Source organism: Tubulanus polymorphus, chromosome 3, assembly GCF_964204645.1.
Source record: "Tubulanus polymorphus chromosome 3, tnTubPoly1.2, whole genome shotgun sequence".
Lineage (NCBI taxonomy): Eukaryota > Metazoa > Nemertea > Palaeonemertea > Tubulaniformes > Tubulanidae > Tubulanus > Tubulanus polymorphus.
The window spans coordinates 27,251,730-27,361,113 of NC_134027.1; the positions used below are offsets into that span (position 1 = coordinate 27,251,730).

The window sequence follows — 109,384 nt, forward strand, 5'->3', positions numbered from 1 at the left end:
TTTCTGTTCATTGTACACCACGCAATAGATAAATAAGCGTCGTGGGGGGGGGGGGTGTCCTGGGCAGTCAATCACCCACGCTTAAAAATACTTTTCACTAAGAACCTATTGAGTTACTCTAACAACAGGTTTTATACAAACTAGTATATTATATATATATATATATATATATTATATATTATATATATATATATATATATATATATATATATATATATATATATATATATATATATATATATATATATATATATATATATATATATACATACATACATACATACATACATATATATATATATATATATATATATATATATATATATATATATATATATATATATATATATATATATATATATATATATATATATATATATATATATATATATATATATATATATATATATATATATATATATATATATATATATATATATATATCTTATTTTTTTAGTAGAACGTAGGTTCACTTTTAATACAATCTTATAGTTTTATTACATTAATGAATTTTGGTATTATGTATTTTGTAAACAACCAGGAAGTTTTGAAAGAGATTTTTAAATGGTTTTTTGGCTCTCTCCCAATCAGGCATGGTGCAACGCTACTCGTCAGAGCAGTTGCGGTTTGAGAGACAATAGAATGTTCAACAAACCGGTCATGAATTCATGTCTCCGAAACAAAAACCGTAAATTCAAACCGTAAAAGAACCTTTCAATACAATTAACATTACGTTAACGTGTACGCGGTTACCACTTTAAAAACCTATATCAAATATCCTTCAAGAGGGCATAGAAGGAATAGCGCGGTATCGAACTTTATTTAGTTTAGTTTAGAAGAGTTACAGTAACAGTACAGAAGAAGTAACAGTGTAACTCTAGTGGGTCTTAAGAGACGGCCAGGGCCAGCTTAGTCCGTGTCTTTAAACGTCTTAAAAAGGCCATTTTAAACAAAATCTAAAGCTCAGCTTTGTGCAAAATGAGCACGGAGTGATAATTAATTGTCCAAGTTGTAATATCGCCAAAGTGACCAGACACTGTATTAATTTGCTGTTCGGTGAGCGAGTGAAGGGTAATTCAATATAGAGGAAGACAGTCCCGCAATAACATATATCACAATGAAACCACAACTATTCGGCCTGTGTTGACTATCGGGTGGAACGATTCCACCTTCATTCCACTTGATGATGACTGTTAGTTGAAAGCCGAAACTGTTGTGTTCCCATTTTACGTAAAAAAACCTTTATCGCACGAAATTCTATTGTGGTACTTGTATTCAATATATCAGCAGTTGACACACGGATTATAGAGTGTTTTGTTCAAGTAGGACCCCTGTAATATTATCTGGTTTGATTTTATTGTAATCGAGAGCTATAAAATTTTATTTTACTTTCACTACACATATAGGCCTATAATAGATTTCTATCATATATTTTTTCCTGCACTATTGCGACACATACGACGGTTACGACACAATATAAATAAACGTGTCTTCAGGTGATGTTAGATCAATCATTCATATACAAACTAATTCGCAGTAAATATGATATTCACTATAAAACTAAAATTCAGCAGACAAAGAAATAAAAAGGTTATTACTATCGGGGCGTGGTGTCTTTTCAGTTTAGTAAACAAAAATATAATCCGATTAGATTGTCACTGAATCCAGTTCCACATCTGTTTAGGTTGAATTTGACTCTGAATCCAGTTATGGTGATGTGGGTTTTAATTCGACTATGGACACAGTTTCACAGTTGTGCGGGTTTAAATCGACACAGTTGTATGGGTTTGACTTTGGATCCACTTCCACAGTTGTATGGGTTTGACTTTGGATCCACTTCCACAGTTGTGTGGGTTTGACTCTGGACTGATGGAGGGAAGAGGAACCCATTTCCTAAGTTTAATACGTGTACATGTCAATCAGCTTATTTATATAAATGAACGTCAAAAATCTATATTTAGGATCTGAAATGACACGTATGTAATTTTATGATCCAAGGCCCTAAACATAACATGCTGATTTATTTTCCCCTTAAGATAGTTTTAAGACAAATTTCTCAAATTTGAAATAGAAAGAGTCCGCCCAACCTGACAGGTAACAAACACTTCGTGTCTCTGATCGATTCTGAATATACTAAATATTTGCTATTATAAATTGTATTGTCTGTGGAAGTTTGTAAATTTACTAAAATCAATTATTTCTCGTAAAATAGTTAGCAATCTATCGTTACAAAAAAGCGAAACCGCCCCAAGGTGTTGGTTCCCATTATTAGATAGTGTTTACTCAGATAGCAAGGAGGATGATCTTTGGTTTACATGAAGTTCCTTGCCGCACATTTATCATAAACTATCATTGAAGGTATAGTGAGGAAATGTTTGTCACAGCGCGGCACGGTGTGCAGGTCGTCAAATTTGGCAATACACGACCAGGAATATGGCCCTAGAATGTCCTAACATCTATGTTCTATATGAAAAACTTAAGAAATACAGAATGTTTGTACATGTGTGACTGACGTTACCCAAGCGGGGTATTTGGATCAGTTGAATATACCAGAGTCTTACGAAAGGGATGTTTAAAACTAAACATTATATTCTTAATTCTTGTGGAACAAATTTTGCTTTTAACCTTTATAGTGGGTTATATGAGACAAACTCCTGAATTGGATTAATCAAGAAATTAAATTCAGACCATTCTGTGAAACTGTCTCCTGAGCTGGAGATTCCCTATCAGTCCATACAGAAAGGTTTTCAAAACGGTACAAATCGGTGAATTTTAGGGGAAAACCGCGACTGCATTTTATAACATCGAAACTCTGATGATCGAAATCTTACCGAGAATCACGTCTTATAAAACATCAAGAGAAGAGAGAGTAATCAATAATTGTAAGAGAGGGAGGAATTGTTGAGTTAAAAAGTCCTTTCAAATAAGGTAAGAAATCATGTTCCTCGATGGGTAATCATTGTAAGGTGATATTGGATTTTGTTGTAATTCCAGGAGACAGACAGCAGATCGGGCCCAGGTTCAAACGAATTCTCAGAAATTGTCGACCAATTTCGTTGACATTATTACACAAGATGAATATAGTTGAGATGAGAATCGATGTTGAAAATACGGCGATTCTTCATTTTCGTATAAAGAGCAAAGTCATCAGTTCGAGGGATAAGTTTTCCGAGTATTTACATGTGCAAAACGATCAATAATGGACTGTCATTGTAGCCCGTTCTAAATGTCGGTATCAAAATGGAAGCAAAAAAACAGGAACCCTGGCATCGAGTCGTTCGGGCTGGATAGAAGCCTCCGGAATTGCAGAAATTTCTAATTATGTTATTCGGCGTTTAAACCAAAAGTGCTGTAAATTCGACCGATCATCAATCCAACCATTACTTCAAGCCCTCCTCCGTTCGTTCCATTCCAGCTGGTAACCCAGTGGTCGTGGCACCCACTCTGCGAATGTGATCATTATTTTCGGTGACCGCGGCAGTTGGTAGGGTTTGATCGTTATGGCCGAACTAAGAAGACAAACAACCCTTTCACAGACCATCCATGCGCGATTTACAGACTGACCAAAATACCTCGTAACTGCATTGTTCTGGTGCAAACCAGTTTGGGCATGTACGGATATAGATAACGTTGTGTTCCGGGGTAACGGCTCCGTGGGCTCGGTTCTACAGACAGAATTTCCCCATGAAACAGTGGGTAGAATGCAGTTTTTCCTAGGATATTTTGAGACGATTGACACTATCGGGGTTATGGCACGGCAGTATATGGTCAGATTAATCTCAAACATTCCTATTCAACTATTCGACTACATTGTCCACGTTTAAGTATTGGTTACTATTCAATCTTCTTGAATGAATAATATGTAAATAGAACTTTCGATGAATTAGCTGCATTAGACATACAACATTCGACAATCGAGAGAGATGATAGCCGGGCTTTTGAAGTATGGCGAAATACAATTGAACTTTTCTGCATGATTTTATGAAACTATTGTTGTTCTAAGTATATCGTAAATGTCCTGAGATGGGAATATAGTTTAAACTGAGGCCAGGTGTTCCAATGTCATATCAACCACAATAGGAAACCCATCTGGTGACCACTTCCTCTCTGGTTTAGTTTACTGAGTTTGATTCTTATTATATCCGCGGGGAGGGAGACATTTTTATGTCCTCGCCACAATAATGTTCATTCGATAAAAACCCAACGAAATCTATAGCAGATGAGTTGACGTTATTTGCGGTTAGACAGAGACTGAATATAGACTGGAATATAAATGTCATATCAGTAAAAAAAGGAGAAGACTCTGAATGCCAATTGAATCAAGAACGAGTTTTAAAAAGTTCCAAAACCACTGTTTATTGAGAGACGGTATATAGAACTTAAATAATGAGGCCATTTCAGATAAAGATTGCGTGAGGTCTTTAGAAAATGTCACCATTTTATGACATCTCGCGTATATATATATAAAATACACGTAGATTATTTCTATATACATATCTTATTTCAAACTATTTCAGGAAACTTTTAATACGACCGCAAAACGATGTAATGCTGTTGTTTAAATGTTTTAGACTCGAGTTCACAAAAACCCTGAACGTACTCTGGCGTATTCAGATTCGGGTGTATTCGTTCCGCTCGAATTTTGAAAAACACCTCAGTCGACGTCACGAGCAGGTCTATAAAACTAATATACACGATATAGATGTAAAGTGCGACGAGCCTCCATAGGATAAGAACATACAAATCATACGTAGTTAGTTATTACTCGATGGAATAGATTTATATTAACTTTTAATAAGTGTACACTTCATGTAGATAGATAGACGTGTACGCTAGGTGAGCGTTATAGTCGGTAATGACTTTATGTCTGAGAGTGCTCTATTTTAAGCCAAGGGATTGGTCTAATACAATATCATACACTGATACCATACATAAATATTCATTCACGAATGAAAACACCCGACCGGTTGTGCCGAGCGCGGTGAAAGTGTTTATAGCCGGTTTCTTCTCAATCCATGTCGACAGTCCTTCTCTCTTAGTTCAAATTTACACTCATTCACAATGAAGGCCTTAAAGCAGCAATAACGGGTTTTCTGCAGTAGGTGATATTTTTATGTATGAAACCTTATCTATTTTCGTTCAGTCTTTTGGTGGCCCTCGTGTTCCTTACAATGGCCCTCACTTTACCCTCCATAGACCTTCGCATTTTCTCCCGCACAGCTTTTACCGCTATATTTTTCTAAAGTTCATTTTTTTATTAACAAAGTCGCCTTTAACATTGACACCGAAGAGAAACCAAGGGTAGAGATTGTATAACAACCCGCAGACGTCTGAACTGAAGTGGGACTTTAAAAAAAGAGATCCGCCGTTTATAACAGGGAATTAGAAGAATTATACCAGTCAGCCAGAGCATTCTACCAGGTGGCGCTAGTGTTGAGTAGGCCTAGCATATATTCCAGCCATATATTTTAACGTCGTTGTCTCCATATAAACGTATTTGTAGATTTCTAATCTCATATTTTGTATTCGATTATGCCTCCATGTACCAATTATCTCAACACTTTTATGAAAACGCAACTTCGACTTCGACGAATATGAGATACACTCACTCTCAAAACTAATCTTGCTTTCAAAGATTTAACATACTCGGTAGCTATTTGCGGAACATTGATTCGCAAATTGATTCAGATATTTTGGGAAACATCTAGTCCTCGAATCCTGCGGTTTAAAGTGGATACATGGATGAGACGTTGAAACCTCCTTCAACACACCTCTTACTTCTTAACAAACAACGAACAAATCAGAGAATCTCAGCGGTAACTCTTCGAATTGTATTTCAGATATGCGTTAATTATTTACAAAATGAACATTACGCCCCACTCTCAACGACCCCCCCTCTCAATGACCCCCCCCCAGGCTGCTCTTAGTGACAAAATAAATAGTGAACAAATAGTTTGTATTTTTTGATTGGGGTAAATCATTATTTAATAATACAACATGTATAATATGTATCAGTCATAAATCCAGATCACACATATTCATCTATTCTCTATGAAGCAAAATAAGCCTAGGATTGAAAGCAACGACCTGAGAAGAGCATTTTACATCTATCACAATTAAAGCCTTAATCACAAACACTCGAGGGTCTGTGGCTCACAGGTTGGGGGTCCTAGGGCTAACAGGGGGTGTGGGGGTCTGTGGCTCACAGGTCGGGGGTCCTAGGGCTAACAGGGCGCGCAAGGGGGTCTGTGGCTCACAGGTCGGGGGTCCTAGGGCTAACAGGGCGCGCAAGGGGGTCTGTGGCTCACAGGTCGGGGGTCCTAGGGCTAACAGGGCGCGCAAGGGGGTCTGTGGCTCACAGGTCGGGGGTCCTAGGGCTAACAGGGCGCGCGAGGGGGTCTGTGGCTCACAGGTCGGGGGTCCTAGGGCTAACAGGGGGCGTGGGGGGTCTGTGGCTCACAGGTCGGGGGTCCTAGGGCTAACGGGGCGCGCAAGGGGGTCTGTGGCTCACAGGTCGGGGGTCCTAGGGCTAACGGGGGGCGCGAGGGGTTTAATCGTTTAATCTACTAGTTCTACATCGGTATAACCGAGTTCTTTATAACCAGGAGGTCGTTTAACTTTAGTCAACTGATCTTGTTTATTAATTTTAAGTTCAGATTGATCTTGGAATGAATCGATGAAATCATCGTCTGAACTGGTCGATGTCGACGATGTTGTAGTTTCCTTCACGTCAGTAGTTTGTTCTTTATCGTACGTTTTACGATTATCAGTAGAGAGTTGATTTTGAGGTGAGATGTTTAACGCTGCGTGACGTCGTCGATAGAATAAAACATACGCCCCTTTCGTCATTACTGACCTTTCCGATCTGGCGGTCACATGACTATCATCGAACAAACGCCAGCCTGAAATTACGCACAAAAATTACGATTACATCGAACGCACAAAAATTACAATAACGCAGCCTCTATTAAAATCAACGTGGATTTTTCATGAAAATACAACGTTATCGGTTCAGGGTCTAGTCTCACAAAAAGGATTAAATTGATTTAAATGAGCTGAATTGAAACTATCAAAAATCACGCAAAATTAAGATTAACGCGGAAAATGAAATTGAGAAGATATAGAGCAGCAGCAAGTATTGATGATAAGAATGAATGGAGGAGTGTAAGAGGTAAGTCTAATAAATCAATATCACCGAGCACTAACTGCAGCAGCCGCAGCAGCAGCAACATTCATCTATTTCAGCAGTGAATGAATGAATGGGATTGGTCTGATTGAGAGAGAGCGGAGAGAGAGAGAGAGAGAGGAGAGAGAGAGAGAGAGAGAGAGAGAGAGAGAGAGAGAGAGAGAGAGAGAGAGAGAGAGAGAGAGAGAGAGAGAGGAGAGAGAGGGAGGGAGGGAGGGAGGGAGAGGGAGGGAGGGAGGGGAGAGGGAGGGAGGGGAGGGAGAGAGGGAGGGAGAGAGAGGAGAGAGGGGATAGTATAGTGTAAAGGCTCAATATAGTGATCAAATTTCTATGATTTATACTAATACCCTCTCTCTCGCCCCTGTAGGTGGTGGTATCGCCCCTATAGGTGGTGGTATCCCCCTCTAGGTGGTGGTATCGCCCCTCTAGGTGGTGGTATCGCCCCTATAGGTGGTGGTATCCCCCTCTAGGTGGTGGTACTCCCCCTCAAGGTCGCGGTAATCCCCCTCAAGGTCGTGGTCTCCTTCCTCAATCTGTACGTAATGACTGATAATGATTTCACTGTTTCGAGAAAGAGTTTCAGCATCTGTGGTTAAAAACATCCTGTTTATTTCTACGGCTAAAATACTGTATTTATAGCCACCGCAAAAACCAATCAGAATCAATATTCAATATTCAATATTGATTGTATTGGATGCCATTATTTGATTGATCAATTGATTTATCTATTGAATGATAATTCTCTTCATTACGTTATTCGCCTACATGATTCGCACACAACTCCACCTCCCACATACTAAACAAATACATTCAAAAATCAATTTCAAGTCATCACACGTTGTTACTACCACCAGACTAACAAGTGTTTATTTCATTCTAAAAAAAAAATGAATCATCGCGCATTAGAATTCGTTACCGGTATCTAGTTTTACAAGATCAGTTTCACCCCAACTCATTTCACTAATACGAGAGACCTCGCTTAATTTGGATTTCATCTATTTCGGAAGGAATATTTGATCCATTTAAACGAGAACCGTGTAAACTATTATTCATAATTCTGATTTTACATAATTCGGAGCAATCTGGGGTTAGTCCGTAATCATCGGAATTACATCGAGTTCTACTGTTAGTCGTAATTAGATAAATCATCACTTCAACCCCGAATTTCAATTTCTAATTCAATTTGCCGAGTACAAGTCATCATTTAGGTCTAAGTTATCACTTTTTTCACAGTCCCATGAGTTAACCGAGGTTGACTGTATTTCAGGTTAAATCCATCGAGAAATTTGGTAGAGATAGGAGGAAAGAGTGGTTAACAGTAGTCACAGTGTTAATTGGATTGCTGCTATGAAGGAGTGGTAACAGAGTTCAGTTAGTACTGTATTCTTACCTTGTTCATTAATCGAAGGATTGTTAGGATCGGGACATCTCGCAAACGCTGTATAATGACCTCCTAATATCCCTCCGTAATGATTAATAACAGCGTATAAATCATAGATCGGAGGCGGTTCATTCGCCGAACCGACGAAATGTTTCGTCAAATCGAGACCTCTATAAAGAAAAAATATTTAAAGATTTTTAGTTTAAGGATGGGTCTGGTATTATAGAGGGCGACTCTGTATACGAGCGCAAATTACAGGGGAAACTAGTATCTATAAATAGAACGCGGTAATGATGCGTAATTGGGGAATTACTATTGAGAGACACCACGTGTCTATATCATGGGTAGATTCACCGATAATTAAACACCGCGTGTCTCGATGATAAAACATCGGTAACACTTCATATCGTAATTGACGTCATAAATAATGAACCCTTGAAGGAAGAATTTCTCTTCCACCCACATAGTCCTCGTCGCTGAGCTGTCGTTTTCTCTGCCTGTTAATTACACAACTCTACCTGCGGCTTAAATCACACTATAATTCAAACACGTGCGTGACGTAAAAAAGAGAAGATGATCAGGATTTATTGAAGGGCAATAACGATATACCCCTTGGTCACCTAGACTGGTTCCTCTCCGGCTAGTGCGGCGGGACACGCCTAATAAGTCAATCTATCAAGCAAAAAAGAGGAAAACTCATCCCTATTTCAAGATCAAATCTAAAAAAAAAAACACCCAGCCACAACTATCCTTGAGCAACATAATCCCTTTACAGTCATCACTGTTTTCCAGCTATAACTGTCAATATTTAACTAGAATGTGTATGTAGAATGGAGGGTGAATATATCGATGTGTCTGGAGAGAGAGAGAGAGAGAGAGAGAGAGAGAGAGAGAGAGACCAGTAATATGTCTAGACAATATACACTCAATGAAGTGGTCAACAATCAATTATTGACCATTCCTAGAAATGTTATTGCTATAGAGAATAACCTATATATTGAACTCTATGATACTAACACCTGATTGTAACTGCCTTTGAAGAACAGGCTTAAACTGTGTTATCGCGTAAAAGCATAAAATATTAAACGTTCCTGAGTTAAAGTCATGTTCAAAATGGATTGGATATCAACGTTTTAGATTTTGAAACTAGTAAAATTTCAGGGGGTGTCGCGGTTATTAGAACAGTAGTTGCTATTGTATTATAATTAATGGGTTTACGACATGACTAGCGGTAGCAGACATTTAAACTGGGTCACAGATACCAGACATTTACTGACTCATAATGCACTCAAATATTACATACTATCAAATCCCATTCATAAATTCATTAATATCCTTTTTCAAAAATTTAGGTTTAATTCGTAACAAGAGGTTTTTACTTGGTACATATTCATTCACATAATGAATTCACAACCAGAAAGAAACTGAAAATTGGCGACAAATTAACGCTAAAAAACTTTAATAGACAAATGTCAGTACGAAGAGGGATAAATGATATTATATCTTAAAAAGACACCTTCGAAGGGTTGAGATTTTCAGCGAACAACTGATACATGCGTATCCCATCAATAGCTACCGTATCTGGTGAACAATTCTTGGAAATAAATTCGATATGCCAAGCACCGAGGTGTGCGTTACAGAGTTAACTGAAACCTTTTAATTCAGTTGATTCTGAGCTGAAATTTGGGAGCACCTAAAACTATATTATTGATTTAACAAAGATATTTGTCACTTGACTTCTCGATGAAAATGTTGTCCATAATCTATAGAAATATTAACTGTGTCAATAACATTATCAACCCGTCCGAAATCTAGAACAAGTCCGTAATGATAAGAGATGATATCGGACAAATACAAATCTCTTGTTAATTCTAAGAGTTTGTTTAATGATGCACTTGGAATTGTCTATCACGGAATTGTGTCGGTGTCATAGATGAAATGAGATAGATGGCAGCATAGTGAATCATGATCTATCAAACATCTATTTAAATAATTGCCACTTTGTTCATCTTGTAAATATTCTTTTCAAATATTAATATTTATATATTTGTAGTTTATGCTAAATCTTATACAGAACAAATAAAGATCTATCTATCTGTCGAGTCATTTTCTTATCTCGCTTTATCTAAAAAACTAAAATGTATCCTCGCAAAAATTCAAACGCAAATCCATAAAATAGTTTAACAACAATGATTTTATATGTAAACTACTCGAGTTGTTACGAGTCACAATTAGTTAGAGCTGAATAACAGTTATACGTTAAGATATATTTTTGAAGGGGGGAGTATAAAGAAATATCGAATAAACTACTAGATCAAAAACATTTCAGACTCTTTCTATTCGTAGTGTGGGATTTGATACTTTATAACACGGATGGACTCTCGTGGTATTTCATCAATGGTTATTGATATCTAACTCACGATTAGTGTTTAAAGGTCATCTACATGATATGAATGTTTCACATAATGAATCGAGGTTAGATCTATTTATTCCTGTAAGCGCTCAGTAACTCGACGAGTTATAGCTAGAGATTAACTACTCACCTGATCGGGAACTCAACTAGTTTATCAATTTTATCTCTCCAGATGAAATTACGGAATGAAAATCGTTTGAGTTGTATGATTAACGTGTGAGGAAGGCGCCATATTGACATCTGTTTCGTAGCTTCTCGGTGTTCTTTACACTGAGGACAATACCTACAACAACAACAGCAGCAGCGCCATCTCAGTAACATACCCGTATACAGATACTGAATTCGATTGAATTTAAATATGAAATCTCTTACCACGCTTCTTCCGGACTCAATGTCTCTGGTTCAGTAAACATATTCAAACAATGTTCTAAAGTTATCTCTCCAGAGGCTGAAAATTGGACGCACAAATGAGATGTGATTTTAACATTGTGACAGAAAGATGGTCGCGAGTTGATGAGGTGGGGGCGTCAGATAGAACAATCTGCAGCCTTAAAAAGTGTGGACGATTAGTTTTTGAAATGAGCTGATGAAATGTCTAATGTCTGGTGTTCGTAGTTGATTTTCAATTGAAAATGTCTCAGATGAAGTTTTGAATACGTGTGAAGTTTCAATAAATAAAACTAACCTCCGTATGCCTCACGTATTGAGTCTTCATCATCGTTACAATCCTACAATCATACACAATCATATCATTTATATCATGAATACAGAACTGAGTTGAATAATACAGAACTGAGTTCATTAATACAGAACTGAGTTCATTAATACAGAACTGAGTTCAATAATACAGAACTGAGTTCATTAATACAGAACTGAGTTCAATAATACAGAACTGAGTTCGTTAATACAGAATTGAGTTGAATAATACAGAATTGAGTTCAATAATACAGAACTGAGTTCAATAATACAGAATTGAGTTCTGCAATACAAGGTTGAGTTGAATAATACAGAACTGAGTTCAATAATACAGAACTGAGTTCATTAATACAGAATTGAGTTCTGCAATACAGGGTTGAGTTGAATAATACAGAACTGAGTTGTGCAATGATATTCAAATACTCACAAACTCTTTACTCTGTACAAGAACATACGGTGATTCTTTGTCATTATTTCTCCAATCCATTGATAGATAATATTTACTCGATAAATCCAGCGGTTCATCTCCTAAAATTCAACAGCAAAAGATGATCATTATTTTTCTACACAAAGCGACGCCTTTCTGAACCATGAATTCCTCGAGATTTCCTCGAGTTTAGTCAAAACTTCAAGACAGTCGAAATAAATTGTTAAATCAACAACTGTGGATTTCGCTCGTTTAAATTAACCCTTTCAGTGCGTCTACACAGCAGTGTGGAGTATAAATCAGTGGATAGATTTTGCTAGTACACCGCACTGCGATGTATTGATGTAATTATTATCTCTAATGAAAAATGGCAGCACGTGTCAAACATAGTGAAATATTAGTAACTAACAATACACCACACGGCGGTGTAGACGCACTATAGTGGTATTCCCGTTATTAAACACACTTGAGTGGAATTCTTAAAAATTTTCAAACTATCTCCAGCACGATAGGGTATTGATTAGCACTGAAAGGGTTAAGAATGATTGATATATTTATAGAAACCTTGATCTTGTAATCTTGCGCCATTGATATCAGTAATTCCCTGTCCGTATTGATTCACTGGTTTAATGTAGAATAAAACCGGACCATGTTCTAGTTCATGACTCGTTCCTAAAACTAGTCCGGTTCTCTTTTCTTTTTCCGATTGGTCCATTTTTTCGTCGAGTTCCGTATCGTTTTTATCAGTGTTCTTCGTGAATCGATTATCGCGTCGTTTGCTCGTCGTAGGAGACGAACAACCGACTGGACCGTCGTTCGTTTGAAACGGATTATCCACGGGATTATCCGATAATTCTTCGTTTGAAGCCGATGATATTGTTGCGGATGGTCCGGCCGATTCTGGAAGTTGAGTGGGTGGTTGAAACACATCCACTGAATACCTGCGTAGAAACAATACAATCATGGAACAAACCACCTCTTCAACCATTTTTTTTTAAATCTTAAAATATGAATGACTGTCCCTCCATTTCAATTCATTTGATCCTTACTTAGTTTGTTCCATATAACTTTAATTACAGTTTTTTACATTTCATTCTCAGAGCTATAAAGGGTTTATTTGTATCCCTGTGAAAATACTGGCGACTCAATTCAAAAACCAGAGGACCCAGAAAAATCATATTTGTAGCATTATATGAAGAAATCTGATTTCTATGGATTGAGTCGGAAATGCTTGTAGAGTTTATAGACCTAGGTTCAGTTGTTTTCTAAGTCTATAAGTGTTCATAAATCAGATCGGTCTTAAGTTGTAAATATGGCCAAAGAACTAAAATGGTCTTAAATCCAAGTCATGACTGTGCAACTGATCCCTTACAGAATTGAAAAGCACCAGAAAATGTAGTTAGTTACCTAATCATTGGTGGTAAGCTTTTATAATCGGATGGGCTTATACCAAGAAAATATGCGATCATGAAACTAAACCACAGACGGGTTACTGACTACAGAAAATGTTGATGCAGTGAAATTCTAAGAGAGTAAGTTTACCTGGCATACTGTTCCATAGTACGCGTCAGTCTAGAATACGTAGCTTGAGATTCTGGGATACTTATTATAAATGGTAACCCGACTGATTCAGGAATATGTTTACAATAGGTACAATGTGTTCTCCAGTGATTCTTCTGACAATTCCTAGAAAAATATCATAAACAAACGACAAATCAGAAACCAGTTCAACTACATTCAGTTGTTTTCTCCAAGTTCTACAGTAGACAGTGCACTTGCTGCAGATCGAGATTGCCTCAGATTATCATGTGGGCTTTTCGTAGGCTATTTTACAAAATACCCTGAGATTCCCTGACTTTTTTAATGAAAAGAAAATTCCTGAATTCCCTGATTTCCAGTTAAGTGGCGCCACCCTCTATATTCGTGTCCCGTGAGATCTCAGTCTACTGTAACAAATATTTCAATAAAATGTTAAATGAAATGAATACTTACTGATCACAGTAGGCAGCTTTAAAACAACGAGTACATCTCTTCAGTTTGCCACCAGGTGGACACTCGTGTTTACAATATGAACATTTAGTGATAGTTAGAGGTGGTAAAAGAGTTCTCTGTATAACCGGGATCACGTATACCGGTTCACCGGCTAAATCTTCCGATAATATCTCACATCTAAATACAATAAACACAAAATCAAAACTTTTAAAATGGATCAAGATTGTAGACAGGGCAAACATCAGTTACTGGAGTTAGTGAAATCGAATGTTATTTAGTCGGCATTTAAGTCTAAAAATAGCGAACCACGCGATTGAGCACAGATGCTGTAGTTTGGATGTAGTTTCAAGATGGCCGAGTATCATGCATTCGGTTATTAGCTCTGACCACTTATCGCGTCGAACCACAAAAGTTTGCTCATGATTTCAAGCTTTAAGGTGAAAACATCGTAAATAAACTACTTTTAACCGTAGTAAGATTTAACAAAGAATCGTAAAACAGAGTCTGGAAAACTTACGCAATAACGATGTCTGTAGCTGAAACACTCGCTAAACTGTTGTTCTTTCCGTAAAACTTATAAATCTTACTTTTATCAACTTCAAAAACTTGCATCTAAAATCACAGAAATGATTGACAGTAACGGATAAGACTCTGGAGCTGCAGTCGCTCAAAAGTTGGTAAGAGTTAACCAGTGAATAGTTGAGTTGAAACAGAGTAACCAATTAAAAGTTCATTGTTATTATATCATCTGCTGGTTATCTTTAAACAACTTTTCAACTACCACAGCCCCAAATTTTCTAAACTCAAAACTGTTTGGATCCAGATCTACAGTTTTTGGTTAACTTAAACTCTCGAGCTTAATTAATTTCAATTCCAATGTTTTAATTCTAATCAAATTTGGACTAAGAGAGAACTGTAGAACAGGGGCCAGTTTCACAGTCGTGACTTAAGTCCAAAAGTGCTCTTAAATCTTAAGACTGGTCTTAAGTTTTTATAATGTCTATAGAACTAAGTTGGTCTTAGACTGGTCTTAAGTCTAAGCCATGACTGTGCAACTGGCTACTGGGGCCGGTTCCATAGTCGAGACTTACGACCAAAAGTGGTCTTAAATCTTAAGACTGGTCTTAAGTTTTTAGATAGGCTTTAGAACTGAGTTGGTCTTAAGTCTAAGTCAAGATTGTGCAACCGGCCCCTGGTGCTGGTTCCATAGTCGAGACTTACGACCAAAAGCGGTCTTAAATCTTAAGACTGATCTTAAGTTTTCAGATAGGCTTTAGAACTGAGTTGGTCTTAAGTCTAAGTTATGATTATGCAACCGGCCCCCGGTGCTGATAGATAAAGAACTTACATCCGAAGGTTTAACAGTCGTTTTCTGTGATAAAGCCACTTTTAACTGATCTACAGTCGCGTCGAGACCGAGTTTAATGAAATATTTCACCGGTTTACGATGAGGTTCTTTAAACATGAATCGTACGGTTACAACGCGTTGTTTCTTCGGTAACGGAACCGATAGATACAGAAACGGATCGAACGTTATCGATACCTAGAAAATAATCAAACAGTCTTCATTGTTACAATTAACCCTGACAACACCTGCAGTACAGTACAGTATATATACATTTATTGTTAAAAACTGGTTGCTGCTGAAGTTGTTGTAATAATCATTATGTTCATGACTTATCCCAATGATGAGTTTTACTTTGTCAATTGAATTGGAAATACAAATTGGGACTCAGAAAATAGAGATGATTTCAGTAATGAGATGACTTAAAATGTAGTTTAAACTTCCATTGAAAGAAATATATGGACATTAGAACTTTCAGAAATTCTTTAATTACTCATAGTGATTTAAAATTAGAATGAAAAGGTTAACGTAGAAATTGATGGAATTTACCTTTCCGCAAACGGGACAAACTAATTTCGATTTGTACTGCCCCATTAATAGATCTAGAATGAATGAATCATTGCGTTTTTTATACAGTTCCCAAGCTTCAGTGGCTACGATCTCGTCTGGTCGCCCGTCTGAATCAATACTCTCAGTGTACGGCTTCTCTTTAACACGATTTAAATCCTTGAAAATAAAACATCATTCAATAATCACATGTTTTAATTAAAATGATATTCAGTAATTGACAACTCTCAATCATTCATCGGTCTCTAAGAATTGTGCGTAATGTCTATTTCAACTTCGCTTGAGAGGACATCACCACCTGGCTCAGTCAGCTTCAGGGGTCGGTTCCATAGTCGGGGCTTAGACTTAAGACCGTTCTAAGACCAACTTAGTTTTATAGCTAATCTAACAACTAAGACCAGTCTTTAGATTTTAGACCACTTTGGTATTAAGTCTTGACTAAGGAACCGACCCCTGGGGCTAGTTCCATAGACATGGCTTAGACTTAAGACCAGTCTTAGACCAATTTAGTTCTATAGCCAATCTAACTATGGAACCGGCCCCTGGGGCCGGTTGCATAGTCATGGCTTAGACTTAAGACCAGTCTTAGACCAACTTAGTTCTATAGCCAATCTAACAAACTGAGACCAGTCTTAAGATTTAAGACCACTTTTGGACTTAAGTCACGACTGTGCAACTGGCCCCAGGAGTACAAACCTGATGTTGGTCTTAAAAGGACCAGCAAAGATGGTCAGTTGAACTAACATTTTATACTGTATTGAAAGATAACCAGAAGGATTCTTTGATTATAAAGTGAGAGATGTGTGAGAGATAGTTTACCTCATGAAGTCCGTCCAATAGAAACGCCATTAATTCCTGAGCATCGTGTTGAGCGAAACCAGTAAACTGACTCGCTTTCATCGCAATCAGATTCTGAAATATCAATCGCGATTAAAACTCTTAAACCGTTCATCAATTTTCACACCGAAAAAAAAACCATGTTTTCTAACCTTTAGTTTTGACGGTGCGTACGAGGTGTGTTTACCGGACCACAACACGCGCAACAATACAGCAAATGCCGTCGCTAGGCGACCTCCGGATCCGAGCGGATTGTCGCAGTTTATTTCCTTTTGAAAACTGGAATCTGAAACGGAGAAATTACGTAACTTCACGAGACGCGATTAATACAAACAACGGGATTGAAATCGAAGATGAATGAAATTCTTACCGAGAAAATAATCCCTCAATTCCCTCGTGTTCGCTAAACACTGTATCACGCTACTCATAAAACACGTGTTACCCAGATTATCCAAACCCGTTAATCCGGGCGTTACCATAGAAACAGCATCCGATTTATTGAGCGGAGACACCATACATGTCGGTTTCTGTAAACAAACCATTAATATCAGCAGCAGATATACAGCATGACCTGGTTTTAAATAACCCAGGGGGATAGAACTCAATTGAAAATGAATCGAGTTAACCCCCGGGTTAAAGATGATACCAGTCTCTATAAAACTGGTCCCAGGATACAGTTGTACAAGTATCAGTTCTTTAAATTGGAAAATTGGTTGAAAAAGTTAACTAATTTTGACACTTAAACTGAGCCGGAAATTGTGGAAGTGAATTCTGTGGAAATTGTGGAAGTGAATCCTGTGGAAATTGTGGAAGTGAATCCTGTGGAAATTGTGGAAGTGAATCCTGTGGAAATTGTGGAAGTGAATCCTGTGGAAATTGTGGAAGTGAATCCTGTGGAAATTGTGGAAGTGAATCCTAGTAAATCTGGAAATACGACATCAACCGATAGTGATCAGATATTTTACCTGTGTGATATTCGAGTCGATATCTTTATTACTGAATGTTGTTGATTTCGTGGTGATTTTATTGATGTTTTCAGCCATTTCATCGAAAGCTACTGAAGATTTAGCCGTGATAGGTGGAGGAGGTGGAGGTGGAAGAGGTATCGCTGTTGATGTTTTATTCCTGTTCCCGAGAGGCACCCATTTATCTGTTGGTGAACTTGACGACGTCTCTGAAACAGAACCACAGAATAGTGACTTATAGACTTCAGCTTTGATAAAGCACCTTGTTGAGTCTGCAGTTAAAATTAGTAAATTTTCAATGATTTGACTCAAGACCTCTATAGTCCCACTTGGACAGAGAACCGACCCCAGAACTGGATCCAGAAAAGTGCAACTGGATCCAGATCTGTGGAACTGGGTACAGAACTGACCCTAGAACTGACTTAAAAAACTGTGTCACTGGCTCCAGAAGAGTGATACTGGATCCAGATAATAGTGGAAAGATTAATTACCTGTTGATGCTGGGGCTTCTAACGCGACCCAGCGTTTTGAAATCTTTTTCCTCAGAGCAAGTTCAATCAGCGATGAATTCACTTTATATCGACATTGATCGGGAATTATTTCTTCCCTGTAACAAATGAGAGATAAAACATATCGATTCATTACGACTCTTAACTCTTCCTCATCAGCCAGAGTTAGGTCGGGACTGATGTCGTCTCGGTGAAACTGAGAATCATCTTAATCAACAATGAACTCTATTTCTGTAATGGGAATCTTGTTGGATGTTGGCAGATAATAACAGACTGGTTGTGTATGCTGGAGGTTCTGTTACCTGAGGTTCAGAGGCCAGAAGAAAATAGTTTTACAATCAGTATTTTCGTGTAACTGTAGAAACTTAGCGTCAGACGTTTGGAATTTGATGCTCAACATTTTCTCCTCAAAATTAACGACCAACGTTTCCTTATTGACGGTTTTAATGAAAATCGTCACCATCAAATCTTTATCCTGAAAATTTTACGAAAAGAAATTAGAAAAGTTGATATGATGAACTGCTGTAACTCAAGAGATGAACGCAAACCTTTTCGAAGTATGAATTCTTAGCATGTGAAATTGTATACAAAACTTCATCCGGGATTTCTACGAATAGAAACAATAGACGTTAAAATTAAAACGATGAAATTGCGTCATTAGCCGCGTTTGAAGAACACTCACGTTGATCCATTAAAATTGATGACTCCAGCAATTTCTCTTTTTCGGGGCTATCAACTTTTTCTTCTTCTGTTTCCATCAATTCAACTGTTTTATTGTCCTGAATTTTGTATTAAAAACAAAAGTAAATCTTCATCACAAATCAGCTGTTAATGAGTGTGATACAGTAGACTGCGCGCTCTTGCTTCTGATTATGCATATGCTTGCTGCTGATTTCATGGGACCAATTTATTTCTAGCGAGGCCACAAGTGAATTCCAGGGGAGTGGGAGCGACAATGGGGTCAGCCCGAATAGGATCTGTCACCAGGGAGGGCAGGTAATAATCAGAGACAATCAGCTCGATAGCGAGCAGGCTTTCTACTGAATCCTAACAGTACCAACCTCTGCTATCAGTGAAATCCATTCTTTCTGTTTTTGTTTCTTTAAATGTAGAACAACTTTCTGTTTTTTAATGATCACTCGACTTTCTTCTTGAACTATAGATTCACTCAGTTTATGCTTCCATTCTCTTCCATCTACAAAATACATCATCGACATCAAAAACCACAGTTTTTTTTTCGGTGGACTGATTTCAGTATTTTACCTCCACGTCGAGATTACGAACCTTTTAGTTTTAAATGTACGCCGTCTGCGGTGAAAACCACATCGAGATCATCGGTTTTCAGCTTAAACCCGACGTATAACTGAACAGTTACATCTGATTGAGTTTGAGACCAGTCATGATTTATCACTAGAAATTACAAGAGGGAATTTATTGATTGAACTGTCTACAGGTAGGAGGGGCGGTGTGGGCCCCTGAACCCGGTCCAGATTGTGAAGAGCTTGCACGATATAACACTGGTACTATAGGAAGGGACCTCTCTTATTAAAAGGGATGTTATGAAGTCTAAGACTAGGGTTTTTAAAATAATCTCGAGATGATTTCACTAACCCTGTTCACTATCCATTCTTTTCTGTTTATTACTAACAGTTTCATCTTGGTCACATTTTGGTTTACCAGAGGTCTCTTCTGGATTATCGGATGCCATCCTACCCACAACCGGGTCAGGACGGTCAGGAGCAGACTCTGAATGCTGCTGCTGCCACTTGCGTTTACGAGTTATACGTTGTATTTTGAAAATGTGAATTCTACTTCAATTTCACCCAATTTTTCCTAAATCAAGCAATGAAGTAAATCGTGCTGAAATAGATTATTTCAGTTAGGGGTAACTATATTCACATTATGCGCTTGTTTTTGGGAAAATTCTAGCATTTCGTGATCAAAATTAATTTTTTTTCACCCGGAAGCAAAAACCGGAAGCGAATCGTTCGACTCAAACAAGGGGTTCGAATCCTGAATTCATCGTAGATTACAGCAGTTCAAATATATTTTTAATTTCCCATATAATCTTCAAATTAATTCAAAAAGCGCAGATTTTGGCCGATAAAACGAGACCGCTAGTGTCAGTCATCCCGATCAGACAATATTTTGGCTTGTACTAAGATGACGCCTGACGCTGGGCGTCATCAATCCGTTGTATGGCATTTATCTTCATTCTCTGTGAATATAGAAGCATTTATCTAGGAACGAAATCATATATCTGAAATTTTTGAGTCTTGCATAATGTGTAGGGTCTAGTGCCAGCAGTTAGCTTAAGTCAGTAGCCTACCTGTGGTGTTTCACGATCAGATATTTGGGTACTGCAACCTAAAGTCTACAGACAGCTACGTATGAATCACTTAGCCGCTGAATGGCTGAACGGCTACTGTGTAGGGTCTCCATCATCAACTGATCCAAACAAACAACAATCACTGTCAATATTTTCTAGAAATGCAATATTTTATTTATATCACAAAAATGTTGGCCTTTATAAACCACCACACTATTTATTTGAAGCAGGGATGATACAAAATATTATACCGGTCACTAGTCAGGTACAAGTAGTTTATTTACATACATTTACTACAGAACTGTAGTAATTACCGCAATTCACAGCGAGATTACACACATTTTTCAACCATTTATGTAAATGCTTTACAATTCAGAAAAGACAAATGAAAGCTGAACAAATTACGTATTTATCAAGATAAATTCTTCATCATTTTGTGTTTTCGCTGCACACAGAAAAATCAATACAATCACAGCCAGTAACATCTTATATACTGAATAATCAATTAATACTAATCCTCACCAAAATCTAGCTACAACTAAATATCATAATTCTAATAATAGACTCTACTGAATACTATCGAGTGATCTAAAATTGAGTGCTGTTTTTTTTAAACTGGTCTAAACCTCCTCCATATTACCATTATTCATACAATGGAACCTTGTTATAGCAAACTATATAGGCCCAGAAAATCTGTTCGTTAAAACCGATAGTTTGTTATATCCAGTATGAAATAAGTGAAATTGTGTTACTTATTTCTGTTATATCTGATGAATGGTATCCGAGTTTGTTTTAATGAGGTTCCATTGTATTAACATCAGAAATCAGATCTTTAGACCTGAGTTCCAGTTGACTCTTTCATTCATAATGTTCTAACCTTGTCAGAGTTAAAATACGAACTCGGTCTTGAGCGTGAATTAATTCAATTCAAGGGAGCAGGATCCAGTTCTACAGTTGTCAATTAAGTTTGACTCTAAACTCATTTCTAAATATTTGACAGGTAACTGGCCTGGAACCCAGTGCAGTAGTGTGACATGTGTTTATTTCAATTCTAACATCGCAGCGCGTGATAACAATTTCATTTCACGTATCATTTTATGACTCGGATGTTTATGTATAAATGATTCAAGTTTCTGACACAATGAAGAGAGAACAGCCGGCATGTGTTCACGGGTAAGAGCGTTAGAACGATCTAAATTCATCACCGCTTCAGCTACAAATCTGAAAATATTCAACCACAAAATCAAATGAATATCAACTAATTTTTCGTAATAGTGGACTATTCATAGAGTATGCGTACGTTTAAGGTAAGAATGCTTCAATCCATCTTCAGAGATTTATATGAAATGAATATGGAATATTCTCGTTAAACTGACCTGTGTTTGAGTTCAGTATTAGATGAGAAATCGGCTGATAATTGTTGTATAAGAGACAATAGAACCGGCTGCTGAAGAGGACACGGTGTTTGACCGAACACATTCACTGCATCCATATTCTCACAAACAAACATCACTAAACTCAAATCTGACGCTGATAATGCCTACAAATCAATCATTATACCGTATAATATAATCATTTCAATCAAATCAATTATAAATAGTGAATACAGCTGCTGCCGGTAGATTGTCTGAGATTGTGTAGGAGATAGACAGCAGATTGTCTGAAGGGGTGCAGGGAACAGACCGCAGACTGTCTGAGATTGTGCAGGATACAGACAGCAGATTGTCTGAAGGGGTGTAGGGTACACACATCAGATTGTCTGAGGGGGTGCAGGAGACAGACAGCAGATAGTCTGCAGGGAACAGACAGCAGATTGTCTGAGATTGTGCAGGATACAGACAGCAGATTGTCTGAAGGGGTGTAGGGTACAGACAGCAGATTGTCTGAGGGGGTGCAGGAGACAGACAGCAGATTGTCTGCTGGGGTTGCAGGATACAGACAGCAGCTACAATGATAGTCTTTAATGATAATTCACCTGTTGAAATACAGAATTAACTTGTCCTTGATGAAGTAGATTAAGGAGATGTGATCGCAATGCTTGTGGATCAGTAGGAGAAGGAACAGGAGTCATAGCTCCTGATCGCATCGCTTGCGTCACGCTATCCGTTATCGTTACATGTTGAGACTGCATCGCTGAATCCACTTCTGATTTGATAATCGTTTTAATTTGAGATAATAACGTCTCCTGTAACCTGAAATATTCAAAACATCGCCAACATTTATTACACTCTATAAACTAAAGCAATATCATGACGGCGACGACCTGGTTCAACAGTTCTAGCTTAATTATTTGACTATAAATTTCCTATGCTTTAACTTAAAAGTGTAACATGTTAACTAAACTGTGGAACTACAGTCAAATTCAGTTAACTCGTCATTTGGATAGGCCATCAATTACTGAAGTCATCTCTATTTTTGAGTCACAATTTGTATTTCTAATTCAATTCACTAAGTGTAAGTCATCATTTGTATAAGCCATCAATTACTGGAGTCATCTCTATTTTTGAGTCTCAATTCGTATTTTTTAATCAATTTGCCAAGTGTTAGTCATCAGATGGATAAGTTGTCACATTACTGAAGTCATCTCTATTTTTCTAGCCCCATTTTGAATATTAAAGTAACGTAACCATTGTCATAACTGAGACATCTCAAGCAAGTTTTCACAGTATAAAACACCGACCTGTTAACTGAACCTGTAACACATTGATCGATATCTTTCTTCATAGTCGTAATAACAGATTCTTGAAGTTTTTCAGCGTTTCGTTGAAACGTGTCGATTGATGATTGTAATTGAGTTAACATCGGATCACGTGAATCCTGTTGTTTACGTCGTAGCTGTTCTAAATGACTTTCTAACTGCTGCATATCTATAAATAAAACCAAGAGCGGATCTAGAGTCTGATTCAGGGATTCCCCAAAATAGTGCATATCACAAGTAGACAGAATCCCACAATAATAATGGAAAAACAAAGTCCAAAAATGCAACTGAAGCTAGTGTAGTTTATTCAATGTTTTGACAATATCCTAATAGTCATCTTCAGGAATACTGTATTCCTTGAGCTAGTGCAGTTTATTCAATGTTTTGACAATATCCTAATAGTTATCTTCAGGAATAATGATCATTATTCCTGAAGATGACTACTAGGATTCAGTCAAAACGTCGAAATAAACTACACTAGCTTCAGTTGCATTTTTTGACTTTGTTTTTTCGTTATCATTGTGGGATTCTCTCTACTTAGCTTCAACACGGATCCATAGTGTTTTATCAATTGTGAGGGCATAACATATAATTAAGGGCACCCCAAAAGAAAACTCATCGGAGAACATTAGAGTTTTTGGAAATAAAGAGAACAAGTCTATGAATCTAAATAGTTGGCTATCAGTTCGTTATTCTTCATTTTCCTGTATTAGATTTCAGTGCAACGTGATCTTTTAAAGAGGGGAGCGCTCTCCCTGCATCCCCCTCTGATTTACCTCTGACAACTGACAGTAAAAACAGCAAATAAAACCAAATATTTTCATGTTTCAATGTTTTTAAAAACTTACATTCTCTTGTTCCTTGTTGAAATGCGTCGTTAACTTGTTGGAACATATTTTGGCAACCTTTCTCGAACCAGGGAATAACTTGAGATTGGAACGAATCTCGGTATGTAGCTTGTATAGGACCTTGTACGGCTGCACTGACCGCTTGACCAATCGCGTCGATCGTTTGCTTAAATATACAACAATTTCAAATACAATTTCAGATACAAAGCCACCTTCGAATGAACCGTAGCTATACACATCTTAAATGTCATAGTTTGTATGCCCCTCAGTGTTGGAGACTTGATAATTAGATGATTTACAAATTTTTGAGGGTCACTTTTGTAAATTACATATGTTTAACCAGCGATATAGCATAGTTACGTGGTTGCATGACTGCCCAACATTCATATTCCTCGACTAATCGGGACTGGCAAAATCAAAGAGTTAAGGAACAGCAAGGGAAACAGAAAATAATTTCATTTTTGTCCGAATTGGAAGTGTGAGTTAGGTGAGTTAGGGCTGTGAATATTTTACCTTGGATCGAACCATTTTGCCGATGTGTTCTCTCATCAATGAATCTGTAGTTGTCAGTTTTTGTCCGACCTCGTTAAACAGTTGATCTTTAATCGGGTCTAAATTTCTCGTAATTCCCGGAATCACGTTCGTTTTAATTTCGTTATGAATGATATTTTCCAGTTTAGCTGATACTGTATTATTCACCGACCGAGTCACGGCGTTCGCCAGACGTTCCTGCTTCTGTTTCTCTTGATTTTGACGTTCGTTTTGTAACTCGTGAAATTTAGTTTCTACGCAAAACAGTTAAGAAACGTAAAGAGTTCAATCACGAAATTACTAACCACAGATAAATCATTCCGAGTGTTGAATGATAGTATGAAATCTCACACTTTGAGCTCAAAATGCTTCATTGAGCTAGTGTAGTTTATTCAAAGTTTTCACTATATTCTAGATGTCATCTTCAGGAATACTGTATTCCTTGAGCTAGTGTAGTTAATTCAACATTTGACTATATCCTTATAGTCATCTTCAGGAATACTGTATTACTGAAGATGACTATAAGGATCTAGTCAAAATCGCAATTAGATATCAACTCAAGGAAATATTTCGGGCTCTTATTTTTTCATTTTCATCGTGGGATTTCGCATTAGTCACAAAATTGATCCGTGTATAATTTTCTAATAAAAGGATACTTTGCTCCTCGGAAAGTCTGTCAATTTTTCCATCAACGTGACGCGTGATCTGATTTTGTAAAGCTGGTAATTGTAGTTGTACTTGGTGTAGTTTTTGTTCTAGTTGTTGCCCGTGATGCATTTCACGACGTAGAATTGCGATTTCTTCTTGTTGAGATTGAATCATACTCATGATGCTGTCTAGTGATGTCTGTAGTTTATCTAGTGATGAACGATCTAATGCACTGATTACTACAGCACCTGTACTATCACTACAACGAATAACATAAAACAATGATTGAAAAGCCTGACCGAGCATCCTTTATCGTAGAGGCTATTTCAGTTACAGATCAGGGCCCAGTTCCACAGTTGTGAGTTAGAGTTAACTCAAATTTTAACTCGGAACTGTGGAACTGGACCCAGGAAATCCTAAATTCCCCCCAAAGTCCCTGACCAAAAAATCTATGATTAAATTATAAGATATCCTCAGTGGGGGCTGTTTCTTATCAAGCGGTTCATTGTACCACTCATCACCAGCAAGAACAACAAGACACCAAAAATTTTAATTTCCTGATTGTTAAGATATCCTCAGTGGGGGCTGTTTCTTGACACTCATCACCACCAAGACACCAGAGAGTCGGAATTCCCCGACAAGTAAAGGGTCGGTTCCGTGATTTAGTGAATCTTACCCGCTGCCGGTATGATGTGTAGTAGATGAAGGAATCGCTGATTGCGAACTTTCCTCTTCCCTCGCCTCCTCAACTACAACTCCATCTTCCTGATCCTCTTCAACTCTTACATCTTCCTCATCATCAGCATCATCGGCTTCATCTTCATCGTCATCTACATCATCGTCATCTAACTCATCGGCACTACCAGCACCAGCACCAGCCCTGTAAAACATCAATTTGAAATTATCCAATATTTCATACATTTGAACGATTTAAATTTGAATATTTCAGACGCACGTTGTTTTCTTGAGAGCTTCAACTACTAATCGTTTAGCTTCGACGGTAACATCCGGAGCTCGTGGCCAGATTGAATGATCATAGGTCTTCTTATCGTAACCTGAAATAAACAACATCGAGCAGCATTTAATGATGAAGTTGATTTGTTGAATTGGGAATACAGCATCCTGTTCCGGCAGGGATTCGAACCTGAGGCATCGAGATTGCCACGGTACGAAACCCTGCCACACTAGACCGATTGCACAGCTTAGATGATGTCATTATCAGCCAATCAGATATCCCGTTTTATTTCAGCACAGGTTTTCCCATTTATAGTTCTTCCTTCAAATTTATCTCAGTGATTATACAACGAGCAATCTGATTGGTGCCGCAAGTTATCGTGTGGCAAAGCAGCGCGTGTACCTGCGCATCCGGTCTAGTGTGGCAGGGGTTCGTGCCGTGGCTGAGTGTAGCAAGATGCCATCAGGTTCAAATCCCTGCCGATGGAGGATGGGAATACAGCAGACAACGCTCTCAAGTTGGATTATTTAGGAACTGTAGAAATGTATCCGACTTGTGGAGTGATATCTGAGTTTGGTACCATGTATTTCATGAACAGTGTAAAAAAAAAATATCTCAAACGTCTGAGTTGATAGCCTACTGTAGATAAATATTGGATGAAAACTGCAGGACCCGCAGTTCCACAGCTCTGTGTTAATATTTGTCTCAGAGTTAACTCATCGAAAATGAACTAATTCTAACTCAAGAGTTAACTCTAACTCACAACTGTGGAACTGGATCCTGAAGATCGCGACTGACCGAGAGTTTTAAATCATACCTTCTGTTGATTTCTTAGGTTCTAGTATTTCATTGACTTCTAAACTTGCTGAACTAGCGCTACCCATACTGTGTAAAGGTTGACGTCTCTGATGAGTATCTGTAGTAGTATTCACATAGTCTGCCACCCTCTCAGATGTCGCCAACGGAACATCTTTAGATTCCAGATTCACCTGAGACAGATAAATATGCGTTTTTCCCGTTGTCATGGTAGTGGCAGGCGGAGGCGGTACGGAATCTAACGATATCAGTTTCGGTGCGTCGTCTTGTAACGCTCGTGCTGATTGGTTACTGGTCGTAGGTGTCAGATCAATCAGATCGCTGTTAGTTTGAAACTGAGCTCCAGAATTCAATGACCTATAAAAATAACGAATATGATACATCACGAGGACTCCACAGTGTCCACCAGGTGGCGCTTCGCAAGGCTTGATTTATACAATAGTATCTTCTCGGGATATGAGATCTTCTGTCGCCAGTATCCAGCTCCTGTTGAAAGTTTGGAGCTATCCCAGTTTGGCTTTGAAAGAATCAAATTAAAGATCTTCTTAATGGTTAAGTCAGAAATTCCTTTAAGATTCTGGATCATTTAATATCCCAACAAAAGATTTTGCACCCTCATTGGGATACTGCCACCATTGCACCCTCATTGGGATACTGCTACCATTGAGCCCTCACTGGGAAACTGCTACCATTGAACCCTCACTGGAATACTGCCACCATTGAGCCCTCACTGGGATACTGCCACCATTGAGCCCTCACTGGGATACTGCCACCATTGAGCCCTATCAGTGATTTGAACTTACTTGATGCTAGTATCGAGAGCGTGTTCTTCACCGGGTGTAGTAGGAGGGAGTGGCATGTTGCTAGGTGATGAAGGTGATTGAGGTGTTTCGGTGAGTGTAACCGAGCTGACCGGTGACGGCATGACAGGCGTCACTTGAGTAAAACTACTACCACCGCTACTAGTTAAACTACTGCGGAAACTATCGAGAGCGTCCAAACCATCGGTTCCTTTTCTGCTATATAGAAATAAACACAGAGAGATACGTACAGAGAATTTCTGCATGAAACCGCTGACATTTTACATGATTGATAATAATTTACCTAGGACTTGATTTAAAAGCGTCAGGAGTTAATAACATCGGTTTACTATTAGACAACGAGGCTTCTACATCAGACGTCATAATATTCTCAACACTTAGATCAGTTAATGCATCTCTAAAACCTGTAACGTATCGAAATACACGATATATCAAATACTCATTGAAATACACGATGTCAAATATCAAAATACATAATATATCACATATAGAAACATACTATACATCAAATACCGGGGGATGTTGTGGCAAAATACGATATATCAAATACAGATATGTTAAAATACATGAAGTCTCAAATAGCCGTCAAAATGCATGAAATATCGAAATATAAAATATATCGAATAGATGATTAAGTAAAGAATATCGAGTTGTTTTACTTACTTTCATCTTGAGACATAGAACTGACTGATAACGCTGTAGGACCCGGTACCGATGATTCCGGTTGGAACTGTATTTGTAATTCCTGTAGTGCCCTGTATTATAATACAATACGTATTCATACTAGATGTGAATACAGAAAAATACAGAATGAAAATACGAATCTCTCTTACTTAGTATGAACGGAATACATCTTCACGACGACACCGATTCTACTTGCATCATCAACTTTAGTTTCACATCCATCTGTTTCATCATCTTCATCTTCTTCAACTTCAGCAGCTGAAAAATTAAATCATCTCCGTCCATTTTCGATTCAACGAAATTAAAGACAAAATTCTCAATTCATTGAACTTCAGGATGAAGTTTAATGAATCCGATTGATGCCGAAATCAATTCCAGATAATCTGAATAAATGAAGATATTGAATCGATTTTAGAATTAAACCTTATCTTTAATTGAAACTGGGTCAAGTATCCAGTTCCACAGTTGTGAGTTAGAGTTAACTCTGAGTCAAATCTTAACACAGGACTGTGGAACTGGGTCCTGGGTTTTAAAAAACCTACTTGAAACCAGTCGTGTTTTTAATGAAATCAATCAATTTTTCTCATTCTCATAAATTAAAATATCTCAGTTTTTCTAGTAGGAAAATTCACCTGTAAATTCTGAAGTATTATTATCGAGTTGTTTGCGTAGTTTCTTGCGACAAGCGTCAATTACAGCGAAACTGAGACAGGGTTGAGTGAGCAGGAACTCAGAGATTGATGAGATATGTGCCGTACCAGCTTCCCAATCCTGATGTACTAAACATACGTATAATACCTGTATTGAAATAATAACAAATAACTATGAAGTAAGATAAACTCACTACTGAGTTCATTATAGTTGTGAGGATCATTTTGTTGATGACTTATCCATAAGACAACTTCGAATTGAATTAGAAATACAAATTGAGACTCAAAATAGAGATGACAGTAATGACAATAAAGGCTCCACTAATATCCAGTTCAAAAGTTGTTGGTTAACTTTTATAGAGCAAAATTAAATCCATTTTCAACAATGTTTTAGCACTAGAATGATATCTATAACAGGAACGAAAGAACCAGGGGCCAGTTGCACAGTCTTGACTTATGTCCAAAAGTGGTCTTAAATCTTAAGACTGGTCTTAAGTTGTTAGATTGGCTATAGAACTATGTTGGTCTTAAACTGATCTTAAAAACTAAGTCATGATTATGCAACTGACCCCAGAGGCTGCAATCAGTAGGGCAGTCAGAGTCAACTGGTGGATAACTGCATTTTCATCGCGATGATTTTAAACTAAATATCGAGTAAACTGTACCTAGTTTACAGCATTCGGAAAGATTAGGTTTACCTTGCGTCTAATGTCGGTCAACAGAACATATTTCGCGGATAAATCGATCCCGAGTTTCAAACACGGATCGACTTGAAAATTCGAAGGTAAATTCGGAGGTGCAAAAAATCTGAAGAGAAATAATTTCAAAAACTTTACGAAGATGTTTATTAACAATGAGACTAGAACGTGTTGTTGGGTGTGTTAACGAACCGGATAGTCTGTAAACAAGTCCACGATTGACACGTCCAGATTTTAATCTCACGATTATTATCGGCACCGGTCAAAGCGAACTTCCAAAACTGAGATCTATAAATAAACAGACGAAATTCATAACCACATTTCAACTGATAACACAGTTTCTTATTAAAGTTGAACTGTGTAGTTTCTTCATATAGCTGAACCATTTTAATCCTTTTTCGCTGGCTAATAGCTTAACTTGCTGTTACTTGCCCCCGTTGGTGAAAATGTCTAGGGAACTAAATGAAAGCTCAAGTAAGTTAGGCTACATTATCCAGCCAGTGAAAATAAGTATAAATGGTTCAACTATATCTGAGTGAAAATACATTATGAAATAGGTGTGTAAACTATTGATCAGAACTTACTCAGGATTTTGATGATCATCTAAAAAGTAAATACACGACAAAGGTTTCCCTTCATGTGGTTTCCATTTATGTAAACATCTGTAAAATATAAGACGCACATTCTCAGTTTTAGTTAATAGCGAGGAATAGACTAAAAATCGTTAGTTTTCATATATTTTGATTTGAAGAAAACAACACACACTTGCACGTTGCTGAATAGAAACTAAGCTCACAACTCTTTGACTCAATTCTCTGAGCTATTTTCATAACTGATTTCAAAGTACCGGTAACAAACCTAGGTTTAAATTCACTGTGACAGTTTATAAATATCGCACTAAATGATGCAGTGTGATATATAAATAAAATGTAGATATAATGAAGAGATTGACGAACCTGGGTGGGGTATTCTCATACATATAAACCTGAAATACTTTCACTTCTCCGTCGAGACTCGCCGTAGCGAGAGCAGTGCCATCTGGTGAGAACGCAGCGTCTGCTATAGCCTAGAAAAACAAAACACTTGTTTTACACGCGAGTCTCAATAGAATCTAAACATCGCAACTAAACGATTTAAATACCTGTGAATGATCTTTGATCGTTGAATATCCGACCTCTATTTCCGATGGTTGGAAAGTTCCGGTTCCATATTCTTTTAGTATTAACTCGATATTCCACAATTCAGCCTGTGATAAAAAACAAGATAAGAATACTTGCACAGGGTCCCTAGAGGAGTTTTCAAGGAGAAAATTTCATCTTTTAAGGAGAAAACTTCATCTTTTGAGGAAGCGTCTGCATCACTTTCAAATCCCAATTACAGTAGACTCCTAAATCAGTAGTGTTTATTTCAGTAAACCGGTAATTAAATGGTTTTGTAACCAATTTTTTTAATGCCTAATTGGGTAAAAAAATCCCAACTCTACCAATTAAGGCGTAGTTTACTGTACAACTTATGAAGTATCTAATCGGATTTTGGCCATTTTGCACAAATTAAAGGAGTTACAAGCACTTTTGCATTTTGAAGGAGTTTTTTTTAAAGAATCAGCGAGTCGTAGGGGACCCTGTTCCGACGATTGACTATGAAATGTTTCTAACAAACTTACGATATTATCATGAGTAAGTACGAGTAATTTGCCGACATCTTCAGACGGATCAATATCATCGTCTTCGGTTATATCATCATCGGGAATATACGGACACCAGATTAACCGGTGATATTCTGTTGTTATTGATTTATCAGCTTGATTTATCTGCACCAATAAATTAGCTCTAAAACTTCAGAGTTGAGGAAATGATAAACGAATAATATCAACTTCACACAGGACCCCCACATAGGCACAGGACTCGTACATGGGCATAATCAACTAGGACTCATAGATGTCATTCACTCAAGTTATTTATTTCATAACAGCAAAGAGAAGTTTGTTCACTTAGGCACATGACCCTTAAAGAAGGGTGCAACCCTATGGGCACAGTGAAGTTGGGCTCATATCAATTTTTAAATTCAATCAAGTTATTTTTACATAAATAAGGAATTTTGAATTTGAATTGATAACAGTAATGAGTGATTGTTGTAACTGTTAGAATAGTCAAGGATACTGTATCGATTCCGAGATTGTTTCCTGAATTTCGTAAACGTATAAATTTCCGACTTCGTCGACAGCTCCGAGTAAAACTTGAGGCAGATAAGCGAACGATATATCGATAACTCGTCCGGTAAAACCTTTCAATAGAGCGCGATCCGCTGTCTTACGATTGATCAATCTGACTACACCACCAGTTCGTCCTGAAATATCACATCAATCTTATAGAATTTCAGGGTCTGATCTAAGCACTTGCCCAGGACAAGTATATTCTCATGAGGGCAAGTAGGTTATCATTATCACTTGTCCTCCGGGCTAGTGCAATTTTATGTCTCAAAGCTTTTTGCCAATCGATACAACAGTTGGACTGCTTGCGTAGGGCAAGTAGATTTTTGAGGGGGCCAAGTAAAATTTCAGATATGCTTGCCCGGGGGCGAGTAGCTCTTATTCCTTAGATCGGACCCTGGAATTTCAAGAGGAGTTAAGAATTTAGGAGTTTATGAGGAAGAATTTGTGGAGAAAATATGAAGACGTTCGCATCGTGGTAATATAAAGTATTCTAAAGATAATATAAATTCTAAATGACAGACATACCGTTTTTTTAACACTTTTCAGGGTGATTAGGGGCTCAAGAAGTTTAATGTAATTTCTCCTATCAGTCTAGAGAGTTTTCAAGGAATCAACGTCAGTACTGTTAAATACCTTTAAGCACGTATGCGATGATAACTCCATTTTTATGCGAAGCGACCAGATTTCCCGTGTAATATTTCGACTCCCAGTCGTAGTTAACGGCAGGACTAATCTTTACCTATAAATACATCATTCAATCAATTCAAATCTCCGGCGACAAACTGACATTTGTGACTCATGGAATACTTTATTTTCAACTTTTATCAAAAATTTCATTTCAGTTTCTGAATTGCTCATATTAGATTTTCAAGTTTAGGTGCAACGAACTGAGGTCTAAACATTTGATATATAAACGGCCAGGAAGGTGGAGAGGTAAGGGGTTCGAAGGATTGAGGGATTAGATCCGTTTACCTTATTACTCCCAGCTGATGCTTGCGAAGATCCACTCGCTGTGCTAGATATGATTGATACGTCCTGACCGTAAACACTAAAACTATTAGCATTATCGGTACCTTGTAATAAACTACAAATATACGAATCGTTAATTAAAATCAATCAGAAAAATAAACTGTAAACGATGATAATAATTGAAGGTTGTTTTACATTTGTTGTCGCGTGCAGGAATTTCCGCCGTTGAAATTATGAATGAAATCGGAAAAATCGGCCATTTTTTCAGCGCTTGCTCCGTTACTGCCAGTACCGGTACTGTAGCTGCTGCTCAATAAACTACAATTCAAATTAAATAACGTTTTTATTCATGCGGTAATCGTGATCAGAGGTTGAGATGGTAACTTATGAAAATAAAATAAGTTTCCTTTAGTTAACAATTTATTTTCGACATTTCATCGATATCCAAATAAAAATAATCATCTTCAGAAATATAACAAAATTCCCGAACAAAAAGTCAAAATTATGAAGAGACCAACTATTGTCGAAACTTCCAATCTTTAAGCAAATGAAACCTTTTCGGATGACTCTACTTTCCGAGAATGCAGGATTTTTGTCGTCGACTCTGGCCATCTGAGTGGCGACTATCGATTGATAAGATCTAACTCATGAATTTCCATATGACTAACTGAATATATTTTACTTAAAACTATAAGGTTATGATTATATACGCATGCGCAGAGGAATGAGAGACGTGGGTGATGCCTGGAAATAGTCGTTTATCTAAAGAGAGTCGAATTACCGTAATGCCTGAATGAAAGTGTACTGATAAGAGCGGTTCAAACTATAAACTAGAGAAAGAATTGTGTCACCGACAATTTTTATATCATAGTTATGTTGGAAATAGCGGTTATCATATTACCTTGTATTGATGTTTGTATTTGTATCAGTTGACACGACTCCTGAACCTACAAAACATCAAATATATTAAGTTTATTAACTGTATTTGAAATGTTGCAACTGCACCACTTAATGTCATCAGCTAGAGTCACAGGGACTTGACACAAAAGGATTTTGACTCCAGTATCCTAGGTACTAAAATCCTTTTGGCAAGTCCCTGTGACTAGAGTACTTTAATTGCAATATCAGTTACAATCATTGTATATGAAATTTGAATTGTGGAATTTAACACATGCTAAATACAGGCGCTAGAACTACAAGCTGATGGTGTGCGGGTGAAGAAATAAACTACTTTTTAGCCGACGAGCGTCTAACATTATATTGATCTTTCTCTCTCCTGATGCGTATATATGCCAAATTTGGATGTTGCAACGTATTGTACGGATAGGCCTACAGCCTACAGATACAGCCTACAGATACAGCCTACAGATACAGCCTATAGATACAGCCAATAGATACAGAAAGTCAAGGAAAACCTTTCAGATAGATTTTTCGATGATAGGATTTTTAGCTTTACTTTTAGTCTTGCGTAGCCGTCGTACTTTAGCAGGTATTTATTACTTATATAATATGAGTTCAAGTGTTAAAATCGATAGGGAAAAAATAGAAAAGTTATATTTCATGTCATCTCGGTTGATCTCGGTAAAAAGGACGACCGACCGGTGCGGTAGGGAACCCGGTGACGGTGTAACGACTACTGGTATTCACACTAATCTACCTATATCACTCCATAGTTTCACAGAGTGTAGACCATGTATGGTGCTGGAACATGGTAAAATACATGAACTTTTAATTCATCATCTGAGACTGATGAGGAGATATGGGATGGGACTGGGAGAGAGAAGAATGCAAAACATGCGGACCCAACAAAAAATACTGAAGCAGTCGTGGTGAACCAAGGTGAAGGAAATAATTTCGGAGATCCTACCGGTGTTGGGAGATTTTCCAACTTTCAACAGGTCTTTTAGAAGCAATGTAGCTTCACTTGAAGGATCCATCAACAGCTAAATACTTTCAGAAACTCGAGATATTTTATTCGTGTGAATATCGAATAAAAAAGAGAAAGAGAGTCCGCCGCACAGTCCATAAAAAAACGGAAGCGGCTCACCCGAAAAACCAAATATCCGGCAAGTCGACGGATAGTTCATATACACCACGGTCATCTATATCATTGCTGTTTGGGTTCGAGTCCTGCCCATATGACACAAAAATGTGGATCCGTGCGATTTACTTTGAATATGGAGAAACTCCTCCAACGAATTTTAGGACAAAGTTTACGGCCATTGCCCTCATGCTGCGGGATTGAACTAAAATTTTCGTCCAGTCTGTTTTCGGGTGTCGGTTTCCATGTGCCCGGCGGTCCCCGAGCACTGGCAGCACGGTGGACTCCGGCGGATTCCGGCTCCCCACTAAGGCCGGGGGAGGAAAATGTTGGCGAGAAAAACAGGCAAGACTAATGTTCTCACTCAATCGAGAACTTTTGTTTCTAAAGTCCAAGAGTAAATAATCGCCTAACGACCACTATAAGTCATCGGCGTGATTCATGGAATCTACTACGTATTTCTCATATATATAGTTCACTGATATAGCGTGATTCAAATACACAGAATTCAAATATTTCTCATGTACAAATCTATTCTATTGCCGAGACAGTGAATAAAAACTATTTCAGAAAGTTTCTTTCATGACAATTTCCTGCACAGATTAGATGGGTGTTATTACGTGCAGATGATTGTAGACTTATCGAACGCGGTGTGAAGTCTTATTTCACTGGGAGCTGATTGCCGCACTGCTGCTGCTGCTGCTGCTGCTGCCGCTGCTGCTGCTGCTGTTGAAGTATGAATCTTACATCTCAGCTCACATCCACCACCACGACTAAGTCTCCTCAATGTGTAATACCACCAGAACGATGGGATCACGTGTTTAGTTTCAACATTTACCGTTACGGATATTCAACAGCTTCAATTCTAGGACTGATTCTAAACTCTGTTTCTATTGTTATATTCAGAAGGATCGGTCGTTCCACTTATCAAACTATTATAATTCTTGCCTGGTTTGATTTACTGTTTCTTGTTTCAGTGTTTCTTCTTTATCCACTTCGTATTATTATTGTTTGTATATGCAGCAGCTCCTATAACCAATATCTTCTTAGAGCCTATGATGATTGGTATTTTGGACACGAAATCATAATATGGGTGCTACCATTATTTTATACATTTCAAACTGCCAGAAATTGGACCGTTGTAATTGTAAATTTTGAAAGACTTCTGGTTGTCGCAAGTCCGCTGTATTTCAGACGATTCTGGAACAAAAAACAAATCACATCTTTATCGGTTTTCAACGCATTTTTTTCTGCAGTTTGTAACTGGCCATATTATTTTCCACTTTATTTACCCGGAAGGGCCACAAATCATTGTGTTCGGGGATTATTCACAATGGGTGCATTTGGAGCCAAAACAACTCGAACTCCGTTCAATTATCACGCTCAGTACGCGTACGACTTTACTTATTTGACATATATGTTCATGTGTGTAATTGTACCTTTTAACGTCTTAATAGCATTAAATCTAACTTTGTTTGGAGTCATGATATTTAGAAAACGAAATCAAAAGAAACAATTTCACACGGACACAGCGGCGACCAGTGAGAAAACTCAAAATACATCCGCTGAATTGAAAATATTAAGAATGGTTCTCATGATTGTATTGATGTATTTTATATTTGAAATACCGGCATCTTTAGATCGTGTGTTAAGTCTCTTCGGTGATAGATACGGATTACTCCATGGTTTATCTGAAGATGGACGAATGGTCATGCGTAAAGTAGGAATTTTGCTCAGTGTTTTTGACTCATCCGCAAATTTCTTTGTTTATTGCGTAACGAATGAAACATTTAGAAAAACAGCTAAACAAGTTTTACTTATCAATTATCTGTGTAATTCACAGTAAAACTATCATGTCTCGGGACAAAGAAAATAAATCAATGCGTTCTATTTAATTAGCGGAATCTCGCTGCGACGACCTCAGAACTCATCAATATCCATTCTTACAAACATAATAAATTCCAGCCAAATCCTTCTGACGGTTCGGTTAAATTTCACCACAAACATGCATTTTCTAATGCATTTTCATTATGACCTTATATTTATTTGATCAATCATTCATCTTCAAGAATCGGATGAATTTTTGTATCGGGTGAACCACACCCACTATTCTACTATTCTGAAACCACCTTTTTACCATCGAAGATCAACTGTTTTATGGCTTCGCGTAAATTTCTGCGACAGCGTCAGGAGAAAGAAAAGTCCACTGGTCTGTCTGTAGCCGTACGATGCCCTAAAAACCTGTTCATCATACCTGGCGGCGGATCTGATACGAAACATTTGTTACGGGTGTTGTAATAGTCGGTCTGCCGAAGGTTCAAAATGGGATATTACGGCATTTTTGTTAATGGTTGGCTACATAAATCCAGCGATAGATCAGATCCCATAGTTTATATTAGATATGTTATAGATCCCACAGTTTATTTAACTGTTGTTCTGTGACTCTGGGGTACTCATATTTGGTATACTGGGACCGGTTCCATAGACAGGGCTTAGACTTAAGACGGAACGGTGCGCAAGCAAGTGTTAAATCATATCGTACGTACAAAGAGAAGGAAATTATATCCTTTAAATTTTTACAGATTCAGCAATATTTCACCCGCTGCTGGTTAACGGGAGACATTTCACCCGATGCTGGTTAAACGGGAAACAAGCAATGACTATAATTTACCGAAATAGATGCATGCGCGCGATATCATCGTGTGAGCATCGTGGAAAAGATACTCCTCTTTACTCGACTGACTGGTCTGATACCACAGTGTCCAGATAAACTAGATAAAACGTGAAGACATTGTAGGTTAAGCTCGGTTTATTAGGAGTCGAGATTTCGCTATAGAGCAGAGCGGCCTCGTCCGACTGTTTTCGAAAATCTTTTTCCATGTTTGTTGGATTTGTCTAGTTAAAAGATATATTTTCTTTTTTTTGTAATAAAGAACTACTATTCAAGATAGATTCCAAGGTACGAGTATTTTCCGGGCAAAGAATAGAATGAATATTGGACAAATACAGAAAGATATGAAATATATGATAAACTAGGAAGTGGTGGAACTATAATAACACGTATGTCAACCCGGTAGAATTAAAAGTTAACCGTTTAAACAAATAGCAGCCTCACCGAACTACGCGTCACTTATCATCCAACACGGCGGTCATTTTGAAAGAGCATTCTCTAAAAGTCGTCCCGCACCATCGTAGAATCTATGGGGCTACCGGCACGCCCCCTACCTGTAATAGTCCCGCACTACCCGAAGAATCTATCGGGTTACTGGCACGCCCCCTACCTCTAATAGTCCCGCACTACCCGAAGAATCTATCGGGTTACTGGCACGCCCCCTACCTCTAATAGTCCCGCACTATCAGTAGAATCTATGGAGCTACCGGCACGCCCCCTACCTCTAATAGTCCCGCACTACCCGAAGAATCTATTAAGTTAGTTTTATGTTTACTACTAATTCCCACCGATTTACGGTTTTTTAATTCAGACAGCCATTTTGAATGACTCATTTTTCTACCCATTTTATCCTCGTGTTTTTCAAACTCTTGCATTTGTTTTTGTTTCCGGTCTCTGAGACGTTCCCGCCTGCGCAGTAGTTGCTGTGAGCTTATTTCGTCCATCCAATCCTCGTAAAGTTTACCAGACGTCAGACCTTCCATTCTCTCGATCTTCACTTTATTTTTCAGTTCCCGACCTGAGATTGTTCGCTGTTTTTCGAGCGCGATATTTCTAGTTAGTCTGTCGCGTAGATACTCTTTATACGCGTTCTGATATTGATTAGGATTCTCATAGTAAGGCTCAACCGGGTCATCACTCGCGAGAATAAAAACAGCTTCAAATCTTTCACGTCTAGTTTTATATTGACCGGAAGACGCCCAGCCGCCATTTTGTTTTGAACGCCGACTCCTCTTCATTTGAAGCCACTCATTGAATTGTTGCTCGTCCAGTTTTTCGCCTTGTTTTTCTTGCCCGTGATTGGAGCTTGTGTTTTCTGTGGTAACCGCCAAATCTTTCTGAGTTAACCACCTTTTAAAAGCCAATTCATTTCTTTCTGCACGTTCTATATCGATCGGTCTATTGTCATTATTAGGATGGATTTTCTTGCATAGTTTAGTATTTCTCTCGTATTGGAGATTAGCGGTTACGCTGGCACGCGAGGAGGTTACACTGGCACGTGAACTAGCGATAGACGAAGCTGATTTAGTCCTAGGTTGATGATGACGTCGCGTTGATGACGAAGTTTGAATCGATCTGACGCTCGTGATTTGTCTCTCTGATTTCTGATTATATTCTGCTTCGATGATGGTCATTGAAGGGATATATTTCGGGTTTGGTGTTTCTTGTTTTTGATTGGTCGGTTCTTGTTGACGGGTACTATTTGCATGGCGGATGTACTCCACTGTTGAGGCGTACTGCTTTTCAACTGGAACGTTTTGTAAAGATATGAATTCAGCACTATTTTTACACGCGTAGTGATATTTTGAGAAGTGGAATTGAGTTTCATTTTTCTGCGATGGAGCTGATTTACACCGTGAAGTTTGTACTCTCCTCCGCTCAGAATGAGTTTGTAGTTTGCGAGTTCCAGATCGGGTTAAACCAGTCAGCGCATGCGTAGCGCTTGCCGTTGATCGATTTGAGCTCACTGATTTAGGACGAAGTGACGTCATGCGGTCCTCCGACTGTCGGGAACCCGTCATATTATCAAAACGGGTACCAGTCAAAGTCCAGCGATGTAACCGTAGAAAGCGTTGGCAGTTGAACGCTCCCGATTCCTGCGCATTCTGGACTGGGGTCTTGTGGAAGTTACTTTTCGAGTTATAGGTGGCGCCTTTAGAAATGAGGTATTTCAACAATGGCAGGTGATTCTGTGCTGCAACAACGTGAATAATAGAATGTCCGTGATTGGTGGCTCCATCTATATCACAACCTACAAAATAATACCAGACGTACCTAGTACAACAACAATGGTTTTAGGAATTGTTTTTTTTTCACCACATGGAACTACTGTAAACATACCTGCTTGAATCAGCAACTCACAACTGCTTCTATGTCCCAGAAAACAGCTTATGAACAAAGCTGTGAAAAGTCTTTTTCTGAATATGACTCGAAGTTGTTCGTAGTTTCCTGATCTCAATTCGTCCGCAGTAAACAACATCTCACTGTTCTCTTTGTGAATAAAACTAACATCGTTTCCCCAAACCATGAAAAACAGTTTGGTCCACGGTGGGCGGAGCTTCATTCTCATGATGCAGCTCATTGGTGCTTTCGGATCTAGAGTCAGTTGACTGGTGTCACTCAACTGTTCACGTGGCACGGATCGTTCTAATGTGTATATATTTGAAGGAATTCCGGCTAATAGCTCAAGATACCCTTTTATATCGTCTATGGTTATACCTGAATGTACATTGCGTAGACTGACTACGTCTCTAGTTGGTAAAACGATAAATATGATAAATCGTGTTTGCTCAATCGGAGAATGCTGCCTTATTGCTGTCAATTCGGCTTCAGTTTTAAGTGTTGGTGAGTTTTCAGGAGACATGACATCCATTTGACTGGCCCTGGAACCAATCGTTACTGAGATGACTTCATCATCTTCTTTATCATTTACAATGTCGTCATCACTTTCTAAGATCTCTGTTATCCCAACATCACCCTTTTCAACTTCGTTTCCTGGCTGTGCAACTTCTAATATCTCGACTTCATCTTCGAGTATTTCATCTCCAGTTTCAATTGTGCCTTCTTCAGTTAGTTCAATATCTAGTAGTTCATCTCTAGATTGTTCCACTTCGGGTATTTCTTCTCCGGGCGGTTCCACTTCGGGTATTTCTTCACCGGGCTGTTCCACTTCGAGTGGGCCATCCCCAGGTTGTTCCACTTCGAGTGGGCCATCTCCAGGTTGTTCAACTTCGGGTATTTCATCTACAGGTTGTTCCGCTTCGAGTGGGCCGTCTCCAGGTTGTTCCACTTCGGGTATTTCTTCTCCAGGTTGTTCAGCTTCAAGTATTTCTTCTCCAGGTTCTTCAACTTCGAGTGGGCCATCTCTTGGTTGTTCAGCTACGAGTATTTCATCTCTTGGTTCTTCAGCTACGAGTAATTCTTTTTCAGGTTGTTCTGCTTCCAATGTTTCATCTCCAGGTTGTTCAGCTACTAGTATCTCATCTTGAGTCTGTTCAGTGTGCCCATCTTCAGGTATCTCATCACTTTCCTTTGCGCCCTCAAGTTGATTTTCTGCTTCGTTTTTATTCGGCCCAATGACTTCCTCATTAATTTCCTCCACCTTTGGTAATTCCATGTCTTCGTAGATTTCCGTTTTCTGTTCGTCATTATTTTCTTCACTATCAAGGATTTCATCAATCTTTCATAGAAATATAAAAATCACATTAAGAATAAAACTGTAAAGATATTTTTTGTATCCACTTTTCTGTAGTATCGGCAGGAAGTAATAGTTACCTGATTGGTATTGGTTATATCAGGTGTGACGTCAGTACGTTCTACATCTTCTTTGCGTGCAGCAAGTATAGTCTCTTCAGAAACATTGTGGTCTCTATTAATGTTTTCAAATTCAGACCTGTCGTCAGAAACTGTAAATGATTCCATTACAATACTGTCACTGACAGGTGTTTGTTGATCGTCACTGAGTGACAGTTCTATGTTATCCACGTTCTCAATCCCAATCGATGAAGCATTGTCTTTTTCTGTAGTGATATCATGAAGTAGGTTATGAGTAGGATCAGAAAGGTATTCTCCAAGTTCCTCTTTAACCTCCGCTCCACCTCCCTCTTCAACCTCCGCTCCAAGTTCCTCTTCGACCTCCGCTCCAACTCCCTCTTCAACCTCCGCTCCAACTTCCTCTTCAACCTCCGCTCCAACTTCCTCTTCAACCTCCGCTCCAACTCCCTCTTCAACCTCCGCTCCAACTCCCTCTTCAACCTCCGCTCCAACTTCCTCTTCAACCTCCGCTCCAACTTCCTCTTCAACCTGTTCGATATCGTTGGTCTTAGAATTAGTATCATCCTCATCAGACTCTTCTTTCACTAATTCTACATCTCTTTCATTCTCATTACCCTCAGTTAAAATAACTTCAATTTCATTTTCATCATTCCCATCAGCTGGATCTGTTGGATGTGAATTATCCCCTGGATCCTCGTCTATTTGTTCGTCGATAGTAACAGCAAAATGCTCAGCAAAATGAACCCGTTTTGTGATCACTTCCGCCGACATGTCATCCACTTCCGCCGGCGAATCTTCCACTTCCGCCAGCGAGTTATCCACTCCCACAGATAATTCATCCACTTCCTCTGATTCTGATATTTCGGCTGAGTTCACATTTTCCGAACTGACCACATTGACCGGCGATTCACGGGTGAGGACTCGTTCAGATTCTGCGGAAGCTGCCGCGGCTGCGCACTTAGGACATTCATGATTAGTCGCCATTATTCTGAAATAAATAGTTTTGTTTTTATTATTTGTGTGAAATATTACACAAACTAATATCGCTACTGAGTAAAGTGTAGTTTATTACATTGAATGTTTTATTTGAATATGCTTTGTTTTTTTTAACGGATAATGCAGTTTTCTATCAGTAGTACAAGAGCCATTCGGTGAGTCATCTAATCGATCAATGTCATTTCATATAGTTTACTTTACTTTATTTCTGAACAAATCGTATTTAGAAATTTAATTATTCTACGTGTAAAGACTCATTCACCTGATGAAGCTTCGAGATTCATTAGTAGCGAAAGCTCGTGCGTCAAGTAAATAGTTAACCTATATAGTACTACTCGTCTTGTTATTTATTCTAAACCCGGTTAACGCCCGGCTACTCTACGAATCTTCTCGATTATTCTACCCACGTATACATATCGTATAACAAAGAATTGAGATATATGATTTAACAATATAACGGAGAACGGATAAGAATGTGGATAATTCTGATCTGACTTCAAGGATGACTTCCAGGCCATAAAAGCTTAAACTCTGATGAGAATTGAAAGAAGGGGGGAAACAATATGATATAGTCTATGTCTAATTTCATGTACTTACAGAATAAACCTATATTTGTAATAGATAAATAAACTGTTAGTTTAAGTATAAGTGAATAAATAGTTAGTGATTCACGCACCTCGTACTCCCGCGTGTTATTCATTCACACTAATCCTCGATATACATTTCCAATCTAAGTCGATCTGTTCCTAGTTATAAATCCTACTGAAACCGGATACTTATAAAATATTAAAATACATCCTATCATCAGTTTATTGTCCGTATTAACATCTCCATAGAGACCCTATATGTGGTATATACTGTAACCTGCTATAAGGGTGTTGAGTAGTACTGGTGCTATAGTTTATAAACAGTCGTCGTATTTTCTGCTTGGATTCATTCTGTTTTGTTCTAAAAACAGGTGCCTTTCATTGAAATATTCGGTTCATATCGAGACAGGTTATAATCATACTGGTCGATTATACGTCAATCAAATCAAATCACATAATCTTTTTAACGGAAGGGAATTATATTTGCACACGTTATAGAAATGTATTCATTCGTCGCATACTCAACCGTTTTCTTGTAATACGAAAAAGATCTCTGAACGTAACCTCAATATTTAATTCTTAATCGATGTATTTTTGAATGTTATAGGCATACACGTCATGTATTATTTGGTGTTTTATTCATATATCCGAAATTCGAAAGAACTTTCAACGGCAAAAAATGCATTGGCTTCATTTCATGATTAAACCAAAAACCAATGGCAAGTAAATCGTATTAGTTTATTCGACAAATAAAAGAGGGAGTTGAATATAATTTATTCGTCTAGTTTTTCGAATTTTTAAAAAGCGAATTTTCTATAAATAACTCCATAGATATTTTTCTTTTTTACAGACTACTTTTGTGTGGTAGGTATAGTAGGTATTTAGGTTGATTTACAATTAAGTATTATAAATGACCTCTAGGCTTTCTATTATAGATCGCTCGAATGTCGTTTGGAATAGAAATTATTTTTTTCCTCAGATTGTAGATTGTGTTAGAACGTAAACAACTCTAAATCCGTAATTACTAAATGACTAAATGACTGTCGGTCTGTGATGATTGCTGCGTAGGTCTAACCGTTTATGCATTGTGTTAACATCGAACTGGTTTAGAAAATTCAATCAGTTTACAATGAACTCGAAATTTAAGTCCTGTTGAAATAAATATATAGTCCCCGAGAGTATTGTTATTTGCAGTAGGCTTGTTATGTTAAATAAGGCAGAGACGGGTTTCGCGTAGTCCTCACTTGAACATACATTACCGTACTACTACAATACCAGTACCTACAGTCGTACAGGGGCGTAACGAGTCATAACAAACTTCATAAAAAGCATTCTAAAAGGTGAGTGATTTCACTTTCATTTGTGCATTGTTTTATTGAGAATCTACAGTACTGCAATTCTTTACTTTACTAGAATTGAGATAAACCACAGAACATACACTCCGAGTCCATGTAACGATATCATATAATAACATTTCGCACTGAGAATGAAAACTAAAGAGTCATTGCTGTTCGAACTAGCAGTTAATTCAAAGTTTCGACTATATCCTAATATTCATCTTCAGCAATACTGATATTAGAATAAAATCTGCAATCGTAATCCAGAACAAATTGAAATATCTGTTTTTCGTAATCAGTCTCCTATTTCGGGATTGTATATCTCATACAGTATTCCTGAAGAGGGCTATTACCATATAGTCAAAATATCGAATGCATTACACGTACTTAAAGTTCATAGAAACTTTTCAAACTTTTTATTTCTATTGTGGGATTCTCAACGTATGGTTGAAATTACATCATATTGTATATAAACTACGAAATTTATGACGGAAATCATTAATGTAAGACGCGTATAATGTTTGTTTATTCCTCAGAAGTATTTTCTGAATTTATACCGTCATAATGGAAATGGAAGGAAACGAACCACGTGATACACAGGCGACCACTTACGATACTGAACCTCGAACAACTGATAAGCGATCAGGAGGAGGATCATTGATCGACGTACAGTATTTCATCAGTCCACCGTGTGGTATATTGAAATGTGTAGAAATAGTAAGTGTTTCAACGACCCTTAAACATCGTACAACAACCCACGACGTGTTGGTATGTCGGGTTAGAAATCTTAAAATTCATCAGAGATATCATATCAAGCAAAGAATGACAACCGGGGACCATTTTGATCTAGGCCCTGAATAGTCGTGATTTCTTTTATGTCACCACGTGACCGAATCTCTGTTATTCTACTTCCGGAGATTATAACATTTCACTTACTAATCAATTCTAGATGATTCAATATGATGTGTTATAGTTTGAATATTGGAAGTCTGCGTCTTTAAGGTCAAATGTTATCATTTAACTTCACCATCCGCCGCCTTTCAGCGTCTTATTTTACAAAATTTTATTCTATTTCCATTTATATATAATTTCTTCTCATTGTAAATAAAATAGAATATATAACTAAACATACGCGGGTCACCGAACACGTTTGATCGAGTTCCATTAGATGAATATCAATTTTTTAAAATAAATATTTCTACTCAGAAACCGATTACTCATATCAATAGTAATAGATACAGTAATAAAAAAATGTGTATGATTATATTTTTACAGATATTAGGAGTGATAGCGGCCGGTTGCGCATCAAGTGCTTGGTTTCCGGCTTTACATTTTTTCCTATTCGTATCAGTAACGGCACTGTTGTGTACGTTGATACTGTTGTGTTTATACCTGTTCCGTGTGCCCGCGATGACATCAAACATACCCTGGAACCTTATTGTAAGTAAAACTGTGTTTATAACACGTAATAATGGATTAAACTGTTGTAATTCATGAAATCATGAAATCATGAGAGCAATTTTAAAACTATGTATTTCATTCACGAAGTTTCTAGCTTGACTCAATTTATCAGGAAAACCACGAGCAATTTTAAAACTATATTTTCTCGTAGTCATTGAGCTCCCATTATAGGGGATGTGTTTTACGGGTAGTTCACGTCTATAATTGGGTTAATTGAAGCTAATTGAAGTGTGTATTTATTTCTACAGGAATTCATCTATAATTGTGTAGTGACCGGATTTTATTTGATCGCGTCGATTGTTTTGATATCGATCGGTAATGCCGTGGCCAGATACATCGCAGCCTCGGTGAGAGTCAACTTTCGATAAAACATTTTCACTATAAGATTCTCTGGAACTAAAAGATATAAATGTATTTATTAACTCATTTCAGGTGTTTGGATTTTTTAATACAATCGCGTATGGTATCGGGATATACTTCAGTTATATTAGTTGGAGGTCGACATCCACTACTCACTCCGTTACTGTTACTGCATAGTTACCTCTCTTCCTTTTCTTCTCTCATTCATTCCTCTGCTCACTCTCCCCATCCATTCTCTCTCCCTCCTCTTCCATTCTCTCACTCTCCTTCCATTCCCTCGCTCTCCCCCTCGCTTCTCTCTTCTCTCTCTCCTCCCTCTCCTTCCTCTCCTCTCTCCCCTCTCCCTCCCGTTCCATTCTCTCACTCTCCCCTTCCATTCCCTCGCTCTCCCCCTCGCTTCTCTCTTCTCTCTCTCCTCCCTCTCCTTCCTCTCCTCTCTCCCCTCTCCCTCCCGTTCCATTCTCTCACTCTCCCCTTCCTCTCTTTCAGAGATTTTATATGAAACCATGTTTTGTTTGTCCACGTAAAGAGGTTACATTCGATGGCGTTACCACTTTTGCAGTGATTGCTTTACGGGCCTGTCTCCCTTTTCTCTCTCTCTCAGTTCCCTCTATCTCCTTCTTTCTTCTCTTTCTCATTCCCTGGACCTCCTCTCCCTTTTCCAGCTCTCCTTTCTCTCCATCGTCAGTGCTCATTCTATAACAGTTTTTTGTTTTATGAAAGATTGACTTTTTAGGATGGTTTTGTCTAACTATTCGCCATGATTTTAATGTAAACTAGTATCAATTTGTGTATGCAGTATAATAAACTGCAGTGTCACGTGTTTGTAACTATACGTCTATAGCATACGGTTCCAATATGCTTTAATAATCAAACTTTAATAGTTTTTTTTTAAACGTTATGTGATCTTACGCATCGCCATTTTACCGCCCAAAAGGCAGCAAATATACCATTCATAACATCGAATATATTTTATTGATTTTATTGATAGATTTTGATTTCCACGCATGCATGTGTGCTCATCTGTAGCTGGTGTCTTTCTCACTGAGTCTAGATGTAATTATGTTATTTTATTCTTTCTTATGCTTTTTAGTACCAAATATATACTTACATTGTACTTACATAAACCGGTCAATAAATTAGAATCAATAAATAAATATTTTTTTAATCTTTATTACCCTTCTTTGGGCCGATTCGATTTATTCTTCCGGACAAGTTTCCGGTTTATTTTCACAATTAGTTCAGAGGTCATCTGAGAAAAAAACTACATGCATCGATGAAAATTAGATAACCTGTCGCAACCAGGATTCGAACCCAGAGATCCAGGATTAACCCCTGATTCCAATAGATGGCGAACTGATCGGATTTACAACTGACATTTTCAAAATATATACAACCGTTTCTTTTTCATAATAACGAAAGCGCTCCTTTTGGTTTTGAACAACTTCTGATGAATATTAAATAAAGTGATATAATTAAATCAGATAAGATTTTACAGATTTACAACAAAATTCGATATCAATCGATTTATAAAAGATTCAAATGCTGAATACCTGACGAAGATGAATCCGACGCTTTGGATTTATTTTCAATAGGTTGAAAATATCCAGTTTTTAAAACTTGTTTGTAATAAACGTGTTTGAATGTCGTTCTATTTTTATCGAGTAGGAATATTCATACTACAGCGATACACTCATATATACATATGGTAGATACATGTTTTAATTTATCATACAGCTATTGTATATATAACTAGGGCAAGCGAACATAGACACAGACAGACAGGCGATAGACTAGTGTTCTTGTGCTCTATCATACTGGAGATATTCATGGTAAATATATATGAACAACTACATGAAAGTCCAAAAAAACAGTGACTAATTTTGTGACGACAAAATTCAACAGTCATGATTCTAGGCTCTGATTCGATTTCTGTTTTTCTTCATTTTGCAGTTGAAAATATGGGTTTTTGCGCGCGAATTGTTCTAGTTATTTCGGTAATTACTGCCGTTTTTTTCGGGTACAGATTCTATCAACCTGTACCGGCTGCGCTCATCAACCCGAATGGTGCTAGAAGTGTCGCTTTTGGATTTAATACGGCTAACTTAGCGGTAATTTATCTATAGATTTCAAAACACTTCGAATACAAAATCACTTATACTTCTTTAGTATGAATTCGTATAAACTTTCTATACATGTTTCATGAACTGATTAAAGTTTAATATGTCGCTCGTAGTCTTGATAAGTCGTGTAGACATTTGTTTTGAAATTAAGTCAATGTATGATATAAAGAGAAGCGAATTTTTGACTCTCAAATAAGTGAAAAATAAATTGACACACGTATTTTAGAATTGAATGAATTTTATTCAGGCTGATGTCGCGTCAACTTTAGGTATTTCGTCCTGGTCGGCAACATTCAGAAATGTGTTTCATCTGATGATTCGAATTTCTGATACGTTATCCTCGAAACCTCCGCGAGACAAGAATGTTATAGTAAGTTCTGTGAGCCCCGGTGTGCGACCCGGTGAGTGTGCGACCCGGCGAGAGTGTGCCACCCGTGATGGTGTGCTATCTGTGATGGTGTGCTACCCGTGATGGTGTGCCACCCGTGATGGTGTGCCACCCGTGATGGTGTGCCACCCGTGATGGTGTGCCACCCGTGATGGTGTGCCACCCGTGATGGTGTGCTACCCGTGATGGTGTGCTATCTGTGATGGTGTGCTACCCGTGATGGTGTGCCGCCCGTGATGGTGTGCCACCCGTGATGGTGTGCCACCCGTGATGGTGTGCCACCCGTGATGGTGTGCTACCCGTGATGGTGTGCTACCCGTGATGGTGTGCTACCCGTGATGGTGTGCTACCCGTGATGGTGTGCCACCCGTGATGGTGTGCCACCCGTGGTGGTGTGCTACCCGTGATGGTGTGCTATCCGTGATGGTGTGCCACCCGTGATGGTGTGCCACCCGTGGTGGTGTGCTACCCGTGATGATGTGCCACCCGTGATGGTGTGCCACCCGTGATGATGTGCCACCCGCTGTGGTGTGCTACCCGTGATGGTGTGCTACCCGTGATGGTGTGCCACCCGCGATGGTGTGCCACCCGCTGTGGTGTGCTACCCGTGATGGTGTGCTACCCGTGATGGTGTGCCACCCGTGGTGGTGTGCCACCCGCGATGGTGTGCCACCCGCTGTGGTGTGCTACCCGTGATGGTGTGCTACCCGTGATGGTGTGCTACCCGTGATGGTGTGCCACCCGCGATGGTGTGCCACCCGCTGTGGTGTGCTACCCGTGATGGTGTGCTACCCGTGATGGTGTGCTACCCGTGATGGTGTGCCACCCGCGATGGTGTGCCACCCGCTGTGGTGTGCTACCCGTGATGGTGTGCTACCCGCGATGGTGTGCCACCCGCTGTGGTGTGCTACCCGTGATGGTGTGCCACCCGTGGTGTGCTGAATTGTTGATAATTCACGATTATACTATTTACAGGTTACTAATCGAGTATTTGATGGTGTCACAGTTCGCATGTATGATCCACCAGGGGGCGATGCAAACAGACCAGTAGTGATTTATATCCATGGTGGAGGATGGGTTCTATTGACTCCAGGTGAATAGCTGTAACACTGAACTACATTCTCTACTAGGCCGTCACGTTGGCCGTCACATTGGCCGTCGCATTGCCAAACATGAACAAAACATATATGCTAATTGTATTAACACGCTAATAACCCGGTCGTGTCAATGATGGCAACGTCACGTGACTACAGCACACCTGTTGCAGAAATTCACTGGAAATGAAAGATTGAAAGTGACGTCATTTTAATGTGTTGTATCTATTTCTAGCTCATTATGACCCGCAGATGTTTCGATTAGTGAAAGAATTGGGTGCTTTAGTCGTGTCAATCGAGTAAGTGATAACGCATTGCCTCCCCTCCGCCTAAGTGGTTTCATGTTTTCTATTTGCTCCGATTCATTTCTCCAGTTATCGGCTGAAAAAGTTTCCAATACCGTTTGAAGATTGCCGACGCGCTGCGACATTTTTCTTGAGAAATATCCACAAGTTTAATGTGAATCCTGACAAAATTGCAATAGCTGGTGAGTTTCATAATCTAACTGTGACAATACTAGAAATAAACGAACCGATTCTATTTTGCAACAAATGTAACGGGGTAAGACTAGAGCGACTACCAAATTCAAAAATGTTAGGAAACGAACACAACTTAACCGGGAAGTCACTTCACCGTCAGGTGCTGCCGCTATGCTCATCGTTAGCGGTATTTCCATACACTAACATTAGCCAGCTCTGGCAATCAATGAGGATAACGAAGTATGGCGGCAGCACCTTACGGTATAGCGAGGCAGCAAGTTGATTGCCGAAGCCGGTTCGTGTTAGTGTATCAAAATTCCGTTATCGATAAGCATAGCGGCAGCACCTTACGGTATAGCGAGACAGCAAGTTGATTGCCAGAGCCGGTTCGTGTTAGTGAATCAAAATTCCGTTATCGATAAGCATAGCGGCAGCACCTTACGGTATGGTTAGGTAGCACATAAGTTGCTACATTCAGTTCATATTTCGGTGTCGTGATTAATCGTTTAAGTTTTAACACTCACTTTAACTCTTTATCCCTGAATTTCGTTCTGAAAGAGAATCTATTGATTGTATTTTACAGGTGATAGCGCCGGCGGAAACCTAGCAGCAGCTATAGCTCAGCATCTCGCGCAACTAAACCTACCACACAAACCTAAATTACAAGCCCTCATATACCCGGCGCTACAGGCTTTCGATTTAGATAGTCCGTCTTATCAAGAAAATCTCGGAATTCTTTTGACCAGGGATTCGATGATTAAGTTTTATTTGGCGCACGCTGGAGTCTCGATGAAACACGTGACCGCCGCCGGGTCGAACAGACACATCTCTACAGCGGTGAAAACATCCTCGAAATACGCGAAATACGTCAGTCGTTCATTACTACCAGCCAGATTCAATACGAATAAAATACCGTTCAAAGTCGAAGGCGAAGATAAAAATGCCGTCGATGAACTGGAAAAAATAGTTTTAGACGCTCGATTTTCGCCGCTTTTGGCCGATAATCTAAAGGGTCTACCGAAAACATTGATGGTTACCTGCGAGTATGATCCTTTGAGGGATGATGGATTTATGTATGTTGCTAGGTTACAGGATGCTGGAGTGTCGGTTAAACACGTCCATTTAACCGATCTCATTCACGGAGGCATTTTCTATGATCCGCAGATATTTCAGCAAGTTATTGCATTCTTAAAACAGAATCTTTAACACAGCCTTAGTTATCAGCATTCAGTATTTACTACCACAATATATGAAATACCCTTCAAATTATCTATCACACAGTTCTGAACCCAGTTCCACAGGATCCCATACGTAGTTCCACAGGACCGTAGATTTACAGTTCTGTATCCTGTTCCACATGACCCGGTACCACGGTTCTGTATCCTGTTCCACATGACCCACTACCACAGTTCTGTATCCTGTTCCACATGACCCAGTACCACAGTTCTGTATCCTGTTCCACATGACCCAGTACCACAGTTCTGTATCCTGTTCCACATGACCCAGTACCACAGTTCTGTATCCTGTTCCACATGACCCACTACCACAGTTCTGTATCCTGTTCCACATGACCCAGTACCACAGTTCTGTATCCTGTTCCACATGACCCAGTACCACAGTTCTGTATCCTGTTCCACATGACCCACTACCACAGTTCTGTATCCTGTTCCACATGACCCAGTACCACAGTTCTGTATCCTGTTCCACATGACCCAGTACCACAGTTCTGTATCCTGTTCCACATGACCCACTACCACAGTTCTGTATCCTGTTCCACAGGACCGTAGATTTACAGTTCTGTATCCTGTTCCACATGACCCAGTACCACGGTTCTGGATCCAGTTTTAGCTTAGAATTTCAGTTACAACATTTGAAATGAGTGTTTTTCTTTAAATAAATGTTTTTCTTTGACAATTGTTTCAATATCACCAGCACGCAACAGAAAATCCAGCATCGCGAATAACGAACAACAAATTTAAATCACAAATCGTTTTTTATTTTAATATCGTAAAAATTTACATGCTTTCAGAAAATTGTAAAGAATTCTGAAATGGTTGTTATTTTATTGATTATTTATTGTTTGTCAAGTGAAATAACACAAATAAAACTGATAATTTAATGAGAACGATAGACTTTATCAGAGTTCTTTATATTATTCGTGAATATGAACTAAAATGTCGATTTGGAAGAGACTATAGCCGGCTGGTTTTGAATTTCGACATTGCTAACACCAAACTGACCAGACAAACATTCTCCGGGTCACTACAACAACTGGTGGAATGGTTAGATCTCTGAACTGACAGACATGGTTCTGGTTTAAGGAGAGTGTGACAAAAGAACTTGAAATATTGAAATCCAGGAAGAAAGACACTAAATATTTGGATGGATATATGAAAGCTGTGGGTACTGGAGTGTTTAATGGGTAGTGTAGTGTGATCTGTGTGCATTTGTGGCCAGCACACAGATCACATTGTTCATTGGGGTTTAGTCCAGGACTCGCGAGATTATCAACAACACGGAAGTAACGTGTAATAAATGATGACTTGAATTGCATGACTACCTACCACCCCTCATTATTGTTGGAAAACTAAACGTTCCGCACTGACTCAAAACATAGAACTATTCCGTTATAGTTCTATGCTCAAAATTAGTAATAACATTTTAGAAATGGCCAGAATTTTAACTTAGGTTCTATCTCATTTTTATTTTACAATTGCGATTGGTATAATTTTTTTTAAACGGCCGTTAAGGCTTCATGTTTCGTCTGCAATTCACTGCAAATAGTTACGCAACTACGCACATTTCAGTGTTTTTGGCAGCTGTACACTCAATCGGCACCGTTCGTGACTAGCTTCACTGCGGAATTATCATTAATTAACATCGCCATATCACATCATCAACTTATATTGTGCCTTAAAACCCTAACAGCCGAAATAATTGAAATGCACACACGATTTCTATCATTGAAAATTGAGAGAGTGGCCATGTTTGTGTTCTGCTGCTTCGCGTAAATCCCACGCGGTGGCGCCACCGCGCGGAGTGAAGCCGATACGTCGAGTTGAATAAAATTTCTTTTTATAAAGACTCATCATCAATTTATTTGATTTAATGAATCAATTTGATACCGCGTTAAATTCAAAGATCGATCAGGACAAATCAAATTTGACTCGGCCACGATACGATTTTAGATAAAAGTAATTCTGATTTTGGCAGGATAAATTCGCCTCTACTATTTTCATATACAAATCTATTCTATTGGAGGCAGTGAATAAAAACTATTTCAGAAAGTTTCTTGCATGACAATTTCCTGCACAGTGTAGATGGGTGTTACCCTGTAGATAGATGATTACAGACTAGCATTATTGTACCATTGAAGAGAGTTGAACGCGGTCTGAAGTATATCTTGTTATTTCACTGGGAGCTGATTGCTACTGCTGCTGCTGCTGCTGCTGCTACTGCTGCTGCTGCTGCTGCTGCTGCTACTGATGAAATATGAATTTTACATCTCAACTCACATCCACCACCACGACTGAGTCTCTACGATGTGTTTATCCGCCAGAACGATGGGACCTTATGTTAAGCGTTGACCTTTACGAATACGGATATTCAACAGCTTCAATTCTAGGAATGATGCTAAACTGTGTTTCTATTGTTATATTCAGAAGGATCGGTCGCTCCACTTATCGAACTATTATAATTCTTGCCTGGTTTGATTTACTGTTTCTTGTTTCAGTGTTTCTTCTCTATCCGTTTCGTATAATTGTAATCGATATCAGCAGAACCACTGACCTTAGACCGCTCGGGCGTTACGATGATTGGTATTTTGGACACGAAATTATAATATGGGCGCTACCATTATTCTATACATTCCAAACTGCCAGAAATTGGGCCGTTGTGATTGTAAATTTTGAAAGACTTCTGGTTGTCGCGAGTCCGCTGTATTTCAGACGATTCTGGAACAAAAAACAAATTATTTTTCTTTCCTTTTTTAACGTCTTTTGTTCTGCAGTTTCTTACTGGCCATATTATTTTCCACTCCGTTTACCCGGAAGGGCCACACATCCTTGTGTTCGGGGATTTTTCACAATGGGAGCTTTTGGAGCCACAACAACAAGAACTCCGTTTGATTATAATTACGATTACGCGTACAACTTCACTTTTATAAGCTACATGTTCATGACTGTAATTGTTCCTTTTAGTGTCTTGATAGCATTAAATCTGACTTTGTTTGGAGTCATGATATTAAGAAAACGAAATCAAAAGAAACAATTTCACACGGACACAGCGGCGACCAGTGAGAAAACTCAAAATACATCCGCTGAATTGAAAATATTAAGAATGGTTCTCATGATTGTATTGATGTATTTTATATTTGAAATACCGGCATCTTTAGATCGTGTGTTACATTTCTTCCATGCGTGGTTTGGAATACGTAGTGGTTTATCTTACGATGAACATTTAGTCTTGCGCAAAATAGGAATTCTGCTCAGTGTTTTTGACTCATCCGCAAATTTCTTTGTTTATTGCGCAACGAATGAAACATTTAGAAAAAAAGCTAAACACGTTTTACTGATCAATTATTTGTGTGATTCACAGTAAAACTATAATTTGTCGGGAAAATGGAAATAAATCAACGCGTTCTTGGAATCTCGCTGTGACGACCTTAGAACTCATCAATATCCATTCTTACAATAGAATTACGATGGAATTCCGCAGCCAAATCCTCATGTTGACAGTTGAATCTCACTGGAAATAGAAACTATTAAATAGTTACAGCTAATGACATTAATTACCGATTTTTTTCCTGAAAACGACGTATATTTTTAAAAACTATACAGTTCTGTATCCTGTTCCACGTGACCCAGTACCACAGTTCTGTATCCTGTTCCACATGACCCACTACCACAGTTCTGTATCCTGTTCCACATGACCCAGTACCACAGTTCTGTATCCTGTTCCACATGACCCAGTACCACGGTTCTGGATCCAGTTTTAGCTTAGAATTTCAGTTACAACATTTGAAATGAGTGTTTTTTTAACTCTTTTAGTCATGAATCCTGATTACAATGGTTTAAATGTTTTTCTTTGACAATGGTTTCAATATCACCAGCACCAACAGAAAATCCAGCATCGCGAATAACGAACAACAAATGTAAATCACAAATCGTTTTTTATTTTAATATCGTAAAAATTTACATGCTTTCAGAAAATTGTAAAGAATTCTGAAATGGTTGTTATTTTATTGATTATTTATTGTTTGTCAAGTGAAATAACACAAATAAAACTGATAATTTAATGAGAACGATAGACTTTATCGGAGTTCTTTATATTATTCGTGAATATGAACTAAAATGTCGATTTGGAAGAGACTATAGCTGGCTGGTGTTTACCTACAGCTGGAGGCAAGATTTACTGGGGTTGTGTCATGGTTAATTACAACAGGAGTTCACACAGACTAAACCACTCTTATTCATACTAAAAACATGTTGAAAATATAATATACAAGTATTTCATATATACACAAATACATAGTCCATTTGATTGTCAAACAAATAAAGGGTTAGAGATGAGGGAGAGGGGAACGCTACATAATAAATCTCTTAAACTACCTGACTATTGATCTCAATTCTCGTTTAGACCAATAGAGGGCGTAGTAAACTATAATACACGAGGAGAGGGGTGTAGGGAGAGTGATGAGTATTAAACTACTGCATTTTACAATGACAAAAACTATCCAACCACATGACATTAGTATAATTCATGTTTGAACCAAAAGATGGCGTAGTAAACTGAGTTGAAGAGATCTTTGATGTACGGTATTGCGATTGATTCGTGCTGCCATGGTTCTACCCTGTGATGGTTCAAACTTCGGATGGTTCTGCTATTTTACCCTGCGGAGGGTTCTTCACGATACAGTCTTTACAACATTTAACTAAGCTCAAACAGTAAGAATGATTGATAAACCCCGACCTCCCTTTAAGCTCATCGTATTTAGGCCTAAATCAAATAATTCATCATTTATTCCCAAACTGTGAGAGCAGTTCGTGTAAAATATACACATCACTCAAGAAGAACCAAATCTATTGTGAACCATGTTTTTAAAAAGTACCGCAGCAAAAGTGACATAAATTATCAACATCGTCGAATTAATCACATTATACAAAGTCAAGGTCATGGTCACATATATAATACAAAATATACAGTTACCGGTAATAATTAACGAGGGATTTTTAATTACTGTTTATTGAAATTTACAATCAAATAAATACACAATGCAAGCAGCGTAGATACATACATACTATATATATATATATATATATATATATATATATATATATATATATATATATATATATATATATATATATATATATATATATATATATATATATATATATATATATATATATATATATAATATCTCTATATATACAGTTATAGTAATATCATTATTTGATCTATACACAATAGACTAGACTATAGCAAAATATAACTGATAGTAGAATATATCATTTTAAAGCGGAGTGGACCATCCATTCATAATAAGGTGCGATAGCGAAAAATGGTAATTCTTTATGAACTCGGATAAGTCGTCATCTGATAAGTCCTTGTCTGATAAGTCGTATTACTGAAATATTTGCAATTCAAATAACTAAGTGTAGTAAGTCATCATTTGGATAAATCATTAACACAATGATCGCCACAACTACAACGACTTTGGCCCGAGTTTCAATGAATAAATTAAATGTTTTAAGGCGCCCCCTGTATAGAGTTAATGAATTTGGGCGCCCCCTGTATTGAGTTAATGAATCAACTTGGGCACACCCGTCCACTGTTTTGCACAAAAATGATATTTTCATATTCAAATTATACTAGATTAACAAATATAACAGTAAATTCCTACATGAACTGCAGTGCATCATAGCGCATGGCAGTGCATCATAGTGCATGGCAGTGCAGCACAGCGCATGGCAGTGCAGCACAGCGCATGGCAGTGCAATGCAGTGCAGCATAGCGCATGGCAGTGCAATGCAATGCATCATAGTGCATGGCAGTGCAATGCAGTGCATCATAGCGCATGGCAATGCAGTGCAATGCATCATAGTGCGTGGCAGTGCAGCATAGCGCATGGCAGTGCAATGCAATGCATCATAGTGCATGGCAGTGCAATGCAGTACATCATAGCGCATGGCAATGCAGTGCAATGCATCATAGTGCGTGGCAGTGCAGCATAGCGCATGGCAGTGCAATGCAATGCATCATAGTGCATGGCAATGCAATGCAGTGCAGCATAGCGCATGGCAGTGCAATGCAGTGCAGCTTTAGTATGAGAATAAAAACTACAAATGTACACATTACAAACTGAAGAATTAAATACCCTGAATTATTCCAAATTACCGGTTAATTTTCAGACTTATCTAAACACTTTTTTGAGTTTCAAGTAGTTGAGTAGTAACAGTGGAAACAGGATGAGGTAAATGAATCAGACCGATAAGTAGACTATACCGAGAGATGTCTCAGTGATTTAACCCTCTCTAGTGAAGCAGTTTTTACTGTAATAGGTTTTTAAATGCTTTCAATTGTGACTATTAGACTAGAAACTGGATCCGTGCTTAAATCCAAAAATTGATTTAAATGTAAATATCATCAGAATCATAACCGGTATAATGAAGGCCTACTAGACCGAAACGTAACTGCACCAAATTTCTACTCATCTGATGCAGTAGATCAACATTACAAACATTGGGACCCATTTCCACAATTCTGAGTAAGATTTGATACTAAAGTTCATTTCCAATTTTAGACTCTTAACCCATTCAGGCGTCAATACCACAGTGCGATGTATAAGTCGATGATGGACTTTGCTTGATGCAAAATTAGTTTTTATTTTTATTGAAAGATGGCAGCACCTGTCAAGTGTTGCGATATAAGCGGTGTAGACGCACTGTAATGGAACGCCTCTTATAAAAGACACTAGGATGGAATTTTTCAAAATTTTCGAATTATCTCCAGCACTTTAAGAATTAGTGAGCGCCGAGTCAAATCTTAGCAGAGAACTGTGGAACTGGATGTTGTAATAATGCATTAGCTGCGATATCTACGATTTTTTATCCCTGGTCAGAGAATGTAATAATGTATCTTATAACGATTAAAGCGATAAAAAGCAAAAAAAAATTTGGCAGGAGATTAAAATAAAAACATAAGAATAAATGTAATGAAATACCCTGTTTGTCATCTATATTTGTATGGTACAATGTGAGATCAGTAACTATTGACTAATTTTGGCAGTTATTTAGAACTAGACTTGAAACTGTATAGATAAAAACTGCTTGAATAATAAGTTTTATTTTTACTCACGTATTGAGAAAGATTGCTCGTTCTAGGACTGGATCAATAATTCACTGTTTCTACCCTGTTTTTCAATGACGTTTTATTAAAAATAGACTATATTTGATCACGATAAAAACGTAAAGCGCGGCAATGAACAGACACAAAACTGTAGTTTCAATCAAATCTTACAATGAAAGAAATCTAATATCGTTGTAATTATTTGCCCTTAATTAATTCCTAAATAAACGGGTCCAGGAAGAGCAACACAGAAAGCAGCACAGCACACACAATGTTGACACTACACTTCAGGTGACAACACACTGTAGGTTGATGGTGTACTGCAGGTCAGCCAGTGTACTACAGGTCGATCAGTGTACTACAGGTCGACAACACACTGTAGGTTGATGGTGTACTGCAGGTCAGCCAGTGTACTACAGGTCGACCAGTGTACTACAGGTCGACCAGTGTACTACAGGTCAACCAGTGTACTACAGGTCAACCAGTGTACTACAGGTCGACAGTGTACTAAAGGTCAACCAGTGTACTACAGGTCAACCAGTGTACTACAGGTCAACCAGTGTACTACAGGTCGACAGTGTACTACAGGCCGCCAGTGTACAGCAGGTCAACCAGTGGACTGCAGGTCAACCAGTGTACTACAGGTCGACAGTGTACTACAGGCCGCCAGTGTACAGCAGGTCAACCAGTGGACTGCAGGTCAACCAGTGTACTATAGGTCGACAGTGCACACAAACATCACAATATTACACAGTAACTTTGTTATATTATAAATACATTTAGGATAAAGAGTTAAATTTCTGTACAAAATCACTTCATTTGTTAATAATAAATTACACAAATTATACAGTTTCAAAATAAAATCTCTGAGTTTGAATGGTTTAATGCAGGCTGTATAGAATATAACATATAACAATATGTCACATCATTGTTTGTGAAGACAGATTATTGAGCTACGATGAGAATTCTTACTCTGATTAATCTGACATGAAATATAATAAAACAACCTGCAGAAAACTGACTTTTAATAATAGAAAATGCAAACATCGATAAACATCAAGTTTTATTGATCTTTTTTATCTCAATTCTGAAGATTGAGACAGTTGAGGAGAGAGAGAGACAAGAGAGAGGAGAGAGGAAAGACAGTGAGAGGAGAGACAGAGGGAAGAGGAGGAACCGAGAAAGGGAGATTAAGAGGAGAGAAAGACAGAGAGGGAGAAGAGGAAAGACAGTGCAAGAGAGAGAGAGAGAGAGAGAGAGAGAGAGAGAGAGAGAGAGAGAGAGAGAGAGAGAGAGAGAGAGAGAGCCTGATTTTATACATGAACTGGAAATGTAACTTTCTCCTGGTTTGAATTGTAAGTCACACTGTTATTTGATCGGTTTGATTTCGCTGACCTGCTGCTTGTAGGTGTGTACGATCGATGATAACTAGGTGGCGCCTGTGATGATGAATACTGACTACATGACGCCGCATATGTTTCTCGTTGTTGCAGATAGGGGGAGTAAGTAGTACTGGGTGTATTCGGATAGACAGGCTGCATCGGATGGTATCCTTGATGAGTGTACATCGGTCCAAATACATGTTCTACAAATAATAAAATAAATCTTATCTATTGAACTGTTTCCCCCATTAACCCATTCAATACATGTACCCCCACGGTGCGGTGTATAATCCACTCATTCCGTGCTGTGCCTACCTCGCAGTGCCGAGTATCCATGTATTTAGGAATTACTGGCAGTTAAAATCTCTATTGAAAGATGGCAGCACATTTAGCTATAGCTGTATGCCAATAATACACCGCACTGTGGGGTAGACACGCTATAGCAGTATGCCTGTTATACACCGCACTGCGGGGTAGACACGCTAAAGCAGTATGCCTGTTATACACCGCACTGCGGGGTAGACACGCTATAGCCGTTTGCCTGTTATACACCGCACTGCGGGGTGGATAAGTAACTGCATTAATAAACCATACATAAACATCAGAACATGCTCCATGACTTACTGAACAAACACCTAGAAAACAATGAGGGTTGATTTATAAAGTGCATCGCATCCATGAGGAGCGGTGGGTCAAAAATTGGCCACTTCTCCTTACAAACATTACGCTTGAAGACAGGTTTGAAATCAAATCAGTTTTTAGCGTAGGTGCTTCATGACTGACCCTAGCATTGCAATAAAGTCAACCACTCTTGATTATCCACCAGAATTGAGACCAATGAGGAGAGAATAGTGGATAACTGAACATAGTTTTTATCGCATCGGGAATTTCTAATTTTGTCAAGAGAGAGGAGTTGGGACGCCAGATAATCGAGAGTTGAGACTATTTTACAATCTTCATCTCTCATTGAGCTGAAATATGAAATTACTGTAAATAATTCGGGATAATATAGAATAAAATACATTTTAAACAATTACAATTTATTCAACACATAGAAGAAATAATGAACTCGATGATATTCAAATGTAAAACAATCTTACAATGTTTATTTTTACGATAACGAACAGTTTTCAATTAGTAACAAAAACCGGGAAAAAAAAGGGTGAAGAGAATAAAACTGAAGTGCGTTGAATTAGACTAAAAAACGGATGGGAAGAATATTTCAGTCCGACACAGGATTTCAAAAACGGGATAAAAAAATATCTGAAAGAAGACATCTCAATAGACGGAGGTGTCGGCCGCGGAATGAAGCACATCTCAAGGGTTCAATACAAAACACATTCAATAGAAATTCTCACATCATCTCAGAAATCAAGGTGGATCCAAGGGTGGATACAGAGGTGGATGCGTGGAGTGGATCAAAACAATCGCTGATGAAGTACTAGGGGGGTCGATATCCCTTCCCTACAGACAATATGATATTCATAGCAGATAATGGAATCTGGTTGCCTGGATCAGCGCATATAAAACATTGATTTCAAATTGAGAAGTCAGTTGCTCAAACGGTGAACCATGTGATTAATAACCACGGTGATAATGAAATTCACTGGTTCACTCTATTGAGCAACTGCAGATCGTTTGAATTTCTCTGAATTGTGCGGAGTTTCGTGAAATAGTTCGGATGAAGAACTATTTAAAACATACCTCGAAAGTGTTGAGAGTAATAGGAATTGGTAACAACTGCAAACATATAGAGAACAGTGTCTATTATTCCCTATAGGTGGCGTCTCTATAGAGGGAATCCCGGACAGAGAGAGAGGTTTTGGAGGAATATCTTTATATCGCCAAGAACATTTTGAAAATATTGGAGACCTTTTATGAAGCGGTCTCTTCTCTGAACTAAATTCATTTATCATTTCTACTGAATACAGTGTTTTAGAAAGCGAGGTCCGAGACACCCTCATCCCCCTCATCCCCCCAAAACTCCTTTTCATAGGAAGGCCTATTGCGTGCTCAGATTTTAGTTGTATCCAATGACTTCCTGCACTTATCATTAAACTAATGACTTACCTTGTTGCTTAGGATAAGCGTTACCGTTAGTAACGGGTAATGTAGGTGGCGTATTAGTCGGTGCGTTGACGTCCGGAGGTCGTCGGGTGCATCTACAACAGCAGCAGATAATAGTAGCAACAAACACAACGAATACAACAATACTACCGACTGAGATAGCGATTGTTGCCGTGAATCCTAGCGACATAAACTTCGACAGGATGTTCGTATCTGAAAAATATGCAAAAAATACAATCGTTTTTTTATTTGAAGAACTTTGAAGTAAGTTTTAAATTCTTAAACGACGGCTGGGATTTATCAGCTTCACTAAAGTTTTTAAAAAATGTTCCTAATTTCCAAGGGATGTTGTTACATGCACTAAATAGAATTCCCAGTTTACATGAGAAAGATGGCATCAGATACCGGCGACATCTAGTGATCATAATTCAAACTATAAATATTCAATTGATCTCGAATAACATTTTAATCATTTTATTATAATAAAACACTCGCATATAGAGGGAGACACTAGTTCGTCACGGGTGCAGTTTATATTCGATGAATTATAGTGCGTTTCGATGGAATGTATTTTTCCATCGATAATAAACCTTGATAAACTAGAAACATACAACAAAGGCCTGAAGGCAAAGAAACCCGCAGGCGATTCAGACAAAGACTGCAACAACCCCTGAGAGCGAGGTTAAAAAGAAACAATTTAAGCACACGTGTTTTATAACGCGAATAGCATCTTCAAATTGTGAGGTGTTTAAGAAACTTGAGAACACATTTCTATCGGAGGTGGTGAATCCATCATTGAATTGGACGACGAGTAACAATACAAGACTAAGAGAAAAACTGAACAAAGAGATCTTCAGTTTATCCCTGTCTCGCTCGGTCTATCCACTCCACTTCTATTCCTGATCAACCACGATCTATTCCTGTTCTACGGGTACTATGATCTACAATGATCTATCCCTGTTCTACGGGTGCCATGATCTATAATGATCTATCCCTGTTCTACGGGTGCCATGATCTATAATGATCTATCCCTGTTCTACGGGTACCATGATCTATAATGATCTATCCCTGTTCTACGGGTACTATGATCTATAATGATCTATCCCTGTTCTACGGGTACTATGATCTATAATGATCTATCCCTGTTCTATCCATGATCTACAATGATCTATCCCTGTTCTACGGGTACCGTGATCTATAATGATCTATCCCTGTTCTATCCATGATCTACAATGAACTATCCCTGTTCCACGGGTACCATGATCTATAATGATCTATCCATGTTCTATGGGTACCATGATCTACAATGATCTATCCTAGTCTGCAGGTGCCATGATCTACAACGATCTACCCCTGATCTATGTGTACCATGATCTACAATGATCTATCACTATGCTATGGGTACGATGATCTACCACGATCTATCCCTGTTTTATGGGTATCGTAATCTACCATGATCTACAATGTTCTATCCATGTTTTTACGAGTGCTAATGATCTACCACAGTCTACCAAGAACTAGGTCAATGTTAGAAATGTGAGTACTGATCAATGAATTCAGTCAATATGAATACGAGATCGTGCGATTTAAGTTAAATAATCGTTCGTATTTTAAGTTGTTTATTTCAATGTATGAAAACTACATCAAGCAAAAATAAATCAAAAACCGCTTGAAGGAAATTGTGTGTATTTTACTGAATTTTATCAAGTTGATGATGCAATAAAAAGAGTATGTGTTTGTGTGAGATCAATATTTGAGCTTCAGGCATCCATCAGTATGTAACACATACAATACACATTAACTATATTCACTTTATTGAATAGAACATTTTTAAAATTGATCGAGGCTGGACATAAGATAGGGACAGATAGAGGATGGTCAGTCAATTGATCAGTCAGTCAACAGGTCCGTCGATCAGTTAGCTGGTCAGTCAGTTGATCAGTTAGCTGGTCAGTCAGTCGATCAGTCAGCTGGTTCGTCAGTTGATCAGTTAGCTGGTCAATCAGCTGGTTCGTCAGTCAATCAGTCAGCTGGTCAGTCAGCTGGTTCGTCAGTCGACCAGTTAGCTGGACAGTCAGTTGGTGTAGACTGGTCTGAAATCTACACGTTGACTATTTGCGATCACTTTAAACTGAACTTAACCTCGTTTCTACTGCACTACAGAAATCAATCCTTCAAAACATTCAATTCCTTGCACAAGTTGAAACGTCAGGAATTAGGATCTATAAGAACTGTACACGGCGACGACGAGATGAACTCAGTAAAAACTGCCGATGTCTGTGTCTGTATCGATAGTTTATTGACTGTATTTTCATGAGTCAACGCACACTAGAGATTGAACAGCTCAACAGTTTTAAACCACCACTGACGAGAGATCGACATTCACATTCAACCCAGTACTCATACCATTAATCCTAATCAAATTGCTTATTTCATTTTTACGCTCGGATAACGACGAGGAACCGCTCGTAATCTCCCTCCCTCCTCCCTCACTCCCTCCCTCAATTATTCCCACAGAAGATTATCTCATAATTAACGAAACATTGAACAGTTGTTATAGGGTCAGATCTACGCAGCAGCAGCAGCAGCAGCAGCAGTAGTCTGAGTGAGTGTCATATGCTGAGACACTGTATTCAACCTCACTTTACCCACCACTAATCAATGTCACTAGATTAGAACATTCATTTTTCAATAAATCTGTCAAAATAATTGGTAATAAAATCCTCGTAAATACACAATGTGTTTAATCAAAGAGAATCATCTCATTACTCAACACAAACACACCCCGATATATCTGATGGTGCGGGGGGGGGGGGATATATCTGATAGGTGCGGGGGGGATATATCTGATAGGTGCGGGGGGGATATATCTGATAGATGTGGGGGATATATCAATATGTGTCACTCTACAAATGCGAAATAGTTGAGTTAATAAAATTCTTAATCTAAAACTCCATTCTAAGGCAAGGCCAGTGACATTGATCTGAGTTTGAAAGGCCAGAAACTATAATCTGGCAGTGAAACCAAATCATAATTCATGATTTAGTAATTTTGCTCTGAGATTCAGTTACAAATTGATACGTATAAAATTACGTTCTCACAAAAGAATTCTACATCATTTCGCTACAAGTATCTGTCGTGTAATTGACTACCGATCTCTACTTCTAGTCACTACTAGTCACTACTAGTCGCTATTGGGATTTTTGTCCGCTCTCAATTAGCACCAGTAAGATTCCTGCTTTCCATGGCAACAGTTTTAATGTACGAGGGTTGCAACAGTTACTGAACAGAGAATAATGTGACAACCACGACTGAAACACGCGATCAGCGCATTCAAATAACGGCCATTAATAAAATCATCTATTGCTTTACATAAAAATTCTTTAAATTTCAGGAATATCTGTTCCTCAAAATTAACTTGAACCTGAGATGACCAAACAGCCAACTGGGATCGTGGGCGAAATTCCAATCAGCCAACAGTTAGCACGCTTGCTATCTACGTACGAGACCGTGGCTCAATCCCCGCGCCCCATCAGTCCGGGGCTCGATCCCAGCGCCCCGTCAGTCCGGGGCTCGATCCCAGCGCCCCGTCAGTCCGGGGCTCGATCCCCGCGCCCCGTCAGTCCGGGGCTCGATCCCCGCGCCCCGTCAGTCCGGGGCTCGATCCCCGCACCCCGTCAGTCCGGGGCTCGATCCCCGCGCCCCGTCCTCGATCCCCGCGCCCCGTCAGTCCGGGGCTCGATCCCCGCGCCCCGTCAGTGCACGTTTAATATAACTAATCACACACTTGAATTACTGCGTTAATGATTAAATGAGAATTAACAAAACTAAAAATAACAAAATTCAGACTTAAAGATAGTGAGAGAGACTTAATGACTTTTAACGCAGTGAAATGTTAGATAAATTACCTTTAATATTAACAGCTTCATCAGAATTATCGCCGCAATGATCAACATTATCACATTTCAAATCTTCATCAATACACCACTGATTGTCACATTTAAAATTATTGCCACATGATTTATGTTTACGGTAATCTGCAAAAAATGAATAGAAGAATACATCAAACATGTTTAAAACCCTTTCAGTGCTGACTAATTAATACCCAATAGTGCTGGAGATTATTTGAAAATATTTAAAAATTCCATCCTAGTGTCTTGAATAACGGGAATACCGCTATAGTGCGTCTACACCGCGGCGCGGTGTATCGTTAGTTGCTAGTATTTCACTATGTTTGACACGTGCTGCCATTTTTCAAGAGAGATAATTACTAATTAGATCAATACACCGCAGTGTGGTATACTAGCAAAATCTATCAGATTTATACACTGCACTGCGGTGTAGACGCACTGAAAGGGTTAAACAAACACTGACAATAGCAAATAATATTATGCAAAATTCATAATTCTATTTTGTCTAATATCAGAAAAATTATGAATCTTGATAACTAATTTTCTTAAAGCAGAGCAGCGTGGACACAGGGGTGTGGATACAGTAGTGTGGATACTGTAGAGTGGATACTGACTGACTGACTGACTCATCTCACAAATCCTCACTGAATTTCATTGATGCAGTCGGTAAAGGGAAGATCGGGAGATCAACTAAAGGAAATTGCTTACAACAGATCAATGTCAACCAGTAACACATTACAATACCGTTTACACCGAGAGATGAAACTAAAGTAGGATTTACATCAATGAAATATCATTTTTTAAATAAGTCCTAAAACTAATACAGCAATATTTACAGTAGATACAACTATAAGTAAATATTAACTTCATCTGTTACATTATTACAACAGTTTACAGGAGATACTTGAAAAATAAGAAAAGAAAGGTGGCTGCATTTGGTGTTCACTTCGGGTTGATTCACCAAACAACAAACACGCATTTATAGTTAATGATCAGATAAATTTTGAACAGGAAGCTGAAAATGTCAAATTTTCAATTCATGACCCCTAAAATTTTAATGATACCTCCGGACTGCAAGGTACTGCTAGATATTAGGGGTCCACTAGAGTGGAACACTGATAATGGATTTGATGACTCTAGTAATCTAAGAATGACAGCAGGTTGTGTAAATAGTGAATATAGTCACCGCACTCGACTAGACAATCACCAGAACTCAGTGGTCTAGCGGGTAGGCCAATGGGTCCTAGGCTCACTTCTAGGGTTAGAGTTAGGGAAAAAAATTTTCTTGAAAACTGTAGAACATCATTACTTTATACAAAATTTCATCTGTTGCATCAGAGCATAATTACATCAGAGCATGTTTCATGTCAGGTTTGATATCGGATAAAACCAGATGAAACTCGATTTACAGTAATATATTACACCTCATAAACTTAATGACAATTTTATTCATATGTTATTGCTTATGAGCTCTCACCGAGGGAGGGGAAAGGGGAGGATCTGGTCCACATGATACAGGTGATCTCACCGAGGGAGGGGAGGGGAGGGGGGATCAGGTGCAACTGATACATGTGCTGCTCACAACTAATAACAACTCATAAATAAATGAGGGATTGAAGACTTCTACAGCTAATTAAACACACAATAGATATTTCCATGACTACATCACTGTGGGTATAGTACGTGTTAATGATAGACAGAGGTGACCTGTAGAATGAGACTGGTGTAAGAGATTGCTGTAGAAAGCAGCCCGGTGTAGCAGCCCGGTGTAGCAGCCCGGTGTAGCAGCCCGGTGTAACAGCCCACTATACGAGCTAGCTGTAGGAGCCCACTATGGGAGCCCGGTGTATGAGTTAGTTGTAGGAGCTAGTTGTAGGAGTCTGGTGTAACTGCTGACAATATCATCAAACTCTCTCTCATTCATCTAATACTAAAATATCCCCTCCATTTCTCTAGAGATTCACAATCTTTTCAGTTGCTATTTGGCATTTCTCATTTGTCTGCTATTAGACTAACGGTAAACTTGAGAATGATGGCTGGTTTTAGTCTCACAGGACCCCGGAGCAGCAGTTCCCTACACAACAACGTTCTATACACATTGATATTAGTGTAAATTAATGAATTCAATGTTTAAGAAGGTGAAATGTGATACTATAGCTTCCCACGTATGGATAATTATAACTAAAACCTTGAAAGTATATTCAGTTTCTTGTTTCAGGTTTTTGTAGAAATAGCAATCTGAATCTTCTATATGTTTACATGATGTTTGAATATAGACATACATGTATTATATTTAATGTCGAGAGGAGGGAGAGGGAGCGGGGGAGAGGAGTGAGGGAGGAGGGAGAGAGAGTAGGTACTCGTAAATATCAGCTGATAATTCTATTATAATAGTTCAACTTCTATTGGTGATATTATGTGTTTTGACGTAAGATAAATAAGTTTATTATACTTGTTACAGTTAAACTTGTTTTCTCTATTTTTGAGACTAATTTATATTCTTTCGATTCAACAAACTGAGAGTAAGTCGTTATTCTAAGAAGTCATCTACATAAAGATCATTTTCCAAACTTTGGTCTCCAATTCATTTGTAGATTTTGTATTAATAACGTATAAGATGAATTATCAACTATCTTTCATCGGATGCACCAACCCGGTGAATACTGGGTGCTTAACTAATGTCACTGTTTATTTGTATCATTATTCAGTTAAATAATCAATGTTTATTTGTTATTACCTGTTGAAATGTAGAATATTTGTGGTGTTTGCTAGCGGTATTTACAGTATGAAGTCAGTGAGTGAGAGTAAGGGGAGTTGGGGGAGTTTCTGGGGAGTACGTGGGGAGTTCAGGGTAACTCAGAGGTAAAACAAGTGTAACTAACAAATTAACAGCAGTCAGCAGGTTTGAACAGTTGGTTTCTGTCATTTTTAGAATTGAGCACTGCAGAAAGCTTACCTACCACCAACTGACATAACATTTCATTATAGAGCGTTACATTTTGTTCTTAAAGCTGAACTGACTGTTTATCTGATTGCTACTAATTGTTTTCGACAAATTTGTTCCTACACAGAATTCGAGAGATGTATTCGAGTAAAAGTATTTCATATCGTTGTTTCTTGTCTCAATCCATAAAAAAAAAACAAATTATTTTCAATAACGAATTTATGTAAATGTCTAGATTATGTAGATACGAATATCATAAAATAATTGGTTGAAATATTCAATCACTTAGCAATCCTTCGATTGAAAATAATGAAATTCTGTAAAATTGACCTCTAAATCTAAACCTCCTGTTGCGTTCCGATCAGATGTGAGATCGACGGTTTCTGAGTGACACGTTGAATAGAAGGGATTGATAAAGTACATAGACATCAATGAAAGAAATGAAGTGTTTCAGTACGCCTAATGATGGCTAACAGTTGTTAGCCGAAACGTCGCTCCTCAAAAATACAATCATTCTGATATAGAATTTTTCAATTTTGACTTCGTTATTGTGGGATTTCTCTCGTCATCAATGAAAGAAGTCGTAGAGATTGATTACATCATGCTTAAAACGGAGTGAGATAGAACTTGAAACAGCAGTTCAGTTTGAATCTAGAGTTGAAATCATTTTACATGTTTTGCCTTAAGACGACAAATTCTAATCGATAACTATGGAACTCTGGTTCCGGAGTCCAGAACTGTGGAACTGTATCCGGAATGTTGAATTGGATCCAGAACTGTGGAACTGGATTCAGTAACTATGGAATGGATCCAGAAACCGTGGAACTGGATCCAGTAACTGTGGAACTGGATCCAGTAACTGTGGAACTGGATCCAGAAACTGTGGAAGTGGATCCAGAAACTGTGGAACTGTGTCCTAAGATTTCTTGATTCAGTGAGGAATAAAAGGAAGATCAAGAACTTTGAATCGTTTGAAATATAACAGTAAATCAATGAATGAGTATTAGTGCACAGTGTTTACATCATCCACTGCTACTAATGTGAGTTGTTCTAGCTACAGTTTCTAGATGTCAATCATTCACCACTGAACACCAGTTCATTCACTGATCACTCATATCAGTTCACACTTTACTCATCATTCTTATAAATCATTCAAAAAATCATTATCAAAGTCAGATCTAGTTATGACTTAATGAATATTGATGAAACTGAAATAAAACTCAGCTACCAAATAAGGGTGCTATTTGTTTATATCATGTGACCAACTCTAGACCAATAGCAGCTAGGGTTAGTAGACATGTGCTAACCCTAGGTGGGGGCAGTTAATCAATATCATGTGACCAGCTCTTGACCAATCACAGCTAGGGTTATTAGCCATGTGCTAACCCTAGGTGGGGGGGCAGTTAATCAATATCATGTGACCAGCTCTTGACCAATCACAGCTAGGGTTTAGGTGGGAGGCTATTTGTCAGGTGACCAGCTCTAGACCAATCAGGTGACCAGCTGTAGTTAATTATTCAAACATACAGTGTTGTATCATGATTGAAATTTCACAAATGTGAACTCATTTTCTCAAGAGAAATCAGTTCAATACAGTTTTGAATACAGTGAAATCTTAATGTAATAAATCTTCAGCTTTTATAATAAAATATACAAATGTGTGATATTGACTGATTGTGCAGTAGTAAACCTGTAGTCTTATAGATCACTCTTATTAGAGACAGGGAGAGAGAGAGAGAGGGGGGAGGGAGGTAGGGAGAGAGAGAGGAGAGAGAGGAGAGAGAGAGAGGAGAGAGAGAGAGGAGAGAGAGAGAGAGAGAGAGGAGAGAGAGAGAGAGGGAGAGGGAGAGAGAGAGAGGAGAGAGAGAGAGAGAGAGAGGGAGAGCGAGAAAGAGAGAGAGAGAGGGAGAGAGAGAGAGTTTGTACTGTGTTTACAACATGAGAAATGACGTAATAATATATTGAACAACGCAAGTAAATATTTCACCAATCAATAATCGAGGTGTAGACATATATATAACTATTGACACTATCAATATCATCACTATCTAGTTAGATTCACATACACAGGATGAATATAGCACTTACCGTTACTAATTGCCGTGACTATCAATTTAAAGCCTTTTCCACGTGGACCACTAGTGTCGGTCCTGAAATAATATCAATATCAAACATATCAGCAAACAATATACATCAATGATATTTCAGAATAGAAAAAATATCTTAAAAAGAATTTTCAATCAAAACGTAACGATGAGTTTCGCCGATGTGATTTTTAAGATTTTTGTTTTCAGATGCTCAAAGAAATTATAGCAAGTACAGCCATTCACCTCCCCTTAAACCTCCACCTCCTTGACCGTATAGTGTAAGGTATAGTGGGCTTTGAGTTGGTGCATCACTCAGTGTTATCCTCAGTTCGGGGGGGGGGGCTGCAACATGCAGTGAGTGCCATAGTTCAGGGGCCAGGTTTATAGACTGGTTTCAACTTAAACCTGACGGCTTGAAACTGAATTTAGTTAAAGATAATATGTCTATAAGACTGGGCTGAGACCGATGGTCTAAAGAGTTCTATCATATATTCACAGTTGCACAGGCATTGTTGTCGGTTAGCCCACTTTTTACTCCAGTCTGTTTCTGAATGCATCCTCAACCTATCAGTAAAATATCAGTAACATTGAAGTAGATACTACTGGTGACTAGCGACTTGTTGGTTGATTTTCACTTCTTCACTTCCCCCTTTACTGTTGTTAGCTGTCAAAAACAAGCTCAATAAGCATTTCTAACTACTCCACAAGTCATATCAGCAGCAGCACTTCAGCGGCAGAGAATACTGACTGCCATAAAACAGAAATTAATGCATATCTCACAGAGTGCAGCATCGACAATGTTTGCCCTGAGACCAGAGAATATAATATATACTAGTGTGATATAACAGGTTGAAGTATGTATCAGCTATCTTAACATATATACACGTCTTAAACATTACTAACAAGTTTATCATTGTAATCAGTGTAATCAGTGTAATCAGTGGCAGGTTGAAGTAGAGTTCTTCAGTTCACAGGTATAACTCAGGGAGAGAGAGAGAGAGGGAGAGAGGGAGAGAGGGAGGTAGAGATACAATAACCTGTTGACCTGAACGTCATCAAACTCGAAACGTGTTGAAAACTTTGGATTTATTTTCACAGTATCTTCATCTGTATATAAAACATATCTGAAGTGTTTGATAAATAAATCTCAACAGTTTCTAGTCTCTCCTGTTCTCTCTCTCACTCTCTCTCTCACTCTCACTCTCTCTCACTCTTACTCTCTCTCACTCTCTCTCTCTCTCTCACTCTCTCTCTCCCAACACTTTCTCAAGCTGTGCTGGAAACATGGCCAACCACTACGACCTAAGCAGGAGTGGGACCTCCCTGGAAATATCTATAGACATGACACTACAATCAACGTCAGTTTATATCTCGTGATATAGAACCAGTCAGTGGTCTACAGATTCCCCACTGAGTTCTCGATGTTGTCTATCAAGTTTTTTAGTAAGCCAGTGTTGACTAAAAAAGGAAAGGTCAGACAGAGAGAGAGACAGAGGTCATAGATTCCCATCAGTTGCTCAGCAATGGACAAAGAATCTAGTTCTTATCCTTTCAAAAAGTTCCGCAGAGAAGAACCAGGGTTCACAGTACTAGAGGTTCTATATTTCAGGGTTCTCCCAGTACTAAAGGTTCTATATTTCAGGGTTCACAGTACTAAAGGTTCTATATTTCAGGGTTCTCCCAGTACTAAGTGTTCTATGTTTCTGCACTCGGATGTTTCAGGATTTCAGCAGTTTTAACTGCGGTAGTTTTCCCTGTGAATACCAGTCAATTGTGCAATAAATAAACTTTTTCTAAACTGTTTCTGGTGAGTTTTTACTCGAAGGAAGACGAGTAATTAGTAAGATAAACTGAGTATACCGTGCACCACTACAGCTGCTGTATTCAATTGAAAAAACATCGATTCAAACATTCTGATGAAAGCCCGTTTGGTTAGCAGTCGTCTCTCCCTCACCCCCTCCCCCTCACCCCCTACCCCTGTTGCGTGCGTGGTTTCGAAATACATTCAGTTTGTTGAGTGATCAGAGGAATCTCAGAACTACCTCCTAGCCGTACACTCACATCAATTCACTCTCAAGTTCTTCTCGAGAACCAGTGACCGTTTCATAGACGAGATGTGAGACCAGTTCCATAGACCAGACGTGAGGCCAGTGATAGACTATAGTCTATGGATCATGCTTTGCCTCCCCTCCTCTCCCCCTCGGCTTCTGGTAGCTGTGAAACAGTGATATGAAATCAGTTTGTATCCAGAACATGATCACAATTTAAACCAAGTCACAGATTATCAGTGTGATCATCAGAACTCAGTGATTTTTATCAGAAATGCAAATAAAATGTCATCACCCTCAGAAGCTCTGCGTGACAGGCAGGCACACTCATGAGTCACTGAGCGAGAGGGAGGGTGAGGGAGGGTGAGGGAGGGTGAGGGGGTAATGAAGGGATTGGGGGAAGGACGGATCTAAGATCATCAGCAGTGTTATCAGCAGTGTTATTATATCCTTACTTAAAATCTAATAGATAAATTTGAAATAGATTGATTTCTAAAATAATAAATGATTATCATGTACCCTAGATGTGTATCCTGATGTGTGCCCCTACTGACGTGTACCCTGGATGTGTGCCCCCAGATATGTGCCCTGGATTGCCTATCGGATGGGTGGTTCGGGTGTTAGAGTTTCCCACACCCCACTTAGAAAATGTCCTTTCAAGTTATCTATATTCAACATTTCAAAGTACGAGTTACATTTTCAATATATGAGAATTGATCAAGCAAATTCCTGGATTCACCGTTAATAAGCTTCATCAGATCAGAGGCTGTTCAGTATCTAAACCACTACAGAATAAAGGGACCTGTGCGTCACAGCCCTATTTCACAATAATCTTTGTCACAGCACACAAACTACACTTTAATCATATTACTGCAGCTGATAGTCTGTGCGAGTTCCCTCTCTCACTGTCACTTTTACACTGAGTCACCAATTAACTTGTACGTTGTATGACATTCCTACAGACACTGGTTTTATTAGTCTATTGTACGAATCAGCAGCAACTAGAAAAACACTATCGCTGTCAGACTGTCGCTGTCTCTATCACTGTTAGACTATCGCTGTCCCTATCACTGTTAGACTGTCGCTGTCCCTATCACTGTTAGACTATCACTGTCCCTATCACTGTCAGACTGTCGCTGTCCCTATCACTGTTAGACTGTCGCTGTCCCTATCACTGTTAGACTGTCACTGTCCCTATCACTGTTAGACTGTCACTGTCCCTATCACTGTTAGACTGTCACTGTCCCTATCACTGTTAGACTGTCGCTGTCCCTATCACTGTTAGACTGTCGCTGTCCCTATCACTGTTAGACTGTCGCTGTCCCTATCACTATCAGACTGTCAGACTGTCCCTATCACTGTTAGACTGTCGCTGTCCCTACCTCTGTCAGACTGTCGCAGTCAGACTGTCCATTTACTATATCTTTAGGATGTAAAATGTTCCGTTATAGATAGATATGAATTTATCCTCTATTTTACCAGAGATATATAGGCCTATAAGTCTCAGTATCTGCTGCTGCTGACGAGGATGAGTTGAGTTGTATCTATAATAGAGAATGTAAGGTGGTAGTCAGTACCACATGTAAATGATCGATGTAGCTAGAGGCTCTTATTAGACTCATGTTAATTAGACTTTGTTAATTAGTCTTATGTTAATTAGACTATCAAATTAGTTCCGACAAGGAAGACTCACATAGAACCACTGCAGAGAAATTAGTACAGTCTAAATACGATTCACCTTTTAGATAAAGAATCAAGTGAATATTGGAAACGAAGTTTATGAAATATCGGATTTGTCTCAAAGTAGAAGAATCTAGCAGGTCTAGGGCTGAGCGAGTAGGGCATGCAGTGGTCAGCAGGTCTAGGGCTGAGCGAGTAGGGCATGCAGTGGTCAGCAGGTCTAGGGCTGAGAGAGTAGGGCATGTAGTGGTCAGCAGGTCTAGGGCTGAGCGAGTAGGGCATGTAGTGGTCAGCAGGTCTAGGGCTGAGAGAGTAGGGCATGCAGTGGTCAGCAGGTCTAGGGCTGAGAGAGTAGGGCATGTAGTGGTCAGCAGGACTTGGGCTGAGCGAGTAGGGCATGCAGTGGTCAACAGGTCTCGGGCTGAGAAAGTAGGGCATGTAGTGGTCAGCAGGTCAAGGGCTGAGAGAGTAGGGTAGGCAGTGGTCAGCAGGTCTCGGGCTGAGAGAGTAGGGCATGTAGTGGTCAGCAGGTCTCGGGCTGAGAGAGTAGGGCATGTAGTGGTCAGCAGGACTTGGGCTGAGAGAGTAGGGCAGGCAGTGGTCAGCAGGTCTAGGGCTGAGAGAGTAGGGCATGTAGTGGTCAGCAGGACTTGGGCTGAGAGAGTAGGGCATGTAGTGGTCAGCAGGACTTGGGCTGAGAGAGTAGGGCATGTAGTGGTCAGCAGGTCTAGGGCTGAGAGAGTAGGGCATGTAGTGGTCAGCAGGACTTGGGCTGAGAGAGTAGGGCAGGCAGTGGTCAGCAGGTCTAGGGCTGAGAGAGTAGGGCATGTAGTGGTCAGCAGGACTTGGGCTGAGAGAGTAGGGCATGTAGTGGTCAGCAGGACTTGGGCTGAGAGAGTAGGGCATGCAGTGGTCAACAGGTCTCGGGGCTGAGAGAGTAGGGCATGTAGTGGTCAGCAGGTCTCGGGCTGAGAGAGTAGGGCATGCAGTGGTCAGCAGGTCTAGGGCTGAGAGAGTAGGGCATGTAGTGGTCAGCAGGTTTCGTAGGGCACAGAGATATAAATCTATTAGTCACAGAGATGGACAGAAAGACAGTACAGTACAATATGTCATCAATCACAAATCATTGATCATTGTAATTATTGACCATCAATAATCATCTTTCTGTCCCCACATTCCATCTACAGAGCAGTACAGAACAGTTACACTGCTGTTCATTTCTATCTCTACAACTGTGTCTAAAGATCAGATTCAGTGACAGTTATAGAATGATGTTGGCAGTGTTTTTGAAAGGTTTCACCTATTCTCTACCCTTTCACATCTCACAGGTCTCTATTGTTCTATTCTGTAAACACCGATTATTGATAAATGCAAACGTTGATTGAATTTCAATTAAAAGCTGCTAAATTTACTATAATGAATTTTCATCGGAAAATCAATCGCGCAAATGTTTACAGTCAATTACAGCAACCGCATGAACTCATAACAAAACAAATGTGAATATTAAATATTAACTTTCAATTTATCATCAGTTACTGAGTCAATAATATCTACACAGATTTCTCTTGATTTCTCGAGCTTCGGCTGCAGCCTGAACCTCTATCATCACAGATCTATATGAACCTCTACTATCACAGATCTATATGAACCCCTAGTACCACCAGCTCTAAGATATCCCCTAGTATATAAAAGAACCCTCTAGTACCACAGATATAAAAGAACCCTCTAGTACCACAGATATAAAAGAACCCTCTAGTACCACAGATCTTAAAGAACCCCCTAGTACAACTGATCTAAAAGAACCCTCTAGTACCACAGATCTAAAAGAACCCTCTAGGACCACAGATCTAAAAGAACCCTCTAGTACCACAGATCTAAGAGGTCAGTCAATACTAATTGAGTTTTTATACTAATCATATAATGAACTTATATTATTGAACAATGAAGACAAATTGATTTGTTTGTTTAGAGATGAGAATGGCAGCAGGTCACCAGTGAACAGGACTTGACGTCTTAATGGCAGCAGGTCACCAGTGAACAGGACTTCATGTCTTAATGGCAGCAGGTCACCAGTGAACAGGGCTTGATGTCTTAATGGCAGCAGGTCACCAGTGAACAGGACTTCATGTCTAAATGTTACGTCATCGTTTTTATATATTTAGATATTTACTGTTGAATCATTGCTCGCATTCAGTAGGAGTAAATAGGAGAAATAGAGCAAACTATTATAGCATTCACGGGCTTTAAATACTGAGTGCAATTAACAATATTTGCTCATTAAAAATCACCACATGGACAGGTGAACCAACAGTGACAAGCATCGGTTTGAAGACCCCCTGATACTAAACACATGACTCTTTCATCAAAACTAATTCCACTCAATAATCTCCACTTATATATCACCGCAGTGAAAACTGATTTTTGTATAATTGTGTTGGGGGGGGGGGGGGGGTTTAAGGGGTTCACGGTACTTCTAAATTCTCTCTTTATAATCACTATACGATGAACTCATCGAGATCCTCCACATATTTGGAGATATAACAACAACAGATCACACTCAATTTCAGCATATTTATCAGACATATCAAATTTAGAAAACTACTGATGAAACACTCTTCAGTTTGTGTTGATTGACGATAAATTGAGAATCCGACACTTACTGAAAAAATAAGTCTGAAATGTTTCATGTGAGTTATGAGTTTATTTCACTGTATTCTATTCTTGAAGATGATCATCGACGAAACATTGAACGCGTAAACCTTAAACTCAAATGAAACATTTCAGACTATATTCTCTTACATTATTTTGGGATTCTATATATACCCGTATTTACAGCAGACTCCACTCGAGTTGGATCTTTTTGGAGCCGTAAAAATGTGTACGACTTGACAGTGACATCTGAGTTGGATGTTATGTATTTCATATTTCATAAAAAGTGTCACCAAAAAATATTTCAACAAACATCAGAATTGAACGGTTATCTCTGATATTTCTGATGAGGTAGAGGTAGATATATCGCATACATCCAAAAACATCCACACTTTCATCAAAGCAGCTTCACTTTTGTTTGAGATTTTGTATTATGCTTTGATCACAAGAAATGTCGGATTTTGTCAGATATTTCATCCCAAATGTATCACTTTTTTCTATATCTAATGGTGTATTTGATGCTCAGTTTCGTACACAGCCAAACAAAGCTTACAAAATACCATTGATTTCAACGCGAAGAATAACATCTCATAAAAAGAGCATTTTAATAAGAGAATCTTCTTATATAGAAATATTTCTTATTAGTTTTCGATATGAAATTTTCTCGCGATAGAAAAAAATAACGAGATCAGAAAAATAGGCAATTTTTGTAATTAATACAAGTTGTGTTTATGAGTCATCAATATCTCAAATAGGATCAACATCTCCCATCTCAATCACTCTCTCCTCTCCCTCTCCTCTCTCTCCTCCTCTCCCTCTCTATCTCCTCTCCTCTCTCTCCCCTCTCTCCTTCCTCTCTCCTCTCCCTACCTCTCTCTCCCCTCACCCTCCTCTCTCCCTTCCTCTCTCCTCCCTCTCTTCTCTCTCCTCTCTCTTTCTCACCTCTCCCCTCTCTCCTCTTATTCTCACCTCTCCCCTCCCTCTCTCCTCTATCCTCTCTCTCCTGTCCTCTCTTCTCTCCTCTCCCCCATCATTCTCCTCTCTCACACAACTCTACAGCTTGTGGTAAAATGGGTAAAATTGATGACCGTTAATGCACTGTATCAGTGACATCAAATATCAGCCCTAACGTATATATATACATAAATACACTTACCTGAACGCTACTGTTAAATACGGCCCACTAGAAAATACTGTCAATGTTTGTGGTAATTTTGTTCCACATAATCCTCTATTTCCACCAGCTTCTTTCTGTTAAAACAACAACAAAAAAACAGTTCATTTTATACTCGTTCGGGTGTGACCAGTATCAGTAAAACCAGCATCAATGAGGCCAGTCTCCGGCCCTAACCTAGATGATACCAGTCTCAGGTAGACTAGCCTAGTCTCTGTGAGGCTGGCCTCAATGAAACCAGCCTCTGTTAGATACACTGATACTTTACGATACATTACTGGTAGTATGAGATACATGACTGATACAGTAACAGTGTAAGAACAATAATCAATGGTTTAGTGCATCTCATCAGTGAAGCAATAAATTGACCCTCCGTACATCATAAACTATACAGGTATATACAAGGGCACCAGCCTGGAGCGGCGGGCAAATCAATCAGCTACATCTAGTAGTGTACCTGTTACATCAATCTATACTGGTCGCATCAGGTGCAAGACACAGTCAGTACCAGTACCAGTCAGGTACAAGACACAGTCAGTACCAGTACCAGTCAGGTGCGAGACAGTCAGTACCAGTACCAGTCAGGTACAAGACACAGTCAGTACCAGTACCAGTCAGGTACAAGACACAGTCAGTACCAGTACCAGTCAGGTGCGAGACACCAATTAATCTCAGGTACGACTGTGACTAATAACCACCTGTCTGCAACAATTCTTTACGCATCAGTGAACACTAAGCAACCTTTGAATTATGTATGATACCGATACCGGTATCGGGGTATATCAGGGGTGTATCGGGGGTGTATCAGGGGTGTGTATCAGGGGTGTGTATCAGGGGTGTGTGAGGGTGTGTATCAGGGGGTCACTCGTAGTGTGAGGTTTACTGCTACTGAGTGAATATACAATAGATGATGACATCGTCGTTCCTCTACACACAGATCTGAATCACCATTTTAACTACATGACTAAGGCACAACAAATGGAAAAAGGCCCGTGAGGCATTGCAGAAGTCTGATCAGTACTAGGCTGACAATAATGATTATAGCGGCAATAATCGCATGAATGCTCACTGACTGTGACAGACGCACATTCCTCAGCATACGGACAGCACACAGCAGCAGCAGCAGACAGCAAACGGACAGCAGTCAGACAGTATGTCTAATGTCATGTCCTGTAATGTCATGCATGTTTTACTAATAGCTGTGTTAACACTGACTACTGAACCAGAGAGGTGGTACAGACCTCCCTTGAGACCTACCTCCCTCCCTCAACCACTGAACTGGAGAGGTGGTACAGACCTCTCTTGAGACCTACCTCCCTTCCTCCACTGAACTGGAGAGGTAGCACAGACCTCTCTTGAGACCTACCTCCCTTCCTCTACTATTGAACTGGAGAGGTTGTACAGACCTCTCTTGAGACCTACCTCCCTTCCTCCACTACTGAACTGGAGAGGTAGCACAGACCTCCCTCCCTCAACTACTGAAACCAGAGAGGTGGCACAGACCTCCCTCCCTCCCTCAACTGAACCAGAGAGGTAGCACAGACCTCCCTCCCCTCCTCTACTGAACCAGAGAGGTAGCACAGACCTCCCTTGAGACAAACTATAAGCAATCAGCTTTTAACATTCCTACATAAATAATCTCTAATAAAATTGAATAATGTTGATAAAATACTCACCATTGCTGTCCCAACTTTATCAGAATCATACACATATAAGGCATCATTACACAGATTATGATAAGGCATTATATCAGGAATATCTATTTCTAGCACCTGCAACATTATTTTCCAGTTTTTATTTTCCGCTTTAAAAGTCATCGTACATTCGTTATTGTTTGTATAATATTGCGTATCCGGGCGATGCGATAATACAGTGGCGCCACCTAGGTATTTAATATCGCTGCAGTCAACCCCATCCATATAATCTGAAAATACAAAATATTTCAAAATAATCAAAATAGAATCTGATTTATAATAGACATTTACACTATTGAAATGAGAGTGCGTGAGGAGATGGAGAGAGCAGGGATGGAGGGGATGCTGGATACAGCATGGATGGAGGAGATGCTGGATGCAGCAGGGATGGAGATGCTGGATACAGCAGGGATGGATGAGATGCTGGATGCAGCAGGGATGGAGGGGATGCTGGATGCAGCATGGATGGAGGCGATGCTGGATACAGCAGTAGATGATAAGTTAATTTCTAGCTCTGAAACTGAGTGTGTTAAACTGTTATCAATTTGTCAAAATGAATATTTCAGATTGGAGTGAAACCTCAATCAGGTCTAACACCAGCCACAATCGGTCGAGTCTGTCTGGTCTGTGTTATAACACCATTAAATACACTGTTTATTTGTACTAAACACGTTTTATAACAACATCACAACATTGTACAATCAGTGCTATCTATCATATCAGTAGAACATCATCATTAATCATTCCCTCCCTCCACCTCTCCACGAGATCTGGATACAGTAGCAGGCAATAAGCAAATATCCATAAAAACTTGTCATTATGAGTTTTTGGACATACAGAAAAGAATTATCAGAAATTTTTTTTTGGTTAAACAACAATAAAAGAACCAGTCAGAAATCAATTACGCCTCTAAGCCCTGTGTACCATATACCCAAATTTAATAAACATCCCTCCTGCAATAGGCTAACTAATTTCTGGACTCAGTGACCTACCCTCCCCCTGGCAGTAGCTAGCCCTAAACACGCAGTCATATGGCTCCTGGTTATGACACCTACAGGTTCTAATTTTCTGCGTCACTCATATGGCCACAGCAAATTATTAGACAATATTTACAGTTGCAACTGCTGCATCCAGTGTAGGCCTAGACTAGAGCAGCCCTAGGGCCCAGGATAAAACTGCTGTGAGGAGGGTCAGTAGGTAGACTACATGACGACAAGAGGATACGGAAGTCTATCAGCGGAGATGCTGACACTTTTAGTGATGATACGGAGCGGAGATGCTGCTGCTGGAGTGGTGGTCGTGTGATGATGCGTTCCGAGCTCATCTCTTATCTATTCTATCCTAATTTTAAAATCATCAGTAGCACTCAGAAATTTCATAATTATCACATATTAATAAATATAATTATTACTTACATATCTGAGTTTTTTTACAAATACATTCCGATAAAAACAGCGTCAAAATCCAAATAATCCTCAGCGATTGTAAGATGAAATCATGGCCAAGCGCCATGTTTCTCCCACATACCTCCATAACGCCATCTAGTAATCATTCTAGTAACTAATTTTACTATAATTAAAGCTGAACAGACACTCATTCATAAATACTCGCGTGCCAGTGATCGCGCTTAGATGGCGCTATTAGACGGTTCTATATTTCAACGTTGAATCTGGCGGTCTGCGAACGCCGGAGAATTAAGAGCTATTGATTGATTTATACGCGTTCACCCGACTGAATAACATTTCGAATTTTTCAATAGTGAATGTCAAGTATTTAAGGAAATTCAGTCCATTAACAGCGGGTAGATTTATAATTAATTTATCGAAGTGATGAGAGAGGGAAAGAGGTGGTCGGAAGTGCTGTTCGGCGGTGTCACTAGAACTGTGAGAATCCAGTCAACATTTCATCAGTCGTCACCGATACGTCAAACATGTATCTTATGCTCATTTTCTACGGTCTCTTCCCGTGGCTGCGAGCAACTAACTTTAGTAAGTATATTCTATTTCTCAATAAAAAAAAGTATTTGCTTTCTTCCTTGTATTAGAATTTAGGGAGATATATGATATTCGTAAAATGTAAACCATCGTATTGATACTAGCAAGAGCTGAACATTTCAATTTAGATCCTTAAAATTATGGAATTCATTTTCAATGAAAATTGAAATGAAATATTATCGATTTGATTGTTTAACGATGATCTCTAGGGTGAGATCGAAACGTCGAGTATTTTACACTTTAGATATTTTGAATAAGTAAATTCTCGATTTTGAAATTCTTTTAATTTGTACATTGTGGGTTTTTATCTAATTATCCGTTATTATCGTACTACAATTGTATCGATTATTTTCAGATACATCCGCCGGTCAAGAATTTCTGGTTTTATTTCTGCCAAATAAAGACGCTATCGTGGAATCATCGAAACTGACTTTATTCGTCACAGTTCATCGTCGATGTACCGCGCCCGTGTTAGTTAACATTACTACTCCATCTTACACCGGCTTTTCGGCAATAACGGAAACAGTTTCAAACAACGAGGGAAAATGTGTAAATCTGCCGGGAAATCTGAGAATAAATTCCGACGAAGAATTCGTGAAAAAGGTCATAAGAGTTCGATCTAACTGCACTATCCGATTGTGGGGATTAAATCAACAAATTCAGTCGACGGATGGGTTTGTATTGTTGCCGATTTCTGAAATGTCGATCGAACGCAATGAACAGCAGATTGTCTGGTATAAAGCGGTTTGTTGGCACGACTTTAAACAATACTGTCAGATCGCTATAGCAGTGAGATATAACAATACTAAACTACGAATCGAATTCCCAAAACAAATAACAACAACAAACGTCACAAATTATCGCAATTCTATTCTATCAGAATTCGAAGCTTTGTATATAAAAACCGTGCGGCCTTTTGATTTAACAGGAACCGTAATTTCATCCGACAAGCCGATTTCCGTGTTCAGCGGAAATGACGTCACAAGGGTCCACGATCCTAGTACGAGGGTGAGAGGTCACGATCATCTCTGCGTTCAGTTGACACCCGTTAACACGTGGGGTATGTCAGTATACTCTGACCCCACACCGGAATTGAATCCCAATTATTACAAGTTGATTCCTGCCCGATTGGGTACGACTGTTCTCTATCGCGCCTACCAGACTACCGGAAGTATGTCAAACTGTACGATTAGATATTTGAATAATTCGTCTGCAAAAGATTTCAGTAGAGAGAATTTGAATCAACTTAAAATAATTGTTAACAGCGGTTGGATATTATTACGAGTAAAAGCCGGGTGTTATTTAGTTATAACAGCAGAAGGTCCAGTTTCATTAACTAGATTCATACATTCGCATTCAAGATTAGTTCCTAATTCCGACCCTTCGATGGTGACATTACCCCCAGTTCAACAATTCGATAATTCATATTCGTTCTTAGTACCGGAGAACGCAAGTCGATCCGGTGAGAAATATACGAATTGGGTTCATATCGCGTACTCTCAACCGCCGGATAAGTCTGATAAGATTCAGTTTCACGTAGATGATATACTGATAAACCAGGATCGAATCGTCGAATTAGAATCGATGAGATTTATCAAGGTTAAAATTTCCAGTGGATTTCATTCAATCGGAAACAATGCCTCGCATCCGTTCAGTGTCGTGGTTTACGGCTCGTTTCGCTATGAAAGTTATTTGTTTAGTTTGGGACAAAAACTCAACATTATCAACGTAAGCGATTCGTCAATATACGTTTGATTAAAATCAACGAATCGCATGTTAAAATCTGGTTTTTGTTTCAGGAATTAAAACCTGTTTGGAGAAGAGAAAACGGTGAGTTATTTGTGTCTTCAAATATATTTACTTTAAGTTGAAAATCATTAAGAATATTTGAAATGATTTTTATGATAATTTTAAGTCGAAGTTTAGTTTTTTTGAAATCAATATTAATTTGAAGTGCATTGGTAGAGATTCTATCTACGTATCATCTTGCGAATTATAAGCTATAAATGTTTACAAAACACTAACTCTCAAACCGAACATGTTTGATGTATTCAAATTGATATGGTCGATACAACGTGAGGAATTTGAAAGGTCCAAATGCGGATTGAATTTTTCTTTTATTCCATCAACATATCCCGCCGGTACAATGACTAAAAGTTTCATCCCAGTTCAATGTGGCTTCTCTAAGGTAAGTCTTTCTGTAATTCGTATGCAAAATATATCATCCTTTCTACTTTCCAAGAAGCGACGGATGACACCTCCCCCCCCCCGAAACCACGCATTATTTTGTTTATAAGTATATACGCTGCGGATTGATGCAGAGTTCAAATTGATGGTCATTTATTGTTCAAAACCACAAACAAGGAAATGAATAAATAAAAGGTGAAGTTTTCAATCGGCTCCAAACTGATCTTGTTTTTATGGATGTTATTTCTAAGAAGCCGAGGGGTCAGTTGTACTTAAAACATAAACCTCCCAAAAATATAATTAACCGATGACTTAAATTTGTGTCTTCAATCGATGAGTAGAAGTACATCTCGTGTATATCACAAGTGTAAATAGAGAGAGAGAGTACGTTTAATGATGAAATGAGAACTTTTTCGGTTTTGACGGCGATCGCGAAAATAAATGACGAAAAAAATTAAATCCAACGAAAAAAAAGGACTTGATAAATAACGGGTAAAAGTTCAGGTGATGATTATTGAAAGTTAGGAAGTTGAAGAAGAGAGATCGGGAAGCGAAAAGATGGAAAAACTCCAGACTCTCGTGTTTATATTAATCTCTATTTTTAGGTAAGGATTCCAGTTTGTAGAAAGAGCTTTCAAAATTTATTAATGAAATATCTTTTCGATGTGCGATTAATTCTCAGAGGGTGTTTCATGCATTTATAATGTAACATGCAGTAATAATATATCAAAGTATGTATAACACCTCACTCTCAAACGCCGCAGCACTGCCTGAAAACAATTATTCGAATTCAAAACATTTTGCACTAAATTTGACGATGCGTTGCACAAGTAAATCTTTGAAGAGCATAATTCAAAGTTTTGTTTTGGGTGCAGTATTTCTAGGGGTGTCCCGGTGAGTGATAAACAATCCCCCAGAAATCTCAACCAACAGAATGCGAGGAAATTACGAGTTATGTGGAGAACAACTGATCGTGATCGAGATGGATCGATGTCAGAAACTGAGCTCAATTCCGTTTATTCAATGTTTGATAGAAATGGTAAGAAATAAACGACGAAATATCTTTTGATTGATATTAAATCAATGAATTGGTTTCATATGCCGAATAGGTAATATTTGAAATTATATCTTCGTAACATTTGATGACAACAAATTCATTCACTTGCGCAAAATCTACCAATGATTTAGTTCTAATGTAGTTTCTTAATCATGTTTTGATCTAGAAATGAGGAATACCTCTTATTATTCATTTGGTTGACCAGTTACCTTGTGCTCACCTTTACTGAGAACGTTTCTGGGTGATTTCTAAATCGGAAATCGAAGTACAGATTTAATTGGAAATATCGATATGTTTTGCAGAAGATGGTCAGGTAACAGTAAGAGAACTGATTCATGGATGGACAAACAGAAATCCCGAAACTGATCGCAGAAAATCCAGCGCTTTAGCGAGGGGTTTATTTCATATTGGTGACACAAATAATGACGGTTTTATCACAGCGGAAGATATCAAACCACTGTACAAACAATTCGATATGAATAGTAAGTACTTTTTAGATATTGAAGAGCTATGTAGTTTATCTGTCCCTAAATCAGAAAGAATGGCAAATACTATAGCTGGCGTGCTTCCACATCCCGACACAAAGCAGTTTGAATCTTCTCGCATTTAGTATTTGAATACCAGCAGCAGAGACTAACGAACGGTGGTCATTTAGATCGTCTTGTCCTCAGTTTATCTTGTAGACCTGAATGCGATATTGGTTGTTCGATTATTGACCTTTAATTTATTGTGTTTTACAGAGGATGAAACAGTTTCAAAAGATGAATTCTTACAGTTCTGGATAAACGTGAGTAATAGATGTCGTAATAATAGATTAAGTGAAGTATCCTCCTAAATGATCCTCGCTTAAACAAAAGGATAAAATATAACCAGAGACTTGCCATGCTATGCCAGCAGCCAAAAGTACTTTCTTCTCGAACACTTGATTATCTTTCAAATTGACAGCAACCCTAAAAGATAGCCCTAACCCTTGATTCGAACCCGAAACCGATGCGAGCCAGCTCAGCAAGCAAACCACTCGACCAACGCGCTGTAGTGATTATTGTGAGGGTTGTTAATCTCATCACGGTGTCATATCTGCTGACCAGTCACGTGTGTGACCGGTGACCAGTCAGGTGTTGTGACTGGTCACCAGTCAGGTATGACGCTGATGACCAGTCACGTGTGGTGTGGTAACTGGTGACCAGTCAGGTGTGGTGACTAACAATACCCGCTATCATTCTCTGATAATGCTTGAACAGTATTTCGATTTTTCAGATATTTTCAGCACTCGCAGCAAGAAGACAAAATAATTAAAACCCTTTCAATATCAAACATACTTCTGATTAGCACGAAATATATTGAATATGAAACTGTTAATTGTTGCGTCGTGTTTTTGTTTACGAGGGATTAATGTTCTATTTTCACTCCCCGCTGTCATCGGAAGTTTGGACGCGTTCCCTATTGACAAAGTCCAGTGCGGCTAACGTAGCATTTGACGCGACGACTGTGTGACTTCAAGCCACTGTCTATAGACGAATATGTAGTTCCTTGTTTGGATCCATCATAGATAATAGAATTGAGACTGGGACACGATTGAATCATACAACAACAACATGTATCCAATCAACTTGATTTTCTTATAATATACCGGTACAACCAGCCTGTTTTATTTAATAAAACTTATATACAAAAAACAGCAAAACATCATAAATGCATGCATTGGTAAGAGAGAGAGGAGGAGAGTTGAGAGAGGAGAGTTGAGAGAGGAGAGAGAGAGAGGAGAGTTGAGGGAGGAGAGGAGGACAGAGAGAGGAGAACTAAGAGAATTCAGAGGAAAGTTGAGAGGAAAGAGAGGACGACAGAGAGAGGAGAGTTGAGAGATTACAGAGAGAGAGAGGAGGAGAGTAATAATCTATTGAAACCAAAAGCAGTTTGAACTGAAGAGTACTAGCATTTTCAATAACAAGCATGATTTAATGACCGAAGAGAAAGAAGAGAGTGAGAAAAAGAGAGAAGGGAGAGTGAAGTGTGTTATCAATATTTCAGTATTTTTGAAGGTAATTATTTTCTCACAAGGTTTGTAATATAACGCTGCATTTCTAACAGTTTTTCGTGCGTGTCTCGATCTTGAGCTTCTATTCGTTTTGGCTGAAAAACAGAAAACACAAACAAACCGCTGAAACAACGTCTTATAAAACTGTGAAATCAATTAATGAACCGATGAAATAAATATTATCATCACTACAGCAGACAGTGCGCTTGCCAGGGATTATTGGACGCTCAGGTTGACTAAATAACTTCCAATTCAAGTGATAACGACCCATCGTCACTCAAACAGCTGGCAGTTAACTCTAACTCACAACTGCGGAACCGGGTCCTGTATTTTTTATTTTTTACCTGTCCGAATTCATCGACGTAGGAACAAACACCATTTTTATCGAATACAATACAAACATCGTCAGTTTTAACGGGAGAACCGGTTACCGAGATACACGGTCGCAATGTCTTCTCTTTCTTCCTCTGAAGTCGAGTTATACCAGGAGTTTGAAATAATCTGAAATACAATTAACAGTGAGAGTCAGCAGTGAGTTAATACAGTAGATTTGATAATATAGAGGGTGACACTAGTTTCTGTGTGTCAGTAACTGTACATGTACAGAGCGTAAAGTGAACATACCTAGGATCAAATTTCGGAGTAATCATTGGTGTGTCCATTAGTTTAGAATACGGAGTTTCTTGATAATAACGATTAGTGTTTGACTGTCTATTACTGTTAAATAAAATATAATACAGTTTATAAATGTAGAACACGGTTAATAAAAAGATGACTCGCCCCTGATGCAGGAGGGAGGGGATGATATAGGTGGGTACCTTCTGGTTGAACGTCTCGAAGCTTGGGCTGGCGGTTGATTACTTAATCTTCGACCCTAAACATCAATAAAAATACATGTTTATATCATACAGACGAACAGAAAATATAGCGAAATTCAATGATGTCATCGAATTTGATAATTATGTTACATTAATGACTCCAAATTATTAATTATGATTAACACTTAGGTCATTGAATAAGAAATAATGAGAACTAAAAAATAGAAATGACTTCAGTAATGCAAATCTGACTGTAGCAGATAGTATGTTTAAAATAAGAGAGAGGGAGGAGAAGGGGAGGAGAGGGAATAGAAAGAAGAGAGAGGTAGGAGAGGAGAGAGGAGGTGTTAGTTTTACCCGTGTAGTGCGTCTGTTAGAAGCTACAGGTTTGTTCGTTGTCGTCGTTTCCTCTTCCGCTACGGAATCTAAAACTCCAATCACTTTCTTCGAACGTTTACTGGAAAGAAAAATCATTTTACTCTAAAAATTTCATCAAAAATTCGAAACATAAAACGAGTGAAACTGATTCAGTGTGATTTACCTTTTAACAGTTGTAACGGTTAAACAAGGCATTTTAAATTCCGAATTATCGGATTCATTTTTATCAGTTTTATTTGTATTCAACCATAGGATCGCTTTAGAAGCACTGCCAGCTCCTGAAATATAATATAAAACTATATTTATAGAGCGATTAGTGAGTAATAATCAGATCAATATTGAATTTCACTTACTCAGATAATCATCAATGTTCATTTCACGAACTGCCTGAAAATCAATAAAACAGTTTTTATTTCACTTACATTTTTAATCTGTTGATTGTGTATTAATCATAATAATTATAATCTAAATATGATTACATTACACCCTGATTGAGTTGCGATGAATCCTTGCTTATTTTGTATATCTATGTTTGGAAGATAATATCATTATGTGATTTTTCGGTGAAACGTCTAAATGGATTCCAATTCCAAACAGATCAAGTCAGTTTCTACAAGGGTTGGTGAGATGGTGTAGGGGTCTTACGTGGTTACTTACAGAGGGCGGGAGTACTTATAGGAGGAGGGTACTTACAGGGGGCGCTGGTACTTACAGGAGGGAGTTTAGCTAATTCAAAATCAGCTATTTTCTTCATTAATTCACATAATACTTGAGCTTCTTTCTGCGTTTTTTGTATTCGAGAATCAACTGAAATAAAAGGTTCCGACATCAACGCAACAGCACAGAGTGAAATAATACGACAACACAACACCTGCCGGGTAGAGATACTGATCGCACTCACTGACCTTCTTGATCAAAATCTTGCAAGAAAAGTTTCAGTTTTTCTTCTTTTTGACGTCGTGTTAAGTTCTTGCCTTCGTCTCCATCAGGTACGGTCGGTTTAGCTCTTTTACTAACGGCTTTACGACCACCAACCTTTCTCGGCATTTTGTATTTTCTATCTGTAAAATAAAAATCAGCCCCTGTGTCGTGAATCACCAATCAACAAACAATTGACAAGCTGAGGAACTGGAACTGTCATATATGATTAAAAACGAGCCCTTTGGGCTTTAAGCATCAATCCATCTCCTCCATCATCATTGCGTATCTGAAGAAGAAATAGAATTAAATTTGCTCTCTCACCTGCTGGTGCTGTGTATTCGGGGATTTAGATATCAGTTTCAATATCAAAACACCATTGAAGTTTTGAAATTAGCGCTGGACTTCCGCATTTACTAATTACCGACAAAACGAGAACGGGTGGCTCCAAAAATGTGAGGGATATTATACAGCGGTTACAATTACTGGTATAATTAAAAAACTGACTACTGATGGATAAGGTAATGTAATGAGCAAATGAGGTATCGTATTTTCTTTAAACTTTTGTTCATTTTTACACAATATAGTAAATTGAATTGATTCTGTAGTGAGATGTAATAGAACTGCATCGCAACAATTTTGTTAAATTTCTATCTTGCGTTGTATAACACTGAACAAACAAACGGTACTGCTGCGCTGTCACTGTTCAATGTGTTACTGCTGCTGTCACTGTTCATGTGTCACTTTGCTCTTTAGTTCACAGTATAGATTCTGAATACAGGTAGGCATAATCTACAGCAGTAGGAGGGGTTGACCAGGACTCTAAACTGGAGAGGGCGGGGACCTGGGGGTGGGCTGGGCCGACAGAGGAGTCAGATGAGTAGGCCTACTCTTGACTTCATTCCTTTATTTGGCCTGACGTGGGTTGATGTAAGTCAATTTAATGGAATTGAAGCAGCCAATCCTTGGCACTGGCGGCTGCAAATTGGTAACTGAAGATTATCTTACGTTTTTTTTCAGATTTGGCTGCTGGCGCCACCTGTATCAGGTTCAAAGATGCTTTCATCAAATATGAGGCATTTTCATAGACACGTCAAAAATCTACAGCAGTTATCTACAAGGAGATTGTGTCAACAGCAAACTGCATCACAGAGCAGCAGTAGCAGCAGGACGAGATATATATTACCAGTTGTATTAGTAGCGCCACCTACTGCTTTAACTGCGTACTATTTATCTCTAGATAAACAGCAAAAGCGTAAACTTAACGTGACACTGGCGGGATTCAGCAGATTCGCTAGGTAATTACCATTCCCACTCCGTCCTTCTACTCAGTAATTACTATTCCCACTCTGTCCATCCATCCTGTTATCTTTCTTGTTATTCTTTGATTAGTTCAGTTGGTGCTGGGCATAAAAATACTAAACTGATGAGAACTGAATGAGCGGAAAGTGTGTTATTATCTGTTTATTTGGTCGCTGTGTCACTTAATCACCAGATTACAACTGATTGTATTTGTGTATTTCAGGTCGTTATGGGTCGGTTTATCTCTTTCTATTGATTATAAATGGAATCTGTATGGAATTGATGAGGTATGTATCCATATGAGAGCTTCACTTCTCCTTACATAGGTAATGCTTAGAGTAGTGTAATTTAGTTAGTGTTTAGTCCTTTGATCGGCTTGTGATGTTTATATTTAAAGGATAGTTGTGATGTTAATATTTAAAGAATAGTTGTGATGTTTATATTTAAAGAATAGTTGTGATGTTTATATTTAAAGGATAGTTGTGATGTTTATATTTGAAGGATAGTTGTGATGTTTATATTTAAAGGATAGTTGTGATGTTTATATTTGAAGGATAGTTGTGATGTTTATATTTAAAGGATAGTTGTGATGATTACGACACAATACTGCGAGGGTGTCATCTCAGAGCGGCACAGCGGATACTCGATGGTTGTTTGAAGAACGGTGGTTTGTACATCAAACTCGGACAAGGTCTCGTTTCTATGAACCATATTTTACCCGAGGAATATTTGAAGACTTTAGAAGTTTTACAAGATAAAAGTTTATCACGGAAAATTGATGAGGTAAATTTGTGAATTTTTGTTATAATCTGGAATGGAAAATGAAACTGATGTTTGTCTAGGTACTGGTGTAATCTCTGTATTGAGTGACAGTTTTTAAATTGTTTTCATGTCATTTATTGATTTCTAGGTTGAACAGTTATTTGAGGAAGATTTCGGAGTAAAACCGACTGAAATGTTTAAAGAGTTCAATGATGAGCCGTTAGCAGCTGCGAGTCTCGCGCAGGTGCATAAAGCAGTTACTCACAGCGGTGAAACGGTAGCTGTAAAGGTGCGTAGATATATCTCAGTAAATCCCGCCTGAAACTGCTCGAGTAAATTCATAAAACTAAAAAAAAACTCTAAATAAAAAAGTTAACTGCTTGAGGCATGTTACTCAAAAATTGGTTAGAGATAACCAGCAGATAAAAACGATGTTTTTTAACAATGAACTTTTACTTGTCAATATCTAATAACTTACCAACTTTGAGCAACTGCGGCCTCTGAATATTACACTTCTAAGCAGACTTTGATATTGAACAAACATTCTTTAATTAGTTGTGTGTATGATTTGTTTAGGTACAATATATTGATCTGAGGGACAGGTTTAAAGGTGATATAATTACGTGTGAAATTCTACTGAGAATTATCGAATGGATGCATCCAAAATTCAGCTTCTCGTGGGTCATGAAGGTACGATTCATTCAAATAGAGTCATGAGAATAATAATTGAAATTTTGATTCAATCATTGATTGATTGATTTATTTGGATTCAGGAATTAAAAGGTACTCTCGCCGACGAGTTGGATTTTGAAAAAGAAGGACAAAATGCCGAGCGTTGTCAAAGAGAATTAAAACATTTGAAATACGCTTACGTCCCGAAAATAGATTGGGATAAAACTAGTAAGGTAAAGAATAGAACGTTGTTGTTTGAATTGTGATCTGTTTTACAATCTGTATTTAATTGGATAATGTGTTGTTTTTATTTGTAGCGGGTTTTAACTGCTGAATTTATAGATGGTTGTAAAATAAGTAACATACAAGCGATTAAAGATATGGGTCTAACTCTGAAAGATGTAAGTTTATTTAGGTTCTACTTAACCAGAAGAACCCAGTTCTTCATCCATTCTGAATCCGATCTGAAGTTTTTGGTTATGTTGACTTGGGCTTAAACAACAAGCTTTGAAACTGTGGCACTGGGTGCAGCTGTTTAGTTGAACTGACAGGGTTCATAACAGTCCTTGAGAATGAGTTTGGGCCACTATAAACCCTGAACTCAGTGCTGTTTAGTTGAACTGATGATTATATTTCTGTTTTATAGGTCGATCATAAACTAGTCACGTGTTTCGCTACTCAGATATTTCACACGGGTTTCGTTCATGCTGATCCACATCCTGGCAATAGTAAGTCTAATAAATAACATCCATCAATTTCAGACTTAAACGAGCTGAGAAATATTTCTTGAAATGAAAACCCACGATTGATGAAATATTTTACTCATATTCGAACTGTTTTTCAGGATTTTGACTCTAATCTGAAATTGCTGAGACAATGACATGGCAACTTAAGAGAAAATCTCAAAACTGTTAGAAAATAGATATTTCACAATTGTGGGATTTTTACTCGCTAAAAACAGTCAGTCAGTCAGTCAGTCAGTCAGTCAGTCAGTCAGTCAGTCAGTCAGTCAGTCAGTCAGACAGTCAGTCAGTCAATTAATCAGTCAATCATGCTGAAATATTTGTGTTGTTATATTATTTTCAGTATTTGTACGTAAAGGTCGAGATGGAAAAGCTGAATTAGTTTTATTAGATCATGGTTTATACGAATATTTACCGACTGAAAACCGTCTGTCGTTGTGTAAACTGTATAAATGTATAATAATGTCTGATGAAACTGGAATGAAGAAGTTCAGTAAACAACTCGGTGTCGACGGTAAGAATCACAGAAAATCAACATCGGTAGAATCTCCTCATAAAACGAGTCAATCGGGTGCAGTGGTTTCTGAGTTAGTTCGCAATTCGAATTCAGGCAAACAAATTTGATTCATATTCTGTTGTCTGAATGATTAGTGTGTTCAACTTGGAAACATTCAAATCAAGACGAGTCCACTGTAAATCTATATGAAACTCACTATACAACCTCAAATTTGATTTGAGTTCTATGGGTAGATGAACCTATTCGAAATAACTGTCTTTGAATCATAAGTTTGATTTGTTGTTTCTTCTGGATAGAATCAGTTATAAGATACTTATAGACTATAGAAAAGTTCATTCCTTTTCACAAGTCTATAATTATAACTAATGATCCAAGGAGGTTCTACTGTAAATACAAAATTCAAAGTTTAAAATTATGACATGAGTGTTAAATAAATACATATGAAATTAGAGGGACATAATTATCAGTATTGGATCTTAATATCTAGAAAGTATTTACATCTTCAGCTGCATGAAATTTCAATTTGTTTAGACAAAATTATATATCATTTATAAACAAATTTTTCATAGATCAAGAATTTAAAAATGATCACTTCAGCAATAGCTGATGTTCGCCAGCAGTGTGTGACTATTCGACTATTGAAATATGTTTATTATTGATTATTTCCGATAGATTATTATCTGTTTTCGTTGCTGATTTATATGAGACCGATAAAACTTCCGAATCGTGACCCTTCGCATTCGTTACACCTCGATTTCAAGGACTTCAAAAAACTTTCACCGGAAAAAAAAGCGTTAATTCGCAAACAAGTCGAGGATATCCACTTCGGAGGCGTGAACATCTTACGACAAATGCCTCATCAACTTCTTCTCATTTTTAGGTAAGAATCATCGGGGAAAAATACGCGATAAAATTACGGTTTGATTTTATAATTTACAGATTATCACATTTTCGCTGAAGTAATTGTACAACGTCCAATAAAACGTGATACTCTACGCTTACCGAGTCAAATGACCGACGAGGATTTAAAATATATGAGAACAGCAGTTCAACATCATTTCGATGAAATCGTCGTAGTACTTAGAGATATGCCTAAACCAATGTTATTATTTATCAGGTCGGTTTTATTAGTATTTCATGTTGCTATGCTTGCTTATTACGCTTGCTTACTCTTATAAGGGCGGCTTGCTTTGCCTTACTCAAGGAGTGGGGCTTGCTTTTCCTACTCTAGGAGTGGGGCTTTCTTTGTTTACTCTACAAGAGCAGGTTTTGCCCTTAACAAGGCTTTAACGCAACAGTAGCTTATATTTTCTTGAAGATTTGTTCGCCTGTTTCACTTAAAATATTGATTTATTTGCAGGAATTTAAATACAATCAGAGCTATAAATAGAACTCATGGTCATCCTGTAGATAGATACAGTATCATGGCTAAAACGTAAGTTCAAATTATATTATTTACATCTAATCATAGCTATTAGCATATGAAAGAACAGTGACAGGTCAGCTGACCAGTGACATCACAGCCTCTCATAACTGACATGTGACCCTATCCTTAGGTCAGGTGACCAGTGACATCACAGTCACTCAGCACTAGCAGCTAACCCTAACCCTAGGTCAGCTGACCAGTGACATCACAAACACTCACTCCTAACAGCTAACCCTAACCCTAGGTCAGGTGACCAGTGACATCACAGTCACTCAGCTAACCCTAACCCTAGGTCAGCTGACCAGTGACATCACAGCCACTCAGTACTATCAGCTAACCCTAACCCTAGGTCAGGTGACCAGTGACATCACAGTCACTCAGTACTAGCAGCTAACCCTAACCCTAGGTCAGGTGACCAGTGACATCACAGGCAGTCATGTCTAGCATCTAACTGACAGCAGAAGCCTGGAAGGCTCCAACTAGCAAGTAGTTGGAGCCTTCCTTCATTCATATATTACAGAGCTATAAGTGGAATGTTCCGAGAGAAAGTGTCTCCATCACTTGTGGATTATATGAAATGTTGTTACGAGTCACAGATTTATGATCTGAAAGTGAAGTAGGTTTCATTCTAATTCATCATCGCAATCAATCAATATAGAACACAGTTTATAATGAAACCATATTTGTTTAATTTAGAATGGAGAATCTGCGAATGTGGCTCGGTTTGTTCTATATACGAATATTAGTTTGGTTCGGAAGAATTCCTGATTTAACTCAAGTTATGCAATCTATACACAATAAAGGGGACAGGTAAGCAAACACGCCACCTGGTGACGAGAACTAGCAGTACGTAGAAGACTGGTCCGTCAATCAATGATTCATTTCTCAGTTTCACCCAGTCCTGAAATGAACTGAGAGCTCTGGTCAAACGGGGGAGGGGGCTGCAATAACAATATACCACTGATGCACCAAGGTTCTCGATGGATTCTCTGCTTGCCTCTCATCGTTCTAGGACTGAATGTTTCTATAATAGCCCTAAAGTTGATATGACAATATAAACCTATCTGTATTCCTATTACCTCCAAATCTTTATCAAGACTCGTTAGATTAACAGGGGTTTGTTGGTCAAAAGTTGGTGAAAATCAAAGTGGATAGCTGAAAACTGTATTTACCTTTACCCACCTACCTTCCAGCTACTGATGATACCAGAAACCAGTTCCACAGTTCTCAAGTTCTTTTTAGGATTATTGAAATGTTTATTACCACAAGTCAAATTCAAATTCATACTTGTGGAATTGGTTCATGTTTACAGGTACTCAGTTGTGTATTATAATAGTTTGTTGTTTTTTTCTAGGATGTATGGATGACGACAGTCTCTACGTTAGATCGAGGAAATAATAATCATAGTTTCTGCATCGGGCTGTGATATTGGTTTCTGTATTAGATATATTCAAATTGTTTTGTAATCAAAGTCAATTGTTAAACAGGAATAATTTATTTAGAATCATCAGTTCAACTCATCAGGAATTACGATGGAGAAATGGCCTGTAATCACAAATCAATGCCTGTAATCTTACAACATTGTATCTCTACGAGAAATGGCCTGTAATCAGTAACCAGTAATCTTACTACATTGTATCCAATGTATTGTGGACTTTCATTGTGTAAATATATACAATTTTAACTTAAAACTTTTTTTAAAACTGTTGAAAAGGACTTAATTTTTCTCAAATGAAATAAAGTATTATTTAGTTGTTTTACGCTGGGTGTTTATTGACTGAATCTATTGTGTGCTCAGTCTATAGGGTCTGCTATAGTGTGTGACTTGGTCCGAACCTCTTAAACAAATAAACGACAATAAAACAAAAAATCCTTTTCAAAACTTTATTTACCAATATGACAATTTTCGAAGAACTATAGTAATATAATTATTACACGAATTACATGTTATATATTACTGAAATTAGAGTTAATTTCTACAAACAAAAACCAATTACATGCACATGTGACATGTAGCTATATTTAGCACATCTAGATATCGATATTGCAATACAATTTGTTAAAACTATAAAGATACATTTAGAATCAAGAAGCGGCTTGAACTAAATGTTCATTGTATTCTATTAGTTCGGTTTTAATTCGAAACGTTTCGTTCAGTTGTTCAGGACACTGTAGATCACTATTAGTTCTATTGTTTATTTCTGCTTGTTGGTCGCCATCACTCATTGATTCGTTACCTGTAAATAAAGTAATAAGTCCGAGTTACGATTCGAATTTTGTATCAATTGTTTGGGGTGGAGAGCTCCAAAGAAACTGTCATTGTACAGGGTTCGAACTGCAAGGCAACGTTGGTCTTTCTCAAGATTCAAACTATCAACTGTTTGGGGATGGAGGGCTCCGGGGGAAGGAGCTCGAACCAGGATAGAGAGCTCGGGGAACTGCAAGGAAACATGGTGTCTCTCGATTCAAACTATCAATCGTTGGCGGAATTGAGCACGAGGTCTGAAAGTATCAAATAGCTGTAACTTAGATATGAGATTATCAATATATCTTCGATATATCAGATATTTACCGATTGAAGGAGAGTTATTATTTTCACCGATGATTTTATCATTGTCTTTATGAATTGTGCAGTGGTGATGATTCAATAATCGAAGTTGTGGAAATGTTTCGTCGCAAACGTCACATCGGAACTGCTGCAAATATAATCAGAAACATAAGGTACAGTTGTACAGGTGGTTCTGTCGAAAATTACAAGGCGGAAAATTAACCCCGAGAACCGAAATACTTTCAACAGTTCAATCGGCGCTCTCAAGTTGTAGTTGTGACGATCATTATGTTGATGAAAATATCCAAATATTGTCTTTGACACGTGCGTAGTAAATTGCATTGTAAAAATTGAGACATGATTGAAAAATTGAAACGACTTCAGCCATGTGATAGACGACTTATCCAAATGAGTTAGACTGTAAATTAGTCGGGGACTATGTGAAAAGGGGAGATTCTCTGATATTATATGGACTTGTCACAGTGGTAATCGGGAGCCAAGTTATGATGATGTTCATCAAATTTTCATAGAATGTGAAATTTAGAATTTTGGATATCGAGATCTCAACATTTGCAGCTGTTAAATTGATATTCCCTGTCCGATGATGGTGTTGACGTAACATCACCGATATCTAATCCAGATATTTCACTTTGATAATCATAAAAGCCCAGCTATACTTTATACGTGTATAGCGGAGTCTTTCCCTTTGAATAATTCGTCGTGTGGACGTCACGCATACTGTTTACACGCGTCATATTGGACGTGAAATGGCAGTGAACTGCGACCTTTTACTTCAGTAGCCACTTGTGTTTGATGTCCAATATGACGCATCTCGACGTTTAAACGTATTTCCCCTATCCACGGATACCTTTCCATAGAAGTACATGAAATAACTCGTAGATAGAAGCCTGAATAATACGTGTCCAGGATGGAATATAGTATTAGTATAAACTATGAATGTGTTTTAATACTTATTTCCCTCAGAAACACAGAAAAACACACGGCACTAGAGATCAAAAGAGAATAACCTCTTTAAAACAGATGTTATAGATATTTGAGTGGATATTTAATCCTATTTCAGCTACTCTGTCGTATATATTATAATATAGGTGATCTATGATATATATGTATGTGATATAAATACCTGATTAAAATGACTAGACATGTGCTCCTTCATTTGACTCTTCTTTACAAACGACTTCAAACACACCGAACAATTAAACTGTTTATTAATTGGAAATTTCATCGGGGAATTACGATTTTCTTTTCCTGAAATTATAATACAAATCAACATCGATGTTTTAGATTTCTGATAGCAGCTTATATTTCGTGATTTAGTTGAAGCAGATTTCAATCTATAGCCTGGAACCTGCGACCCTTCAGACATTCAACAATGAAAACAAAAGTGTGCTGGTAAAATGTCTGATGTCTGGCGCTTGTAGTTCATTTTCGATTAAAAATGTCTCAGATGAAGCACTGAACACACGTGAAGTGTGGACGATCAGTTTTTGAAAGTGTGCTGATAAAATGTAGCTACATGTCTGGCGTTTGTAGTTCATTTTCGATTAGAAATGTCTCGGGTGAAACACTGAACATAATATGTGAAGTGTGGACGATCAGTCTTTGAAAGTTAGTGTGCTGATAAATATCTGGCATCTGTAAAAAGTAGTTCATTTTCAATACAAAGACAGTTGCAGGGGCTGAAGGGATGCAGGCTACAGGCTATCAGATTGAAACCGGCGTGTATCAATCAGCGTGAAGTTGAATTTACCTGTTCCATGTACTTTCATATGGCTATAAAGCGAACTAAAACTATTCGTTTCTTTATCACAAACTGGACATTGTAAATAACATTTCTCCATCACGGCGGCGTCTCCGTGATTCTTCATAAAATGTTGCTGTAAATCGAGTATACCGATGTAAGATTGCGGACACATAGGGCACTTTATTCTCTTATCGTTGTGAGTTTTATGATGCACGTTCAGTTCGGTGACGTTCGGGAAGACTTTCTCACAATCGGGACATTGAATTTCAGCCGCTGAACCGGCAGCCCCGCGTTCGACTTTGATTCCGTGAATGAAAAGATGATTTTGCAACTCGGCGCTAAAGAAGAATCTCTGATTACATTGAATACAGGAATATTTCCGAGCGCTGATTCCGTGTTCTAAAACGTGTGATTGAATCGCAGTCGGCTGCGTGAATACAGTATGACAAACATAACAACGGAATTCTTTCAATCCCTCGAACGTGTGTTCAATTAGATGACATTGAAGTTTCGCGGGCGATTCGAATATTTGGTCGCAGATGTGACATTCGTGCACATTTCCCTCCTGGATCATGTGGGTCGCTACGTGCATCTGTATCTCGTATTCAGTATTGAAAGCTTCCTGACACTTTATGCACTGATAAGTTTTCTTATGTATTTTAATGTGGTCGTTCAGTAATTGTTTACTGTTTACGGTAATACCGCACCAGTCGCATCTGAATTCAGCTACCGCGGGCACCGCCACGGACGCAGCTACCGCAGCAGCTGCTGCTGATGATGATGAGTCGTTCCCGTGGTAACACGGTTTACACACGTAATAAGCGCGACCGCTCGCGTTCAATTTCGGAACAAGTTGTTCCTGATCGTCAAACGTTTTCAAACACACGCAACAAGTGAAAAAACTTTTCGTCGATTTCGACGATTTGTTTTTCGTCGGGTCAGGAGAAGATTTCAACTCGAGTTTCGGCGACGAATTCGGTCTGAATACACGACTGCTATGATGTGACGTCATATGTACGTCCAGTTCCGTTTTGGTACCGAACGATTTGTTACATTGTGTGCACTGATATTCCTCGTCGTGTCCGTGGTAACACGGTTTGCACACGTAATAAGCCCGACCGCTTGAATTTAATTTCGCCACCAAATTTTCTTTCGTACTGAAAGTCTTCAAACAGACGCAACACGTGAAAAAACTATGCGAGTTTTGGAAGTGAAATTTAGCGTGCATGTTCAGCTCGACAGACGACATCAGCGTCTGTCTGCAGATAACGCATTGCATGTTAGTTCCCTGTAAACCGTGTTGTTCCGAATGGAAATAAAACTGACTTTCATTTTTTAAAGTAAATTTACAAATTACGCAAACGTTTCCTTGCACGACTTTACAGTGTATGAGTTTATGTTCGGCTAAAATGTTACTACTAGGGAAAACTTCGTCGCAAATATTACATTTTAAACTGCTCGGGGTCGCGTGTACTTTCATGTGTTTCTCTAGTTCGCCTTTCGTTTTGAAAGTTTGATTACAATAAACGCAAGCGTTACTGAATTTATCAGGAAGCGTAAGGTCTAATGATTTGGTAGTTTCGCTGTGTGTTGGAGAATGAACTGTAACTGATGAGTTGTTAATCTCGAGTACGCTGTGAGATTGACTCAGGTGCGTCAACATCGTCGTTTCGTCGGCGAATTTAGCGTCGCAAACTGTACAATTAAACTTGTCATCTTCTCGATCTCTTGGAGGAGAAATATGAGATCTATTGTTGCCGATATCGGATTCGAATGATGTTTGATGTTTGAAATCGTGATTTGTGTCCTGACTATGTTTACTATGCATGTGTTTATCTAATTGATATTCCACGTGGAACGCCTCTGAACACAGTGGACACTGGTATTGTTTTTTATGAGCCGTTAAATGTACTTGTAATTCCATTTCGGTGCTAAAACTATCTTTACAAAACAGACATCTGTACGGTTTAGATATGTGTAAATGTTGAACTTTCACGTGAAGTTGCCATTCCATTTCTGAACGGAATATCGTGCTGCAAAGTGTACACTTATACAGCTTACATTCATTACTGTGTTTGATAGCGAAATGAACTTGAACGTTTACTTTAGAATCGAAAATCTCTTTGCACAACGAACACCTGTATAGATGATGGGCGTGAATGTCCATTAGATGTTTTTGAAGTTCGTCAGGTTTTGAGAACAGTTTCAGACAACTTGTACAGCCGTATTCAGTAGTCGAGGATAGATAATGCGTTATGAGATGAGTTTCTAGATCCTCCTGACTTGTGAAGTCGGTGCGACATTCAGGACAGGTCGGGTTGTTGGTACTGGTTACCGGTGATGTAGTTATGGTAACGGTTGCCGATGAAGAACTCTCGCAGGGAACGGCTATTACCGGACTCGTTGTGAAATGACTACGTAAATGATCTTTGAATAATTTCTGATCGTAGAATTTCATGCCGCATTGATCGCAATTGATAATTTCTAATTCGTCATTATTTTGAGTGGTTGGCTCCGGCAGCTGCGGAGATACGTGTATTTTAGGTATTTTGAGAAGTTGTTGAGGAGGGGAGTTGTTCGAGTTGAGATGTTCAGCGGAACGCTTACGTTCAGGAGATCTCTGTTGAAACGTATGATTCTGATGAACTAAAGTCACGTGATCGGCTAACGTATTCTGATTGGTGAAAGAGATGTTACAAGCCGGACAAAAACACGTGATCGCTGAAGATGAAACTGACGATGACGTTGATGATGAAAGTTTGTGGTATTTATCTTTGTGATGTTTCATTTCTTCGGCGCTTTTAAATTCTTTATTACAGAAATCGCATTGAAACGGATGTTTAGAGCTGAACAGCGGTTCGTGTAGGATTTTCACGTGTTCGGCGAGATTATAAAATGTCGGATAGGCGGCGTTACAGAACGGACATAGATACGGTGCCTTAGATTTACCGGCGTGGACCATCTGAATATGCATGTCTAATACATCCTTATTCGAAAACCCACTTTTAAGACAAAATTCGCAAATCAGTTCAGCGTATGCTTGAGTTTTATCGTAATTAATCAGCGGATTGATCGAGGTATCGATTAAACTCGTCGTTTCGATTTGTGTCGTTTCGCTAATGACTAGAGAAAGAGGTTGTGATTGCGGTTCACACATTGTGATAGATGTAGCTGCTGCTGCTGCTGCTGCTGTTGCTGCTGCTGCTGCTGCTGTTTGTGGTTCAATATCATCAGTCATTAATTCCGTTTTGATATCTATTTTCTCTGTTGCAGTTTTTCCATTCGAAATTGTATCGTGTTTTGAATCTTCACGATGTGTTTTGCAATGTTCCTAGAAAAACAAGAAACATGTAAATTAGTTGAGAATCATTCTACTAAGGCGAAGGTCATGGGCCGAGTTTGACAGAGATATCAAATTCAAGATAAACTATATTGATGAAGGAATTGAATCGATTTAAGAGTCAACCCCTTTGTGAAAGTGGACCCTCGAGTTCAATATAGAACCACAGAAATGAAATTTATTAGTTTTCAACAAGTTGTAACTCAAAACCGTGGAACTGGATCCGGCGTCGTAACCAGTTTTAATACAAGATCAAAATTTGAATCTAATTCTAACCAACAACCGTGAAACTGTGAAACTGTGGAACTAGATCCGGCGCAAAAAAATCAGAATCCAGTTTCACATCGTGAGATGAGAATTCGAAATCAAGTAGAGTCGTGTGGAGATTACACCTGACAAACCGTTACCTGTAATTGTTTAGCTGTACTGTAATAAAGCTCACACTGAGTACATTTGAATCTTTTTGAAGGTGAAGTGGAGCTGCTCGGGTATTTTTTATGGAATAACATATGTGACGTCAGAGCTGCCGAATTTGTATAACCACGACTACATATTGTACACCGGAACGGTTTACCATTGTCGTGGGATTTCAAATGAATCTTTAAATGATCGCTTCTGAAAAAAAGAACATTTCATTACGATTAATATTTAGGTTTATAGCTTCTAAGTTTTCTATTAATTCTTATTTTTGCAGGAATCAATCTTAAGCATGGACCCTCCTGCCCTCAGCCTGCGCCCTGCACCCTCCTGACCTCAGCCTGCACCCTGCACCCTGGGACCCTGCACCCTGCTGCCCTCAGCCTGCACCCTGCACCCAGTCCTGGAATTGGGTCATTATACCTTACTACGCTTAAACCACGTGTGGTGGCAACATCAGAGACTAAGGTTTTCTTGGTGAACCTGGACCCGGTGCCCCACCCTCAGCCCGAGGCCTATCCTGCACTTCCGATGCTTTGTCACGTTTGTGTTTGATCGTCCACACCTATCACTCATAAACAACCAGACATTTCATCCACACCCTTTTAAACCCTGATCGTACACACTTCACTCGTTTTTAGAACGTCACCAGAGACATTTTTAATTGGAAATGAATTACAAACTTCAGACATTTGACATTTTATTAGCACACTTTCAAAAACTGATCGCCCACACAAAATCAGCACGTTTGATGGGGGGTGGATCGGGGCTGCTGGTTGATACCTGGACAAATCAAACTGATCCAGGCACCAAAATCGACGCAGCGGTGCCGCAGATTCACAGGATGCAGATTTTGACATTCGCTCGCATAAGATTACAGAGCACACACACACACACATTGAGAACCAGCAGGAAAAACATGATAATAAATCCAACCAAGAGAATAGGGTACTCTATCACGAACCAGCCAAATTGTGAGATCAGTTATACTCAATGAGCCTATCCATAACTCTACAAGTCAACGTGACTTACTAGAATATGGTGAATGTGTAAGAAATACATGCTTGACGCAACACTTGACGAGGGTGCAAATTACTCAAACATCGCCTAGAATGATCCATTCAGAAATAACGTCGCTTTCGAGGAGCCAAACGATCTTACCAATTAGCACAGTAGTGACAAGGTGAAATCACTAACTAACACACTAACACTCGGCTACTGCACACTACTGCAGCATCGTTAATGCGACACTAGTCAGTCAGTCTGAGTCGTGTCCCCTAACCCCCCCCCCCCCCCACCCCTAGTGTCACCCGACCCGACCCCTAGTGTCAACTCACAGATACCCCTGAAGGCGTATTGTACTGGACAAGGCACGATGATGAGGACATATCGTTACATCCAGTGAGCACAACAGAGGAACCATTTCTGGATCCAGGCTCGCGACGGAAGCCCGACAGAATGACATGTCCCTCGATAGCTAACAGCTTCGAGACGCAGAGGGCCCTCTCCTGGCTTGATGGAGCCCTGGAGTGACATACCCCCAACGTAGTGAACGGCACCCGACTGGATGTCTATTCGATAAAGAAACATCCCGTGAAACAACAGTAAAACTTACCCCCTAGTTATAGAGCGTCTAAATCAGCGTCTAATACTAAATTATCCTCGGGATAATATCGATGATATACGAAATATCAAAAAACACACATTCCAAACCCAATCAACGGACGAATCACAATTTAATGAAATAGCACTTTATAATGTGGCGGTTATAAAGCGGCGACAGATGGAAATGGCAGCAGAATTCAGCTTCAGACAGCATTTAAAAACTATCAGTTAAAATTGGGGTAATGAAACACCGCGTTCGAGTGGGCTATCTAACAATTTTGACGGGAAAGTCATTGTTGAAACGATCCAAAAAGAGCTAGTTGACTCAGAATAAACAAGTAATACGGTTAACAGGATAGATTATGGTCAACGACTCTACCATAGTATGTCAGCTATTGTAGTATTGTATTCGAGGTTAAGGAGCAATTTGTTACAAACAGTATTGCATCTCAGGAACAATTACTCTCGGGTCATCGATAAAACATATCAGAAAAAAATTCAAAATTTAACCGTGCATCCCGCATAGGGGTCATTTCATTAAACTCATCGGGAATGATTTTACATTCCGAAACGGGCCCTGATGTTGCAGCTGATGGTGTCAAATGTTTATACCGTGTTACTAAATAAATAAAATTCAAAACTCATTTCAAGTATAGTATTTCAGCCACTACAGGGTGAAGGTCACCCTCGCTTACCTGGCGAATGCCGAGTCACATTTTGTACATTTATGTTTTTTATCGCCGGTATGCAATTTCACGTGTCGATCACGACTTCGCTTGTGACGAAATAACCGATTGCAGTAGTTACATTTAAACGGTAACAAATCGGAATGAACCTAAAAATTAGAGAAACAAATAGTAGTTAAACTGTCTCATTAAATCATCAACATCATCATGTTTTTAGAATTGAGGTTTTTAAGATTTTTATACCTGTAAAAAGTAAAAAAAAAACCCGCTGTAATAAACGTAGATTTCAAACGTAGATTTCTCTAGTGATCGCAGTGATCACAGTGATCGTTGTGATTGTGTGATCGTAGTGATTAGTGATCGTGGTGATCATGCAATTGTAACGATTTTAGTGATTGTAATGATTGTGCACTGCCAGCCTTTTTGATAAGGTAAGAAATATATTGAATATTTAAACAATGAAGTCACTTTGAATGGATGTGTTCCACGATTGATGAGTTTAAGTTTAAAAATTGAAAACATCATTGACGCCACAGCGTTTCGGCAGTTTATCACGTCGAGTTAGTGTGTTTGATTATCTCGCAAATGAACATAGTTTGATATGTAAATGGTTTTATAACACTATTCAATATTCAATATCTGACCAGATTGTTTTTAAATATGTCATTCAAGTTGCCACATGTTTCTATTGTACAGCGGGATTACTTAATAGAATGTGATGCGAATAATAACAAAATATGAATGAAATTATAAATAATTTGAAGCCTAAAAAATGTAAAATGAACTATAAACTGGAATCAGTTCAACATTTCTCGCTTTAGTTTCGACCTAGTGTTAAGATTAGTTCATTTTCAATGTTTTAACTTGTGAATCTAATAAGAAATAGTTGATGATATAAAATTTAATACTTAAAATGAAACAAATAGCGTCCGAAATGAGCTGATAGTTTATTTACCGTTTTGACTATATCCCGATAGTTATCTTCAGCCGAATACTGAATTCCAATAGTATTTCTGAAGATGACTATTAGGATATAGTCAAAACATTGAATAAACTATACCATAGATCGAGGAAACATCTCTTTTTCATTCCTGGGGCGCATGGATGTTATATCATCGATGGGTTACGAAATAGTTGATAAAGATAGAGTCAAACTTACTTGCTCGTGTTTTTTGAGATGGCTCAGTCTAGTAAAAGCTTTCTGACAGAATTGACACGAATAAGGATGAGATTCATTGGTTCCTATCGAGTAGGGAATATCAGCGTCTATTGAAGCGTAGTCGGATTGTGTGTGTATATCAGCGGATAGTGGACTACAAGAACGAGATCCTTCATCTAAAATCTGTGAATCCTGACCATCTCCTATTCATACAGAAATGAAAATACATTTTCATTATCAGTTTCAAACATAAATATAATTGGTTTCCATTTTCAAGTGACTGTCTGAAATTTAATTGAAGAAAAACTGAGAGAGTAGTGACGTTTAGAATCGATTCTACGAGCCATTTTCAAAACTGAAATTTTGAATATCATGTTTTAAAAATGGCTCATAGAATCGAAATGTCACTGTATGTATTCTTAGTCATTCTTCATAATTTGTCAGTTTTTCTTCAAATATATATTCTTTATTTTAGTGAATATGATTTCAGGTTTTACTGTGGATTTAGAGGATAAAACGAATAAGTTCGTTACGAGTTACGCAAGGTATCGAAGTCCTAATAGTTTAATTAATTCATTTTCAAATATTCTACGAGTCAAATGCTTATTGACAACACTGTGTAACCGGGTCCAAGAGCCCAGTACCAACTTGACCCTGGTTTCACGCAGATCAATGAAGATTTGTTTAATATTCAACATCATAATAACGAGAGTGGTTTAAAGTTTTTGAAAAATTTCAAAAACTATTCATATATGGAATATACTATTGACAATAGACATATCACGCGCACTGAGGGCACAGTTCTGTATATAGAACCGTCATGTGTTCATACAATATTCTAAGTACTCGTGTGAAGTCCATCCTCTTTTCTATCAACAATGTTTTCTAATATCTCTTGATAAACAGCTGAAATATATCCGTCCAGCTGTTGAATAGAACTCTTCATTTCAAAGAGAATATGCAGCGAATTTTTTTTTTGTCTAGTAAGGCCAGGGATTTGTTTTGGTTGTTTTACGCATTTTCTAAATGCAGGTGTATAATGCATTAGGTCCCAGGGATAGGTTCGATTTCACATGTTCAGCGTACTCTACGTTTATTGAAAATGCTGGAGTTTTTTCATTATTTTTTTCCTCAGATTTCAGATCTCATTGACCGCAGGAACGATTGGAGAATATAGAAAATATGATTATTTCATTTTTCTCAATTTCTAAAAAGAATAGTGTCGGTTGATCCGTAAAACAATGAAATAAAAAAGCCTGGCCTAAACACGGGTTATTTGAGTAGGATGGTTTAACAGGTGATCAGAAGATCAACTGTCAATTTGACAACTTGACTTTACAACTTAATTTACATCAGAATCATCAATTACCCACATATGAAACACACATATCTGGTATGATAGAAGTTTTTCCGCTGATAAATTCGACTCATTTCAAGGAGAAAATATAAATTTAGTTAAACTTATATCTAATTTATGAACATCTTCAGAACGACACATTTTAAACCAAATATTCAACCATACGTTCATACAGGACAGAGGTAGAATGTTCAAATAATGGAGATAATAATCTCGATAAAACACTGTTCGTGTTATAAGAATATAAAAACAAAAATCAAACAATTTGAAAATAAGCATGAGTGAGAAAGGTTGTGGATTGTATATAATTCACAATTTAGCTGTTACTTTAAACTGAAGATTATTATTAACGTCTACCAATAAACTAACAGCTGAAGTCATCAGAATGAAGATCATATCGAATATAAACTACAGAAAGGAGACATTTCGTACTAATCTTTTTCATATCATCGGATTTGTTTCCGTATGGAGATTTCATTTTGAACAGTCTCAGGAATATGTATAGCTATGCAGTTTTTAGGGTGAGGGATAGCTGATAGAAGCATGCCCTTATAGTAGAGCGATCAGCATACCAGTGAAATCTGTATCGCCACCACAAGTAGCACTTTCATCACTCCAGTAATGTAGTTTCGAATAGCAAAAGGCTCGCAGACATTTTTTCAATGAATCTAAATGGAATCATTTAATGACAAACGCAAAAATCTCTATCAGTCAAGAACGGTACTTCATCCGGGGTAAGTTTGACACAGCGCGTCAGAGGCAGAGTGAACGGTTCTGTATTAAGTGTTGCAGATACTCGAGTATATAACCAGTCAGGGGTGGCCTTACTAACCAGTCTCTCCTACTTGAAACTACGTGAATAGTCTTCAAATAGATCGCGCGTATCACGATTTTGAAAAGTTTACTCTTTCAAGTTAAATAAGAGATTTTCAAGAGCATTTCGAAAGACAAACATCGCGAAACTCGTGTCTCGATTCACAATGATATCAGTGCATTTGAAAGTAGCACTTTGTAATGAAGAGCGCTACTAAAACAGTTCAACTCATCTCTTACACCACCGTCATCGTTTAACATCAATTTGTTGACGGAATTTAAAAAAAAAACGGTTTAAACTTAAAACAGGAAATATGAAATAAAACTCGGTCGAAGATGTTAAATTGAAGTTTCAAAGTTTTTAAAGTTTAAACCGCAAAATCGATGACCACAGAAAAATATATTTTATCTT

The 109,384-nt window shown here is 38.4% G+C and overlaps 9 protein-coding genes across 12 annotated transcripts; 4 read left to right on the forward strand and 5 right to left on the reverse strand.

Moving 5' to 3' along the window:
- Positions 1 to 5,911: 5,911 nt before the first annotated feature.
- Positions 5,912 to 20,286, reverse strand: LOC141901278 (ubiquitin carboxyl-terminal hydrolase 19-like). 2 transcript variants are annotated; one of them, XM_074788422.1, is made up of 23 exons: positions 19,930 to 20,286; positions 19,603 to 19,728; positions 19,380 to 19,513; positions 19,001 to 19,097; positions 18,867 to 18,925; positions 18,621 to 18,793; positions 18,301 to 18,416; positions 17,810 to 18,018; positions 17,215 to 17,371; positions 16,997 to 17,130; positions 16,827 to 16,919; positions 15,990 to 16,166; positions 15,444 to 15,638; positions 14,613 to 14,707; positions 14,096 to 14,272; positions 13,646 to 13,789; positions 12,668 to 13,044; positions 12,104 to 12,204; positions 11,666 to 11,708; positions 11,353 to 11,428; positions 11,111 to 11,263; positions 8,577 to 8,737; positions 5,912 to 6,902 (listed from the first exon to the last, which is right to left on the reverse strand). In XM_074788422.1, the coding sequence occupies exons 1-23, from the start codon at positions 20,024 to 20,026 to the stop codon at positions 6,559 to 6,561; spliced, it is 3,438 nt and encodes a 1,145-aa protein (XP_074644523.1). In that variant the 5' UTR covers positions 20,027 to 20,286; the 3' UTR covers positions 5,912 to 6,558. The 2 variants fall into 2 exon arrangements, with proteins under 2 accessions (XP_074644523.1, XP_074644524.1); XM_074788423.1 differs by lacking the exons at positions 15,444 to 15,638; positions 15,990 to 16,166.
- A 559-nt stretch (positions 20,287 to 20,845) lies between these two features.
- Positions 20,846 to 35,213, reverse strand: LOC141901995 (enhancer of mRNA-decapping protein 4-like). Of its 2 annotated transcripts, none has more exons than XM_074789610.1 (27): positions 35,045 to 35,213; positions 34,079 to 34,124; positions 33,373 to 33,495; positions 33,181 to 33,292; positions 32,842 to 32,947; positions 32,156 to 32,342; positions 31,660 to 31,825; positions 31,138 to 31,242; positions 30,953 to 31,062; positions 30,581 to 30,658; positions 30,189 to 30,284; positions 29,997 to 30,105; positions 29,281 to 29,446; positions 28,798 to 28,906; positions 28,628 to 28,719; positions 28,248 to 28,368; positions 27,947 to 28,159; positions 27,145 to 27,500; positions 26,328 to 26,427; positions 26,049 to 26,252; positions 25,381 to 25,631; positions 24,707 to 24,978; positions 24,194 to 24,359; positions 23,328 to 23,514; positions 22,623 to 22,839; positions 22,024 to 22,187; positions 20,846 to 21,868 (listed from the first exon to the last, which is right to left on the reverse strand). In XM_074789610.1, exons 1-27 carry the CDS (start codon positions 35,112 to 35,114, stop codon positions 21,688 to 21,690), a joined length of 4,107 nt encoding a protein of 1,368 aa, XP_074645711.1. In that variant the 5' UTR covers positions 35,115 to 35,213; the 3' UTR covers positions 20,846 to 21,687. The 2 variants fall into 2 exon arrangements, with proteins under 2 accessions (XP_074645711.1, XP_074645710.1); XM_074789609.1 differs by having other exon boundaries at positions 27,947 to 28,162.
- A 9,154-nt stretch (positions 35,214 to 44,367) lies between these two features.
- On the forward strand, positions 44,368 to 47,535 carry LOC141902510 (CKLF-like MARVEL transmembrane domain-containing protein 4). Its single transcript, XM_074790275.1, has 5 exons — positions 44,368 to 44,586; positions 45,120 to 45,300; positions 45,859 to 46,023; positions 46,293 to 46,391; positions 46,477 to 47,535. Exons 2-5 carry the CDS (start codon positions 45,148 to 45,150, stop codon positions 46,579 to 46,581), a joined length of 522 nt encoding a protein of 173 aa, XP_074646376.1. The 5' UTR covers positions 44,368 to 44,586; positions 45,120 to 45,147; the 3' UTR covers positions 46,582 to 47,535.
- Positions 47,536 to 48,164: 629 nt separating this feature from the next.
- Positions 48,165 to 52,605, forward strand: LOC141902678 (arylacetamide deacetylase-like). The gene is made up of 7 exons (XM_074790505.1): positions 48,165 to 48,236; positions 48,358 to 48,515; positions 48,775 to 48,897; positions 49,891 to 50,008; positions 50,245 to 50,308; positions 50,384 to 50,496; positions 51,072 to 52,605. Exons 2-7 carry the CDS (start codon positions 48,366 to 48,368, stop codon positions 51,692 to 51,694), a joined length of 1,191 nt encoding a protein of 396 aa, XP_074646606.1. The 5' UTR covers positions 48,165 to 48,236; positions 48,358 to 48,365; the 3' UTR covers positions 51,695 to 52,605.
- A 7,113-nt stretch (positions 52,606 to 59,718) lies between these two features.
- On the reverse strand, positions 59,719 to 81,985 carry LOC141902267 (uncharacterized). Its single transcript, XM_074789914.1, has 8 exons — positions 81,889 to 81,985; positions 80,456 to 80,703; positions 78,762 to 78,856; positions 71,230 to 71,291; positions 66,195 to 66,323; positions 62,290 to 62,499; positions 60,233 to 60,422; positions 59,719 to 59,728 (listed from the first exon to the last, which is right to left on the reverse strand). Exons 1-8 carry the CDS (start codon positions 81,983 to 81,985, stop codon positions 59,719 to 59,721), a joined length of 1,041 nt encoding a protein of 346 aa, XP_074646015.1.
- A 418-nt stretch (positions 81,986 to 82,403) lies between these two features.
- Positions 82,404 to 86,546, forward strand: LOC141902268 (uncharacterized). The gene is made up of 5 exons (XM_074789915.1): positions 82,404 to 82,461; positions 82,823 to 84,195; positions 84,267 to 84,297; positions 86,014 to 86,193; positions 86,452 to 86,546. The coding sequence occupies exons 1-5, from the start codon at positions 82,404 to 82,406 to the stop codon at positions 86,544 to 86,546; spliced, it is 1,737 nt and encodes a 578-aa protein (XP_074646016.1).
- An 887-nt stretch (positions 86,547 to 87,433) lies between these two features.
- LOC141902526 (borealin-like) lies at positions 87,434 to 90,265 on the reverse strand. Its single transcript, XM_074790299.1, has 10 exons — positions 90,185 to 90,265; positions 89,848 to 90,003; positions 89,655 to 89,749; positions 89,296 to 89,329; positions 89,106 to 89,220; positions 88,922 to 89,021; positions 88,565 to 88,620; positions 88,371 to 88,463; positions 88,091 to 88,247; positions 87,434 to 87,841 (listed from the first exon to the last, which is right to left on the reverse strand). Exons 2-10 carry the CDS (start codon positions 89,987 to 89,989, stop codon positions 87,755 to 87,757), a joined length of 879 nt encoding a protein of 292 aa, XP_074646400.1. The 5' UTR covers positions 89,990 to 90,003; positions 90,185 to 90,265; the 3' UTR covers positions 87,434 to 87,754.
- Positions 90,266 to 90,510: 245 nt separating this feature from the next.
- On the forward strand, positions 90,511 to 97,169 carry LOC141901470 (putative aarF domain-containing protein kinase 5). 2 transcript variants are annotated; one of them, XM_074788722.1, is made up of 15 exons: positions 90,511 to 90,641; positions 90,881 to 91,158; positions 91,386 to 91,449; positions 91,742 to 91,945; positions 92,073 to 92,213; positions 92,501 to 92,614; positions 92,698 to 92,829; positions 92,914 to 92,997; positions 93,243 to 93,324; positions 93,683 to 93,853; positions 94,529 to 94,736; positions 95,217 to 95,291; positions 95,803 to 95,898; positions 95,979 to 96,092; positions 96,637 to 97,169. In XM_074788722.1, exons 2-15 carry the CDS (start codon positions 90,917 to 90,919, stop codon positions 96,647 to 96,649), a joined length of 1,740 nt encoding a protein of 579 aa, XP_074644823.1. In that variant the 5' UTR covers positions 90,511 to 90,641; positions 90,881 to 90,916; the 3' UTR covers positions 96,650 to 97,169. The 2 variants fall into 2 exon arrangements, with proteins under 2 accessions (XP_074644823.1, XP_074644824.1); XM_074788723.1 differs by lacking the exon at positions 94,529 to 94,736 and adding an exon at positions 94,796 to 94,973.
- A 198-nt stretch (positions 97,170 to 97,367) lies between these two features.
- LOC141902269 (uncharacterized) lies at positions 97,368 to 107,748 on the reverse strand. The gene is made up of 9 exons (XM_074789916.1): positions 107,649 to 107,748; positions 106,803 to 107,005; positions 105,653 to 105,792; positions 103,378 to 103,550; positions 100,608 to 102,718; positions 99,602 to 100,259; positions 98,975 to 99,099; positions 97,855 to 97,978; positions 97,368 to 97,519 (listed from the first exon to the last, which is right to left on the reverse strand). Exons 1-9 carry the CDS (start codon positions 107,746 to 107,748, stop codon positions 97,368 to 97,370), a joined length of 3,786 nt encoding a protein of 1,261 aa, XP_074646017.1.
- Between the last annotated feature and the right edge of the window lie 1,636 nt (positions 107,749 to 109,384).

Coding starts and splice junctions, on each gene's coding strand:
- LOC141902526 (XM_074790299.1), bottom strand. CDS start 89,989: ATGCCGAGAAAGGTTGGTGGTCGTAAAGCCGTTAGTAAAAGAGCTAAA. Junction 89,750..89,847: donor GCAAGATTTTGATCAAGAAG/GTCAGTGAGTGC, acceptor CTTTTATTTCAG/TTGATTCTCGAATACAAAAA. Junction 89,022..89,105: donor ACCGTTACAACTGTTAAAAG/GTAAATCACACT, acceptor TTTTCTTTCCAG/TAAACGTTCGAAGAAAGTGA.
- LOC141901470 (XM_074788722.1), top strand. CDS start 90,917: ATGCTTTCATCAAATATGAGGCATTTTCATAGACACGTCAAAAATCTA. Junction 91,159..91,385: donor GGATTCAGCAGATTCGCTAG/GTAATTACCATT, acceptor TGTGTATTTCAG/GTCGTTATGGGTCGGTTTAT. Junction 91,450..91,741: donor ATCTGTATGGAATTGATGAG/GTATGTATCCAT, acceptor TTATATTTAAAG/GATAGTTGTGATGATTACGA.
- LOC141902510 (XM_074790275.1), top strand. CDS start 45,148: ATGGAAATGGAAGGAAACGAACCACGTGATACACAGGCGACCACTTAC. Junction 46,024..46,292: donor ACATACCCTGGAACCTTATT/GTAAGTAAAACT, acceptor TTATTTCTACAG/GAATTCATCTATAATTGTGT. Junction 46,392..46,476: donor CCAGATACATCGCAGCCTCG/GTGAGAGTCAAC, acceptor AACTCATTTCAG/GTGTTTGGATTTTTTAATAC.
- LOC141902267 (XM_074789914.1), bottom strand. CDS start 81,985: ATGGCGCTTGGCCATGATTTCATCTTACAATCGCTGAGGATTATTTGG. Junction 80,704..81,888: donor TTGTAAAAAAACTCAGATAT/GTAAGTAATAAT, acceptor TTGTATTTTCAG/ATTATATGGATGGGGTTGAC. Junction 60,423..62,289: donor CGCTTATCCTAAGCAACAAG/GTAAGTCATTAG, acceptor TATTATTTGTAG/AACATGTATTTGGACCGATG.
- LOC141902269 (XM_074789916.1), bottom strand. CDS start 107,748: ATGAAGAGTTCTATTCAACAGCTGGACGGATATATTTCAGCTGTTTAT. Junction 107,006..107,648: donor AGAGGATGGACTTCACACGA/GTACTTAGAATA, acceptor CTGTATGAATAG/GAGATGGTCAGGATTCACAG. Junction 105,793..106,802: donor ATCTCAAAAAACACGAGCAA/GTAAGTTTGACT, acceptor TCTAATTTTTAG/GTTCATTCCGATTTGTTACC.
- LOC141902678 (XM_074790505.1), top strand. CDS start 48,366: ATGGGTTTTTGCGCGCGAATTGTTCTAGTTATTTCGGTAATTACTGCC. Junction 50,309..50,383: donor GCTTTAGTCGTGTCAATCGA/GTAAGTGATAAC, acceptor TCATTTCTCCAG/TTATCGGCTGAAAAAGTTTC. Junction 50,497..51,071: donor TGACAAAATTGCAATAGCTG/GTGAGTTTCATA, acceptor TGTATTTTACAG/GTGATAGCGCCGGCGGAAAC.
- LOC141902268 (XM_074789915.1), top strand. CDS start 82,404: ATGTATCTTATGCTCATTTTCTACGGTCTCTTCCCGTGGCTGCGAGCA. Junction 82,462..82,822: donor GCTGCGAGCAACTAACTTTA/GTAAGTATATTC, acceptor GATTATTTTCAG/ATACATCCGCCGGTCAAGAA. Junction 84,298..86,013: donor TGTTTGGAGAAGAGAAAACG/GTGAGTTATTTG, acceptor TATGTTTTGCAG/AAGATGGTCAGGTAACAGTA.
- LOC141901278 (XM_074788422.1), bottom strand. CDS start 20,026: ATGGCATCCGATAATCCAGAAGAGACCTCTGGTAAACCAAAATGTGAC. Junction 12,205..12,667: donor CGCAAGATTACAAGATCAAG/GTTTCTATAAAT, acceptor GTTGAATTTTAG/GAGATGAACCGCTGGATTTA. Junction 11,709..12,103: donor TTGTACAGAGTAAAGAGTTT/GTGAGTATTTGA, acceptor GTATGATTGTAG/GATTGTAACGATGATGAAGA.
- LOC141901995 (XM_074789609.1), bottom strand. CDS start 35,114: ATGGATCCTTCAAGTGAAGCTACATTGCTTCTAAAAGACCTGTTGAAA. Junction 28,369..28,627: donor TTCTATGTCTCAAGATGAAA/GTAAGTAAAACA, acceptor GATACGTTACAG/GTTTTAGAGATGCATTAACT. Junction 24,979..25,380: donor CAGACTTTCCGAGGAGCAAA/GTATCCTTTTAT, acceptor TGTTTTGCGTAG/AAACTAAATTTCACGAGTTA.